Below are 121,896 nucleotides of genomic sequence, written 5' to 3' on the forward strand. Positions count from 1 at the left end.
AAGCATCACATTCTGCCATTTATGATTCATTAGAATAATTTTGTGTTTCTTTGGGGTCATCAAAATTTTTAAGCTTCACATTATGGCATTTTTTTGTAATTTTAAGTTTATTTGTGATTGTTTCGCTTTTTTTTGGTCAGTTAGTAACTTTGTGTCATTTTCTCCTTGTTTCAGTAAGTTTCTAAGCATCACTTTATGCCATTGTTTACATGTTTTTTTACTGTGTAGTTGTTTGGAGTTTATTTGTGGTCGTTCTGCAAGTTTTTATCTGTCATTTTTGTTTTCTTTGCAGTTAGTTTTTGTTACTTTTTGGTAGATTTTAATTAGATTTTAGCTACATTTGGTACTTGTTTTTTAATTTTTTTTAACAGTGACTTTTTCAATATTCGTCTTTTTATGAACTTCTGCTGCAGAAATGATGCTGCATAAACACATTTCTTTAATAGTAGTGTTTTATTTTGTATTTCTTTGCTGTTTCAATGTGCAACAAGTGTGGAAACCTGGTAAGAAGCAAAGAGAAGCACATGTGAAAGCTGGATCAAGTGAGAGTTGAAGCTGAGTCTAATCTGACGCTGTTGTGCTGACGGAGAAAAACCGGCTTCAATCCGCTCAGTCAGCCGCCTCACGTGAAGTCTGTCTGCCTGTCTGTCTGTCTGTCTGTCTGTCTGTCTGTCTGTCTGCCTGTCTGCCTGTCTGTCTGACTGTCTGCCTGTCTGTCTGACTGTCTGCCTGTCTGTCCGCCTGTTTGTCTGTCTGTCTGTCTGTCTGAATGAATGTCTGTTTGCCTGTCTGTCTGTCTGGATGCTGTGATGAGTGAGGAGGTGGGAGGGTCAGAGTTCACAGCGGAGTCGCCTGATTGGCCGATGCAGGGCTGTGACGGACAGCAGGTGCTCCCATATAGAGCCTCGGTGAGCGTGGACCGTCTCCTCCTGCGGTTCAGCATCACTCCATCTGCAGCTCAGGTGAGTCAGAAACACAGAAAAATCCACCTCAACCTGCAAAACACTGCACCACAATCAGGAAAATACATGCATTTATAAAAACTAGATGAAAGATGCTCAAAATGTTCACTTTGTTTGAGGAAAATGTGATTTTCAGGACTCAAAACAGAGAAACTGAATATCCAAACTGCTTTTTGCTGGTGATAGGTCATTCTGGAAAGCTTAAATCAAAGTGACTTAGCAATATTTATTGGTTTTTGGGCTTCAATAACAAACAAATACAATCAAAAACAAAGAAATGTGTCATTTAGGCTAAGAAAATAAGATTCAGTCATCATATTGTGAGTTAAACTGTCGTTCTGAGCTTTTTTCTTACCGCCACCAAGGAAAACTAAAGATAAATGTCACTGTTTGGCAGCTCTAAACACCACAGCGGTACAGAATCACTGTTTTATTCTCTTTCTTGATGGTAAATTCTTGCTTTTTAGTGCAGTCCTGCTCACTTTGTCCAGACGAGACGAGGCGAAGCAGCTTTTAACAGGATTAAGAAGCTCAGCAGAGTTAAATCTGTTCATCAGTTTACTCAGCAAGAAGAAACTGTTTATCTCAGACAGCAACAAATACAAAGTCCTCGGTCATTTATTATTAATTTAACCTTCATTTTACCAGCCAAGGCATTAAGAACAAACTTGTTTTATTATGTTGTCCTGATGAAAACCCTGATATTAGAAACTTGAGATGAACACAGCCTTCGTTAATGTTCAGTTTTTATGTTCTTCTGTGTCTCTTTTTGCTTTTGTTCAGTTTTGGGGGACTTTTTTTTAATCTGTTCATGTTTTTGTTTAATTTTTTAATTCTAATTTTGTATCATTTTGTGTTTACTTTAACTTTTTATGGTCATTTTGTGTCTGTCTTTGTGATGGTTTTGCGGATTTTTGTCTCTTTGTTGTCCGCTCCTCTTAATGGTCATTTAGAAGTTTTTAGACTGACTTTGTGTTCATTTTATTATTATTTTTTGCCTTTCTGAATCTCTTAGTAGTGGTCGTGAGTTTCTTTGTGGTCGTTTTGTGTCCATTCATGGTTGATTTGACTCATTTTCTGGTTATTTTACATTGATTTTTGGGATTCTTTTATTTCTTTGAGATTGTTTTCCATCTGTTTATGCTTCATTTGAACTTTTTTCGGTAATTTCACATCTTTTTGTGGTTACTTTGAGTTTTTAGAGTCATTCTGTGCCTCTTTTTGAGTATTTTGAGCTCCTTTAGTGGTCATTGTTTTTGTGGTTGTGTTTAGTTTTTTTAGTCTCTTTGTGTCTCTCTCTGACCATTCAGGATCCATTCATGGTTGCTTTAATTCATTTTGTGGACATTTTGTGTTGCTTTCTGTTTGTGTTTGTTGCACTTAGGTCATTTTGAGCTGTTGTTTCTTTTTGGAGACTTTGTCTCTTTGTAGTAGTTTTGCATTAAAAAATACTTATTTTTTGATCATTTGAGTTTCTTTGTTTTACATTTTTCTTTGCCATGTTTACATTTTCTGGGAGCCAGTTTGTGTAACTTTTCTGTCTCCTAGAGGTTATTGTGAGTGTTTCTTTGTGGTTATTTTGAGTTTGTGGTCCTTTAGCGCCCCTCTGTGGTCATGTTGCATCTATTTTTCACTATTTATTTCAGATCGTTCAGCATCATTGTGTTGCTTCACTTCTTTGTGGTAATATTGTTTCTTTGTCTGGTCATTTTTAGTTTTTTTGTGGTAGTTTCCATTTTATTTCTTCTTTACTATTATGTTTCTCTTTGTGGTAATTTTTCTATGCTTTATTTCGAGTCTACTATTTGGCGCCTCTCTGTGGTCATTTTGCATCATCATTTAAATTACTTTGAGTTTCTTGGGATCGTTTCGCTTTTGTTTGTGCTATTGTTACACCTGTTTGTTCTTTTGTTTCTCTGTTCGGTCATTTTGTGTTTTCATGGTCAAGTGAAGTTCTTTTTGGTTGTTTTTAGATCGAATCAAGTCCTGGACTGTTTTGTCTTTCTTAGACATATAGATAGTTTGGCTTTCACTCTGTACTTAAACTGGAATTTTAAAAAAATCCACATTTGTAATACAGAATTAAAAGTAAGAATTTTATTTATATTTAAATTTTTTTAATTTAACTTCTGTCAGTAGAGGGCGCCAAAGCACGACCAACGACCACTAATGAAAATTGGCGGTTTGAAACAAATCAGAAACAGGTAAAAATGCAAATTTAGATCATTTCTTTTGCTATTGGTTCACTTTCAGGTGTGTTTTAGTGATTTTAAAGGTGTGTATTCTCTGACTGAGGTGACTGAAAGCGTTTGCGGTCCAAAACGATCATTTAATTTCAAATTAATTAGATGCTAAACAGAGTTAGCCTACGTTTTCAACACAGCAGCGCTGTGCATGTGCAGCAGTGGAGCGTTTAGATGGAAATATCTGAAAAATATCAAATGTTCAAACTCACAGTTACAACTGAAGTTCTTCTGTTGGAGTTTTCATCACAGCTTTTGCATAATTTCTCATAAATCCACTGTAGGCAACAGATATCTACATATCAGAGCTGAAGTTTTTATTTCCTGTGTCCATTAGCGTGTTTTCAGTTAATCTAAATGAGAAAGTTTCCTCCAAAAGTCACAAATGACTCAACTGAAGTTCACTTAATTTCAATGAACAGTATGTCATCGTGTAAAAATGCAGCACACTATATAACATATGGGAAATGTAGGAAACTGTAGCGTCAAACTGGCAAACCCAACATATAACGAGATGATGGATCATATAGGTTGGTAGTGAAATTCCTAAAGGTCAAACTCCTGAACAAAAGAAAAAAAAGGATTTGTATATTAGGTAAAGTAAACATGAACACAGTGGATATTTTTTAGCTTAGAGAAGTCAAAGCAGCTTCTTTTCTCCTTTTATTATGCCCATTGTTGTCTCACTGTGGTTTTACCTTCTAATTGAATAAAACTGTAGCTGACTTCACTGCATGATGGTCGTCTGTTTCTTCTGTTTGTGGTGAGTTTTTCAGAAGGTGTCAGAGAATCTGGATTTTATTGATGCAGAGCAGCAGCTTTGTTAATATTTAGTTTGTTTCAGTCACTAGTTCTTGCTTGTTGCATTTTCTGAGTAGAAACAGAAAAATATGTGAATGGCAGCAGCTTTGTGGTGAAGTCAGCTGTAATAAAGTAAATGTGAGCACAGAGAGCAGGAGGGAAGCTAACGTGGATATAAAATACCTTCAGTGTGTTTTCTCTTCAGGTATTTGTGCTGCTGTGGTTTCTCACTTTACAAACCATGTTTTTGTTCTGTGATAATGTGTTTTACAGAAGGATTGTCAAGCTTTGGAGTTTCAGAAATGTTCAAATTTAACTAAGTTAGACTCTGCTGCTGTTATTTTGTTAAACCAAAAGTGGTGCAACATTTATGCTGTGATACTGAGGGAGAATCACCAAGAAATGTGGAGTAAAAATATTGATGTTGTTGCATTTTCAGTGATTTTCTGTCAGACTGTTCATCATTTCATCTTGTTTTAGTGTCTTTTGTGAGTGTTTCTCACAGGCTAAGCGCCTTTTTTATCCCAAAGATATTTAGTTTTACTGTCAAAAGGGAGGAAAGAAACCAGAAAATATTCACAATGTGAAGCCGCAGGCACAGAATTTAGATGCAATAATTGTTGCAGTTGTTATATGTACACAGACATGGGACTGTACACTTTAATGTGGTTTTGTTTGATAAAATAATAAAGTGCAAATGTATTTTTATGCTAATATAAAGTATCTGCATGTACAGGGGGTCCTCAGATTCATTCCTACGGATCGACATAAGTCGATTTTCAGTCAGACCTCCAACAAACATGTAAACAAAGCCGTTACGTGCATCACAATGTCGATTAGTTCTTTGAAAGATTCATGAATACCAACGACTTTCATACATGTATGAGTAATTTTTCAAGAAGATGTGTTTTCCTTGCTTTCCCACCCCTCCCTCTTCTCCCATCCCTCCCCGTTGCCCTCCTCTGTCCCTCTCAACCCCCCCGGCCAGCAGGCAGATGGGTCCCCCCTATATAGAGCCGGGTTCTGCTCGAGGTTTCTTCCCCGTTAAAAGGGTGTTTTTCCTTGCCACTGTCTCCTTTGGGCTTGCTCTGGGGGTCAGGCATATGGGTTCTGTAAAGCGTCTTGAGATGATTTGACTGTAATTGACGCTATATAAATAAAATTGAATTGAATTGAATAGAATAATATGTTGCGCTGTTATTACGACTTGATCTAACATTGTAATGTTCGTTGGTGTTTCTCCCTGTTCCGAGGGTTTTATTGTATCTGATTTCACTTCCATGGAGACAGCTTTCTTTTTCTTCCAACATCATAAGAGTCTGACTTGTGCTTGGGACCCATAACAAAGGGCAGAAAGTTAGTGAATGCAGCACAATCCAAGGTCGCGTACAACCAGAGAATGTAAACAAAGCTGTCTTCCTACAAAACGCTGTAGGTCGAGGACGTCGTAAACCGAGGATCTTCCGTACAGACTGTTGGCTGGTTGTGATCCAGGGAGCTTAGAGTCAGTTCATTAAGCTGGACTCTACTTTTATTATTTGCTGTTATAAAGGTGTGAATCTGATGTATTTAAGTGAAAATATGAAAAGGTTTTCATATTGCTGGTGATGAATGATCAATCACTGGTACATGTAATTCTATCATTCTGGCCCAAGTCTACACTCAGAAACACACTTTCTGGACTATATGCCACTACTTTATTCTCACGCTTTAAACCCTTAGGCTTATACAATGATGTGGCTAATAAACAGATTTTTACGGGCGAGTTTTATGCCCTCGGTCTTTTTAGCCTCGTCACATCAGAATGAAATCACCGAACAGGTCACAGTGGACCAATGAGACTGTTCGAATTAAATCAAACGCACTCACACTAAATTGTTCAGATCAGTCATTTTGCGCTTCATACACAAACCCTCATCATGGAAAACACACAAAGAAATGCATATGATGCAGCTTTTAAGTTAAAGACAGTCGATCTGCCTGTCAAAGAAGGAATTAGAGTCGCTGCACGTTAGCTTAGCATCAGTGAATCCATGGTGAGATGTTGGAGTCATCAGCATGAAGAACTGACTCACTGCGTGTTACTGCGTGTTACTGTTCGGAAAAAAAGGCACTTATGTAATTAGAAGTTTTAAAAAAATCTTTCTTTGTAAATATCTCATGTTACAACGTGGACACCTGCGGCTTATAGTGAGGTGCGGCTTATATGTGTACAAACTTTTTTCTTTTTAAATTCAGTGGGTGTGGCTTAAATTAGGGTGCGCTCAATAGTCCGGAAATTACAGTAATTAGAGTCAGATAACATTAGTTTTTCTCCCTGATAATCTGCTGTGTGTCTCTGAAAAGGCTCATTTCTGTCTTTTTCCTTTTTATTCTCCTCTCAGGGCCCTCAGTCTGCTTCAACATGAGTCCAAAAAATGTGATTTTCAAGAAGATCTGCAAGGACAAGTCGGTGAGTAAAGCACAAAACCAGAAACACCTTCTGACTGTACATTCAGATGTGACTCCTGTTTTTGTTATAAGTGTTTGTTTCCATCAATGCATTATGCTATTGTATAAATATGTAAATGTGTGGAATTTACTCTGTTTACTGTTTGCATGTTAGACTGTATGTGTACACTAATTACTAAGTTTTAAGTAAAATGTAATTTGAAAAAGGCTGCATATCCTCAACTTAAAAGAATTGTCCGATTGATAAATTCAGAGTTTGAATGCAGAGGCTGAACTTCAATTTAGGACTTTAAAGATCAGCAGTTAAAGCTAAAAGTTTGTCTGACACAAGATATTACAGAAGTTTATTCAACTTTACTGAGAAAGAAAATGAACATCAAGGAATCCTTTGGCTGCCTCAGAATAAACCTGATGATTTAACCAGTTATTTAAAAGCAGGTGCTATTTTTAAGGAGAAGGAGCAACTAACATGTTGTAAATGTGACCAGTAATCTGTCAACATTTGCACTGGAGCCTCCCAGGTAGATAAAATCACCCGTATTTAGCTAAATCTGACATTGGAACGCCTTATTTCACATTTTTCTTTGCCATGTTGGGTCTCACACCTGTCTGAACTGCTAGTGAGGCACGTGAGGCCTTCAGGGAACATTGGTAAATTCTAACTTCTACTGATAAATGGCATGTGAAGCGTTGTGCAGGCATAGTGTGTAAAGAAATGATGACTGCATGTGCAAACTGAGAGTAAAATGTATAATTTGTGTTCAAAGTGTGGTTAAATTATTTTCCGTCAGTTTAAAGAGTCCTGGTGACATCAGACAAAGTGATTAGTCTGTGTTTGAGTTCAGCTTTCAGTCTTGCTTCGTTCAATTCTATAAAGTAGTTTGTGTGACTGATCCTCAGAGGGTCGACACAAAGTCAGCATCAGCTGGTTTTATTTTCTTTTCAGGTCGGAGTCTACATGGGGAAGAGAGACTTCGTCGACCGCGGTGACTCTGTGGATCCAGTGGGTGAGTTTTGAAACCAGATGTGGAAGAAACGCTCTTTACTTTAGTAAAAGTACTGATACAGTAATGTAACTATACTCCATTACAGCATGAAAAAATCCTACCAGAGTAAAAGTACGCAGCGGAAAGATGTAGTAGAAGTCCTGGTTTGGCTCCTCTGAGAGATATTTAATGGTATAAGACATGATTAGATGAATACTAGTGAGGCATAAGTATGTCAGCTGCTGCAGTTTAAACTACTTTAAATCTGCTTTTATATACATTTAATCTGTATTTCTATGTGGGGAAAACACAACATTCAGGCACAACTCAAAATTTAAGAAATATATGTATCTAATATTGATGTAATTATGTTGTAGATTCACTGGTTGTTTGAGCTCATGATTTATATTTTGAGAGTAAAAAGAAATGATGCAATGCTTTGTGGTTTTGCAGAGGGAATAAAACACTTGAATTCCTAATATTCAGGCGGACATATCCCCTGAAGATGAACTAATGCTTCCCTGTTCCATTTGTCTTGCCTCTTTGCTGATCCCAGGTTCTAGTTCCTTATTTTCTTTTAAAATGTGCGATTTGCTGATTTTTTTCTGATGTCTGTGATCCAAAAATTGACTCTAATCTTTGTCTCAGTTTAGTTTTTCTTTGTAATTTCATGAAGTCAAAGTTAAAAATGGAAACGTGACTGTAGGATTCCTCCTGGAAAAATGTCTTTGGCACACACCAGTTAATCATAAATAGAAAGCATGAATTAAATCAATCCTCATTCATGGACTCGTAAATGTCTTTAATGTAGCCGCAAGGGGACACAAGCCAGTGCCTTATTGTGCCGGTCCCAAGCCCGGATAAATACAGAGGGTTGCGTCAGGAAGGGCATCCGATGTAAAACTTTGACCAAATCAAACATGCGAATCAAATGTATGACTTCCATACCGGATCGGTCGAGGCCCGGGTTAACAACGACCGCCATCGGTGCTGTCCACCTACAGGGTGCCGGTGGAAAATGGACTGTTGGTCGAAGAAGGAGGGGAGGAAGGTGTGTTTGTAGGAAGAGAGAGAAGAGGAACACCAAGAGTCTAGGACTGAGAGTAGGGACTTTGAATGTTGGAACTATGACAGGAACAGACTTCAATGGACATGTTGGTGCAGGAAACAGAGCGGACATGTCCAGAGGAGAGAGAGTGAATATATTGGTAGAAGGATGCTGAGTTTCCCACTGCCAGGCAGGAGGCCTAGAGGAAGACCAAAGAGGAGGTTTATGGATGTGGTTAAAGAGGACATGAAGGTAGTTGGTGTGAGAGAAGAGGATGCAACAGACAGGGTTAGATGGAGGCAATTGATTCGCTGTGGCGACCCCTGAAGGGAAAAGTTGAAAGGAAAAGAAGAGGACTCTGAAATGTATTTGTAATGTGAAGCTCCCTAAAAACAACTAATTGTCCTTCATAGGAGCTGTTTTGTGCCATAGAACATCTTTAAAGTATCCTGTTCAGTTAGAATGTAAACAGGCAGTGTTTAGTCATTTTTGTTTCTCCTCTAGATGGCGTTATCCTCGTTGATCCTGAAGCTCTGCAGGGCAGAAAAGGTCAGTCAATGATTCACTTCAGCTCATACATTAATTTTGTTTACCTGTTTCATTTGAAGCTGAATATTTTCATATTTTATACTAGAAAATCCAGCTTTACTTCCCTTTAAGGTTGGAGTTATTATTTTTCTTCTCACTTTGATATTTCATGGCTGCTCCAGCACCAAACTACACACTCCTCATGTTTGTTTTTTTATTTGACATGTGTTTAACCAAAACTCACCTTAAAATGAATCAGTGAGCCATTTAACAGAAAACTGCACAGTAGTAGTTTGCTGATCAAGTTGAGTCTTTTTTTTGAAGCTTCTCAGAACAGAAAACCTGTTTGGATTTGTGACTGTTGATTGACCAAGAGAAAGCATCGACTTTTGCTTTGTCAGTTTCTTTGGTTACACATTCTGTCATTTTATGCACAATTAATGACAGATTTATTAGTATGAAAGTAATTTTGGGCAGGAGTTTGGATCATAGTGTTTGTTGCCTACACTCATGTAAAATGCTAAACAATGGAGAGGTTTAAACTGAAAGCAAATATTCAGGAAATGACACCTGAAGCTGCATCGACCATGAACATCATTAAAAAGGCCTCTAAAACACAGACAGAGATGTTTAAACCTGGATTTATTTTCTGAACGGTCTGCTCTGCCCTCCAGTGTTCGTCACCTTGTCCTGCACCTTCCGCTACGGCAGAGACGACATGGATGTGATGGGAATCGCCTTCCGCAGAGAGCTCTACCTGTCCACCCGCCAGGTGTACCCGCCGCTGCAGGACCGCGAGAAAGGCATCCACACCAAGATCCAGGCCAGGCTGCTGCGAAAGCTGGGACACAACGCCTACCCGTTCTTCTTCGAGGTGAGGAGGAGTCAGAGAAGGACCGAAGGAGGCAGCTTTGAGAGCAGAATCCTTACACTGAGTAGGTCTGCTCACATTATTAGTTTAAAATAACTCTAAATGAACATTAACAGCACATTAAATCATTGTGACCTGGTTATATTAGAATAAAATGATCCTAACAGACTGGAAGCAGAACAGCTGCACATAAAGATATGATTCCTGAAAATATATTAGCTGATGATGCAGCACAAGAACAAGTTAGCCGCTGTTTCTAATGACCTGATGTGTTAGTTTAAACTCCAATTTTTGAACAAAATGCAGCCACACCGACGACTTCTTTGATATTAATGAGTTTGAAGTCGTCTCTGAGTAAATGTTAAAGCTGCTGTCCGGAGTTTGAATCGCAGCGTCTCCCAAAACACTGTTGGTCCCACCCTCCCTACCTCTGATTTCGCCCCTTTATTTGTGCACGCGCGCAGTACATGAGAGAAGTGCCCGGAGTGCTGCAGCATCTTGCCTGTTTTGCTGTTTTCCCCTCTTCTACATTTAGTACATTTAGTAAATAATAAAGGAATTATGTTAGAATGCTGTATTGAGTCTAACTTGTCCTAATACCAAAATAACATGAATCTGTTAGGACGAACGAGTAAAGTTTCAATATGTGATTACACTCGTGTATCCCTCTCGATGACGTTGTTTATCAAACTTAGTGCATTTACGCGTGTATATGTGTTACATTGTTTATTTATTTCTATCTAGAGTTCAGAATTGCATGACTCCTCTGACGAAGAGTATGTCCCAGACGCCCCAACATCTTCCTCCAGAGGTCGGGCATCTAAACGAAGCCGTCAGGCGGGCTATGGAGGCCGTGGTCGGGGAGCGACGCGAGCACCCCGAGCCAAAAAACGTCCTGCAGTCTCTTGGCCTGACAAGCCGTGGGATTGGTAACTTTTCTGGAAGTTGCTGATCCCTGATGCTCTCTCCTCCACAAGCAAAACAAATGTGCGCGCGGTTGCGTAGCGCGTAGCTCGCCCACCTCTGCATGGGCTTGCTTGCTGTGCGCGTAACCGTTGATTGACAGCATGACAAAGCTGAAGCTCGAACTTGATTGGTCGGCAGCGACCGGCGCTTTTTGGAATAACATGGGGGTCTATGAGAGGAAGGCGGAGCTCAGGAATAAATTTTCATATCGCGTTATACTAACTTTATATTATAGTATCGAACTAGACTAACACATTTAAGCTTTGTTAAAAAATGATACATAAATTGAAAACAAACGGAAACTCCGGACAGCAGCTTTAAATAAGGTTGGACCAATTCTTCTGTTCCTCCCGCTGTCAAAAATGATGGATTAATCCTGGAGGGCTGCAGATGTCCAGCTTTTCTCCTTATGGAAGTGTCACCAGAGACTGATGAGAGGTTGATCATTTCTTGGCACTAAAGAAAACACTGCTTATAAATAGTAGGATCAGGCACAGGAGCTAAACCTGTTTCAGTTCATTCCTGGGCAGATTTTTGTTATAATAAGCTTCTTTTGGAGCTCAGTTTTCTAGATTAAAATGACAGAATACATCAGAACAATCCAAACTGTGCTCTGAAAACCCTGCGGTGCTTTGCAGGTGTTTTATTCTGCTAAATTAGAGCTCTGAATGCTGCTGCTTTGCCTGAAATGATTGAAACATTTTTATCGTCTCAGTTTCCTGATAACCTGCCTTGCTCCGTGGCGCTCCAACCAGCACCCCGCGATGTCGGCAAGGTAAGATCCTGACAGACTAAAGGAACTGAAGCAAAACGTCACAGCGTGGTGACGCGTCTTCTCTGTTCTTGTGCAGCAATGTGCCGTGGAGTTTGAGATTAAGGCCTTCAGCGCCGAGAGCCAGGACGCTAAAGTACGCAAACGGTGAGTCTCAGCTGACCGGTCTGAAATACCACAGAACTACCTCCAGACTCTGTAAGTTTGGATTGTTTCTACGTCTGTTCTTGTGTCCAACAGGAGCTCTGTGACGCTGATGCTCAGGAAGGTCCAGTACGCTCCGGAGGGCGAAGGAACGGCGCCATCTGTTGAAACCACCAGGGAGTTTGTCATGTCGGACAAACCGCTGCATGTCAAGGCCAGTCTGGACAAAGAGGTGGGTCGCTTCATTTAACTCTTAGTTTGACAAAACACCACAGAGGAAATGTTCTTCTGCTTGTGTTTCTCATGCAGAAAGCATTCAGCAACCGTCAGTCAGGATAGAAGACTTTTAGAAGACAAACCACAGGATCTAAAATCTAAAATATCAGTGGATCAGATTCCTCACAGTTGGAGCAAGATGCTGTTACTGGTGCATTTAGACCTCCACCTCAAGTAAAAAAAAATAAAAATATATATATATATAAAAATAATAATAATAATAATCCAGAATGCTTCTGGTAAAGTTGTAATCTGCAGTTTTATCATGGTAGACTTTTTGTATCCTGTGATAAACATTGTTTAGTTCAAAGTTCAAACTTAGATTTGCCCTAGAGTTCAGAAGATTGAATTAAGATACTTTTTGACTACCTACCTTGCTTCCTGTTTTCAGATCTACTACCACGGTGAAACTATCAAAGTTCACGTCAACGTCACCAACAACTCCAGCAAAAACATCAAGAACATCGTCCTCTCTGGTAAACAGTCACTCGGCTGCTCAGACTGTTTATTGTAAGAACAGATGCTGTGCAGCATCCAACTGTCTGATCTCAGCTGCTTGTAAAGAAAGTAAATAATAGCTAGAACTGGTCTATGTTTGTTCTCACTGGGGTCTTTGTTCTTGTCTCTGGTCCCCTGCAGTCGACCAGGTCGCCACGGTGGTGTTGTATTCCAACGACAGCTACGTCAAATGTGTGGATATCGAGGATTCTGGGTAATAGTCAGCAGACACTACATCTGTCTTCCTGATTACAGTGACAAAAGTGGATTAGAGTTCCTTTAAAGCAAAAAAGAACAAATGTTCTGTCCTCAGAAACCAGGAAATATTCACGTTTAAGAAGCTGATATCAGATTAAATACTTGAGAAGATTATTGATGGATCCTTTTATCAGAACAGTTCACGGTTAATTTCATTGTTGATGACTGCTGACTGTTAATTGCTGCAGTTCTGCACCACATTTACAAAATAATGAAGTGATTATGACGTCTGGGGATCGTAGAAAACTGTTCAAAGTTTTTCTTTCAAAAACTCAACATTTTTTTAAGGTACGAAAGAAAATGTGAGCTGAAGCTGAACATAATAGATTAGAGAGTCGTTGCTAAAAGCATTGTGTGAATTAACAGTGAGAAAGAGGTCAGTTGTTCAGTGAAGCTTCAGCTCACCTGAGGTGCACCAGGAAACAGATATTAGATTTCATGTCACTGAGGCGAGACACACAATGAAAGACAAAAGATTCTCCAGCAAAAGAATGTCCTCCTGTCAAAGAACAGGACAGTCAGAGGAGGAACCGCTGGGAACACTGGTCCCTGTGGTCTCTGTGGTCCCTGTGGTCCCTGTGGTCCCTGTGGTCTCTGTGGTCTCTGTGGTCCCTGTGGTCCCTGTGGTCCCTGTGGTCTCTGTGGTCCCTGTGGTCCCTGTGGTCCCTGTGGTCTCTGTGGTCCCTGTGGTCCCTGTGGTCCCTGTGGTCCCTGTGGTCTCTGTGGTCCCTGTGGTCCCTGTGGTCCCTGTGGTCCCTGTGGTCCCTGTTGTTATGTTGCTCTCTTTAGTGTCCATATGCAACCCCGTTTTGCATTACACACAGAGCGACGGAGACACAAACTTGGCTGCTGACACTTACTCCTGAGTGCCATTCTTCTTTTATTTTAACAAAACGACCCAACTCAACAACTGTTGCCAACTAGAGGTATAAAGGGGTATGACACCTATTTATGTACATACATAACATCTCCTTCCCGCCAAGCTATGCGGTCAATACATTACCTGTTATTATTTTTTTTCATATAGTGAACCAACATCAATAGTGTTTTTCTTTAGAACTCAAAGATTACTCAGGAAAAATTCCTTTAAGCATTCTTACTGCTCTCTGTAACGTACTGGAGGTTTAGTAACTCTCACAGGATAGCGCCTTACAGTCTCTGTCACATAAGAATGTTCGTTGGGTGGTGTTTCAGCTGGTTGTTGTGTTTTAGGTGGAGCTGTTATCTCAGGAGCTTGATCAGTGTCCTCTTTGCTTTGCGATGCACTAATGTGAACATTGGTGAGACTTTCGCTTTGAGGAAACAACGCAGGGCTTACAGACATGTTCACTGCAGTCTGTTGTGACACTAACTCGGGGCGAGTTAGCATCTGATCGACATGACGTTTCCATACTCCTGGAGTTCCAACATTCACAGCGTACGACACTGGTCCAGTCCTCTCTATCACTACACCTTGTGTCCACTTATCCCCCCCCTTCCTATAATCACGGACCAGGACAGACTCTCCAACATCAAACTGTCTGTCCTCAGCGTGTTGTAGGCGGCGTCGCTGTTGAGCATCCTGTGACCGATGAACCGCCTCAACAACATTAGGCTTCAAAAAGTCCAATCGGGAACGCAGTTTGCGTCCGATAAACAACATCGCTGGCGTTTCCTTTGTTGTAGCGTGGGGGGTGTTGCGATATGTCAAAAGAAACTCGTCCAGCCGTTGTTGCACTGATGACGTCCCTCTGGAAGATTTTAATGCATGCTTGAACGTCTGCACAAAGCGTTCAGCTAATCCATTGGAGGCGGGATGATAGGGAGCTGAGCGAATGTGTTTGACTCCATTGGACTTCAGGAATGTGTCAAATTCTTCAGAACAGAACTGGGGTCCGTTGTCGCTGACAAGAACATGTGGAATACCATAGCGACTAAACAGACCTCTTAGCACTTGAATAGTCTTACTGGCTGTGGTACTGTCCATGATGTGTACCTCAGGCCATTTAGAATGTGCATCCACAGCAACCATATACATATGTCCTTCAAATGGACCAGCAAAGTCCACATGTATTCTCTCCCATGGGCTAGATGGCCACATCCATGGGTGTAATGGTGCTCGTCCAGGGTCTTTTTGCACACGCTGACATGTGTGGCAGGATTTTGCTTGAAGCTCGATTTCAGAGTCTATGCCAGGCCACCACACATAACTGCGAGCTAAACTCTTCATCCTTACTACACCTGGGTGGGCAGAGTGCAGTTCCTCCAGAACATGTGGGCGAAGCTTTGGTGGGACAATCACTCTGACACCCCACATGAGACATCCTTGTTGTATAGTGAGATCATTGCGGCGAAGGATGTAAGGTGACAGTTCTTCGCCTACATCTTTAGCTGCGAGGAAACGTCCAGTTGACACCATTTCCATGACTCGAGATAAAGTAGAGTCAGACTGGGTGCCACGCCTAATTTTAGTGTGACTGATGGGTACAGTATCCAACTGCGAAGTGTAGAACAGATCTACTGCCCCTGGTTTCTCAATAAGAACATGAGGGAGCGGCAGCCTGGACAAACCATCAGCATTGGCGTGTAACGTACCTTTCCTGTACTGAATGGTGTAGTTGTGCGCTGCCAGTAGAAGTGACCAACGCTGCATGCGAGCTGCAGCCATCGATGGTGTGCTTTTCACAGGACTCAAAATGGTTGTTAGCGGGCGATGGTCTGTGAGTAGAGTGAACTTATTACCATAAAGGTATTGATGAAACTTGCGTACTCCAAACACAATCGCTAACGCCTCTCTCTCAATCTGAGCGTAGTTTCTTTCTGCTTTACTGAGAGTTCGAGATGCATAAGCTATAGGCTTTTCTTCACCACCAGGCATGACATGTGACAGTACAGCACCGACTCCATAGGGTGAAGCATCACAAGCCAACCGTAGGGGGAGCTCTGGATTGTAATGTGTGAGTACCTCTTGAGATGTCAAGAGTGCCTTAGCTTTCTTGAACGATGACTCACGATCTGACGTCCACTGCCATTTCTTTGTCTTTATACCAGCAGTCATCATCAGTATGATTAGTTTTCCCGCACCTGCGACAACGTTCCCCTCTCTGGGCCAGCACGGCGTTTACTTTTAGGGAGTTGCTTAACTGCTGTACATCACGCGCTGCGATCTCTGCTGACACAGCAAACTCCATGGCTTTCTGAAACGTGAGGTCTCTCTCTGTTAAAAGACGCTTTTGAACCGTTTCACATTTTAATCCGCACACAAAACGGTCTCTGAGGGCGTCCTCCAAGTAAACCCCAAAGTCACAATGCTCCGAAAGTCTTTTAAGCACCGCGACATACTGCGCCACAGTTTCTCCTTCCACCTGATTACGTTTGTGGAACCGGAACCTTTCAGCTATAACCAGCGGCTTCGGGGCAAAATGGGCTTGAAGCGCTGCCACAATCTCCTCGTATCTCATATCACCCGGCTTCACAGGAGCTACCAAACTACGGAGTAGTCCATACGTCTTTGGCCCCATCACACTGAACAGCACGGACACCTTCTTAGCATCCCGGATGTCATTAGCCAACACGTAATGTTCAAAACGTTCGATGTACGTCGTCCACTGTTCACCGGACTCGTCAAAAACATCCATACGACCGATCACACCAGCCATTATGCGTCCGTCTTGGGTCACACTCACCGAAGATTCCGCTCCGTCTCCGGAAGGTGAGCTCATTCTCGCTAACACATTAGCTTAGGCGTAGCCACCATCACGTGGGTGTACGTCTCCGTCCAAACTTCACTAATGCCGGACTCTCTCTTGCACCGCCGAATGAGAAACAGGTTGAACTACACACCTCGTCGCCAATTTATGTTATGTTGCTCTCTTTAGTGTCCATATGCAACCCCGTTTTGCATTACACACAGAGCGACGGAGACACAAACTTGGCTGCTGACACTTACTCCTGAGTGCCATTCTTCTTTTATTTTAACAAAACGACCCAACTCAACAACTGTTGCCAACTAGAGGTATAAAGGGGTATGACACCTATTTATGTACATACATAACACCTGTGGTCTCTGTGGTCCCTGTGGTCCCTGTGGTCCCTGTGGTCTCTGTGGTCCCTGTGGTCCCTGTGGTCTCTGTGGTCCCTGTGGTCCCTGTGGTCCCTGTGGTCCCTGTGGTCCCTGTGGTCCCTGTAGTCCACTTCAGGCACTCGGTTTTAGAATCAACAAAATCTTAAAGGAACTCGGAGAAAATGTGCTTCTGGAGGAGAATCTCAAAGTATCTTCAGAGATCCTGTCGTCGTGTCAAAAATTCCTTCTCAAGTCATCAAATTTTGAGAACAGTTTCTGCACGACCTTCTCTGATTTCCCCTAATTTAGCACAGAATATGGATACTTATAACATGAAAAGTGACATTTTAGTGCGACCAAGATGAGAATAAAAACAGCCCTCATCCCACTTTCAGCAGGGTTTTTTGTTCATTAACATTTGAGGCTGTTTGAAGAAAAACATCTCAGGAACTAATGGAAATAATAACCTGAAATTCTCACTGTTATTTCCTATCATGTCATTAATTGTTTATTGTATGAAAAAATTAAGCTTTTCTATATTTTTGCGTTGCTCCTTAGGATGTGGAACTTAAAATATGCTAAACGGTAAATACAAGAGCTTAAAAATAGTTTTTTTTAATTTTTCACATCTTCATTGTTTTATAAAGGAACCAGTTTTCCTTTTTAGCTTAGTTTGTCTAAAATAAAGTTATTTCTGTTTCACAGAAAACACAGAATGTAATGTTTTGCTTTTAGTTTATGCACAGGGGCATAAAATCCATTTTCAGAGCTCAGTATTAATTTAATTTAAATTAAATTAGTTTTTGTGCTTTTCATTACGTGTTTTTATTCTCGTTTACCGATTATATGTTAAGCCTTACTTTCAGCTTGTGATTGGCTGTGAGGAAATGTGTAAAAATGTAGGGAACAGTCGTAGAAAATGAAAACAAACTAAAGCATATGTAAGTGCTGATTCTTCCATGTGTGGATGTTCAGATTTTTCACAGAAAAAACTCTGTGTGTGGACAACAACAACATTTTACATTTTAATGTGAGCACAGCTTCCTGTTTAAGTAGAAATAGTGACATAAGAAACACTGATATTGCACAGATTCTTTTTTCAGTTAATAAATTTATATTGCACTGAGTTTTAAATGTGCATAATATTCTTGCTGCACAGGCTGAATGTGCTGACATATCACCAGAGTTGAATCTGTCACTTTCTGGATGTTTCATTTATTGTGAACAGTGTTTTTTGTTAAGTCTGACAGCAGCAGGAAGGAAGCTACAGTCTTTAAAAAAAACCTCAAGTCTGCTGTAGCTCTTCATTTCTGCATTCTGTGTTGAATTTTCACTTAAACTCGTGTCTTCATGTCAGAGATTCGGTGTCTCCTGGAGCAACGCTGCAGAAAGTCTACAAGCTGCTGCCTGTGCTGGCCAACAACCGGGAGAGGAGGGGCATCGCTCTGGACGGCAAACTGAAGCACGAAGACACCAACCTGGCATCAACGAGCATGTGAGCTTCCACACGCAACCGACTGCAGCTACAGCGATCCAAACACCAGCTTTCCCACACCCTAAATCATCTGTTTCTTCTCTTTCAGTATCAGAGAAGGTGTGCTGAAGGAGGTGATGGGAATCATGGTTTCATACAGGGTCATGGTGAAGCTCATCGTTGGAGGGTCAGTCACTCCTCTGTTTTCAAACCAGCATAGTTTGTTCACATTTATCTGTAGCCCATGTCGTGTAAATCTGAGATACAGAAAACCATATGACTCAAATCACAACGTTCACACTGTAATCTGCATGTTTTCTGCATGGTGTGGTACTAATGGAATGTGGCTCTGAAAACGTTTTACCAAAACACCACCAGCACCAAAGGGCCTCAGACCTCAGGCTCCTTTGGGTGAAGGCAGTGAAAAGTTGACAGGCAGTGGAGGCTGTATAACTGCAGATTTTCCACTAGTTTGTGATTCTTCTTCTGCCTCACTTGGGCCACAGCGAGCAGGAATATCCTCAGATTAGTTTTGGTTTTGGCCGAACACCGAGCGATCGATTGGTTGGTCGATATGCTCTCATTGGATCAAACCCTCATTGGTCAGATGATTGCTGGTTTCACTTTCATGAGGAAGATACTGCTTCATCAGCAGACTGCCAGGATGAACAGAATACCTGTTTTCAAAACTTTGAACTGATCCGACCTAGCGGACACTCCCAGGTCTAACTGATTTAATGCCTAAACTTCACTTATTTTCCAAACAACCTGACCCTGTGTCTAAGTCTGTTTTTTGTATTTCGTTCAAATGTTTATGTTGCTGTTGCGTCTTGTTTGTGATCCGTGAAAAGTGCCAATGTGTGAGAATTTAGTTTATGTTCTGATTTTTGTGTTTGCTCCGCCATGCTAACAGGCTGATGGGATCCAGGTGGGTTCATGTCTTCTTTTTTCATTATTAGTAACTACTCTTCAGCTTAGAGTATGGATTTATTGTCTCATTACTTCTTAAAAATAATCGAAGGAACAAAACGACAGAATTTGATTTAACATTTTCTTAGAGGCAGAAAAATATGATGCTAAAAGGACAGTAGTACAAATTTGTCTGGATAGAAAACACACAAATATGTTTTAGTCTTTTAATTTATTGTTGATATTGGATGTATTTTATTCACTAACTTTATCTGTCTTCTATTGAATAATCTTGAGTTGTGTTGCAAGTTGTACTCATAAAACTTAAAGATATGTTGTAGTTTATGGATCTTCCTCCTCCACTCAGTGAATGAAAATCTGATCACAGTAAATCTCGTGTTGTTTGTCCAAAAAAGTTCATGGCATTAATTACAAAGGAAAGTTAAACTAAATACTCTTTAGTCTGCAGAAAGTATTAATCCTGAATTTGTGTTTTTTTTTCATATAGTATGCATGTAGTATTTCCTGTATATTCCAGTGTTTCCTGATAAAGACACAGAGAAATAAACATGCACGGTCGTTATAACTTTGCAAAAACATCAAAAGTAAAAGTAGCCCAAGACTCTTTGTACACGAGTTGTGTGTTAATTCATGAGACAGTGAGTGACACTGGATCTGGTTTGTGCTGCAGTGAGGTCGGCCTGGAAGTTCCCTTCAAACTGATGCATCCTAAACCTGATGCAGGTGAGAAAACGTACATTTCTGTGTTGTTTCTTTACGCAAAGCTGCTGCAGAAGGCTCTAAAGCATGTAAAATGACTGAACTGTACTTTGGTGTCTATAAATATGCTCTTACATCAATCTTCCTGCTTGTTTTCATCTTTCCCCCCCTTTATTGCTGCATTCAGTGAAGGAAAGGTAAATGTGCAAATCTTAGCATTTATTTAGACTTTTTAAACTGTCACAGAGGCATCGGTGTGTTGGAGTTGTGAATGAGCAAATTAGTGCATAAATGAATGAGAGTTTTCACTGAGGACAGGTAATAGACGGCAGATTTGTTGTGTTGATTGTGTGTAAATGTCCTCTAGTTGTTGCTGCTTTTGTTCAGTCCATGCAGTAATGGGATCGTGTTGCAGGATGCTTTATCGCTTTCATCAGCATTCATTCCTCTTCTGTTAGCTCCTGTTTTTATCCCCTGTGTCATCATCAGCGGTGTCAGCTTTCCTTTGTGTGGTTTTTGATATTCTGTCTCCTTGTCTTTTTCTGTTTAACACTTTGTAAGCTCTGCTGGGTAATTAGAGACAGCGCAAACAGGGAGATTTCAATGTTCGTGGCTCTCCTCTGCTCAGGTTTAAGGTCACATATGCAAAAAACAATGATTTTTATCGTGCGTTTTGGTTGTTATAAACGTGTAAAGTAGGAGCTATCAAAATATTAGAACATCCCCTAAGGTCCAACACAATGAGTTAGCCTCCCAGATTTACCAGCCAGTCAGAATTTGGCCCTGGTGCTACCTCACATGTAGCTATAAAATACTGCAATCTTGATGCTGATCTTGCTAGCCAACAGTGGTCCAGCTAACGCTCTGTATAGCTCCGCCCCCTCAGTGCTCCCAGGTGAACCAATCAGAATGAGCAGCTGCCTCACAGTCCACCAGGTTTATTTGCTTTCTACAACTAAACTGCTAAACTCTAAAATGTCTGAACTATGTATAAAACTCACCAAATGTTCTGCTGTTGGCTGTAGGAGTGAACACAAGAGTCTTTGTGCACGGATTCTAGACCAAAATGACTTGAAAATTGTTCAGAACAACTCAAAACTAGTCCAAGATTGATTGAAAATGTGTTCAAAATGCCTTGAAATTTTTCCATAATGACTCCAAACCTGTCCAAAAGAAAAAAAAACTACTCAAAATCAGTGTCAAATGACTAAACATTTGCCCAAAATGCAAGAGTCAACACAAAAGTCTTCATTCACTACATACCCACTGGATTGCTTTAACTACAATAGGAGAATCTTTAGCATGTTGTTGTGTGTTTATTGTGGCTAAAATTAGCTTTGTTGCCCACAGGTTAGAGTCCAGTGTTAGCTGTAACACTGAAGGACTTTCAGAGCTCTGTGGAAACTTAAATTTAAACCAATAAACAGGGCCTGGGTGGGTTACTGTGATTTCATGTTTGACCTAAACTCAGCTGCTGTTTCCATCTGTGAGCTTCTCTCCTGCTTTAATTCCCCATAAACCTGTTGTGTTTTCAGTCAGCAGAATGATGGTGACATAGTGACAGAAACGCATCCATTAAGACGACGTGTTAACCAGCAGTCACTTCTGAGTAATTTTCAAAAATACAGTTTACATAATGTTGTCTGACAAAGTCATCAAACACAGGAGGAGTTAAAAACAACAGCTGTGAGATATCTCCATGTTAAATGATCCTTAGAAAGAAAGATAAAATAAAGGAAGTCCTGCTCTGACCTGTCAATCACAGAAACAGAGAGCGTTTTCTTCCTGGAGGGGGCGGGGCCAGCAGAAACTCTTTGGTTTTTAGAGCGAATCAGCTCAGTTAGAACAGGACTGGAACTCAAAGAATTACCATTATGGTGAATAAAAAGCATCTTTGTGGTATTTTGAGCTGAAAAACTGAAACACTGTGGGGACCTGTGAAACTTTGATTAATTTGCTGAAACAATATGTGAGTTTCTACTTTGTGCAGAGATTTCCAGGGAAATACATGATGCTGTTTAATATACACTAAAATAATTCAGTGACGGTGCACAGTGGGACAAATATTAAATATAACATGGAAGTTAGCTAGGAAAACTAATGCTAAAATTCTTAAATATTTTGACAATTTGTAACTATTAAATAATCTTCTTGAAATGGTTTTAAAGTGGAAAGTCACTGCTCAGCTGAGGTTCACCTCAGTTTTCAGTGGCAGTACCTATGTTTGGTCTGTTTGGATGCTGTTAGTGTCAGGAAACTTTATGTTCACTTCCTCATAAAATTCCCTCTGCCTGCAGCTGAAGTTAAACACTAACAGTCCTCCTCTAATGCTGCTGTTTTAGTGAGGCGGAGGAGGAGATGGTGTTCCAGGAGTTCAAGCGCTCCTACCTGAAGGGGATGGTCGGCGATGATGAGGATGAGGAAGGCAACGTGTCGGGTGGAGACGACATGGCGCCCAAAGAGAAATAGAAGAGAGTCGGCCAGCGTGACGACAGCTGGAGCGGAGAATTCTGGGAGTTTGAGTCGCCTCAGAATGTGTTAGGAAAAGCTGAGAGTTCATCAAAGGACCATGCATGTCGTTAAGCATGTTTTAGAAACGTTCAGGTGTGTTTCTGCAGACTAGTTTTTAAACTCTTTTATAAGCTTCCGTTTGCCCTCAAGTCCTGAGAAGAAATGTCAGGCTGTTGAACGGCTTCCGTCACCAGCTAGTCTCTCCATAGTGGCACATTTTCACTTTAAACTTCTGCCGCTTTAGCGCCTTAAATGGAGAGTTTTGAAAATGTTGGCGTTCTGGTTTTAGTTTGAAGACTTCAGAGTTGGATTTCAATTTGGATTAACAGAAACAGTCAGTCACAACGTTTATTCCCTGATTCTGCTTTGATGTGACCATTTTCCAAACGAGAACAAAGACGTCAGTCCCGACTACCAGCAGTCAGTTCAACATGGAAAATGAATTACAGACGTTACTGACTTTGAAGTCTCTGCTTACAGATGAGAATATTTCTGACACGCTGCTAAAACCGGTCAACTCGACAGATTGTTTGACTTTAAATTAAAAACCTATTAGTGTGGATGGAGGCTCTTGGTTTACTGGTCTTCATACAGTCTTTTATTTAATTTTATGTAACCAGAAAAGAATGTGAGATTAAGAATCTCTTGTAGAACAGCCACAGGCAAACCGCTTACAAACAGAAAACAGCTTAAAAAAGATGAGCAGTATCATAAGATAACAGAAATCCCAGTGATGATGAACAACCAGGGCCAGTTTCAGTCGCTGATAAGTACGTCTGAATACGTCTAAAGATGCTTTGAGTTCATTCAGTGAGATGAGCTCTTTAAGATTCAGGCAGTTTTGCAGCAGTTTTCCTCGATTCAGTAAAGCTCTGAAATAGGATCAAACCCAACAGCTTCTTGTACTTTTTGGCTGAAACAGATCCGTAGATATGAAGGAAGCAGACTAAGGACAGCTGCACGGATAAGAACATGCCACTGACTGAGTTTGGAGATGGACAGGACACAATCTAACTCCAGCACATAGCACACAGAGGTAAGAGATGTAAGGTTTGCAATAAACCTCAGAGCTCCTGTACATGACTTGACCACCATCCAGCTGAGGCATTTTGGTTTCAAGATACGGTATAGACAAGACTTGATTCTTAAGCACAATTCTAATTTTGCAGCAGAAAGCTGCATAATCCTGCAGCCATAGTGGTGATTCTCACAATGAGATGCTTTCATTCTATTTCATTTGACTCTGAAAGTTCGTATAATCGTTTTAACGATGAAAATTTTATCATCGGCGCTTGTATGAAAATTTACATGCAAGTCAAAACGTATAACTGTAATTAATACACCGTTGACATGTAGACGTGCTGACATTACGGAAGAACAACAACTTGATTCTAGTAGTGTGCTGGGATCAGACCTGAGATTGAACCTAACATCCGTTTAAAGAAAACTTGTGGGAAGACATAAAATGATTTCCTTACAGGAGGAGAAATCTGAAACAGGAGTAAAAACAAAACAAATGTGACAATATGAGAACTTCTGACTCACATCTGTTTGACATGCAGAACCACAGACATGGTCCTTGAATTCAAAGTATCTGCTAGCATTACTTAAGGATAATCATTTAGTGCTTTTGTATTTTTAGTGACACAAGTAACGGCTGACTCTTGTATGTTCAGATCTAAAGTAACTTAAACAGCGTCCGACCATTTTCTGTAAACAGAGCATGAGTGGGTTCTGTTTTAGTGGTGTTTACATCAGTTTGGACCTGTGATTGTGAAAGGGCTTCTGAATTTAACCGCTGCTGCTGCTCTGATGACATCTATTGTAGATTCATTTTATGTGTATTTGGCATTTAAAGGAGTTGTGTTGCTCTGTGCGACTGTGCAGTTTGAACTCTGTGGCAATAAAAGCTGATTGATACGTTCTTGAAGTTGTTGCTTTTTCAATTCTAGTTGATGTGTCAGTTGTGTCAGTCTCCCCTTCCTTCTCCTGTAGCTGTCCAAAAAACCCATTTGTATTTCTCAGTGTTTCACCTAGTTTGATTATTTTGTCGTGCCAGCTTCTCACTTTACTGGTTTTCTTGGCTGTCATAAGCCATTTTGACCAGATAGAGATTCAAAAGAAGCAGATATTGTGGCCTGACTGAGATGTTGAACGTCTATTTTTGGGTTTTAGATTGATTGCCACATATGGTGAAGCTTGAACAAGGTTAATGCTATCTCTTACTTCACTTTTCTTTACTTACTCACATTTCACAGATACAGAGGGATGACGAATTGGAAAAGCCAACATTAACTGAGATGTTTACTACTGTGTACCGTTTGTGTTCCTTACCGTTGATTCTTTGAGAATCTGGAAAACGATGGAACACTGTTCTTACAAACATTGTTTCCTTATTTGGTATTTTGATGATGGTAGTGAAGAGTACCAACATCAATCCAAAATCTCTCACAGGTCTCCAACTGTGTTTAGATCTGTTGACTGTGAAGGCCAAATTGTATAAATCATCACATTTATAATCTGCAGTAGTAACAAAGGAACAGGTCACACTGTGTAATAGCTTGGGTGGTGTGGTTTTTGAAATGTCTGGGTTACAATGAGCTCTGTGGAGAAATGAAACGTCAAAGTCTGATTTGCAAACAGCCTTGACTGGGAGATACGGAGCAGAACATGCTGATGCGTTCAGATGTGGTGTTAAAAACTGCTGAAGAAGGAGCTGAGCACAAGCTTTCGGAGAACGTTTTTAATTTCAGACAAAACCACAAAGCAGAGATCACAGCAAAATGAAGCACAGACAACACAATCGCTAATAACACCTCAGCAAGAGTAGACCGCACATTATAAGCATTTTTTTAACACACTGTTTCCTCAGTTGGATCATCGTTCCATCACATGTCCACAATCACCTGCAGGTAGCTCATGATGTCATACAATACACAAAAAGTCACCTGAAACATCTCGACAAATCCTGTGATGCTGAATTCCTCCTTCAAGACCACGTTTTATTCAAATTTGAGAAAATACATGGCATGTTTACATGGCAGGGCCTTCGAGGAGCATTAGAGGTGTTACAGGAGCAATCGGGACAGTGCATCACTTATCAAAGCGACTACTATAAATGGATAGCATCCAAATTTCAATCAGGCACAGTTTTTGATTTGTTTAGGTTCAAACCATCGGAACTTGTTGATCACACCCTGTGTTTACCTGGTATGTATTTAAAACAGGTGTATTAATTTCGCCCCACTGGAAAAGTAGTTTTTTAAGCTGTCATGCAGTTTGTGACTCTCAAAACTCTGAGTACAGTGTTCTGATTTTACATCGGGGAGTACACCCGGGTGTGCGTAAATTTGATCATCTTCCCAGCTGCATGAGATCTCCTGCAGATTTCGGCATGCCGTCCAAAATTTGTGTTCACACAGCTGCTATGCTTCAAATACAGTGGTGCACATATGCAAAAGCATAGATGCTGATCTACTGCACATTTATGGAAGCATCCTTCAAGCAAACTACAAAGTAGTATAATATCAACAACTGTGCATCTCTGGTGTCCACAGCTATCCATGTGCACATCTGTAAAGGAGTATGATTTAGGTGGTGCTCATTAAATGTAGAATTTTGCAGTTATCTTTACCTATAACTCTCTGAACCAACCTGTTCATGTCTCCATGCTATCATCTGCCGTCTTCATTTCCCTACCTCTTATTTCCTTCACAGCATCTTTTCTTACCTGCTTCTTCTCCATTTGTACTTTTCAAACTAATCAAACCTCCATCTCAGCAGACGTGTCCTGATTTTTTTGAAGCGCACAGTACTGATTCACTTGTTTTGATACTTATCAAAAAATAAAGTTCCTATTACATTCTCTGCTGCTAAGCGAGTGTCCTGACGAAAGCTTTGACATCTGTCTTTCTGCATCACCAGCATTTTAAAAGGCAAAATGACAAACCTGGAAAAACTAAGTTGCAGCCAGAAATCTAAACTATTATGAACAAATTCAAGCGAAAAGTGCTTTAGTGCTAAAATATTTACGATTTCAACAGTACAGCTACTTGAAACGATCATTAACCAGAGATGAATTGTGTTCGATCATTAGAAAGAATTTATCTCCACCCTTAAAGGAGGGGTATTTTCCTGCTTACAAACCATTTAACGTTTTTCCTAATTTCTCCTTACTTCTTAAAATATCTTATCTCCATGTTGTTATTTGGTTTCAAGAAATCTAGTGCAATGATCATTGACTAAGACACTGCAGACATAAATTTTATCATGTCCATTCTGTTTTTAATCTACTACTATTTGTTGTTGTTTCGATGCACTCTGAGTTACCATAGATGTCGGATACAACACCACAAGGGAGATGGAAAAGCTAAAATGGTCAATCAAGGGGCAGTTCCTGTAAACGTTGGCGCCGCTTACTGCAATCACTAAGTTACTGCTGTGGAAAACCAAAAGAGACCACGAGCATGACTAAATAAAAAGGATTGGATAAGAAGAAAATTTTTTTCAGAGTATAGCAAAATATTTATAGAGTATTGCTGTTGCTGGCATTGCCTCCTCCTACCAAACTCTGTTGTTGGACACCATCTTTTGAACAAACAAGATGCAGTCCAAGGAAGGAAGAAATTAAATGTTGATTTCTTCCCTCTTCAGGGGCAGATGAAAGGTGCTTGACTATTTCATCACATAACAACAGTGAGAAGTATCAGCTACACAACATATGCACATCACCATACTAACAAAAGTGACCGCTGCATCTCTAGAATACCCCTCCTTTAAAGCTTGCAGTTATAAATACACAGAATTTGATCGGCCATTTGTTGTGGACACTTTGTCTATAACTGTGCGACAGAATACAACCTATTATGGCGAAGGGGTGGTTTCTTCATCATCCCCCCAGCTGTAGGTTCCAGGAGTTGGGGGTGGCATGAAGGGAGATCGATTCATGGGAAATTCACAGGAGTCAGGGTACAGCAGATACCCAGAGAACGTGCTGGTGCTGTCTGTGTCGGTGTACATGCCATTGTTAGCATTGTTCTTGACCTGCATCCATACCTCGTCTCCCATCGCAAGGTGGAGGACAACCTTGTGGCTAGTGGTGGTTGGGTAGGTTCCTTCTGTCATTTTGACTTTCGGGTAGAAGTCATGGAACAGGCCAACTTTAAGTGGCTTCTCGGCAACTGCGAGGTGGAAGCTGAAGACGTAGGTGCCGTTGACAGGGGCCGTGTAGATACCCATTAATGGGTTGAAGTGTCCCTGCTTGTTGGTGAGGACACGCGGGAAAGAAATGGGCCAGTTGGGACGAGGAAATGACTGGTTGATAGATGCTGAGAACACCGACTGGATGGCTGGAGAGCAGGGACCACGTGGCCCCATGATACCCATATCACCCTGGTTGCCTTTTGGTCCCATGATGCCCTGCTCGCCCTTTGCACCAGTGTCACCTTTGGCCCCATTGTTGCCCTTTTCTCCTGGCATTCCATCAACACCATCCGCCCCATCAGTGCACTCACACATTCCCTTCTCACCTTCTTCCCCCTTCTGGCCGTTCATACCAGGTTCCCCAGGTCTGCCTAAGTCCCCCTTATAACCCTTCATACCCTTGGGTCCCTCAGATCCCTTCACCCCAGGCAGGCCCCGGGCTCCAGCTGGACCAGGTCGACCTTTTTCACCTTTTTCACCTGGGACACTATGGCAGGCAGGGCATGTGCCGGTTTCTCCTTGGGGACCTGGTGCACCAGGGAACCCCATAGATCCTTGATCCCCTTTCTCACCTGAAAACACACAAAACATGCAATGACAATGTTTGCATCATTTTGACATGCAATGCTTTCCTTCACATTTGTCTTCTTCACTTTTCAGAATCATTGTGCTGGTAATTCAGGATGAATGCCCAGACCAGTCTATGCATATCTATTATATTTTGATAAGCCGACATATTTCACAAACCCTGATCACTTCTTTGAAACACCTGTGAGCATTTACTTTGAAATGGTGGCGTACTTCATAGAATCCTGTTGACTTCCTATAAATACCAGTGTTTTTCATGGGGTGTACTACAGATCGCTACCAAAAGACACAACACACAGTTTGTGATCAGGCTTCATGTTTTGGAATACAATTTGTCTTGGTTTTGTCAAAGCTGCAGGGTGAGATTTGTGGCGAAACCATGCCAGAAAAATCTATAATGGTAACTCAGAGGAATAATAATAAGCCTGCTTCAATGCAAATCATAAAATAACCATAAACACTTGATAAATATCTGTTGTAACACAGAAATTATTTAGGAGTAATTTTGCTACAAGAAAACAGGCAACATCTGTAAATTAGCAGTACATTGTTAAAATACATTACAATTAAATATGTCAAATAATAATTTAAGGTTTTTTTCAGTGCAGTGAACACAATTTTTCCCTAACCTTAATCAGGTAGTTATTTTTGCCAATGGCACAATCTTTTTCTTACTCTAATGAAGCAATTTCTGTGAACGAACCCAATAAAACCTTCACTATAGAGTTCTCAAGACATAAAACTGTTGTACTTTTTCAATATTGGTACAGTTCTGGGACATGATTTAATCAATACGAAAGTGTTACTTATTTAAACCGACAATTCAGTAAATAAGTAGCACTTTCGTATAGTATATAATGACAAAAATGAACCTAATCCAACTATGATTAAATCAACATAGTACTTGGACATTGGACTTTCCAATTTATTTTTAATCATAACCAAGAGCATACCCTTAGTTTATTCAATTATTATTGTACACATGACATATCTGAAAGTAGTTATGTTATCTCAAACCCCATGATATTTTCTCTAAGTTGGTTCCGTGTTGCACTAATGACCTTTCCAACAGAGAGACCATCTATAATAGAATGATATTAGCAGACCTTTGAATCCACGCTGGCCCTTTGTCCCGGTGAAACCGGTGTTGCCATACCTTCCTTTCTCCCCCATTTCTCCCTTCTTTCCTGTAAAAAAAAAAAAAAACGAAGACAGAAATAATGAAAAATTAATGACATGAGGATGTGACATGCATGAAGACAAACTAAATTATGGTCTGTTGAGTGAATAGACATCAACCAACAATTCCATTGCATAACATAACATATATGTGTATATATGTAACATAACATATATTTAAAGATGGTAGCAGAATGCATCTTGGTTGCTTAAGTCCCAGGACAGATTTATGCTAAAAGAAAAAAAAGTAAGAACGTTGTTTGTTACATTAGAATTTGTATTTATCCTTGAGGGGGTGCTATCACAACTATGGGGTTGGCCATAAATCTGAACCCAAATAGTGTGACTCACCTGATCTGATGCACATACAAGCCATTGCCCATTCTTTCATTCTGCTATCTGCATATCACCTTTCTCTTTGCTAAGGCAAACAAAAGCAGCAACCACAACTACCTATCTAACGGAAAATTTCAAGTTTTGGGATTTGGAGTGTGAAAAAACTGCAACAACATAACTGAGGTTTTGTCATATTTGTTGAGTGTCTTGAATGTGTAACTCACCCTTCATCCCTTCAGGACCTGTGAATCCTTGTCGACCTTTGAAACCCATCACTCCAGGTCTCCCAGGACCCCCAGGTTCACCTGATCAAACGTTACAGTCAGGTCAGGTTGTACACAAATTTCTGCAAACATTCAGATTTTGTTTTGCAAGTTAAGGATTCAGTCTGAAAGGGGAGTCAAACTACTAACCCTGCTAGTGCACTTTAATTCTCTGACGCTTTGTTGTATGATGTGGTTTTCAAGCTTTTTTCTGTCATGACCTCCTTTGGATTTCAGAAACCCTTGTTCCTCACATGTCACCTGATTTACACTGGCTGACACTACTGAGAAATATGGCAGGGACTTTCCCACACAGGTTTTTTGTTTGTTTGCTTTTGCCCCAATGTGCTCCGAGTCATTTAATCTTTAGGATTTGCCCATACCAACTCCCCATCCAAAACAATTTTCCTAGATAATGCAGCATTGTGGGGTTTAGGCTTGTACAGAAGCACCACGACCAAGTCTCCTATGTGGTTTAATGACTTCTAGCCAGTGTGTACATATTTAATCATGTCAGGATCAATTAAGATATTGTTCTTACACTTCAGTGACAAATGTGACAGCTGCTTCTGGTGAATTTAAATAATTAATTAACTAAGCATTGTTGCTGCACATGTTAAGTAGATTATTCAAGATTATAACATGTCAACACAGTGGACATAAACAAAGGATCAAGCTTGGATTCTTGTCTACACAGACCAGTTAAAAAAGGACTTGATCGGCCCTGATCTTTATCCAAAGATCGGACTCGAGACGTCATTAGAGACTAGTAATAAACAGTAAAAACGCTGTTGAAATATCAGTTTCTAATTTATGAACTAAGTTTCTTTGATCATGCACATTTTTCAGTAGTAATGTTTTTTTCTTCTCTGTGGCATGTCTTGAAACTTTCACTAAATTCTTTTGGCTTCAATACCCTGCCTACTTTTTAGAGTCATTAAGTGGTCAGAATGACACTGCAGATATCTCAAGCTGGAATTATACCCTGTCAAATTGTAATTACATGTATCGTGTACTGATTAAATGCTTTGCGGGACCAATATCCAGTGGGAAGCCTTGCATGAGAAGCATCACTCCGAGCGATTCAGACTAGTTATAATAGTGCTTGAGATATCTGCAGCTGTTATTTAGACCAATCACAGCCTTATTACAGATGTCTTTATTGTTTCTGATTAGAACAACATTATAGATATCTGAAATGAAGCTAGTTTCCTTGTAACATTTCAGCTAGTCAAATGTTGTCTCTAATTTTAGTTCTGCATTGTCGGACTCTGCTATTCAATGTTAAAATGACTTGACATAGTTTTCAGACACAGACGGTTGGTTATACACCAAGACACAAGTGGGTTATGTGAGCTGATCTACAGACCTGGGAGGCCCCGGTCTCCACGGTCTCCTTTGGGCCCCACTTTGTTTTTACAGTATGAACAGATGCAGGAAGATGGAATTTGCGCTGCTGTTACTGGTGAGTTCCAAAGTTTTTCACAATCGATGATGGGCAGAGGGAATATCTGGCCAGCTGAGTTGCCAGTAATGTTGATGCTGCGATGCCAAGGGTTCCTTCCGGGAAACTGCATGACAGTGGGCATTTCCTTCATCATCTGGGTAGTGCTGACAGTGGTGGGGGACTCAGTGGACATTTCCTTCATCATCTGGGCGGTGCTGACGGTGGTGGGGGACTCTGTGGACATTTCCTTCATCATCTTTGTGGTGCTGATGGTTGTGGGGGAGTCATTGGACATTTCCATCATCATTTTTGTGGTGCTGATGGGCATTTCCTTCATCATCTGGGTAGTGCTGATGGTTGTGGGGGACTCAGTGGACATTTCCTTCATCATCTGGGTAGTGCTGATGGTTGTGGGGGACTCAGTGGACATTCCCTTCATCATCTTTGTGGTGCTGATTGTGGCGGGGGAGTCATTGGACATTTCCTTCATCATCTTCATGGTGCTGATGGGCATTTCCTTCATCATTTTTGCGGTGGTGATGGGCATTTCCTTCATCATCTTTGTAGTGCTGATGGGCATTTCCTTCATCATTTTTGTGGTGCTGATGGCGGCAGGGGACCCAGTGGACATTTCCTTCATCATCTTTGTAGTGCTGATGGGCATTTCCTTCATCATCTTTGTGGTACTGATGGGCATTTCCTTCATCATCTCTGTGGTAGTGATGGGCATTTCCTTCATCATCTCTGTGGTACTGATGGGCATTTCCTTCATCATCTCTGTGGTACTGATGGGCATTTCCTTCATCATCTCTGTGGTGCTGATGGACATTTCCTTCATCATTTTTGCGGTGGTGATGGGCATTTCCTTCATCATTTTTGTGGTGCTGATGGCGGCAGGGGACCCAGTGGACATTTCCTTCATCATCTTTGTGGTACTGATGGGCATTTCCTTCATCATCTTTGTGGTACTGATGGGCATTTCCTTCATCATCTTTGTAGTGCTGATGGGCATTTCCTTCATCATCTCTGTGGTACTGATGGGCATTTCCTTCATCATCTCTGTGGTGCTGATGGGCATTTTCTTCATCATTTTTGCGGTGGTGATGGGCATTTCCTTCATCATCTTTGTAGTGCTGATGGGCATTTCCTTCATCATTTTTGTGGTGCTGATGGCGGCAGGGGACTCAGTGGACATTTCCTTCATCATCTTTGTGGTACTGATGGGCATTTCCTTCATCATCTTTGTGGTACTGATGGGCATTTCCTTCATCATCTTTGTAGTGCTGATGGGCATTTCCTTCATCATTTTTGTGGTGCTGATGGCAGCAGGGGAGTCAGTGGACATTTCCTTCATCATCTTGGTAGTGTCGATTGGCATTTCCTTCATCATCTTTGTGCTGCTGATGGCGGCGGGAGAGTCAGTGGACATTTCCTTCATCATCTTCATGGTGCTGATGGGCATTTCCTTCATCATTTTTGCGGTGGTGATGGGCATTTCCTTCATCATCTTTGTAGTGCTGATGGGCATTTCCTTCGTCATCTTTGTGGTGCTGATGGCGGCGGGAGAGTCAGTGGACATTTCCTTCATCATCTTTTCATTGCTGATGGGCATTTCCTTCATCATCTTTGCGGTACTGATGGCGGCAGGGGACTCAGTGAACATTTCCTTCATCATCTTTGTGGTGCTGATGGGCATTTCCTTCATCATCTTTGTGGTGCTGATGACGGCGGGAGAGTCAGTGGACATTTCCTTCATCATCTTTGTGGTACTGATGGCGGCAGGGGACTCAGTGGACGTTTCCTTCATCATCTTTGTGGTGCCGATGGGCATTTCCTTCATCATCTTTCCAGTGCTGATGGCGGCAGGAGAGTCAGTGGACATTTCCTTCATCATCTTTGCGGTGCTGTTGACGGTGGGGTTCTCGGTGGGCATTTCCTTCATCTCTGTGGTGCTGTTGATGTCATGATTGGTGGGTGTTGGTTGCAAACTGGCTGAGCAGAGGGAGGCCAGGATGAGGAGTCCCAGCAGCCTCAACAGCATCTGCACAAAGAGGAGAATGATGAGGCTCTGGCACTCTGCTGTGTTATTTAAATCCCAATGTAGTGAAATTACTCCAACCTTGTTCTGGTAAAAATAAGTTTATTAAAGGAGTTCTCCAGAATCAATTATATTTTTTGTCATTTTTTGCAGCATACTGACACTCATCTCTAGATATGATTTTGAATCAAATTAGTTTTTGCTTTCACTACAAATTCTGTATATTTTACCAGAAACACAGTGGCCTTTTATATATATATATATATAACAATACTATTCCTGTGCAAATCACCATTCTTTATAATTTTGTATTTTTTTTGCTTTCACCTGACCTTTCGCAAAAATTGTGGATTTCTGGAAAGATTGGAGTATTTTGTGTGAAAATTCAGGAAGTTCAGATTTTTTCACACAAAGTGCAAATAGATCAGAAGAGCGATATCTCATGGATGAGATGAATTTCATGCTTGCCAACACGTGATTAAAACAATATTTTTCTGTCTTTCAGCATGCTCAACAGTTAGTTAATGGCAGCATATTAATGTCATATCCATGGATAACGTCAGTAAGTCTGAGTGAAGCACAGGCTTTGCTTAACCTGTGTGAATGCTCCGCAAGAAATACAGACATGTGATGGGTCATTTTTAAATCAGTCGTCTCAAATGAATAGAACTTTAGCGTGAATGAAAATATATTAAAGCTTGTCTTGATTAAAAGACACACGAAGTGAAACTGTGGTCTGACTTCAGTTGTGACATTGTGATATTCAAGCAGACGAGCTTAAATCTGTATCAGTGAGCTTCAGTTAACTCAGCAGTGAAAAGCACTGATAAAACCACATCTGTGTTGGTTTACAGCGTCCTCCTGCTGCCACGACTGCCACTAAATGCTCTAAATCACTCTAAATCATGAAAGAATGAATCAGTCTGAAGAAAATTCCTGCTCTCTTTAGGTTTACTTTATAACTGCTGCGTAAAAGAGAAGCATTTTCTTTTGAACACAGGTTAAAACTCTTTTTTCATTCAGAAAACATGAAACACGACTGTAGCAATAACTGTAGTGTGAAGGGCTTAAGGAACAGTCAACAAATTGTAAATTTTTCCAAAATGTATCTTTTATATTCATTGATCAGTTCTACATAAAAATAACTAACTTGTGACAAACAAAACCTTATTAATATGCAGTAACATTGTGTTGATTTTTTCGAAGCCCTTTTACTAATATTACTTCTAACATTCAGTGAAATATTCTCTTAGATTTAAAAATACAATCCACTTAGCTGCTTTAGAAAAAACTCACCTCTCTGTTGTGCACCATCGTCTGGAGAATATTTTTTGGGAAGATGAACTGGATCAAAGAATTTATAAGTCTCGCCCAAAACAAAATTTCTTTCAGGTTCCATCTCACCCATCAGACTCGCAGACAAAGGCTGAAGATGGGAGGAGAATGGCGAGAATGGGGACACTGGAGAGAATGGGGAGAATGGGAAGGCGCATCTCCATTGTCCCACTAAAGAACTGGGCCTTCTCTTGACCATGAAACAGCAAAAATATATTCAGAGCCGAAAGGAGAAACGCTTTGTCTGTTTATCGTGCCATCATTCTCCACCCTCCTTTTTCTCTCATCCTTGAAAACAGTCATTGGCTTTAACCTTTTCCTGTCTGCTCTCTGTTCACAGTCACTTACAGTCTCTGGAATATTCTTCCTTGTTGGTCTCAATCAGTTTGGAATCCAATATTTTGCACCAACACAATAGATTCATTTTCCCCAGGGACTTCCAGTAGTTTCCCCTCAGAGGAAAAACTTCTGAAACAGCCATGAAACCATCAGAGATGATAAATTCTAAACTTCGTTCCACTTGGAGGATGAATCTGGAAATATTCCAGAGTCATTTGACAGAACAAAAGCAACCACATCTAAAAAAGTTTCCACTTGACCTCCTTTAGAATCCATCCTTTTCTGTGTACTCTAACTTAAGTACATCTAATGAAGCTGTGCAAAGATTTACCTTCATAATATTAATATTCTCAGAATTGCAGGCCATTAAAGTACATAGAGGTGGGGGAAATTTTGCATTTTATGATTTGCATTATTTTTCCAGTATTTCTAAGCTACAAAACTTCAGAAGGACTGGAGACAGACAGAGTTTTTCAACTTTGACCGTCAATAGTATGGGATGCAGTGTTTCCTCTAGGATTTTTTTCAGCAGCGGCGGCAGACTCTCCGGGGAGCTGTGACGCGTAAACAAATGACACATGACTGCAGATTTTACTTGTACAACCAATTTATTGAATGGCCAGTTGAAAATGAATTTTTAAAGACTGAATAAAAAATAAATAAATCAGTCAATAAATAAATGTTTGAATAAGTTCATCTGAAAATGCAGTCAGCAGTTACATTATGGAGTGTAGAAATTAGGTTAATGCTATCAATTAACTTACTCACGTGAGAGACATTGAGTTGGCACCGGGCAAAATAGACTGAAGCTCCTGATATGTTACATAATGTTAGCTGGCCATTATGATTTTGTGAATGTCTGTTTAACTTGTAAAATCTATTATGAGTTATCTTAAGCTAATAACTTTTCTTCGGTAAGTCGTTGCCCTATTTTCCAAGACGACCCCCTCTGACTCTGACCTGGTGCCTGGGTGCTGGACATGACGTCACTCAAGGCCCCGCTCTGATGACATCAACGTCGTATTAACCCGTGTCGTGGTTTCTCTTACATGTGCCAAGGTTGAATAACATGTCCGGTGACACTGTTGCTTTAATATGATTTTATTATAAAAAAGAGACAGCATCTGAACAGGCCCCATGGTTTGCCTGTGGAGGTTCACAGCCAATACAAACATCTCCCAGAATGATGGGCGAGTGGTCATTTTATACCCTTCTGGTGAAGGATATGATCTCAACATCTGATGACTCTGGTAAAAACAGGATGCACCCCTAAATCAACATAGTATAGGGTTTCTCTTCTAGGACAACAGAAGGCACTCACTGATATCGGTCCATGCATGGAAACCTAACATAACATATGGCTTCCCTTCAATGACAGGCCCCACTTCACTTTACGATCTCCCAGGCACAGAAGCCACTTTAACATAAACATTCCCAAACCAAAAACACACATCTCAGGTCAGAGACCACCTGCTTACATAGGCAAAAAGGAAATGTACGTTTTCCCACAAGTTACTGGTCAGATACTACAATAGACAAAACAGATTCCATTCTACTAACTTATTAAGTAATACATGTCAGATCAGAGACTACAAGAGTAGAGTAGATACTGAGCAAGATAACTATCTGTAATTTACCTTAGTACTCGCGAGTACCTGACACAGTGCAACACTCTGCTGTGAAGGTGTAGACATGCAGCAGTGGTGTATTTGTGACAATAACAAAAAACAAAATAAAAAGAAAGAAATTTGAAGGAGAGGCAACTAGGACCTAGGAATGGTGGCCCGCCGCTGCTGAATGAATATAGAGGAAACACTGGGATGTATAATAGTTTGAACAGTAGAACTGCAGCAGTTTGTCTGTGATATAGAATCATAGAAACAATCATTGATATCCTGGATTTATTTCTGTTTTCTGATAGTTCAACAGAGAAATTTTTAAAAAATGCATTTTGAGTAAACTTTCAGGGTTCATAACGAGATGTGTGGTAGGTGGTTGGTCAGAACAAGTTAAAGCAAATGAAATGTCTCATTTTGATACCAGACTCATTTTCTAGACTTTATGTGTCAGAATCACTATCTTTGGTTTAATATATGTTTAATATATTGGTTTTTTTTGTATGTCAGTAATCCTACAACACCCACAGCTGCATCCTTTACAGTAAGGTTGGATGGTCGTCGCTTTCAGAGCGGCGTGACCTCCACACATATATACTGACAGTCAATAGAAACTTTGAGGTAGAAATGTACGCAGAATTCTACTTGTAGGGGGGTTGTAATGATTCATGGTGGATTTACTGATGATCTAGTGCCCTGGTAGTTGAGATAATGATGAGTTGTCATTTTGTCATGATTCACTGCACATGGGTTGGTCACTTTGCAAAAGTGAACCAAATACACACCAAGCAATACTCAGTGAGTATCTGCACAATGTGAGAATGGGTTTTGAAGGCTTATATAAAGGCCCAAAAAAGGCCACCATTGATAGTCCAGTGAACAGCATCATGCCGCGTCTATCACATGAACAACGTCTCTGGGCACTGGGTATGGTGGAGGCCGCTTTGAGCTACAGTGATGTAGCCAGGCGTATGGGCTGTTCCCAACCCACAATCAGAAGCCTGGTCCAAAGCATGCGCCGACGGATTGCTGCCTGCATCCAAGCAAATGGAGGCCATACTCGGTATTGACTGTTGTGACTTTGTGTTTGGCAGGTGCCGTTTTCTTTTGTGAAATTCTTTATTTTGAAATCATTCTTGAAACTTTAGATTTTTGTTTCTGTCTGCCAATATGCTAAACAAATGATTCATATGAAGAAAATCCAGTTTCGGGCTTCAAAATAAAAATTATGTTGAAAAATATGGTCTCAAAGTTTTTAATGACTGTCAGTGTATGTTTATTTACAAAGCTCTTCTTGGGATACTTCCTCCTTACATCTCCTCAATGTTAGTCTGGTCCTTTGGAGCTCATAACACCCGTTCCAGTGACTGGCTCACTCTCCAAGCTCCAAAAGTCCATTCTGAACTCGGCAGATCTGCCTTCAATGTCTTTGCTCCATCTGCTTGGAATAAACTGCAAAACACCTTAAAAATCAAAGATCTGCTTACCATCAGACTTTTTAAACAACTGTTGCTGGATTTTTTGTGTTCTGAATGCATTTGCTTTTCTTGAATTCGATGTACATTTGTAATTTATGTATTTTGATCTTCCTGATGTACTTATCTTTTGAATTGTTCGACATCATTGCAAATGAGGGTTCACCCTCAATGATTCTCGAGTCTAAATAAAAGGGGAAAAAAAGGTGTGTTTTTCTTTTATGTGTGGGACAACGGATGGAAATTAGCACTTGTGCTAATTCCAGCTACTTTTACCGCAACCTTGTGTAAACTATAATGAGATCGTATGTTCATTAATATGCACTGTCCTGTCCAAATAAATAAATAAAAATTAAAAAATACAGTGTGTTATCATGATGATGAAAGAAAACAGGGGTCTAATAGTGTGACTGACTGATGTGAGTCTTTGGACACCAATGAGGCCCTAGAATGCAGGGTAATATGTCAGATACACAAATGATAATATTGTAAAAAAAAAAAAAAAAAATCCAGCAGCTGCTACTATGCAGTTGATCCTCCAGTATCGGAACATCGTACACTTCAGTTCTAGTTACAGACATCTCCTATAATTATATTCTAACTTTCATTAATTTGCCAAGAAAGTTAATCAAAAGAATTGCATTAACAAAGTTAAAGATGAATTTGACTGATGAGCAGGTAATTCCACACATCCCTCCACTATATAACGTTTTCCAGCTGATCTTAGGGGATCCTGAGGCATTCCTAGGCCAGATGAAATATGTAACACCTCCAGCAGGTTCTTCTTTGTCTTCTCTTCGTGTTTGCACCAAGGAGAACCCACTGGAGGTGTTAGATATCTCATCTGGCCTAGGAACCATTTGGGATCCTCCAGGAGGATCCCAGAGGAATCCCAGGTCAGATGAGATATGTAACACCTCCAGCAGGTTCTTCTGTGTCTCCTCCTGGTTGTTTGTGCTCCAGAGGCATCCTAATCAGATGCCTGAACCACCTCAGTGGACTCCTTTCAACATGAAGGAATCAACTCTAAACTCAATTCACCCATCCTGTGTCCTGCCGCCATATCAAGGAAATTCTTCTCAGACACCTGAATCCTCTCATTCTTTCAGCAAATCCCTTTCTTCCAAAAATTCCGTTCCTTTACGACCTAAGTCCATATTTTTTTCTCACCTGTGACGTTGTCAGAACGGCCTCCAGTTTGAAAGAACAACAAAGTCTGCATAGGGACGGAAGGATAGATGCGAAAGTCTGGTTTGCGTCTCATGTTGGACCATCATTTTTAGACTTAGGTTTCACTGTTACTCATTGTTTACTCCTAGTTTTCACTCAGTGTTTCATCAGGTTTGTGGAGTCAAAACTGCTTATTTGGTTTAGTTTGGTTTAGGGAAAATGTCCTGCTTTACTTTCACAGTGTTACCTACTTGTTAGAAGCCTGAGAATGGTTTGGTGCTTATTGCAGACTGTGCTATCTAATAGATGATTAGCTGGGTGAAAATACCAGTAAAGCAATGACATAACTACCATTTTTAAGCCATTCTGCATTTATTGATCCAATGTGTTTTATTTTCCTCTCTGCTCTGTGGAAACACTGCTGTTGAGCTGAAAACTCTGAATCACGACTGAGTCAGTCGTGGAGAATCATTTCAGATAAAGTGCTCAGACTGAGTATTGAGTTTTTGCACGAACAGCTCCAAGCAGTACATTATAAATCTTCGGAATAAAGGGGTTTTAATAAAACATCATTATTTTTGGGTAATTTTTCCGATGGCAACCGTAAAATTTTTTGGTTTTTACAGTTTCTGACTGATAAATGGTGTAATTTGGTAGCCTAGCCGCGCTAGACCCATGTTCTGAAGGCACAAGGGTCTAGGGCCGCTCGACAGGGAGGGAGCCGGGCTAAAAGGTTGTCTATCAAATCACTCTGCAGCAATTGGGTAGGTATACAACCAATCAGCGCAATGAATAGGCTGACGTAGTTCCCAGAGCGCTGGTGGATTGTGGCTAAGTCCTATTAGCTTCCCAACCAGCGGAGCCAACTGGTATATTAAGGATTTGCCATATCCCGTCGGCGTAAGTCCAAATACGTCTTTCTTCTCAATGAAACACTTCAGTGCTGTCCTTTGTTTATCTTTCAAGTTGAATTTTAGCTTCAAATCTTTAAGGGCTGTGGCCAAAGCCGAGTCGAAAGATAACTGTTTATTGTGCGCCGGTTGTTTCTGTCAGAATCGTCGCGCCTCTGTCGTCACTTCGTTACGCCCGCCTTCTGACTCTACACTTCATGGTGATTGGTCCGGCCAGTTTTAGGAGAATCCAGCCTTGAGCCTTATGGAGGGTAACTAGACCCACCCTGGCAGAGAATTAACTTCGTTGCCGTGGGTTGTCTTGCGCGGCTAGGCTAGTAATTTGGGGGAATTTTTAAAAAGGATAACATGACTTTGAAACCCAGTCACGGGTTTTGGGTTTCAGAGGGTTTATACCGTATTTCTTAATTCAAACTCAGACTGACAGTGTGACGCATCTGTTTAGTTTTACTTTTGCTCACAGTCAAACTAGATAATTATTGTAAATTAAGTTGGCAATGACGTATTACTTAACAGTTTGATGAAAACTTATATTTTAAGTCATATTTATTTAACAGATTCAGTCTACAAAGCAAATTTATGATCGTTTGTGTGTGTTAATACATTAACTAGATTGTACAGGTAAGCTAAGCCTCAGTCATCTGAATTATTTTTATAATAAAAACTTCAAGCTCACTGCTGTAACACGCAGTTAGCTTGCTTCATGCTAATTAATACTGTAATTACTGCTGTAGGTTATATTGCTCTAAACATCAATGTGGTTCTGTCAGTTAATAAAGCTTCAGCATAAAAGTGCACTTACGTTACTAGCTTTAGGAAATTGCTGCACAAGCTGTGTAATGTGGACAGAACTGAGAGTTTTGACAACACAACACAACACAACACAACACAACCTCAAGTTGAAAGAAAAACAGCGTCTGAAAGACACAAAAAAAATGTGAGCCACATCAGTTCAGACATGCTCAAGCATCACAGCTTTCTTAGTTTTATTTTTATTTTTTTGTGGGGAAGTGATTTTATTTATATAAAGGAAACACATTTTATTCATTATTGTGTGGTAAAGTCAAGCACTGTTACTTCAGTTTCTCTGGTTGGGAAAAATTCAGCCATTTTTATTGATGTCATATGATGCAAAAACCCACTTTAGAATTTTTAACAGGTCACATATAAGCTTGCATTGTGCTTTCAAGACTTCGTTTCATTAAATATAAATGGAAAAACTTCAAATTGTTTGTGAAATGAGGTAATATTTATCCAAAACACAATGAACTCTCAGTCTGATCCTGCATTTAAAAAAAAAAAAAAAAAAAAGCCTTGCAGTTTGTGACTCGAGAGATTTTTTTTACGGAGGATTTTAAAATCAGCTAAGTCTTGTTAATAAGAAGTCACCACTTTACCTATGATTCTCTCAGTGCTGTGTCTTCAGCCTTCTTCAGTTGTTCACATCTTATTTTCTTCCTTACCTGTTCAGAAAACCCTTTCACCTAATCACACCTTTGTATCAACAGACTTTTGGTGATTTCATTTTCTGTCAAAAAAGTTGATTCCTCTCCAAGTTTCTGTGGATAAATCAATCCACTGACTAAAAGCAGTTACAAGAGCAGGAACCTTTATTTTTAGTTATTAATACAAATAACTAAACCTTCAGAGTATTTGGTTGGCTTGTATTTGAAAATACCATTGTCATATCACAACTGAAATAAGGGAGCAAAACTGCAAAACTTTCAGGGTCATGTTTTGCACTGGTACTCTCAAACTTAGGTTTGCAAAACATTGGAGGTAAATGAGCTGCTGAAAACAGCCTTCAGTACTGTAATGATGCTGAACACATACAGTTTGCATGAACTGACCTGCAGAATGAACGAAAGAAACCGCAGTAAAAATACTTTAAAGCAACACATTCCCATTTTGAGCTAGAAAAACCCTGTAAAGAAGCTAGCAGGACATAAAATTAATCAGTGTACAAATGAGATCAGAGAGTAGGCTGTAGATGTTTTAATCTATTTGTCAATTTTCAGACAACATTGCTTTTAATGGAAATTAAATGTAGAAGCTCTTGCCATCGAAGCATTTGCTGAGGTTGATATTTTAACAGATTTTTTTTCTTTATGCACCATCAGCATATGAAAAGATGAAATGATAAAGGTCCTAAAGCAAAAAAATACATCTCATTTTAAAAATATTTAACATTAGAGCAGCTTTGAATTTCTGCAAATGCCTGAAAAAGTCTTTGGCCAGTTTAGCAATCTAGCAGTTTATGAAAGTGAACACATTATCAAACGTAGTCTGGTCAAACTTTCCATCCTGGAAAGTATAGATGCAATCACAAGTGAATTTATCTCCACATTTAAAGAGGGGGTATTTTCAGGGTCAATATCTATGTCACTTTTTTCTTCATTTCTTCACATTTCTGCAAGCAGTTGTTTAGGTTCAAGTATTCTAACAGCAGGTTGTTTATTAACACACACAATGCAAAAATACAGCATCAAGTTTTGTCTAAAATTTAGTCTGAAAACATATTGTTTTCTTAGAAGATTTGGATAAAATGGCAATGCAGAAATAATATTTTTTCCATTTTTCAAATATACGTTACATTTTTCAATTTAAACTGACAAAAAAAATGAATTTCCTGCAAAGAAGAAAAGTTCATTCATATTTTTGCGTTATGTTCTCATTTTCAAAGCTCTACCACTGTGTGTATAGACTCTATCCATTCTATCATTTTGACTCTTTTCTGTTTTGCAATAAGTTTGGTAAAAGCAACAGTTTCGGTTTCAACTCCTACACAATCCGCTTCTTGCAGTTCCCACTGTTAGAACTACATGAAGAAACCAAGCGGTAACTTCCATGTCTGAAAAATACAGCCAATGTGCAATGTGCCAAAAACTGCAGTTCCTCGAATGTCCACTTGAGACAGGCTCTAAAAGCAAGTCCGTTCCCTTATAACTCCTTGTTGCAATGTCCAAACAAACATGTTTACAACCTGGAACTTAAAGCAATTTTGGTTTTCAGAGCTAATTTCCACAATCATGACAACTGTGCCGAGAATAATTTTTAGTATATTTCCTCTGTTTAAATTTTCTGAAGGCTTAAGGTCACGTATAACTAGGGCATGATCACTTAGAGTGACATGCGGGCACTGTCATACAATAGTCCATGGTCCACCTCAGCTCCAATCATGCTTCACCCGTTTGTTCATTGTTGAGAAAGCTTGGGGGTTGAGGGGCATCAGGTTCTGCCAAGATATCACTGGGTGAAACCATCACACTGAGCTTCAAAACTACTCTAAGGAAAACCTGTGGGTGGCATCGCTGAGAGTTTGTCCATCTTTAAATAGAGTCTGTATATGAAATTCAACTCAGCAGCACAGAAATGACAGTGAAGATTATCAGCCACACAACGTGCACATCACCACAGTGACTTCTCTGACAGAAAACTCAATTTCAAAAGTGGACAATGCTGCATGTCTAGAATACCCCTCCTTTAAATCTTGCAGTTATAAATACACAGAGTTTGATCGGGCGTTTGTTATGGATGCTTTGTCTATAACTGTGCGACAGACTACAGCCTAATTTTGCGAAGGAGTGGTTTCTTCATCATCCCCCCAGCTGTAGGTTCTACGAGTTGGGGGTGGCATGAAGGGAGATCGATTCATGGGAAATTCACAGGAGTCAGGGTGCAACAGAAACCCAGAGAATGTGCTGGTGCTGTCTGTGTCGGTGTACATGCCGTTGGTAGCATTGTTCTTGACCTGCATCCATACCTCGTCTCCCATCGCAAGGTGGAGGACAACCTTGTGGCTAGTGGTGGTTGGGTAGGTTCCTTCTGTCACTTTGACTTTCGGGTAGAAGTCATGGAACAGGCCAACTTTAAGTGGCTTCTCGGCAACTGCGAGGTGGAAGCAGAAGACGTAGGTGCCGTTGACAGGGGCCGTGTAGATACCCATTAATGGGTTGAAGTGTCCCTGCTTGTTGATGTGGACACGTGGGAAAGAAATGGGCCAGTTGGGACGAGGAAATGACTGATTGGTAGATGCTGAGAATGCCGACTGGATGGCTGGAGAGCAGGGACCACGCGGCCCCATGATACCCATATCACCCTGGTTGCCTTTTGGCCCCATGATGCCCTGCTCGCCCTTTGCACCAGTGTCACCTTTGGCCCCATTGTCGCCCTTTTCTCCTGGCATTCCATGAACACCGTCCGCCCCATCAGTGCACTCACACATCCCCTGTTCACCTTCTTCCCCCTTCTGGCCGTTCATACCAGGTTCCCCAGGTCTGCCTAAGTCCCCCTTATCACCCTTCATACCCTTGGGCCCTTGAAATCCCTTCATCCCAGGCAGGCCCCGGGCTCCAGCTGGTCCAGTCATGCCTTGTTCACCCGGTTCACCTGGCACACTGTCGCAAGTGGCTGGGCATGTGCCGGTTTCTCCCTGGGGGCCCTCTGCACCAGGGGCCCCCATAGTTCCTTGGTCACCTTTTTCTCCTGCAAGCACACATAATACACATCATTGCACTATTTTAATACTTTGATTTTGTGGTGATAATTTAAGATAAATCTATCCAGTCTGCATCTGGTTATCTTTCCAGGATTTCCTTTGGGAATGCTGTCTCTCACATAGATTCACAACAACGACAAGCGTATCGAATAAACACAAACCACAATCTTTCCGCAACCAAATAATTTTTATGCCTAAACCCAACCAAACCATAGTAATTTTGGATCATAAAAACTGGTATTTTGGAGATTGTGGTTTGTAACATTCTGGGTTGGTGTCCATGTAGCACTAATAACCCTTTAAACAGAGCGCTGATCCACATAGCATGATTTCCACAGACCTTTGAATCCTCGGTCTCCCTTCATCCCGGTGAAACCAGTTGTGCCAAGATGTCCTTTCTCCCCGATGTCTCCTTTTTGACCTGTAACAGAAAACGAAAATGAAATATGATGTGATCTACATTGAGATATGCTATTAATGTTCTCGATAACTAGTCAACAACAAAAATTCGAAGGTCAAGTCAGCAAACTGATTTTGAAGATACATTCAAAAGGAAAAAATCCCAACTTGATTGGCTGTAGTTGTAAGGTAGCTCACAGCGAGGCTAATGAAGTCCTAAACCTACAATTGTTTTAGAAAGTACGACCCTCGGAAAGTAGACCCTCATCTTTTTCCTCATCAGACTCCACTAAAAAAAGACTCATAGTAACAAAGTGAGTACAGTATTTAGACTCTTCGTTGGGGCTCTATACTGTGGTTGATTTATCTTGTTTGTTTTAATTATTCCTTAGATGTTTAGAATATGAATGGAGCCCATGACAGGACAGAAACCAAAACAATGAACTCGCAGGATTCGGTCTAGAATCAAACCCTACAGATCATCTGTTGAGGGACCCGAAGTTCACAGAAGTTTACATCTACAAGTTGAATTGGTTTTATTCATTTAAATTTTAATCTATCTCTTGTTGTTACATATTAAACATATGTTATTCATGATATTGTACCAACATAATTGGACATTAGGTGATGTGTTTGTCAAGCTTCTTCTATTTAATGAACACCCTACAGTGACAACGTCCAGTTTTAAACTGACCTGTGGGCCAACAGGCCAAAACTGCCATACAGCACTGAGGTTTTGTCATGTTTATTGTCATCATCAGTGCAGTGATGGTGAGTCCTGAATGTCTAACTTACCCTTTATCCCTTGACGGCCTGTGAATCCTCGATAACCTTTGAAGCCCGTCATTCCACTTCTCCCAGGACTCCCAGGGTCACCTGATCAAACATCACAGTCAGGTCAGTTTGTACACAACCTTCTGGAGACATGATTTTGTTTTGTACATTTAGCATTGAAGTCAAAGACTGGCATGAAGCTACCAACCCTGTCATTGTTGCTGTTTTGCCTTCATGACTCTGATTGATCATGCTAAAATCATCAACATTTCTGCAAAGACTAGGGTTTTCAAACGGTTTTGTAATGTCCTTTGAAATTAATTGGAATTGCATCAGACAGCACAAAAAAACAAACTGGAGAAGGTTGAATTTACGAACTCCTTGAACATAATATCTATTTCTGAATCATTTGTAAGGCTGTTTCAAAGAACATTGTAGGAACATTAAAGCTTCGGTGAGAATTATGAGTAGGTTTGCACTACAAGTACCATGAAGCCATGATTGTTAGCTTAATGTTGCACTTCATCATGAAGGCTGTAGCTGCAAGACGGAAAAGCTGTTACTTACAGATTCTAGATTTGTGATCTTGACAGTTGACATTTTTTGGGGAGTTTTGTAGATTTTGATGTTGTTCTAGATTAGAGATATGTCTGTGTAGATTCTTAGTCATCCAGGTCATGATTGCCCTCGCAGCTTCAGCAAAAAGCAACTCGACTTGCCTTTTAGACTGATTTCTTCAATTCAGAACTAAAGATGCCTTCTGGATGAGAAACAAAACTTTCTCAGGAGTCTGCTTTTTACTGAAGCTTCCAGGAGTCCAGACCAGAGACTGCATGTAGGAGCTTAACTTTTTGACATTTTGCTCCCATATCTACAGGTCCGTCACATGGTTACTTGTCACTTTCCCACCCCCTATGCTGGTAATGTTAGATCAGACCTGTGACGCACCAAGATTAATAATCAATGTCTGGTTAACACTAATAATAATTAATGATGATGCATGAAGCCTGAAAGGACTCGTTTCCTTAAGGAACTGCAGAGTTGACAGGTTTCGAGTCTGATTCTTACAACAATGAAAGTCCTTGACTGTTTTCTTAAACAATGTTAGAGGTAAGAGTTGTGACAGTGTCATCCACTTTTTAAATGTGTTGGTTGTTATTGAAAAAAACAACAACTCAAAGTTACGAAAAATTACCTCAAAAGTATTTTGATAATGTGTGGCAAACTGCACTGAAGGGTAACATTTTTAACTAGTAAGTGTAAAATTACCCAGTTGATTACTAATGATAAGATTCTTCTTTTAATTGCACTGCAAGTTTACGGAAACTGTTTATTTAATTATGCAGATAAGACATTATTGGTATGTGAAAATGCCCTAATTGTCATTAATTTGAAGAACCAGACTCTATAAACATCAAGTTCTACAGTTTTTTCGTTTCGTCGATGTATTTTAGAGGATATTCTGGATACCATCCTTCATCACTCCATCAATCAGAAAATGCTGTCAGCAACCAGAACAAAATATCAAATTTCACTAAGTTTTTAAGAATAAAATGTTGTATAAATCAGGCTGTGACAGATGTATGTACAAACTTCTTGTATTAAAACTTTTGAATATAGACTCGAATGAATCTGGGAAGTTTATAAGAGGTGCTGAAGGGCAGATTTCTAGATCAGACTAGGAGGAAAATCTCAATTTAAGACAATGTCCCATAAATATATGTGTTATAATTAAAATTTACAGACAAAGACAGAAAAAAATACCATTAAAAAAAACATCTCACTACTCTTAAAAAAGGTATTTTACGCAAGTAAAACACCTAAAACATGACTGGTGCATGAAAAAAGTGGATGTTTTTGCCTACAGCTTCTTGCCTTACTCCAACAATTTAATCTTTTTAAGTGTTTGCTGTGAATTTGAGAGCTAAATTCTAGATGTTTGTGATTCACTTCACTGCAGTCATGACAAAATGACCACAACAAAAAGCTTGATATCTGGATGTAACAAAAACAAAAGTCTGCCGCTGCTGTCAGATGGTTTTGAACTAAAACTTATTGTAGGTGTTTAAGGTGGTCTACGTGCCTGGAGGGCCTTGGTCTCCTCGCTCTCCTTTGGGCCCCACAATTCCTTTACAGTGTGAACAGATGCAGAAAGGCGGGATCTGGTCGGCAGGCGGCGGTTCCGGTAAGCTGAACAGGTAGTCGCAGATTGGTGGATTGGACATCGGGGGCATCGGGGGCATCGGAGGCATGGAGGAGCCGCCGGGCACAAACATCCGAAGCCTTTCAGTCATGTTGCCGTCAGATGGCCACGGTGGACCTGTTGGCAGGGGGCCACTGCGAGGGTTGGGTGGCCAGGGGGGGTTGTTTTCTGATCCAGGCCAGTAAATGGTGTTGTTGTCGGAGCTCGAGCTTCTTTCCATGTTGGGCTGGGTGGTGTCTGGTTGCAGCATGCCCGAGCACAGGGAGCTCAGGACGAGGAGTCCCAGCAGCCCCGACAACATCTGCAGGGACACAGGAGGAGTAAAACCACTTCAGCCTGGTTTACAGGAAAGAGCTGCTCAGCTAACGCTATTCGCTCAGCGACAGATTGACAGATTGACAGATTGACAGATTGACAAACAGAACGACACTGAAGTGAACTTGAGATGTCAAAAATTCAAACAGAGAAAATATGAATTAAGCTATTTTCCATTAATTCTTCCCACTCAAAACCCCATCAGACAAAACAGCATTGCCTAAACTGCTCCATTTACCAGATTATCAAATGTTCAGCTTTCCAACTAACCATCTGTGATATGTAATTCATTTGGGGAAAAAAATGACCAAATCTAACCTTGAAATTGTGATATTTCACCAACATCATTTTTCTTTCACATGCCAAAAAATACAACCTTCCTTCTAACCTGATTCTGTATAAAACATAAAATTCTGTGCTTATCAGTGCTGCAACTTAGTCACCTTTGGTCCTACGCTAAATAAATCAGCAACTTTCAGCTGAACTGCAGGCAGTGTCACAGCAACCCGAGAGCAAACTAGGTCCTGAAACAAATGAAAATATCTTCATATTTTATCTATGTGGAGCCACAATTTGTTTTTTGCTGCACAGAAGACCTTGTGAGTTCTCTGTCCTTCTTCATAGTTGTTTTGTTTCCATACAGATGCACGACTTTATATTGAAGTAAAAAATCCCCTCACAGAATTAAGAACATGCATAAAAATAGGTTATGGAAACTTGAAATGATGAGGGGTTGGAAAAACGCTACAGCGCAGTGATTCTGCCCTGGAGACTGTCTTTATGTTTGTTTTTATCTTTTGTCTTTATGTAGATGGTGTTTCATCTGTTAAAGTGAACCAAACAAATATCTCAAATACCAACTAATCCCAGTGCATTCAAACAATCATTTAGTCATTCATAAGTAAAGACTGTGACAAAAAAGATTTGTCAGAATCGAGAAGCTAAGTTTTTTTGGAAATTTTAAAACTCGTTTACAGTTTTTTCTTTTGCGAAAAGCGGCTCAAACAGCCAGTGAAACACAACTTGCCCTCCGACTTGAACTTAAAATCCTCTGAGGAGCTTCAGGAGAAACTCACCGCTCCGTCCGAGCTGCACAGCATCGTCTGCAGAAGCACGTCTGGGAGGAACAGCTGGATCGAAGAGGTTTCCATGCATTTATAAGCTTCGCCCCGAAGCAGCAGCTTCTCCCAGGTTGGGCCTCACCTGTTGGACAAAGGTTGAGGACGGGAGGAGGGTGAGGAGGAGGGGAGGCGTGTCGTCATTGTCCTGCTGAAGGAGATCTGACCTCCTTCACCGTTAAAGTGCACTAACACCTCCAGAGCAGAAAGCGGAGACGCTTCTCTGTTTATCGCTCCATCATTCTGCTCTCTCATTTTTCTGTCCTCCTTTGAATAATAATAAAAAAAAAAATCTGCAGCCTCATGTCCCCACATCTCTGTTTACACCTCAGTGCTTCATCTGATCACTTTGAATTTGTCCCACATTTTAAACCAGTTCTTTGGATTCATTCCCATACCAGCCACATATTTTGAATATTATTTCCCTGCAGATAAAAAAACCTTCTGAAACAGCAGCCAAACCCTCAGAGACACGAAACTCCACATTACCTTTCATATATGTTGATTTACTGTAACAATCCTAATGAAATGTCTTTTTGCATTTGCTGATGAAATTAATGAAAATTAAATAAGTCACTGAATAACTCAGAATTAAGGAGATAAAATCATGACCAAAAGTTTCCGTACATTTTTAAAGATCATTTACTGTTTATCGGGCAGTCTTGAGTTTCCAGTGACTCCTGTCATTTTTACTCCTCCAGGGAATGCCCCGAAGTTATGAGACGATCCACGTACGTTTGTCCGTCTGTTAGTCTGTGAACAGAGGAGATACATTCAGCTTGGTGAAACATCTTTCTACAGCTGATGAGCAGACTAGAGAGGACAAGTCTGGAGTGGCTGGAATAAAAATTCTACAAAATTGTCTTTTTAAACAAGATTTCAAGTTATTTTTGGACTATTCTTAAATAGGTTTGGGCAGGTTTTGAGTCATTTTGGACATTTTTATAGGACTTTGGACAAATTTAAAGTTATTTTAAGTTATTCTACACAAGTTTAGTGTTGTTTTGGACAGACTGAGAATAAAGTAGAGCGTGCCTCAAAAACAGAGGAGTAAGTTGTTGTAGATCCATTCATCATGGTGAAACATCTTTCTACAGCTGATGAGCAGTAGTAATAGTTGTAGTAGAGAAAAATTCTGGAGAGGCTAGAAACATAGAAATAGTTAATTATCTGTAGTATATGGAGCCTCCATTTTTTCCCTGTATTACCTGTGCTGCCTGGAAAGAGTGTTGGACATGTTGATTTTCCTTTTTTTGTGAAACAAATAATTATAGAGGACAATCTTGTAAATATAAATCCCATCCTGTGCTAGAAGGAGAAATGTCTTCTGTGCACAGTGACACAATTAGAATGACAGAAATCATAAAACAGTACAATAACAGAAGTTGCATTTCTTTGATTATTTGACTAATGGCCCTGAGAAAGGTTCTATGGGGGGGTTCTTGCAGTCAGAACACGGAAGTTTCTGCAGTAAACATGAAACATAAAGTTCAGCACAAAACATGACATACTTCCTTCCAGTTATTATTTTTATTGTTGTTTCGTTCAGCTGTTGGATTCGGCACCAGAATGGAAACAGAAAGTGTGAAAGAGCTGAGAAAGGTTCTGCTTCTATGAAAAACTCTTCACCGCAGGTTCCTGCACTGGAAAACCGTCTAATGCTTTTAAATGTACACAGCGCTGAGCAAAACTAGAAAATGACTTCAACCTCCATGTAATATATGCCATTTTTATTTTGAAGCAAAACCTTTAGCCTGACAGGAATTATCCACGTAGTCTCCATAACAATGAGAAGAATTACATCTTCTCTCAGATACGACCTTAAAGCATCTTTGTAATAAATTGTATGTAAAAAAAAAGATAAGGTAAGTATTATTTATTTAAAACATAAACGCCTTCATCAGTATTAGCAGGTCATTCCAGCAGCGTCCATCTCTAATCAGTTCCAGTATAAATAAGTGTATTTTTTGTAATTTTTGTGACAGTCACCACCAGAACAAAAACTGAATATTTATGCCCATAATGGACATGAATGGCTTTGTGAAGGAGCAAAGAGGGTTTTTAATCCCGTGAACAAACAGCTCTGTTGACTCAACAATACAGTAACGTAACACTGTGAAAGCAGCCGGCCTTTACAATGAGCAGCCTACTTTTATTTTTTGACACATTTTACCACAGAGGACAATGTCTTCATTCTGGAGGAATATCTCATGGGATCATCTGGATACGTGATGCTGACAAAACTAACTGCTCACATGAGAGAAATAATAAGAAAAGAAAACACTTGCAAGATGACATTTTAAACTGGGTTCTTTCCTGTGTTAAATGATGCGCAGCGCTTTGGACATGAAGTTTGCAGCTTTGGCACGTGGTCATTTAAATATCATCCTGAAAGTTCTGTCTTACTGCAGAACATGAGGTCTTTATTCACCTCCATTTACCCTGTTCCTCTCACTCCTTTCTTCTCTACTTCTGTCTTTCCATTGTTCTTTTTGGTGCCGATGTGCGATAAGAAGTTCAGACCGTAAACAGATCTCCTGTAAACTATTCAGTTCTGCTGCAGTGAATGATGGCGTTCCTGAAAATGCCAAAAAAAATGTAGGTTCTTGCCCACGTCTGACTATTGTTTGCCTAAAAAATAGTGCCCGTATGTGACAAATTGTACTGTTGCCTTTAGGGACTTCAGTTGGCCTTTTGTTTGTGACTCTTACTGAATCATTCCCCATTTTTGAATGAAGCTAAACACTGCAGTTCCTCAAATGTCCACATGAGGCTTCAAAAATTAATCGATCCCTGTAAACGTCCATCTTAAAAAGTCTAACTTTACGGCAGAAATAAACGCGTTTATAGCCTGATACACAAACGGTTTTAGTTCTTATAGCTAATTCTCCCATTTACAGGAATTGTAGTGGAGATGAAACTTTCTATTACTCACTCCTTTAGTACGTGTTAAGGTTTAAAGTTATGCATAATTTAAGGTGCCATATGGTGAAGATGGATATTTATTGTTTTATTTATTTTGTGATGATCGACGTATGTTTGTCTGTCTGTCTCTCTGCCTGTTAGCAACATTACTCAAAAACGGACTAATTGATTTGGATAAAACTTTCAGGGAAGGTTAGAAATGACGCAATGACCAAGTGATTAGATTTTGGTAGTGATGTGGCTTATAGTCTGGATGCATGCATTTGTTTAAGATTTCTGTATCATTGTGACATAGCAGCATGGCGTCACTGTAGCCATGACAACAAGTGAACACTACATCAGCTGCCTGCTGATGATCACATGATTGTGATCCTACTGCAAATCAACCGCTACGGACTTATCAGGACTTATTCATCAGAAATGATGCAACGACTGAGCAGCCTTAGCAGACTACTGCACTCTCAGTGCTTTTCTTGTTGTGCTTTGTGGTTGTTATAAATTTAAAGATGAAAACAAAACTTTAAGGTGTCTACTTCTGACATTGTTCAAGGCCGCCACAACTAGCTAGCATCCCAACTTCAGGCCAGTTCAGCCATATACCTAACCAACAGTTGTCAAACTCAAACTTTGTATAATCCTTATAAGCCCCCTCAGTGCTCTGAGAGGTGAGATTAATGGGTAAGGGACGTATGTTGATCAATTTTCAAGCTGTTGCTAAAATACTGACTTTATAACATCATCTTACAAAGTCACCAAACACAGGAGTTAAAAACATCTGAGCTATGAGTTCAGAGATGTTTTCATGTCAAAAGATCGCTCGGAGAAAAAGTCAGAAGACATAAAGTCCTGGTCTTACAAACTTATTTACGTCTATGTCGGTTGAATATACAGGGAGAGTCTTCTTCCTGAAACTTGGCTGCATTTAAAGCTACCAACACTGAAACAGTCTGCTCAGACCAGACTACCATCTTTGCGCTGCTTTGTGCTGAAAAATTGAAAAAGACATTGTGGGGGCATTTGAAACTTTCTTCAGTTTGCTGAAAAGGTGCACATTAAAAATAATAAAACTCAACCAATGTGATTTTCAAGCAGAGATTTCAAGGAATTTCCTAAATGCAACTTCTCTCCTGTTGTGATTTGCTGTTTTTCTCTGTTCAATATCAGATAAAAAGGTACTCTTCTGGTAAAAACATTTCAAAGCCTTTGTACAGACGGCTATTTCATGATGAAATTCTAACAACACAGTCAATGCCAGTGCATGTTGAGTTACAGCTCTGTTTCAACACGTACAAATATTGTCTGTTTTACCTTTTGTTGTTAGAAGAGTGCCTTGCATATTTAGTCTTTTTTGAACTTTTCTATCCTCTACTAAACAGAATCTGCACGTTTGACCTTTGAAGCCCTCTGGATGTTTTCTTAATATCTTTGGGTTTTGGACCATTTGTTAGATAATCTAGATTTAACTTGTTCTCTGGCTGACGTTTTATAAACCGAATGCTCTCAGTCGAAGTCCGATTTGATAAATATTGATTCAAGTAAAATAATTTCATGTTCTTGAAAATAAAACACTAACAAAAATGATTTTTAATTCCAGTGTGACCCAGTTTCTTCAGGTTTTGTAGCATTGAGTCATATTGTTTAAACCTTCATTCAGATTGCTTTGATTGCTAAAAATGAATTACATGCATCAGAATATTTTGCTTGTTTTTTGCAATTCAGGATGTGAAGGGGAACTGAAATTTTTTGTCTTTACATCAGAGCTCTTTTGTTTGTTGTTGAGGGACAAAAACACAGATCCTGTTTTTGAAACACCTTGCAGAAAGTGGACAGAACAAAGCGGAAGCTGGACCGAACACAAAGCAGCAGGCGGCGAGCCAGTTCTCTGAGGCCGCTCTCTCCATCGGCACTGTCCCGACCGGCGTTAGTCACCTCCTCACAGAGCCGCCAGTGGAACCAGAGATGGCTCCTTTATGTCCTCAGGCCAGCTTTTATCCTGCGAAGTCAAAACAGCGGAGAATGCCGACGTAAACCGAGTTGAGAGAACGAGGCTGAGACACAAAAGAATGCACGGAGATGAATAGTTAACCTTAATAAGTGTCCTGGTTTCCACAGCCAGCAGCGCTCAGTGACACCCTGGAGGCTGATAGTTCCACACCTGTGCCTGTGGGAGAACAAGACCTGCATTCCTGTTTGAAGAGGTTTATTGAGCAATCCGAGGTCTGTTACACAAGTCAGAAAGGTCATGTGTTTAGAGGGTCATGTGACACACATGATGCATAAACAAACTGTACGTCTGAGGCTGGAAGTTTGTTCTTCAACTGTTCTGAAGCTTTAAACAAAACACTGGGCTTTCCCCAGCAGACAGCACTGCCACAGTATTCAGATTTACTGTTTTTAAGCATTCAGGGAGTAGATCATCACCTCACATGGAGATGAAATGGAGACTGTGGTGCACCAACATGTTATAACATAAAACACAGATTTAGTGAGAAGAAAACTAAAGCAGAAACTAGGGATATCCTGATCATATTTGTACATTTTTTTTGCTCCCAATCTGATCTGAGTCAATTAATTAATAGTATCTGTCAATCTGATGCTATTTCTTTTACATAAAATACATTTAAAGTATTGTAGATTAGCTGTAGTACCGGGCTGTGCCACCAAAGGTGCTGTTAAATAATGTAGTGACCTGAGGAGGCTCGCAGTTCAAACAGAGAGCATCACAGGAGTTTAGCTAGTAAAGGGGCACCATGACAAAGTGTGTGACGCTTAATTACACCCAGCCAGTGCACATGTGTAGTATAAAGTATATCTGAGTGGTGTATGTAACAGCTACTATCATGTCCTGAATCAAGTGTCTGTGGCTAAAACCATGCAAAAAATGAAACATTACTCAATGATAATGTGTCATATATTAAGAAAAGTACTAACATTTTGGACAGATGTGTGACAACGGGCCTAAACAAAAGATCAGACCTGGATTCATTCCAAAACTGATCAGTTTAAAGTTACCTTGATGAGCCCTGATCCAAACCTCTGTAGCAGAAACACACCTGGATGAGGAAAAGGTTGGTAACATGCACTCAACACAGGTTGTATTGTCTTAGGATGAGTAATAATGGAAACCATCCCATCTCACAAATATCAAACATTATTGATATTTAAGACTCCTGTGTTTGAGTCAGGCTTAAGATGATAATCTCTCCATCGTGTTTTCAGTCCACCTTGAGTTCTTTAACGAGCCCCGAGAACCCTTGTTTGGATGAAACTCATATTGAAGACTTTTATTCACAAAAAATGCTCTTTCCAGGTGTTGAAATGCTGGTAGGTGGAATTTGTTTTCCTTTAGATCAGACGGTAAAGGAGAGTTTATGTTTTTCTTTAGATTATTCTGTTTCTTTAACTACATGAGGTCTGATAAGAGAGTTCAGTCTGCAGTTAAACAGGATCTACAGGGAATAATCAAAAGTGAAGTCGGTGCTGTGTTCTAATAAGGGACAATAACTTGGTTTTTTGTACTTGCAGGGAAGTGTTCCTGTGTCTTGATATCTTCTGATCTGATATGGTGAGTTATTTGATGCCTCTGTCTTTGTACTTTGTGTGTTATGTAATTCCAATAGAAAAACAAGACAAATGAAAGTCCCAAAAGTCTCTTGTTGCCTTCTCACTGTGTCAGCTTTTTCTGAATTTTGTGCCAGGGTTTGTTCACACGTCTGATGGTATCTACAGTCAGTCATCATCTGCAGCTCACACACCAGAAACAGGCATCTCCTCTGTTCCTCTTGCTCTGGTTATTGTATATTTTAAATCAACACATCAGCTTTACAATATCTATCTTACATATTTCTAGTAATGTCATCACAGTCTCCCTGATTCAGCTTCAGCACCCAAAGATCACCCAGCTTTATTGCTCGTTGTTGATATTTTAAAGTTTGGCATCGTTCACAGTGGGATAAAGAAAACCAAAAATGCAAAATGAATGAAGATTTGTGCAAGAATGCAGTAAATAAATCTGTTTAATTAAGGTTATCATTTTGATATTGCACCATGATGGTAGTGTTGAGATATTCTAAATATCTTCATGGCCTCGGTCTTCATCTGAGTCCTTCAGTTTTGGGTATCTAAATATAATATATATATAATATGACCTAAATGGTCATTAAATGCATCAAACACATTGGAGTAAAAGCTGTAACCTACTAAATCTGATGCAGAGATCCAAGAGAGAAGCAACTACAGGAGGTAAAGGTGAATACATTCTAGGTTTATGAGCATCAAGTTGGAGGCACTGCCCTCGCAAAAGAAATCATATGACACCTGAGAAGTTTTGTTTTTTCATCTGGTCACTGTGGAATTAATGGTTTTTGCAGGAGCATTCACACAGAGCTTTACTTACAGATACTCACATATACACTGTTTTGCCACAACATTAAAACACTGACAGGTAAAATGAATAGCCCACATTATCTAGTTTAAGTGGCTCCTGTAAGAGGGTGGAATGCATTTGGCAATAAGTGATCAGTTAGAACTTGAAGCTGATGTTGGAAGCAGGTCAAATGTGCAGCCTGTGAGGATCCATGAGTCTTTGACACTTTGGGTTAAAGCATCTTAAAACAGCAGCTGTTGTTGGGGATGTACAGTAAACTGTGGTTCCCCAAAATGAGGAAGGACAACTGATGAACCAGTGACATGCACACCCATGGCTTGAATCAAAATATTAACTAAGTCAGATCAGATCAGCAGCCAAACATCCCAACCGATAATTGATATTTGGGTTGATATACATAAAATTAAAACTCTTGATTCCAAAATTTGTTGAAAAGCATTTTTTTTTACATATTTAATTAAATCGTGAACATCTTTCCTTCATTGTCGATTGACTTTCACTTGGCGACAAAGACAGGCAGCTGTAATAGAGCCAAAGTGTTTTTAGATATTTAGTTAAATTGGGAATTGGTTTGGAAAAAGTTAACAAGATCAATGAAAGCTACAAGCAGTGCTGCTCAGGTCCTCGCATCCTTGTGGCTCAGCTATCCCAACCATGTCCACCAGGTGGCACTGCGACTGAGAGTGTATTTTGGCTGGTAGATATGGTGAGAGCCAGACACTGACTGCACATGTAAAGTTTGAGCCAGCACTTCCTGTATCATGGCGAAAAGTTGCATTTTGATAATGTTTGATCAGTCATGCCTGGTGTACATTCAGGGCTAATTTGGGGTGTCTTGGTTTACCCCCTTTGAGTTTTCAACTTTTGAAAATGTGCAAAAACTGAGCCAAATTAAAATGGCTGACTTCCTGTTGGGTTTTGGGCATGAGCACCAAGGCTTTTTTTGTGCTTCTTGATGTCTTACATGTTTACATAGCTGTAGATAACACATTGAGGTCTGCAGTAAATGTTTGAGGTTTTTTTTTTTTTGGCACGTGTGCATTTCACAAAAATATCGCAATTTTACCCTGTCCTGACGTGTGTGCAAATTTTCACAGGTTTTCATATATTTTTAGGCCTTATGCCAAAAAATAACAATCATAATAATAGTGATAGATAGATAGATAGATAGATAGATAGATAGATAGATAGATAGATAGATAGATAGATAGATAGATAGATAGATAGATAGATATTAGTTTCTGAGAAAAATGGGCTCCAAATTTTGTGCTGTCAAGAATGGTCTAACATTGGAAGCGCCACTGTAACGCTATATTTGGGTTGGGGGTTAGATGACTTTGCCACTAAAATCTAGACCATAAAATATTACAGAAATGATATAAAACTGAGTTAGGGTTTTTTTGTGGGTTTGGCCACTCTGCTTTTAACCCCCTGATTTGGTCATCCTCCTCTCTTTCGCTTTGTCCCATTCAAATCCTGGAAGTTCACGATGGTTAAACATCGTCCAGAACAGTGACTTTATTTACAGAGAAGCACAGTGATGATTTAATCCACACACCTGGATGAAACCTGCTTCTTCTTTCTGCACTCTGAGAAAACTCAAACTATTTAGGCCCCATTAGGTTCAGATATCGGACTATAAAAAGGTCACTGTGGAGTTAATCTGCCTCTTTGACCGAGGTCTTGTGTAAAAATGTTTTATTAGACTACTAATAAAACCATTTTGGACTGGAGTGCAGCAGTGAGTGTGAAGTGCAGGAGAGGTGAGTGGGTGGAGGTTAAACCGCTGGAGGTTTGTGTGTTGACAGTGTTGTCTGGCAGCGTCCAGCGGCAGACTGTGGACTCTCAGTAAACACTAGTAGTTAGTCATTAACACACCAGAAACAGAGCGAAGCATCGTCTTCGTCCTCGGCGTCCGTTCTTCATACGTAAGTACATCGTTCCTCAGATCGACTCCCCTCCCTGGTTTCATGACACTTAACAGGTTTAGGATGTCGACTTGACTTCGCTCTGCTGTTGCTGTTGTTCAGCTAGCAGGGTTAAAGGTCGCAGCGTTTCAAACAAGGATCGTGTCCTCCTGTGTTTCTGTTCAGAGGCCTAAAGGATCAATACTGCAGAAGTGTTTCACCGGATCTATCGATTGATTTTAGTCATTTGTCTTTCTGTCTCCCAGTTCCTCCAGAGCTGAGTTTTTATCCTGCTTGATCAGTAAGTCACAATATCATTATAAATATTGATGTTTGGAGACGGTGGGTGAATATAAACACTGAGGAGGTGATTGCTTCGTCTGATTGGCTGCAGGGTTGACTGAGGTCATGTCCCGTCTCGTTCTGTGTGGCTGTGTCGTCGTCGCTCTGTGGTCGGCGTCAGTCATCAGTATGTCAGGTGAGTATGTTTGGCTGATTACTACAGAGAACAACAACCACTATTAATTATTAGATCTTGTTCTTGAACTTTTTTTTTTTTATTCCAAGCAACTCCAGTTTTCTTTTGTTGGATTTACATATTTTTCCAAGCAAAACTGTGCAAAAGCATCACACAGATGCCAAACATGTATATGTGGTGTAAAATGATCAAAGTAAAGAGGAATAGGAAAAGTAAATGGGTAACACTACAGGTGATATACCACATTGGAGCAAAAGTTCATTTCAATTTCCAGTTCACTTTTGTTCAAATAGCACAGACTGACATGTGTCATCTCAAAGCACTGAACATAGTAAGGTACAAACTTGACGAATTACAAAGAGAAAGCAGAGAACCCAACAATCGTTTCCCTGTGAGCAACAGTGGGAAGGAAGGAAAACAAACCCTGGGATAGGAAGAGAAAATAAAAAACCTCAGACAGAACCAGGCTCAGGGAAGGCGGCCATCTGCCTCGACCTGTTGGGTCTGGATGACAAAAAGGCTTGGAAACTGCAGCTTTTTTATTACATTAGTACCAGACTTTTCTAGCCTAGCCGCGCTAGACAACCCACGGCAATGAATTTAATTCTCTGCCAGGGTGGGTCTAGTTACCCTCGGTAAGCCTCGAGGTTGGATGCTCCTAAAACTGGCCGGACCAATCACCATGAAGTGTAGAGTCAGAAGACGGGCGTAACTAAGTGACGACAGAGGCGCGACGATTCTGACAGAAACAACCAGAAACAACTAGCCTAGCCGCGCTAGACAACCCACGGCAACGAATTTAATTCTCTGCCAGGGTCGACAACAAAAACGACAACAGTCGTTGAGCTCCATTATCACCGACTCTGAATAATCTTTCTGTTAACATGTCTGTAATATACTTGAGCTTCACCCATTGACTGTATAAATAAGGCTTCACCGAACTACCGCATCCTCTGATTTCCGGCGCTCAAGGAACTCCGTCAGCCTATTCGTTGCGCTGATTGGTTGTATACCTACCCAGTTGCTGCAGAGTGATTTGAAAGACAACCTTTTAGCCCGCCTCCCTCCCTGTCGAGAGTCCCTAGACCCTTGTGTCTTCAGACCTGGGTCTAGCACGGCTAGGCTAAGACTTTTCCAGATTTTCACTGGAAACAGTATGTTAGCTTCTCCTGTTGAGATTAGCTTCCTGCACATTTTGACAAATTTTCTGAGCAGGCGACGAGATGCAAGATGTGATCAAAAAGTTTGTGTCACCATCTCTATCTGCTTGTGCAGTGATACTCTGCTCCCAGTGCTCCTGCAACGCTGATAACACTTCCTGGAAGTCCAGTCATGTAAACATGTCAACCAAAATCTGCAGTTGGTGCTGAATCTCCTAAACGGTGTCAAAACTGAAATCCTTTAACTTGAACTTCATTTTGGGGAAGAGTCAGCGAACACAAGGAGGCAAAAGTGGCGAGATGGGCTGCTGGAGAGTGACGATTTAGTTTTTGGGCCAAAAAGAAAATCTAATCTCTGCACTCCAGTTCAATTCAATTCAAAAAATTAAATTCTGATTGGGTGCACAGTGCAGTTGGAGCACCTACATGCCATCCTCTCAGTTCAGGTAATTTGCGCTGATTGTTCTCCTTCAGGATTTTACAACAGATTGATTCACCACCACATGAATGTTGAGGAAAACAACGAGCTCCTGGACTGATGCTCCTTATTCAGTCTTTGTAATTGCTGTTTCTTCTCCTGATGGTAGCCACAGACCCTCCTCCCATCACCAGCAATGGTCCTCTGCATGAAGTTTGGACCAGCCATCTGCTGACTGACTCAGAATGTGATGTTTGAGCTCCATGAAGAGATGTGCACCAAACGGGAGTCACAAAAACATGTCATGCTGTCGATAGCATGCTATTACATGGTCTGCTGACTCATGATAGTTACTGCTTACAGTTCATGCACAGATGTGACATTGCCGTGACTCGTCCATGTACAACTGTTTGATTGCTCCACATAAAAATGCATTTCTTTACCACATAAAGAAGTTCTGTGAGCATTCAGGTTCAGGGTTCCCAGCTTTTACAGTTTATGGACGTATAAAGGCTTACTTTCTAAACTGTTTCATGTCCGTCAGACCAGTGAGCTCCAGTTTTCTGACAGTCACTGAATAAGTCCAGCAGTATCTGGGTTTCTGTTTAGTACTTCGGGGAAAACTGGCTGGACTTAATGATGGTAAGCTGGAAAAAAGTGTCGTGATCTTGTTATGAAAGGCTCACAGGCATTAAAATAACTCGCTGTAGCTGCTGTAGTGTAACGTTTTCTCTGTGTTCAGTGTTCTCGGACCCTCCGAGGGCTCACATGCTGCTGCGATCCCGCCGGGCCAACTCCTTCCTGGAGGAGCTGAAACCCGCCTCCATGGAGCGCGAGTGTGTCGAGGAAAAGTGCGACTTCGAAGAGGCCAGAGAGATTTTCCAAACCAGAGAAGCTACAGTAAGAAGTTTGTTAGAGCGAATGTTTTATACGCACTGTGGTGAAATGAAAAACTAAGAATAGAAACTTAGTGAATCCACAAGAATACACAGTAGAAACTTCATACTTTCACCACAGGTACCACAGATCTGGATGTTTACAACTAAAGCATATTTCTCTGTTTATTTACCCTGATGGGGTAAAACAGATTTCCTGGAAACTGCTGCAACTCTTTCAATAACAACCTTAAAGTCAGGTCAATTCACTGTTTTCCAGGAAAACAAGCTATGATTGGTGTTACAGGTTAACGCTACAAGATGCTTGCTTTTCTACAAATGTTTGAAATTATCACCCTGAAAAAAATTTCTGGTTACTGTTGACACATGCAGGATGAAACCACATTATTCAGCTGCAACGAGTTTAAAAACTGTTGAGAAAAGAACCAGCAGCTGCATGGAAGAAATTCATCTAAACAGAGATGAATGATTGAAGAAATGATTAGCAGTAATGGGAAGAATTTACGCTTTCTATTTAAAAAACAAACCATCAGCTCACACTCCAGTCTTGAGGAACATGAGGAAAGTTTCTGCTCTTCCTGTTGCAGTTGTTTGATTTCTGACTCTGACTCCAGAATGTGTTTTTCTTGTCAGTGTTGAGTTAAAGTCTGCACTGTTCAGATGCTCCATCGCTGATTTTTCATGTTTTGTGCTTACAGTTGGAGTTCTGGACCGTTTACACAGGTGAGACCAGTCTGCTCAACATCAAACCTGCTGGATGATTAATAATCTGCTGAAGGTTTTCACAGTAAAAATGAGGATGTTTTCAAAAACTTGTCCATCAATGTCCAGGAAAGTGCAGGAAAGAGAAAAACCCTTCATCAATATTCACCTTTTAAAATGCTGCAGTTGCACAGTCTGTCAGGGACATTTGCAAGTCGTTTGTTCGGCATGTTAAGTTGTGTAATTGTGCAAACAACTTCAGAAGTGTTGCCAAAAAAGAAAATGTGAATCGGTCTTTCCTTCATCAACTATTCAAATCCAGATGCTCCGTCCATTTTTTTTTTTTACAAGTATGATCACATACAACACCCCTGACTTCCCCGCTTATTGTTAATGTCTCAACAACCTAAGATTTTGGTGAAAAAGCAGCTGCTAGCAATAACTCTGACTACAGTGTTGGTGGATAAATACTGGAGGATCATTGATGGTATCTCTATCTCTGACTTACAAGTTGATACGCTTTTTCTAAACTCTGCTGCTGCTCATAATTATTGGCTAAAACGCTGTCGGAACAAGTCAAAAGACAAACAAGCATCTCAGTGAAGTGGACATCTTCCTCTACAGAGAACTGTGGGAAATGTGCTGTTGTTTTTAATGTTTCAGATGGGAACCAGTGTCAGTCCAACATGTGTGAACATGGATCCTGCGTGGATTTGTACCAAGCCTACGCCTGCCGCTGTAACCAAGGTTACGAGGGCAAATACTGCAACCAGCGTGAGTCCATGAGCCCAAATCTGAGTTTAAGACGAAGAAGTGACAACATTTTAGCTGTTTTGAGGGTTCGGAGTTGGTTTAAGGGTTCAAGGTTCTAGTAAAGGGATCTGAGAAAATGCTCCATCTCCCTGAGGGTCCTCACAAAGCCTCAGTGATACTGAAGAGGCAGACCTGGTCCCAGAACAAAAGTGATAATCCAGTTTATATATGTAATACAAGTGTTGGATCAAACCTTTGTAAGAGCAAATGGTTTGTTTTTCTGAAACTTCAATGGTTATTGTAACACACAGGCAACACTATAGTGGTGTTTCTGATGTTTAAGTCTTTGGAATGTCTAGTAAGCAGCCGATATTTAGAAATGAGACATTAATTAGCATGATTTACACATTAGATATTTATAAAATGACAGTGGTGCAGTAAATGTGTACTCTTTCTTGTGTTATGTGAGAATCAGGTTCAAACCAACAGTCATTTTTCCTGATAACTCAGAGGCCTCTCACAGTCAGCTTTGTGGTAATATCTAATACGTTTAGAAAAGAAGTACACATACTTTAGGAGGTATTTTCGTGTCCTAGGATCTTTGAACCACAGCAGCTTTGGCACTAAGTCAATAATTTGTCATCCAGTGGCAGATGAAAATCTCCTGATGTTCTCAGAATCTGACTAAATACAATCTTTCACATGAACACTGTTGCTGAAATGATCTTCGAGTTTATTGTTGCTTGTGCTTGATTTCTACTAAAGCTTCATGTCAATTCAGTTCAGTTCAATAGCTTTTTTGTCATTGCAACCTGTGCAGTGAATTTAAATACAATCTTAAGAGAAACGGTGCACGTTTAAAAGTCGTCCATCACTGCTGTCGCCACGCAGTTCAAACAGCCACTAACTGCTCGGTGGACAACGGCGGCTGTGACCACGACTGTTTGGAGAACGACGACAGCCAGACGAGGAGCTGCGGGTGTCTGACTGGATACAAGCTGGACAACGACCACAAGCAATGTGTCAAGAAAGGTGAGAACAGCTTCAGTCTGACTGCTGGATCTTCGGGTGAGCTGCAAAAGCAAAACCTCAGCAGCTCCACATTAAACTCCCAGCAGATCACTTTGTAGAGATCAGTATTAGAAGTGTGATGGTGCACAGAGTTCACAGTTTGAGAAAAAAAACACTCAACACTGACTACAATTCCTACTGTACAGTTAACACACTGAAATGCTGCCTTTTATTAATAAGGAAAAATAACACAAATGTGAGTAATGCTTCACTGCCACACTCTGAAACGTTTACTCTCCAGAAGAGCTGCAAAATCAATCAATTAATTAATCAATAAAACAATTATTCAAAAAATGTTCAAATACTTTGACTACTTTCTAAACAAAAATGTTAAATATTTGCCTCTTTTAGCTTCTCAAATAGTTCATGAAATGTTTGATTCAGAGTTAGATGGGTGTTGTTTTTTTATGCTTTTTTATTATAAAACTCATGGACTAAAGGAGTAACTGATAAAGCTAATAATCAATCAGTATGGAAATAAACATTAGCTACAACTGTACTTTCAAGTTGATTATAAGTAAACAGATATTCATAGATAATCAATGAAGAATAGAACAGTAAAAAATAATGATGGTAACTATACTGAGCTAATAAGTAACATCACACATGATAGAGAAATAACGAGGTGAAAATTAAACATTGCTCATTACATTGACTCTATTGCACATAAAAGAGAAATATCACACCAGAGAAATGAAAATCTGAAATCAGATGCGACACGTGAAACGAAGACTGTTATTGGACAAAACATTGAGAAGCAGTATTAGAAATCATGTTGACAATATTCTTCAGATCTTGTTTATCTGTCTAATGGCACATCTGTATGGTTTCCCTGCAGGTCAGTCGTCCTGTGGTCAGCTGGGGGTCAGGACTACCTACAGCCCGCCGATGGAGGGTCCACAGCCCTGGATGGTTGGAGGGGAGGTGGGCAAGAAGGGGGAAAGTCCCTGGCAGGTAACCGACTTTACTGCCAACACAAAGAAAAACTCACCTGCAATACAAACCAGCTGCTTCAGTCACTGTGCTGACAGATCCACTGCTTTTGTTAATGTCCATCCACTCTAAGTAAAGAGGAAATAAATGCTGCAGCAGTAGTTTCTTGTAAGAATCAGATTTTCATCCAAATCAGATTTTATCAAAGTGCTTCAGAGAGCAAACAATCCTCCATACAAATCCTCAAAAAAAAAGCAGTTGTAAATGAAGGACTCAATTAAAACACGGAGGAAACTCAACTAAAAATGTAATGACAAAACATTCATTATCTACACACCGATTACTCCTTACAAGGGAGGGGCTGCAGTGTATCCCAGCTGACTCAGGGCAAAGGCAGGGTCTGTCACAGGGTTTCATGACAAAACACCAGAGGCACAATAAGTCAACAATTCAAAACAAAAAATTAAGATGCAACAAAAAAGTGAACCAACAGACAGAGACAGATAATAGAGCCTAAATCATAAATAGAAAATAGCTAGTGAAATAAATAAACTAGAAAATCACTCAGAGAGTGCAGCCAAGGTTGCTCTGTCATTGTGTCATTTCTGACAGCTGAAATCTTTAAAAAATTTGTGGATCCAGACTATAAGCTGCATCACTGCCAAAATCTAGTCACTTGGTCCTTGTGTCATTTCTGACCTTCCCTGAAAATTTCATCCAAATCCGTTAATCTGTTTGTGAGTAATGTTGCAAACAGACAGACAAACAGACGCTGATCGTCACATAACTCTGCCAAGGCTCCGCCTCTTTGGCAGAATAATATCATCAATTAAAAGTCTTAAAAAGTCTTAAAAATCAAAAAGTAGTTCTGAGTTTGCTTTTAAAAACAGCAACAATAGACAACTGTTTGTGTTTCCTCATGAAAGAAGCAAAAAGTTGTCAAATCACACGATGCATTTTGGTATTGAACATCTCCCAGAAGGTGAACATAAATCAGAAAACTCCACATCTATAGTGGCCTGCCGCTGTTCAGTACTTCTGAAAAATGAAACTTTTCAATGTGTTTTGGCCATTTCATCCACACAAACACAGATTTAGGTGACTAAAATTAGACATTTGAGAACTTTATTCAGATCCTTTATTCAGATCCCCTATCACGTGTGGACTTACTATGTTCTCAGCTCCCGGGTGTCCTCAAACTATTTGTCTTAAACAGCGTTCTGTTTTTTAAATAAATGATAAAAACGTGTATACACACTCTTAAAAATGCTTTCCTAAAAAGTCATTGGCTACCCAGCTTTTACCAACAGCCTGCTGAATTAAAACCGTCGAGGGCAATGCTGTAATATACCTGATGGTGGCGTCGTCTCACTGCTGTGATTCTTAAACCAAAACACGGGGATGAAGTGACTTGTCTTTTTGGTTCACTGGCTGGTTACAGCTTCGGTTCAGATCAGCATATGTTGCATAGTGTGATCTCTGCAGCAGAACCTTCGTCTGCTGCTGTCAAGGAGTTAGCGTTGTTCTGTACTGTACCATCAGTCCGATCATTTAAAGGCAGAACAAGACAAACATTTGGTCTGTGTGTTTGTGTGCAGGTGTTGCTGCTGAACGCTAGAGGGCGTTTTCACTGCGGAGGCGTCCTCATCGACGAGAGCTGGGTCCTGACGGCTGCCCACTGCCTCGAAAACAACCTGAGGTTCAGAGTGCGACTGGGTGAGTTTTTACTGGTCAGACACCGAAAAACTGAGCCCTCAAACACATTAAATTACATTTAGAAACTTTATTACAGTTATTTACTGTACAGCAACAGATACTGAAAGAGACACAAGTGATGATAGAGAATTTTAGATTTCTGCCAAGTTTAGTGCGACTCATTCCGGAACTGACGAATGAGACACTGATTCTATCCACTGGAGGAAAATCCTTGAATTTAGAGATTAAATCTGATACAAAACTGAGCTAAAAGATAAATTTAATATAAGTATTTCAGTTAAAAAAAGACTTAGATTTCTTACTTAAGGTTTTATTTTCAAATGAAGATATCTGTTAATCTAAGGTAGCTGGACTTGCTTGAGGTTCTTAAAGACTTTTCATTCAAAAGGCTTCTGAAGTTGTAAGTGGTGGGGAATCTCAGCCATTTAAGCTCCAGTGTGGTTTGTGGTGACCTACTGTACCTGGCCAGCATGCTAGTTATCACAGTTGGCTGAGTCGAGCTGTGTTAATCTGTCTGGAGAGTGATCTCAGGACTGCATTGTAAGTATGTGGTAAATGGAGTCACATAAGTTGTTTTAGTGATGGTCGTTCCAGTTTGATGAAGAATGCTTCTTTCACTCCTCTTTCCAACAGTTGTTTTTCTCAGGTCAAAATGTGTCCATTATTGTCTTCCAGTGAGTGTTCTTTTTCCTTCAGATGTAGGTGGATTGCTAAGATTGTGCTTATATCTGGGTCTTTTATCCTCAAACTTCTACCTCAGTGTGTTTTTGGAGCACAAACGTGTGGTATTTGTCAAAGATCTTCTGCAGTTTGCCAGAAAGTGCTTCAAAACAAGGAATGTTGCTCTGTTCATGGTTCTTCTCCTTCTAAAGGTGTGTGTCCACTAAATACGATTTTCCCACACGGAAACCCACCGCATCTGAAAATCGCATGGCCGGCGGGCGGTCACTGGCGGACCACAACATTGTCACATGAAAGCGGTCGAGCAACAGCGAGCCGCTGTGTGGTGACGTGACCGAGCTTTCAGTTTGAGGGTCTGGCAGGCATGTTGGATAAGCACAGCGGCTCGGCCACAAACTTTCCCTTTTATTTCAAAAACAGTTCAGTGAAAAATAGCTCGGTCACATCACCACGTAGCGGCCCGCTGTTGCTCGACCGCTGTCATGTGACAATGTTGTGATCCGCTAGTGACCGCCCGCCAGCCGTGTGATTTTCAGATGTGATGGGTTGCCGTGTGGGAAATTCGCATATAGTGGACACGCACCTTAAGAATTTGGCACATACAAAGTAAAACATTCAGGTTGAAGGTATCAATTCAAAAGAGCCACTTTCCATTCTCATCTCACCAGCTACAACAGGAAGGAATTAATATTGCTGAAAAGAGAGACATAAATGAAAAGAACCATAAACAGAACAGCATTGTTAACTCTTGTGTTGGAGGAGTATCTGAAAAGCTTTTCAACAAGCACTGCATCCCTGTTCCTTTAACCCCAGCACCACACAGAGGCAGAAGCTAGTCGACCCTGAGGACATAACACCCAGACATAAGCAGAGCAGTGTGGTCTATTCAACGAGTAATCTCAGGGTGAAAAGACACAGCAGCAAACAGTAGAGACTGAACACCTCGCTAAACAACAAACCCTAATCTGTGTCTTCAGGTGACTATGAACGTCTCAGAGACGAAGGTACCGAGGTGACACTGAGGGTCGCCAAGACCTTCAAACATCCGAACTACAACAGTCGGACTGTGGACAACGACATCGCCCTGCTGCGTCTGGAAACCCCCGCCCCCTTCTCAGAATACATCATCCCTGTTTGTCTGCCAAGTCGTGAGATGGCTGAACGGGTGCTTCACCTCAATGGCACCATCACTGTGGTGAGCGGCTGGGGCAAAGAAGACCTGGACAGCAATCGCTACAGCTCAGCGCTTAATGTCATCAAAATACCACTAGTCAGCCACAGCATCTGCGCCCGCCAGATGTTTCCCCACAACATCTCAGAAAACGTCCTCTGCGCCGGGATCCTCGGGCAGAGGAAGGATGCCTGCGAGGGGGACAGCGGCGGGCCGATGGTCACTCTGTACCGGAACACCTGGTTCCTAGTTGGACTGGTTTCCTGGGGGGATGGCTGTGGGAAGGAGGACAAACTGGGCATCTACACTAAGGTGTCCAACTACAACCACTGGATCAGCAAAGTGCGTGAAGAGTGGGACAAAGCCCATCACCCACAACAGCCCCCAAGTGTCTGAACCTGCTCCAAGCCCCATTTACTGACCAAGTCTGGCCTGGTAAACCCTCAGAGAGGCCTGAGTACATTAGAGATGTAACACACTTTGGTAAATAAACTGGTTAACTGTGAAGAGATTTCTGTTTGCTTTTTCACCACAACTGATCTCCACATCTGGCAGCAAAGTTAAGTCGTGGTTCCCAGAGGATGAAGTCTAACTCATTCATCCATTTTAGCTCATAGTCACTGATTTCACAACAAAGATTTTGCATCTGGTTTTAGCAGTCTTTACTGGTCCATTCAGTTCTGGGAAACTGACACCCAACTCAGACTAGGTCCAAATAATGCTTGGTCTAACTGAGTCATTAAGGGTCTTTATAGTGTCACACACCAAACACACACTCTAACAGCAGCACTGACACATATTCTAAGTAGGGGTGGGAGTTCTGACCCAAACAATCCATGGTGATCTCTGGGTCAAAGGTCAAAGGTTCTTTATTGTCATATCATTCCACATTTGCACATGAAACAATACGAAATTAGACCCTGGTGCCGGTTTCAGCCATAAGACAATATATAAAAAAAACTTTTCATAAAAGACAATATAAGTATAAAGAGACACACTAATATATACAAATCTACAACATAAATATATGTGCAGTGAACCATCAGTTAGTGCAATATTTAGTAGATAAATAAATAAAGAGCCTAGTGCAGTAGTGCAGTGTGTGTATGAATGTGTGTGCCTGTTTGCGTGTGTGCATGTGTGTGTGCGTGTGTATGCATGTTTGTATGCCTGTGTGTGTATGTGGGGATGTGTGCATGCACATGTATTTGCGGGGAGAGGTGGTGATGACATGAAAACAGAGTCTACAGAGACCTGTTCTGCTGGGGCAGAATGACGATCTGAATCACAGTTCTATCCGCAGAAGTGTGTCATTTCAACTCAAGGATATTCATTATTTACTGTCAAGGTTCTGACTGGAAGCAGTGATTTGGATTTACGCCACTCTGATGTTTCTTTTTAAAAAATGATAGCATCTCCCCGTCTCATGTTTCACCTGCTGACGGGTCCGGTTGCCTTTCTCCTCCATGTCGTTCAGCTGCCTCTGCAGTGGACTTCTGGCCGACAGCTGCAGTCCTCAGACTCACTGGAAAATAAGGCTGAACAATGAATTGATTTCAAATGGAAATTACAATTTGAAACAATCCAGCTAGGTTTAACTGTTGTGTCAATGATTTTACAATCCACATCATTTTGTGTGGCAGTCAGGCTTTTGATGAACATGTGGCTAATGCTCCTTCAGTGTTATATCTGCTACACAGTCAGTATTGAACCGAGGCCGGACTTTAGAAATTAGGTCCAAATCAAATTGTAATGTCTAACAGAAAAACATTTACATTTTCCCTAAATCGTTCAGTCCTACTGGAAAGGCAGTTGAATGACATCAACTAAAATTTCTCAATTAAATACTTACATATGGCACCTTTAATGACGCCATCTGTATGATTCCCTTTAAAGCAGATCATGCTGGGAAATAAGGCCATCAGATTAAGGAGTCCTAATTTCAAGAGCACAAATTAGTGAAGAATCTGAGCTGACCATCTACAAAAGAAGAACTAGTGTACTAATGCAATCAGGCAATTAACCCTCTAATGCCAAAACGCACAGAAACAGAAAGAATAAAGAGAGTTTCAACTTTCTGACGGCCCCTGAACTACTCTTCGGAGACTCAGTCAGGAAACACAACCAAGTCTAAGCTTGAAATTGTGACATTTGGTCAAAATCACTTGATTCTACATGTTTCAATTAACAATTAGCGAATGAATGACAAATTAGCTTCAACTAGATGCTGTAAAAGAACAAAAATAAATCTACAATGCACGGTCACATAAAAAAATCTAGGGATATTTAGATTGAACTGCAGGCAGTGTTTACGCAGAACTAAGAGGAGAAAACATTTTTTCAAAATGAACGTAGAAGAATATTATATAATAGTATGTTATGGAACATTTTTTCAGTATTGGTAACACCTGCAGGTTGACAGTTTTTAAAATTTTGGACAAGCTGATTGCAGTTTTTTTTAAAACATTCTTGTAAAATAAATAATCAAAGAAATTTAACTTCTCCTTCCATAGAGGTGCGGAACTTTAGGCTGAAGTGAAAAATGAGCAAACAGTGAAGAAAAAAATGAGACAGGAGCAAAAAAAACCCACACAGAAACTGGTTGCAGTTCAAATGGTAAAATAAACAGGAAAAAATGAATTAACACTGACAAATAAACTGCTTTTTAAAGTATTAAAGGAAGTTAAGTACTAAAATGCCTCCTGAGGAAGCCAATCATAGACAGAAGACAGACAGCAGATCGATCAATACACGGCTTTATTTCACCAACAGATTTGTACAGTAGTTCAGTCTTAAAGGCTTAAAATGTGCTAAAGGCTTTATTTGAGTACTCGCTAGATTCAAAAACGTACAGATCTATTTTTTTACAATCATCACAGACTCATTAAAACACAATCTGAGGTCTGATGTGGTTTCAACAACATCACAAAGTATTGCTCTTGTATGGCAGCACCACAAAGCGAGGACTACACACCTGAGATTAAACACACACTCTGAAAACGCTGCATTAACGTCCTTTAGTAGATGTTGAATAATTAAGCAGCAGCAGCAGCTTTAAACCTCACAGCTCACTTTGTATACTGTGTTCCTCTAACATTTAAATCTACTGAAACATCTCCAAAGCTGTTTAAATACACTGATACAGACACATTTACATTAAAGTGTTTCCTACTCGCTCTATTCTTTAACCTGAGTATTTAAGTTAAGCACAGTTTAAGACATTTCATGAGGTACATTTAATTCAAAACTATAAAAAAAAAATAACACCAAATATCTAGATGTTAAACCCTGATGAATTCTGGCCTTTCAAAGAAAATTTAAGAATCCAAAGTGCTGCAGGTGACAAAGTGAAACAGTTTTTATTGTCTTTTAACCCCACAGGTGGTTTCAGTTGTTTTTTATTTTTTTTGGCTGATTCAATCTGCTCGGTTAGAGTTTGTTTTGTAGCAGTGAGAATACATTCATGCATTTTATTGCATTTATATTAATCTAGCTAGTAACTGATGAAGTTGTGCTTCCCATTAAAAAAGTAACAACGCAGTAAATCACTTCATGATCAGTGCATGAAGCCTGTCTTCATGTTGTTCTGATGATAAAAGTGATGAAAAAATTCACAGTACTATTTCAAAGATTGACAATTTTACTTCCCAGTGAGGCTGCAAATCCACGGACGGCCGCATTATAGATCAGTAATCATTTATTCATTAAAGCAAATAAATGACATTTGTTCATGTGCGGTTGAGGGCATTTTAGCCACTGATATTTGATGTCCAGTTTGAGGTCCAAAAATTGAACAATTTTTGGTGTGACTTTGGACAACTTTGACGTCATTGGGAACACGTTTTTATGTCATTTTCAGAAATTTTAGATTAGTCATTAGTCATTGTGGGTAAACTTTAAGGCTCATATCAGCATGTTGGTAGGTGGTTGGTCAGAACTATTAGAGACAAGGGAAGGAGCATTTTTACACATTTTCATTTTTCAGTTTAACAGAAAGAGATTGAAAAGTCATCCTGAGTGACTGAAAATGTGTCTAATGTGATAAAAACTTGTCCAAAAGGAACCAACATTTGTCCAGAATGACACAGAAACAGTCTAGAATTACTCAACAACTTGAAAAATGTCCCTAATTATTTTAAATTCTGTCAAAATTTGTTCAAAAAATAATGATGCCGCGATTTGAGGACCAAAGTTGTAGAAGTCCAAAGACAAAGCAGCTTTTCCAGTCCTTAGACAAGTAAAGGACATTTTTAACTTTTGAACCTGTATTTTCCAAGTTTGAATGGACCATTTGGGTGGAACAAAAACCTTTAACACTGTAAATACTGGAGAAAACATAGTATTTAGGGTGAAAGAAAGCTTTACAACCACCATCGTATTCAGCAGGTGGCACTGCTGTAACAAACAAGAGTCCTACAAAGAAGGTTCCGTAACTGCAGCCTCCTTTGCTGCAGACAATAAAATGTTGAAACCACCTCACAAAAAATGTGTTTGAAAACCGCTACAGAAGTCTCTGTCATGGTGCTCGTTGCTAGCTAAACTCCTACAATGCTCTTGGCTGCACAAGCACTAAAAACCACCTCACCATGAACAACAATTCAGATTCAAACAAATGAAATAATAATCACAAAATTAGGATGTGAGCATGAATATTCCCATGATTCTTTGTTTTGGTTACAGCATTAAACAGAGCAAACAAACTCCCGGTTTCCATCTCATTAAACAGTAAAAAGCTCCATCTGGTGGAACACCCAGGTACTACAGCTGATCTACAGTATATTTTCTGACATGGATGCTCTACATCTTATTGGTTGATGTACTTTTACTTAGTAAAATTATCAATTGACTATTAATTAATCACAATCATTCCTTCTTCTTAAATATTTTTTTTCCTGAAAATCTCAAAAATAATGAGCGGATAGTTAATTAATAACGATGGCTAACACTTTCTTTTGCTCAACATCAAATTGTACAGAACTATCTCAAAAACATCTTGTTCTTTGCAGACGAATAGCAGCAACATTTTAAGGAAATGACGAGAAAATTGAGAGGATACTATCTGAAAAATACAGGATAAGTTTTGCCTTTACTCAGGTTAAGTTGAATGGAGCTCTGTTGGATATAATGCAGGTGATTTGGTGAATAAAAATGAGAAAGATTTACTGTAAATCACTTCAACAGCTTCAACTCTAAGCACCTGTGTGGGTGATCAGAGTCTCTACGTGTTTCTGGAGTTAGAAGAAGAAATATGCACTGATGCAAAGCTGGGAATTAAAACCTTCAGTGACACATCATCCTCGTCTGATTTCTATTTGACATCGGTGGTGAAACTGACCAGGAATCAGACAGACAGATTGCTCAGGTTGCCTCCAGTCTGAGTACAGATAAGTACACACCGATGATCAAATTCTATTTATGTGCTTCACTATTTCAGAATTAAATCTTACTGAGAGGAATTACTCAAAAGATTTGATTTTACTGCTGGTTTCTTTCAGAAGATTGGAAATTTTCGTCACATTTTAAAATCACTCTGAGTCTTCATGTGTCTCATCAAAATAAACTGACATCAGATTATATGGAAATGCTGCCACCACAAGGTTTAAACTGGAACTGCAGTCACTGAGCCCAAATAATAAACTGATACAGAAACATGGAGAAGGTTTACAGTCTGAAGAAACACATGAATTAAACATTCAAAAATAAAAGTTTATGAGTTGTTTTAAGAACTATTTATCAATATGGAGTCTTTAGTCAGTTAATTAAAGGATAAACAGTTAATTCAAATCATTTAAAGTCAGTTAGGACTCTTTTTTGTGCCACATTTGATTCTAAACAGAGGATTCTAGGTTTTGATTTGTTGGTCGAATAAAACCTGTTTTCTGAAAACAGCTGGAGGTTCAAGCTTTAAGGATGAACTACATTTTATATTTTTAAAGTGAGGAGAAGGTAAATGCAAGTCCTGCAGCAAACACACAGAGTGAAACTTTTTTCTTCAGATGTAACTTTACTGTCACTTCGTGAAATAATTTAAAGAAAAATCAAACAGTAATTGTGGCTAAAACTTTGAGAATCTTTATATGAAACCTAAATCAATCAACTGAGGATCATCCACAGCCACAGGTGTCCCGGTACCGCCAATGTTCACACTGAGCAGAGCAAGGATGAATGAAAGCTAAAACAGGAGCTTCATTACAACATCTGTCGAGCCAGATGACAAAAAGTGAAGAAGCTCCTCTAAAAGTCACATTGTTTCCATGGAAGAGGCACCAGAAGATTCTAGAGCTTCTTGTCATTAATATTATCACATTTTTTTCATCACATTTAAATAAACTGAGCTGTACTTTTGCTTTCATGTTGTACTAAATTCCTGCTAATGCACAAATCTTTGCATTAAAATAAAACTTAAATAATCTCCACCTGAGTTCAGAGAAAGTACGAATAAAGCTGAACCCAAAATGCCTCACATGGACGCTTTGGACGGAGAAGCTTCTAGTCTGCAGTCAGTTGTGAGACCCAACAAGTACTTTGAAAACGGTGAAATGAGGCGTTCTAATGTCAGATTTACATCGACTGAAGTGGGTTTTATGGGCTGTATTTTAAATATCCACATCACAGTGAACCATGTCCAGTTAATCGTACGAAGCCAATATCCTGATATTTGATTCAATTTCGTGAACTTTCTTGATCCCAGGAAGAGCAATTGAAATGCAGCCGACCAAGTTCAGCTGTTTGGAAATCATCATTGCAAAGGTGCAACGTTGAAAGAAAACAACTGCCGGCTCAAATATTCTGCTGTGGGGTTGTGTAGAAGGAAACATGGCTGGGGTCAGTATATAAAGTTTAAGTATCTATGTAATTACAATTCTTCTTCTGGCTCTGCAGTATAATTTTAGAACTCAAGCTTCAGTTCAATATTTGTTGTGTATTAGATTGAAAATGTGATGAAACATTAACACATGAAACCATTTAACACAAGAAGGATGACATGAGTTTGTATAATCATCAGCACAACAGTATAACCTCTGGACCAGATGTGCTGCAAAGTGAACAAAATGTGTTAATGAAATAATCAGACTGGATTTCTATCAGTCTAAACACAGCGTGCAGGCAGAGATGCGAAATTTTTAATCTGTTGCACTTGAATAAAATGGATTTACAGCATAAGACTCATTATTTATTAGCAATAACTCGTCTGTAACCTTTATGTTTTGTCCTTAAACCGTTGTCGTGTAAATGGGGCCTCGGTTCAACAATGGCTACTTTAGACATTTTACGAAAGTTTCAAACCTCCGCTCCCCGCACCAAATTTGCACAAAGTAGAAGTGAATGGGATGCGAGAAATTTACGAATCCTGTGGACATGTACCAAGAATGCTGCTGCTGATCTGAACACGGTCTTATTGGACAAACCTCAGTTACTTTCTGTAGAAGAGAATGAGCCTCACTGCTTCAGTTCATCAGACGTTAGCTGACATGGACCTGAATGAGCTAAACGTGTCTACAAGGTTATGCAGTTGTGCTCTCCATGAAAGAAAAAAATAGGACATCCAGTCGCTAATCACTTCCTCTTTGAGGGTCATTTGACATGAAAATGTCTCTGAATTCACATCACAGTTGTCGTTCATAACTCCTATGAGTATTTGAGTGGGTTAGAAGGAGAGTGGTCTACCTCACAAATAATCCAAACTGAGTTTCATATCATTTCTGTAATATTTATGGTCTGGATTTTAATGTCAGAGTGATCTAACCCACAACCCAAATACAGCGTTACAGTGGCGCTTCCAATGTTAGACCATTCTTGAAAACACAAAACTTTAAACCCATTTTTCTCAAAAGCCACACAAAGTGGGTCAGACCACTTTCATTTAATCAGAACAGCAGCTTGGAAATGTCTCTGAATGACTTTTACTTTCTATTTCATCCTCGTTCTGAAACAGAATCATCTGTAAATGACAGCAGCTTCACTGTGAGTTCAGCTGTATTAAAACTCAGTTTATGTGAGCACAGAGAGCAGGAGAGAAGCTAACAGATGAAGAAAACGGAATGCAAATACCACAAGATGATGTCATAAATATGCTAATTAGCACCTGATGTCGTATCATCAAGCAAAAACAGAAAGACTCTCAGCTGCCTCACGCTGCAATCACAGTTTAAATTTTCACTAATTTAAGTTCATCAAGCAAAAACAAAACATGATTTTACGTGTGTGTTTGCTGCAGGAGGAACATTTACTAACAGCCACATTGTACTGTTTCACAATCAAAGTGATTCAACTGGAAAATAACCTGCACAACAGACAGAATAATATGAATAATATCAATAATATGAACCATTTAAATTCTCAACTGCTTCTCTTCTGATGGATGAAATGCAGTGATTTACAATAACTGAGCATTTCTAACTGTAGATGTTTTACTAACTTGTCTTCAAATAAACTATTGTTCACAACCTGCTACACTAATCTTGAATTGTCAACTAAAATCACATGTTTTTAAAATGTCAGTTCATTTTACCTGATTTTTTTGACTGTATAAATGCTCTACTGTCCTGTGCTTTAAAGCTCTTCACAGCTATATTAGTGCAGCGTTTCTGTTCATACTGGTGCTAGTGTTACACTTTTGTCTTCTCTATTCTCCATTTTTTATTAAAAAAAGAACATTTATACTTAAAATTTGATCTACTTTATAGTATGTAGTTTTTCTTGATTTTTTATCCACTTCATTTGTTTGTTTTTGTGATTTACGTGAAGTTCTGCTGTAAAACTGCGTTTTCCCTTCTGGATTTTTTCTATCATGTTTCATTTTAGATTCAAATATTCAGATATTTTTGCTGTCTGTTCGACAAACGAGCCAGACTCTTGACATTCAATCAGACATTTGAGCCTGGACTTGAGGAGATGACCAGATGTTAAACAGATGTGGAGACGAACGATGACTGATTGACGCAGACATGAAGCGCTTCACCTGTTGGATCTTTCTCGTCTCCTCTTCAGCTCCTCTTCGTATCTCTGCAGCTGAGACATGAAGCCGGGGTTGGGATCGATCACATGGCGAGCCGTCCTCACTTTCTGGGAACACAATCGGCAGGTTTCATGTTATTATTTTCTGGAAGAAGCTGCAGTTTTTGTCTATAAACCTGCTAAAACATACATCACATATAAATCTAGCATCATTATGTAACCTTATTGCTTAAAGCCCATTCTGCTGCCGTTTATACTTTATTTACATGTGAAACAAGTTGTTGCAGATTATTAGCAACATATAAGTTACCAATATATTAAATCAGAAGTTTCTGAGTGCTTCTGCTGTTTGTAATTGATAAGTGTGATGCACAACCATTAGAACTGAGAGGCATTTAAATCGCCTTATTTTTTTCCTTTTTACAATTTTTACTCTGGATATAAAGTTCTCGAGAAAGATGTTTCACCATGCAGGATGTTTCTCCAACAACTTGCTCCTCTGCTTATTGCTTCTGAGCCATGCTGCACTTTATTCTCAGTCCAAGTGTCCAAAATGACTCGAAATTTGTCTAAAATAACCTTTTACAACTTTAAACTTGTTCTACCCTACTTGAGAATTGTCCAAAATAACTTGAAATCTCTCTAAACTTACTTAAAACTGGCTAAAAATGAATGGAATTTGGTTTAGAATTACCATTTTGACTCACTATGGACAGTTTAGGTTATTTTGAAGAATTTTTAGTCCAGCCTCTTCAGACATTTCCCCTCTACTCTGCTCATCTTCTGTAGAAAGATGCTGAGTGGGTCTCCAACAACCTGCTCCTCTGTTCACTGTTTCTGAACCATGCTGCATTTAGTTTATTCATCCACTAGCTTTGATTTTCCTCTCTGCTCACCAGAAAACTCTTTTGTCTTTTGACTCTTGGTCAATGCTGAGTCCCTCATTGCTGCTCAGTTGCATCTATTCTAAGCAAATGCTTTTTTTTTGTAAAAATGTAAGAGAGGTAAAATAAACCGATTTTGATGGAATGACGACGTTGATTTTTGTGACAAAACCAGACATCACACACGATGAGTTCAAGGACTGTCGGAAAGTTGAACATCTGCTGGATCTTTCTGTTTTTACAGTTTCTGGATGATAAATGCTGTCTTTCAGACACGATAGCGAGTAAACTGAACATGAAACCATTCGAGCAGAGATGAGAAAAAAAGTCCTTGGTGTCCGAACAGTATCCGAGGCATTCTGACTTTAACAGAGGTTAGTTAAATCAGCTGCTTTAGTTTAACATCAAGTCGAAACTGATTCAGAAGAGTCAAGCTGTTCCGTTCGGTGAGAATCGGCTGTTTTGTTGTGTTGAGTGCAGCTCGTCTGTCGGCTCGAGGGCACCTTGGAAAATAAAAGCTGTAGTTTCAGAAAACGAGCCCGTGTGCTGCAGCCTGAACACAACGTGACACGTTTGTGACCTTCAAGCAGCAGGACAGTCTGTTCGGCTAACAGCAGCATCTGCACTCATTCTGAGTCCGTGTTGTTGCTAAAGGTTTAAATGACAACACAAACAGAAGTGGAAACGTTTTTATGTTTTACACGTTTAAAAGTGAATGTTTGTCCTGCAGGGCTGATTTGCCATTAGCCGTGATGTGCAACCAATCAGAGAGAGCTGACATTATCTAAGGCCACAGATTGGCTGCATGAGAGCCAAAAGAGCACGTTATGAAAGTCATTTTTCTGGAATATGTTGAAACAATACAGAGATAATTGGAGAAGCTGATCAGTCGACCCCTAATATATAAATGAGAATCTGAGTCTGCATCTTCTGCATCACCTCCAGATTAATGAGCTGAATCCAACACAGAATTCTGAATCAAAGTTTGGATGAAATGGGGTCGATGGTGGGCGTGCAAAGAGCTGGATTCTCAGTTACTGGTTCAAATCAAAGACTGCACGTACAGGCAGGACGGGTCACTTCCTCTTTCCTATTTTGGTGTCATGTCTAAGCCCAAAATCAAGAGCAGCTTATACTAAAGCATGCAGAATGATCAGGCAGCTTCATCAGTTAGATTTAACAGACACTGAAACATCAGAAATGATAGAAGGTCAACTATTTAGTCAGTGTCACAAAAAACACAAAGTCAGTTGTGACGCTACCAGGAAGCCGTTATCCTCCACTGTCACCGCATTCAAGCACCACGCTGGTGAAATACGACCAACACCGAATAACCAAATGGTGCTTAATGTAAGGCCAAAAAGGTCCTTTGATCGTCCTTTTGTTTTATTTTGTATACTTTCTCTTAAACTTGACAATGAACAAGAGAGTTGTGAAGATTGTTTTGTAATTTAGCGGCCTGGTATTTGTGCAAACTTCTACTTTTACCCTAAGAAAGACATTTTCTGCTAAACATTCAGGTTTGATGTTTGAGCATTTTTGTTCGTTAATAACAACAATCCTGTGCAATGTGATTCAGGGTTTTAATCTGTTCTAATTAGACTGACAATGTCTGTAAATTAAAAAGACTATTTGTTTACTAAACTGCTTGTAAATAGTGGAGAATTTAGATACTGATACACATTTTTTAATCTTAATATTTTCGTTGTAATATATTGGACCACCAGTGGATGGCGCTCAAGTCACATCAAATACATGAAGTTGTGTATTTTTTATCAACTATGGATGCTGTATCTTGTAAATCTCAGAACACAAACATGTTTTCAGAAAAGCTTGCTTTTCTGTGAAATATACCGCTGACAGCTAGTCTTTACATCTTTTTCTGAAATTGGTTTGTATAATTTTAATGTGCTTTTTACAGTGCTGCTTTTTATGTTTTTTTTCTTATTTGAGATTCTTTTTTTACTCCGCCAAGGAATGTAGTAGAGTTATGTGACGATTGTCTGTCTCTCCGTGGCCAACATTACTCAAAAACAGACTAACGGATTTGAATAAAATTTTCAGGGAAAGTCAGAAATGACACAAGGACTGATTAGATTTTTGCAGTGATGCAGTGTACAGTCTGGATCCACAGATTTCTTAAAGGTTTATGTATCATTGCCAGATAGTGGTATGGCATCACTGTAACCATGACAACAAGTGAACATTACGTCAGCTGCCTGCTGACGATCACGATTGTGATCCTGCTAGAAATCCACCGCTAAGAACTTATTGGGACTTAAATCATACAAGGAACTAGCCTAGCCACGCCAGACAACCCACGGCAACGAATTTAATTCTCTGCCAGGGTCGACAACAAAAATGACAACAGTCGTTGAGCTCCATTAGCACCGACTCTGAATAATCTTTCTGTTAACATGTCTGTAATATACTTGAGCTTCACCCATTGACTGTATAAATAAGGCTTCACCGAACTACCGCATCCTCTGATTTCCGGCGCTCTAGGAGCCTATTCGTTGCGCTGATTGGTTGTATACCTACCCAATTGGTGCAGAGTGATTTGATAGACAACCTTTTAGCCCGCCTCCCTCCCTATCGAGCGTGCCTAGACCCTTGCGTCTTCAGAGCATGGGTCTAGCGCGGCTAGGCTAACAAGGAACAGTTGATTAAATTGTGGGGGTGTTTCTGAGCCTCATCAACTTCCGCCATATTTAGGTCACGTGATTCAGTATCACTACAAAACGTACACATGTAAAATACATGCCAGTGCTCAGCACAAGGTAATTTTTTATTAAAGATTTCATCCATCAGAAATGATACAATGACCGAGCAGCCTTGGCAGAGTACTGCGCTCTCTGAGTGGTTTTCTTGTTTTTTAGTGTTTTAAAATATTGTCCCTCACTGTCCATCTTTTACAATCTGATGTGGTCTGTTCTTACACTAGCAAGATTACTTCTATAGATAGTAAATGGTTAAATGTCGTCACCTGTAAGGCCTCCGTCAGCGTCAGTCTGCGGTGCTTCATCAAGTAGGCGATGCAAATGGTGGCCGAGCGGCTGCGTCCATTCTTGCAGTAGACGACGCTGCGTCCTCCACGATTCGCCTCCTTCTGGATGGCATCAGCGCAGCGGTCGAAGTGTCTGTAGAGGTCCTCGTTGGGGTCGTCGTAGACCGGGATCTGCAGCTTGGTGACACCAGCGGAGGGAAACGGTTGCTGCTTGGACACGTTGATGCAGAGCGTCACCGCCTCCTGCTGGATGAGCTCGTCGCTGCAGGCCGAGCGGGCGTTACTGATGAACAGGGCGCTGGTGACCTTACACAGCTGCAGCATCCCGGTTGGTTTGACGCTCACAGGCTTCCTTACTTATTCAGAAACTGCTTCCTGGTCAGAAAAAGAAGCATTTCAAGATGACTGTTGCAAAAATGTTTGGTATTTATATAACGCACCAGTGGGTTCAAAAGGCTATGTTGTCTTTTTTAAAAAAACAAAAGCTAGACAATTTATCAGCCAAAAACTGTATAAAAAAAAAAAAAAAAAAAGGTCTTTAAACTTATGTGTAACTTTCGGTTTTGTTGAACAAAATGACCAAATCTGTGCCTAAAATGACAACATTTCCTCAAAAATCACTTTATTCTACATGTCTCATTTTAAAAAATTCTGCAGAAATAAAGTATTTGTTTTAACCGTTAACTTTTTTTGTTAAGCCCAAACTATATTTATCTGTTAGGCTTTATTTAAGTCAATGTAGGATTTTGCTGTTAGTTGGAGCACTTAGTTTCTTGGAAAACTTTTTTCTTGCTGCTTTAATTTATGGTTGTGAGGACTAATTCAAATCTCTAGTTGACTAGTTTTTGACTAGTAAATCAGTAAATTACAATCAAAGCAACAAACCTTCAGACTGACTTCATTTAAGAAATAAAACAGCTGAACTACAAGTTGAAAATATGGCATTAAAAAAGTGAACTAAACAGAAACACTGTCTGTGTGCTCCCAGATGTCTTGCAGGACATTTATTCAGACCCTTCAGTGAAGAAAGTCCAGCTGCTGCTGCTGAGTGTTTCTAGAAATTGAAGGTAAAAAAATCTTGCATTTAATGTTCAATCAGGAGGCATTGAAAATCAGCAACAGTAGAAACACAAACATCAAAGTATCTCTGTAAAATAAACACTCATATATAAAGATACACAGATAATTTTTTAACGATTTGCTCTTGAATTGTAAAATAAAAATAAAAATAAAAATCATACTATCTGAATAAGAAGAAAGAAAACAGTTGACCATTACAACTAGCTATCCCAAATCCACAGTAATTTAACTCATGTAACAACAACAACATAAATGACATTCGAAAATGAATACATCATTTTATTTTTTGTTTATCTTATTTCACTCATTTCGAAGTCTGCTCTTGTTGGATATCAGATGAAAGATTAGAATAGATTTTGTTCAAAGAAGAGGACATAATGAACAACAGAGTAAAGGTGACGGATGATAAATGCTCTCTGTGGAACACTGAATCAGACCTGCACCCTCTGACAGAACAGATCTCCAGTGTGGTCTTTGAATGCCTCACACAGTCTGAGCATGAAGGACACTTAGACTCACGTTCAGCTGATCTTCAGGCTCCTGCAGATTCAGTCCGTCGCTGCTTTTTCACAGGAAAACATTCGGACGGACAGACGGACGGATCCCACTGATCTGGTTTGTTCAGGCCTCCTGGTGACCCCCAACTGCTCCGATCAACACACACGCACACACACACACACACACACACACAGCTGCTATATTTACTGCTGCTGACAGCTGCTCTGGGTCCTAATGCTGCTCAGATTCCACCCTGACAGCTGAAAGAAGTGGAAAAGTGTTGAGAGAAACCAGTGAAGTAGAAAAAAGTATATATATATATATATATATATATATATATATATACTTTTTTCTACTTCACTGGTTTCAGTTCAGTTTAGTTTATTGTCATATACATTAGGGTACAAGGTACCACAAGCAATGAAAAATAGTTTGCCCCCGGCACACTCTCTGCAAGCCAATACAATAAAAACAATAAATACAATTTAAAAACGGTATGCGCTCTCCGAGTGCTTTTCTAGTTATCTTTAGTATTGTGGCGAAGAAGAGGGAGACACAAGCTAGTTGCTAGTGAGTCAACTTTATTCACTCGAGCCACACTCAGAATGAAGGGAAAACAATGTCAGCATAAACTATGAGGTCTCAGGCACGGGAGGTGCCAATGGGTGAGAGAACCTCTATAACCTGTACAATACACAGCCCCTCTCCCCAAACACCCAGAAGGGAACATGGCATGCAAATCAACGTCTCAACGGGGGCCTAATAGGCCTCCCATAGCGGCTGTGCCGGACCACCGTCGAGTCAGTAGGAGGAACCTGCAAAACAAGGCGCTCGTCAGAACAGTGGACAGGAACAACATTGTCCATTGCAGGATGAGGAACACAATCAGTACGATCAGGCCGGGAAGGAGGACGGCCGCGATGAAGAACCTGGCCCAGCAACACAGCTTCGCCCGCCACAACAAAAGCTGGCTTAAGGTGATCCACAGACACCAGCTCTCTGCGCCCGCCCACATCCATAACAAAACCCTTGCCACTGTGCTCAAGCACACGGAACGGGCCATCGTAAGGAGGCTGGAGGGGCGAGCGGTGGCATCGCGACGTACAAAAACAAAACGGGCAGACATGAGTGCTGTAGGCACAAAGACCCGTGGGAAACAGTGGTGCATAGGGCCTGGGGCTAAAGAGCCGCCGGACGAAAAGGGGTCCACTGCAGAACGGAGACACGGTGCGGCCGACTCAAACAAAAACTCACCCGGGACACAGACCGGCTGGCCAAACACCAACTCCGCAGGGGACGCATCAAGATCCTCTTTGGGAACTGTGCGCAACCCGAGCAGGACCCATGGTAAGCGATCCACCCAACTGTCACCCACGAGCGTAGAGCGCAGAGCTGCCTTGAGCGAACGATGGAAACGTTCACACAACCTGTGAACGGCTTACTGCCTAAGGGTGGTAAGCCGTAGTACGGTGTATCTGCACCCCCAAGGAATGTGCCATCCCTGACCAGAGCTCTGAAATAAACTGAGGGCCCCTGTCAGAGGTAACATCTGACGGTACACCAAAACGGGCCACCCAAGCAGAGAGGAAGGCACCAACCACATCAGTGGATGCAGTGGAGGACAGGGGAACCACCTCGGGCCACCTGGTGGTCCGATCCACCATAGTGAGCCGATGAGTGAAACCCTTGGAAGGCGGCAGGGGCCCAACTAGATCCACGTGCACATGGTGAAAACGCCTGGCAGGATTTCGGAAAAGGTTCAAGAGGGGCTTTGGTATGCCAGTGCACCTTGGCACGCTGGCACGCAGCACAAGATGCCACCCACCCCTTAATGTCTTTACGAAACCCGGTCTGCCGAAATGAGAACCGAGCAGCTTAACCGATGCGCGCACACCTGGATGCGAAAGTGAATGAACAGAGTCAAAAACACATTGCCGCCAACCTGCCGTGACCACAGGTCGAGGCCGCCCTGTGGAAACATCACACAGGAGTGTAGGAGCCCCCTCCTGCATTACAACCTCCTCAAGCTTAAGGCCTGAACCGACGGAGCGAAGAGCAAGGATATCCCGATCTCCGGGCTGCTCGGCGGCCATAGCCGAAAAATCCGTCCCGAGGAGCACGGGGCAAACGAGCATGCGTGAAAGACAGTCTGCAACCGAATTGGACTTCCCCGCGACATGACGTATGTCAGTAGTGAACTCGGAAATGGCCGCTAGGTGACGCTGCTGACGTGCCGACCAGGGTTCCGTTACTTTAGCCATGGCAAACGTCAGCGGCTTATGGTCCACATAAGCCGTAAAAGAGCGACCCTCCAGCAGAAAGTGAAAATGCTGAGTAGCCAAAAACAGGGCCAACAACTCACGGTCAAAAACGCTGTATTTACATTCGCAGTCCCGTAACTTGCGGCTAAAAAATGCGAGAGGCCGCCACGCGTCTGCCACCCGCTGCTCCACAACAGCCCCCACCGCTAAATCAGAAGCATCAGTCGTGAAGGTGATTGGAGCATCAGGGTCAGGATGGGCTAGGAGAGCTGCATTAGCTAAAGCAGACTTAGTCCCATCAAAAGCAACAATCCGGTCCGGAGTCCAGACAACAGCATCGGCAGCCTTTCTGGAATGCAAGCCATCATAAAGCAGATGCAGGAGATGGGCGGCACGGGGAATGAACCTATTGTAGAAGGTCACCATGCCCAAAAACTCCTGTAGGGACTTGACCACCACCGGGCAGGAGAAATCCGCCACAGCCTGAACCTTAGCCGGCAACAGAACAGCACCACATGCCGAAATGCGATGACCCAAAAAAATCGATCACCAGTAACCCAAACTGGCATTTGGTTGGGTTAACAATCAGGCCATGGGCATCCAAGCGTTGGAAAACCTCCCTGAGGTGCGCGTGGTGCTCTTCCAGGGATGAACTGGCCACAAAATGTCGTCAAGATAGACGAACACAAACTCTAGGCCACGCAACACCGAGTCCATTAACCTCTGAAAAGTCTGCGCTGCATCCTTGAGGCCAAAAGGCATACGGAGGAACTCAAAAAACGGTGTGATCACCACAGTCTTTGGCAGATCCTCCGCGCGTACTGGGACCTAATGATACCCGCACACCAGGTCCACCTTAGAGAAAACAGAGGCACCAGACAACCAAACAGAGAAATCCTGTACGTGAGGAATAGGGTAACGGTCTGGTGTTGTCACATTGTTTAGACAGCAGAAGTTGCCGCATGGGCGCCAAGAGCCGTCTGCTTTAGGCACCATGTGGAGGGGCGATACCCAGGGTCTGTTAGAGCATCTCACAATCCCCAGCCTCTTCGTGGTAGCAAACTCCTCCTCAGCGCAAGCTAGTTTTCCTGCGTCAAGACGCCGTGCGTGCACAAAAAACGGCGGACCACTGGTAGGGATAAAAATGTTCCACACCATGTTTAGCAACTGTGGAGGAAAAAGCAGGAGTGGTCAAAGACGGAAATTCAGCTAGGAGACACTGAAAAATATCTCCAGACGCCGAAAAACTCGCTTGTGTCACCGGCCCCACTTCCCCAGCCTCACATGGAACAGTGGCAAAAGTTACAGCATCAATAAGCCTGCGGTTAGCAACATCAATTAACAAACCATGAGCACACAAAAAATCAGCACCGATGATTGGAACAGTCGCAGAGGCAACTACAAAGTCCCACTCGAACTCATGTCCGTGGAAACAAACAGTTGTCCGTTTCGTGCCAAAAGTCTCAATCGGTGAGCCGTTAGATGCGCTTAGCAATGGTCCACCACCACGGTCCGACCTCCCTGGACCAGTGGAGTGCACCAAACTCTTCTGAGAGCCTGAGTCAACCAGAAAACGCTGTCCTGACAGGGAGTCTTTAAAAAATAGCAGCTCATCTCGTTCATCTGCGCTCACAGTAGCCACTGCGTTTCCCGACACCTCAAACGCACATGGGGGTACACAGCACTTTGCTTTGTTGCCAAACCTCCGGTGGTAGAAACACAGGGGGCTCTCACAGCGACGAGTCCCCGTGCCGACTGCAGACACCACCGCCGGGTCCTCCACCGTCCTCTGCTGGGGCTCCACTGCCATACTCTGCACCACAAAACGTCTGGTAGCCAACAAGATGCGGTCAGCTTCTTCCGCCAGACCACGGTAATCGCCGGCGGCCAGACGAAGAGAGTTAACCAAAGCCGCCCCAACTTGTGGCGGGAGCTGTCGCAGGAAAATGTGCGGGAAAAGGAAACCGCCGTCATCTGAACCAAGGAGAGACAGCATATCATCCATAAGGTCCACGGCTGTACCGTCTCCCAAACCAGGCAGGCTGAGGATTTTATCTGCTCTCTCAGCAGAGGAGAGACAGTATCTCCATAGCAGAAGCTGCTTCAGAGCCGCGTACATCCCGCTCTGAGGGGGGTTACGGAGCAGTGACATAACCCTGCGAGTGGACTGCTGGTCCAGGGCCACGACCACCAGATAGTCCCTGGAGACATCTGTGTTCACACTCCGCAGATGGAAGAGAGCTTCGATGTGTTGGAACCACAAGACCGGGTCGCTGTGCCAGAATTCTGGAAGCTTAATGGCGGCCGGGGCAGCGGTGAACGAAGCCGGCTGTGGGAGCTGGAAAGACAAGGAGGCCGAATCCGTGGCCGCAGTTGAAGAGGAAACACTCTCTTCTGCCGGTTCTGTCATGCTCAAATCGGGGTCACCAATGTGGCGAAGAAGAAGGAGACACAAGCTAGTTGCTAGTGAGTCAACTTTATTTACTCCAGCCACACTCAGAATGAAAGGAAAACAATGTCAGCATAAACTATGGGGTCTCAGGCACGCCCCCAAACCGCCATGTCCAATGGGTGAGAGAACCTCTATAACCTGTACAGTACAGTATAATTGTTTACCTAAATATACTGCTTCAAATAAAATTATGTATCTATTTTGTATTGTCACTGTAGTGTTTTAATTATATCTATGCACACATGAATAAACACATGAAGCAGGAAAAAAGTTACCTGTCCTCCCCCTCCCCCTCCACTTTCGCCGGAACTTCATAGTGTGACACCAGGCGGAAGGAAACAAAGCCGCCAGCAGCTTTGGTTTTTCTGGCGTATGTAGGGTGACCATATTCTGTTTCTCTGAAAAGAGGACACACTTCCAGCTCGCGTGCGAAAAATTTTCAGTCCCCCCCCCCACCCCCACCACCAATTTTTAGGGGTTTTCCGTGGGTCAGGGGGTTTTCTGTGCTTCAAACTCAGTTAAACAGATATTCTGAATTCCCCAGAAAAGAACACTTTACCTGGATATACAGAAAAATAGCCCAAAACACTCACAAACAGTTGCTTTATAAATACTATATTTATTAATTTAAAGCAATTCTCCTAAACAATATAATCAGTCACATACAAATATGGCATGCTCTAGTCTTTAATAGTTATTGACTCAAGTTGTGTAGGAACACATGTATTCAGATGTTTAACAAAATAAGAAATAATCATCTCTCTTAAATCTGACACTTACACCTTAGTTAGGAAAAGTGAGGTAGAGTACCATTCTTCAAAATAACCTCCCAATTATCAATTATGTATAAACAGAAATAATGCCTCAAAAAATTAAACAAAAAGAAAAAAGAGAGGTAGCCTATTCTTCAATGTTCAGTTAGCCCATTCTTCAAAATAATGTGTCTAATGGCAAATGAAAAAAATATAGAAATAATGCCTCAAGTCAACAGTCCTTTTTTCCCTTCTTTTTCCCTTTCTTATTAGCTACAGAGACATAAGTCCCAGCTTTGCAGACTGTACATTCTGCCTCCCATTTGACACGACCCGGACGAAAACAGGGGTACTTTTTTCGCATTTCATCAGTGAAATGACATTTGCGTTTCGGCATTTTCTTTCGGTTCGAGTGTTCTCTCGCAGTGTGCCTACCTGCCTGTCAGCCTGCGAGGAGTGAGTGAGTGTGGAGCGTTTCGGGGTTCGGCTCAAACTCCACCTCTCAGAGCGTGTTTCCAAAGGAACCATTCAACGTGAAAGATAAATACACTGGTCTGTGACGCGCTCAAGCTAGGCAAGATCAAAAACCCGGACATTTGAAGGACTTTATAAATGCCGGCCGGACAGGCGGGACAGCCTCTCAAAAGAGGACATGTCCGGGCAAAAGAGGACGTATGGTCACCCTAGGCGTATGGACTGAGCCGGAGAACGGTGGTTATGTCGATTCTAAAAATGGACATTTCAGCAGATGAAGGAACGATGAGCATAGTTCATAATCTGAGAGAGTTGATCAACGAGCGACTAACTGCTGCTGCTGAAGAAATATTCACAGAGTTTGAGAAAACCATTGTCCCGTACGAGGAGGAGATCAACCGTCAGCGCAGACTGCTGGATAACATCTGGAAACCCGAAATAACGCTACACACTATAGGTGTAGGAGCCTAAATGCAGTTTATTTTATGTTGGACATCGACATTCAGTGATTTAGAAGTTAAGAAATACACAACTCATAATTTCAGTAAGATAATAAGTTAATGGTTAAAATGTCTTATAATGACAGAATGACTGATAATTGAGTTCAGCTAAAAATGTTTAAAAATCTCATTTATATTACATTTGTGGCTTTTTGGAGCAAGTTGTTGTCAATCAAGTTGTCGATAATCTTATCTGTTTGTGGCTGCACTACTTTATTTTGGTAGATTCGTAACGTGAGATGAGAGTTTTGGGCCATGTGGCCACGCCCACAGCAGTTCAGTCAGGCTAAAGGAGAGTGGAGCCACACAGTTTTTTGACCTCTCTTTTGTGGATTGATTCCTGCTTCTATTAACTGTGGAAATAATTTTGTAGTACATTTTTGTTTTAAGTAAACCTTTAAATGATTCAAGTCGTTCTGTGGATTTCTTCGTTGTGGATTCGTAGGAGTGGAATCGTTGAGCGTCAAGCTAACGGCTACATTCATTAGGAACATCAATAGGTATGTAGAACTGTGTATAAAAATACTGATGTATAAAACTGAAGGGAAACTGAGTGAAACTAGAAGATTAATGCAGTTTAGAAACTTGGAGCTAACAGACTGTTTAACTAGAAAAACACGACAAGTAAAGCTAACAGGACAGCAGAACGTGTGTTTGTTGGATTTGTATTACATTCAGCCCTGCTAACATTAGCCTAGAAACCGTAGCCAACCTGGCAGAAAAAAACAAAAACAAAGAGAGAACCATCTAAGCAAAGAGTTGCTATGGGTGCTCTTTGAATTGAATTTTCTGTCAGGATTTTGTGCATTTAAAATCCACCCAGTCTCCTCTTGTCTCCTTTTAAAAGTGTAAACTTTAAGGCAATGCACCTCCCCCTGAAGAAATGCCGTTGTTCTTCTTCCACTGCAGCCCTGATCAGTGGTACTAGATTCCTCCTGCACCTCCTGATTGAGGCTACTGTGTTCCTCTGTTTTTTTTTGTTGGCCACTAATCCTCCTGTTCCATTGTTGTGAAGTCTCACGATCAGATTTTTCAGTTCCTCTGACAATTTCTTTCCTCCGTATGGAGCCATGATGCAGACATGCAGACGGTTGCGGTCCACTGGTCCAAAACTGAGACGGTTCCACCTTTTACAGCTCATGTAATGATTTTTATCTTTAATTTTTTAACCATGTTCAGGTAGTGAGGCTGATTGAAAATCACAGGTGAGCTCCATTTAGTTTTAGAGATCACAGGTTTTATAAAGTTTGTGTTTGTGATCAAAGGTGTGCACACTTTGTGATTTTTCCCTTTTGGCCAGTGTTTCAATGTCTGTTTTTAAGCTGTTGTTTTTATTGTTCATAAGAGGAAATACTCAAATTGTCAACTTAGAACTAAAGCAGTTATTGACAGGTTAAGCAAATTTGAATCATTTGACATTTAACTGATATTACACAGGGCTGTTCTCATGTCTTTTGTAAGCTGCACATGAGCTGCGTTTAGTGAATTTAATTATGGTTACTGGCATTATTATTGACAAAATCATCCTTGTTATGGTATCTGTGGTTTCTGTGTCAGGTTTTCTTTTTAATAGTCTCTAGTGACTAAAGTTTGTTACTGCTCAGAACATATAATGTCAGTATGAAGTGTCTTTGACAGAATCTGTTTCAGGTGTGTAATTAAACAACTATCCTCAAGTGCAGCCAAGGTAATATTTAGTGTAACAACTGCTTGTGAGATGTTCCAATCTTCTGTTCCTTCTGTTCAGAACTCCCACAGAATGTCTTCAAGGAGTCTTAAGGTTTCACTGACCAGCAGCTCTGTAACCAGGAGAGGAACACCAGCCTGGAACAGGAGAACCTAGAGCCTCCACAGATTAAAGAGGAACAGGAGGAACTCTGCACAAGTCAGGGGGGAGAGCAGCTTGTACTGAAGCTGGAGACTGATGGCTTTATGGTGATCCCTACTAATGTGAAAAGTGACCACAGGGAACCACAATCAACAGGTTCACTCCTCTTTCACAGCTCTCCTGCAGCTGAGAGCCAAGATAAGGATGGAGGCAAGGATGTAGGCTCACGATCAAACAAGAGACCTCGCAGAAACCGAAGTCATACTAGCAACGTAGACCACACCACCACATCAGAGAGTCGCTGTAGTACTGACTCATGGAAAAAGCCGGTAACAGACGATGTTTGTGGAAACACCTTCAAGGAAGATAACCAAATGCAGAAACCTCTCAGGACTCAGACTGGTGAAAGGTCATTTATCTGTCAAATATGTGGGAGATGTTTTGAACAAACTTGTAATTTGATTGCTCACATGAGAATCCACACAGGTGAGAAACCTTATTCTCGCAAAATCTGTACAAAAAGTTTTAAATATATTAAATCTTTGGTAATTCACATGAAAACTCACAAAGGTAAGAAGCCATAATCCTGAAACAGCAGTGGGAACCAAGCTTTAAAAACAAAGAATTCATTCAGGTTAAAAGCAGATCTTTCAGATTTAAAGGGCTCTTAGTCTGAGCTCCACCAGTGATCCTGTGAGTTTAATGCATTACATAATTCGAGAGATGTGAAGTTTTATGTTGGTTATCAGTGTCCGCTTCACATGCGCTAACAGGATCACTGGTGCTACCTGATTTAAGAGATGAACCTCCAGCACCAATGTCATTTCATTTTTGGTGAAAATGTCATACGTTTGTAAATCAGTTGTGCTCCTGCGCATTTTGTTGAAACTAGATTTACCTCTCTGGTGATTCTGTGTCAGTTTTGTAAATGAAACAAGAATCTAACTGCTGGTTTAAAGCCTGACCTCGCCTGGACATCATTTGAAACGTCCAGCTTAGATCGCAGCTCGTCTGTTTGTCTTCTGGGTAACGCAGCAAAGCCGAGCAGTGATATCTGCTGCTGTTCCATCAATACAAAACCACTTTCCACCAGCAGGAGCAGCTTTGATACGGGCAATTAAACCACCACATTAACATGCACATTTATCAGAGCTGCAGTGTTGGACTAAACCGACACTGCGATGCTGACAGAACCTGTAGATGGTCCTCGTTTCTGCAGCAGACATGTTTCTGTATTACTGATGCTGCCTTTCTCTTTGGAAGCAGATCTTCCTTGTCAGTGTTTGTTTTGTTCCACTGAGTTGTGGAGCCTGCATGTGTCAAACTGCTTTGTGAATATTTTTTTTAAACTTAGAGTAAATGGTGTTCTTTCACACTTCTCTTACAGATCAGTTAAGGAAAATGAGAATTTTTTGGTATAAAGCAGAAAAAAAAAGTTGCAACACGTTTAATTTAAAATGCTTCATGTTGGGCCGAATGTGACGCCATTACTGCACATGCAAACGTTGCTATCCCAGTGCTGAAATGATATATCTTCAATTAAATGCCAGTGGCATGACGGGAACATAGGTAATGTAGTAGATTAACGTGCATTCAATTTCGATCTTTGACAACTCAAGAAAATACATTTAAATAGAAGCACCCGCTGCATCGACAAGCATCAAACTATGAAAAAGTGTCAGATTTCATTCTTTCAGCAACATTCTTTTTCTGCACAATTTTTAAGATGCATAGAAATGAAAACCTGCATGTGTACATTTACAAAAGGATTTGATGTAAAATTAAAGCAGATTGTAAAATACAAAAAAAGTGTAATGAATAAGTGCTTTGATGAGGAATACTCACACGAACCTTTTTCATGATACTGGCTTTTTAATGGTGCCGTAACTCAGTTTTGTGTTTTAATGATGATACATAGATAACTGTTTTGTGCCTAATTCTTTACTTTCCCAATCCAAGAGTCAGAATGTAAAGCTAAAATCTTCTTTGTGTTCAGCACAATTTCTTCTATAACCAACTTTGAGCATCAATATTATGGGGACAGTGCTCTCTCCCTTTCTCTTCATCCTGTACACATCGGACTTCCAATACAACTCTGGGAGCTGCCACCTCCAGAAATTCTCAGATGACACAGCCATTGTAGGGTGTGTGTCTGATGGGGACGAGCTGGAGTACAGGACGGTCATCTCTGACTTTGTTGACTGGTGTGAGTGAAACCATCTGCAGCTCAGCGCCAGTAAGACGAAGGAGATGACCATCGACTTCAGCAGGAGGACACCTGAGACTGCACCGGTGAACATCCAGGGTTTGGACACTGAGATAGTGGACTCATGCAAATACCTGGGTGTTCACCTCAACAACAAACTTGACTGGTCACACAACACAGAGATCCTGTACAAGAAGGGCCAAAGTCATCTCTACCTGCTGAGGAGACTGAGGTCCTTTGGAGTGTGCAGGACTCTACTCCGGACATTTTTTGACTCTATGCTAGCGTCTGCTGTTTTCTATGCAGTGGTCTGCTGGGGAGCAGGGAGCACTGGGAGGGACAGAAAGAGACTGAACAGACTGGTGAGGAGGGCCGGTTCTGTGCTGGACTGTTCCCTGGACTCCATAGAGGAGGTGGGTGAGAGGAGGATGTTGGCAAAGCTCACATCCATCATGGACAACCCCTCCCACCCACTGCATGACACTGTGGCGTCTCAAAGTAGCTTTTTCAGCAGTAGACTGAGACACCTAACCTACAAGACGGAACACTATCGCAAGTCATTCATTCCATCTGCCATAAGACTTTATAACACCAGCATCACTGGCTGATGTTTACACAAAAATGGACTGTTTCACACAATCCCTTACCACATAATACGCACAGTTCTCTCGTACTTCACATCATTCCATAAGCCACCTTTCCCATCCTACACTCCTGGACATATTGTGGTTGCTATTATGATTAACATTATGTTGTTGTTTATTGTTCCTATTGTTGTAGGATGTATGCCGCTGTAATATGGGAAATTTCCCTGGAAACGGGGAGTAATAAAGGATTATCTTATCATAGTTTCAGCTGCAGACCTGTACCAGTTTAACGTCTATGACAGAAACAATCATTACCCTGGATGTGTTTCTGTGTTCTCATAATTCACCAGTGAAAGTTTTGCATTTTGAGTAAACTTCCAACAGTCAAATCATCTGGTTATCTTTGGAAGAGTACGACTGATAAGAATATTTCTCACTCGCTCTGGTACAGAAAAAAACAATTGCTGATGCAAAACACACTTTAAACTGCCTTTTATTAACTAGAAGACCTAATTCAACCACCTAAAAAGAGCAACAGCATTACACTTCATTCTCTGTAAAACTAGTTTCACCAACAAATGTAATTTTACTGAAAACACAGAACCTCTTTGAAAAAGTACCTCAGTTTTACTCAGTATTGTTCAGAACAAGAAACAATAACCAACAAATAAACTGAAACTATCACATGGTTCTTGGTTCAGCAGACATTTTTATGTGTCATTTTCAGTCAGTTTACAGAATATGAGGAGAGGGGGAAATTGCTGTGAGACAGTTTTGGTTGGAACGATTCAGAACTTGCTTGAGAATCTTTAAGTTTTTAATATTTCTTCAGGATCGCAGTAATTCAGTGACAGTTGGTGAAAGACAAGAACAAACTTAAGAACAAATTTGTTGCACTACGCCCCCTACAGTGTAACTCACCACTGGACAGTCTGACAGCCTGACACTGATTCTGGAGGCTGCCACAGATAGAAACCTGATTTCCTTCTCAGGATCATTCTAAGAATGACTTAACTCTGAAAGATCTACTTTTATCCTACAGCTATTCGTACAAGCATTTTCAAGAGGTTTCAAGACCATGACCTCTCACCTGTGTGAGTTCTCATGTGCTTATTTAAATTACAACTTTTGGTAAAACTTTTCCCACATATCTTACAAGAATACTTCTCACCTGTGTGAATACTCGTGTGAGCAGACAGACTACCACTATGAGCGAAACGTTTTCCACGTTTTACAAGAATACTTCTTCTCACCTGTGTGAATACTCATGTGAGCAGACAAACTACCGTTCTGAGTGAAACGTTTACCACATGTTTTGCAAGAATACGGCTTCTCACCTGTGTGAGTCCTCTTGTGGACCGTCAAAGCATCACCCCTTCTGAAACTTTTTCCACATGTGTCGCAAGAATGTGGCTTCTCACCCGTGTGAATTCTTATGTGATATTTAAGTGACGATATCTGACAGAATCTTTTCCCACAAAAGTTGCAAGCATATGGTTTCACACCTGTGTGAGTTTTCTGATGCCTCTTCATTTGGTACTTGTCTTTGAATTTTTTTCCACAGAAGTCACATTCTGTATCAGTTTTACACTGACTCTCAGATACAGGAGAGTCGTCTACCGTGTTGCCGTGACTGTTGTTGCTGTGAGGTCTCTTATCTGGGTTTGGCTCAGCATTTCCGCTTGATCCTGAGTCTACCAGCTTGCTTGCATCCAGACCTAGAGTTTCATCTACAGGAGAGTAATGAGAGGAGGGCAGGTCACTGTGTTGACTACTATCATCAATCTCTCGTTTCAGTACGAGCTGCTCTCCCTCCTGACTGGTACAGAGTTCCTCCTGATCCTCCTTCATCTGCAGATGCTCTTGGTCCAGACTTGTGTCCGTCTCCTGATTACAGAGCTGCTGGGTAGTAAGAACTTCTTCCTCCTTAAACACATGTTGCCGTGGGAGATCTGGAAGGACAACAGCACACAAGAAAAAACATGATTATTAAGATAGTAGGAAAACACACCTCTGAACAGATACTTTCAAGTTTGAACCATTAGCAGGGCCCCACTGTGCAAACATGTTGCTCACTAATGCAAGTAAAATTTTAACTGTGAAACTCGATAAATTATTTGAGTGCACCAGTGTGTGTCGCTCTTGGGTTCCGACATTAGTTAGTAAAGCTCAGTGTACAGAGCATTAAGGCAGCAGCGTGACACTTAAAAGACAGCACTAATAGTTTCATGATTTAACCTGATGACAGAACAGTAAGAGGCTGGAAAACTGACAAATACAGTTTTTAACCTAAAAATAAACTTACAGAGTAAAAAGTGGGTATAACACAGGACACCAACAATCCAATCCAACTTTATTTCTAAAGCACTTTAAAAACAACACTGTCGACCAAAGTGCTAACCATATGAAAACAAAATAAAATAAAAAATAAATAATATAGTGCGAGAATAAAAATAAGCCATAAGACACAGGTTGTACAATAAAAGTCAGCCATACACCAAGTTAAAAAAATGTGTTTTAAAAGAGATTTAAAAGCAGAGAATCAGCCAGTCTGATATTTGGTGGAAGCTCGTTCCACAGTGTAGGAGCAGCCACAGGAAAAGCACGATCTCTTCTCAGTTTCGTTTTGGTCTTTGGCACCACCAGTAAAGCCTGATCTGCCGACCTCAGTGAGTGAGATGGGATGTGGGGAACCAGCAGATCACACAAGTACAGGGGTGCCAAACCACGACGGTATTTAAAAATAAAAGAAGTTTAAAATCAATACGGAGGTGCACGGGGGGCCAGTGAAGGGATTGGAGGATGGGAGTTATGCGATTAAATTTTCGTAATCCTGTTAAAAGGCGAACGGCAGCGTTCTGAACCAGCTGTAGTCTCGACAGTGAGGTTTTGCTGAATCCCGAGTAAAGCGCGTTGCAATAATCTAAATGAGTGGTAATAAAAGCTTGGATCAAACTGATAAATGTTCAACACCAGCAAGCAGGCAAAAGCCCAAAAACTAGCAAGAAGCCAAGACAAAAACAGAATTCTTACATTCAAATAATCCTACAAATCTATGTAATAACCCATTAGCAAACCAAAATACTTCTGCTACACGAGACTAACTGAGTGAAGTAATCTTTGGCTTTGTCTTGTTACTAAATAACTGGGACCAAAGACATTTTTCCAGTTTATAGAGCATGACATTTAAAATCATAACAACACTGTATGTATGTGTTTGCTACATCTAACATTTTTGTTTAGATATCGAACTTTGACTGTATGTGTATGATAATACGATTTATGAATGTTTTAATGTGTTAAATAAAGAGAGTCTCTTTTCCAATCATCCTATAATCTTTGAAATATATTATTATTTTGACGCAATAACAACAATTCATTTAATTAACAATTGTTTTGGTCCTTGCAGATATGTCAGCAGCTAAACTGCGGATGTTTTGGGTACAGAACAGTAGAAATAATGCAGAGACGTGAGAGCAGCTGCAAAAGAGGGTTTTTTTAATTTAATGACCCATATTAACAACAGCGCCAAGATCCGTGACTTTACTGTACTCATCAGCGGCCATAGGTGTACAGACGTCAGTGTCAGAAACCTAAAAAATACAATAAACCTAAATCGCACTGCACGTGAATCAAAAGCACGTTGCATGACAGCATTTTGTGAGTAGCCTCAACAATGATTCAGCCGTGTTGTCAACAAAAAAAAAAAAGCACATCGGGAATGAAAACTTGCGTTAAAGTGAATTGGCTGGTAGGCAAAACAACTGGCATTGCCGCGCTGCTCCCTCTGGTAGTAAACCACCAGTCACATAATTTTGCCATATACCAAACCCGAGTCTGCCATAAGCCACTGCTGAATGACATATGGAAGAACCGCTCTGCCATATGTCATTGCCACCTTGTGGCCGGTGTTCAAGATTAACTGGTGATCCGATCAACTGGTGATATTCAGTGAGGAAGACAGCTGTTACAACGGCAATACATAGCATAGGTGACTGTGTTGATGCCTGTTCAAAACACACAAATGTCAATAAACTGTTCCAAAATGTTCTTGTTGCAGCTTTAACATTGTTGTTATTGCTCTGTTTGGACTCACGGGTGTTCAGTCTACCAGTAAAATACTCGGTTTAATGAGGACTTCCGCCTAACGGAGAGGAAATATCGCTTCGCTGCGGTAGAGCGTGACAATCTCCACCAGATTAACTGGTGACAGTCTGTGGCCTCAGTCCGACGGTCAGACAGAAACAGCAAGAGAAGTTCTAATACCGTTTCCAAAGCTTACTACGATAAACCAGTCGGACCTGAGTTGTTCTACTTTTAAACAGATTTTAAGTAAAACAATGACATCATATAAACCATCTGACCGCATTCTAACCAGAGGTTTCACATTCCAGCCTTCAGAACGTCGATATCCTTCATCTATTTTCCCCCGTTATTCAGGATTTATTTATTTTACTGGGGCATTGCAAGTTATAATCAACATTGTATTCTATAGAATCAATGCATTGTGACTTTATGGAACACAAAATTAAAGGTATTTTTACTTCTAAAGACCTAGAACAATAATATAGACGAGGATGTTTATTCTACAAAACCTTAACGAGCCCATCCTTGAACTATATAGCTAGCTGCTGTTTCAAACAAGATCTCACAACTCAAGACGTGAAACAATAAAATAAGAATGAATAAAAACAGACCAAATAAGATCATCTTGCGGAATTGTTCTACCATAAGTTCCATCTGCAGATTCCCTCTCAGACTAAAAACTGCCTCTTCACTGAACACCTTTACTCTTATATATACTTATGACTACCAATAGCTGTGAATACCCCCATTTTATTAGCTTTATTTGACAGGTAAATAGAGAGACGGACGGAAAAGTAGGGAAAAAACCTACAGCAGGAAGCCGTGAGCTGGAGTTGAACCCGATCCACTGCATCGGGTTTATAGATCTCCTGTTGAGTCAGCTGAGCTAACGTCCCAGTGTATGTGATATACTGAAAGGAATCGGTGTCTTTTCTCAATGACATGTCAGTTTAGAGTAGTATGACACAACAAAGTTCTGCTGCTGGTTTGAACATGAATGTCCTGTGAATTTTGCTAAACTGCTGCATTTCAAATCCAATACGTTAAAATACTGCTGGGCTGTTAAAGTAAAATTTTGACGTTTGTGTTATTTAAATAAGACAGTGTAGCTACAATGTAATCTAAACCTGCCAATACTGTATCAATATATTGATGTTATACTGCAACACTTCGGCATTCTGTTATCACACAGCTTGGTGAACTTCTTGTTAAATAACGTGTACATCGTGTCTTGGTCTCCTGTCTGCTGCTTTAACAGGTTTTGACAGTGATCACAGGTCCACTAGTTCCAACCGCGGTTACGTAGTTTTCTTTCTTGTTGCCTGACAGCGCATGACTCTTACGATGAGAATGCGACTTATTTCCAGATATTTTTGTCAGGACCAAAATGAATAAAACAGCAGAAATCTCATTTTTAGGAGCGAAGTTGTTCCATTGTTTATTTCCTGGTTAGTCGGTAAGGGGTCCTGAAAAGCCACGCCTACGAAACATCTGTCTCAGAAACGCTGAAATCACCAGTTGATCGGATCACCAGTTAATCTAGAACACCGGCCAAAAGCCTTTTTGGGATCTCGGCGTCTCTCCATATTAAACCAGCTCTATTTGATCCTCAATGTTTCAGTGCAACTCAGAGCTCTGGTTAGGATCCTACATGAGTCTTATTCATTATTTAGTTCATTCAGACCATCACAGTTGTACATACCTGCTGTGTGTTGTGGTATCTGTGGTTTCCAGATGTTATCCAGCAGTCTGCGCTGACGGTCGATCTCCTCCTCGTACCAGACGATAGTTTTTTCAAACTCTGAGAATATTTCTTCTGCAGCAGCAGTTAGTCGCTCGTTTATAAAAAGTCTCAATGTTGAAGACATTTTTAGTTTCACTACTGAAGTGTTCACCTGCGACACCAACCACAAAACCGTCCTGAAGAAGGTCCCCACACCGGCTAAGCTAACGCTGCTGGGATCAATGGGATCTTTTCAGGGTTTACTTCCGCCTGGTGTCACACTGTGAAGGTCCGGCAGAGCACAATGGTAAGCCCATTTTTCTGGCATCAGATCAGCTTTAGTAGCTCCAGGTAAAACTGATCTCAATCGCGCGACATGAAGGGGAGAGTTTTGGAGGATTTGACACTGATTTTTATGTTTCTCTTTCTGTTTATGAGAAAAGAGAAGAGCATTTTTTTCCTTATTTATCCCTTGTGATCCTCCTTTAATACTGCCAGGACTCTAATATGCCCAGCTCCAGGTTGCTAGGTTTTTCTTCTGTCCGCTGCATCTTTATACATTTTCTCTCTTAAAAAACGTATTTTGTACCTTATTAGAAAATTGCTATTATTTCTGCATAAAGTAAGAACACATAACTACATGAACAAAGAATAAATATGACTCCATCAATATGACTCCTCAATATATGACTCCACTCCATTGTTTGTATCTTCAAGGTATCTGAGGTTCAAACCTTCATGCTGCTTCCTCCCATTATTATTATTTTTTCCCCCTTTATTGATAAATTGTTTAACATAACTTTGTGGAACACAATCTCAATGGCATTTGGTAAGAAACAGAATTAAAGTAAAGTAAAAAAAAGAATAAAAAAACATAAAGGAAATGAATACATCAGGATAAAACAGAGCTCTAGCTTATTTTGCAGATTGTAATTTTCAATCAAGTTGAACAGTTTCATTGCGTGCTCAGTTTTCATTTTTTTAAGGGCTTTGTTGAAAGATAGAAATTCCTCATGAAACACATAAAACCTAGGATTTACCATCGTGTATTTGCGTTTATGTATATTAAATTTCCCGGGAATGAGAATATTGTTAATCAGGAAGTCATAGTCCTTGTTTTCTGATACAAAACCATAAACAACATCTTTCTGAAGAAAGGGTTCAAGTAGAATATTGGTGTGAAGCCAGTCATGTATATCAGTCCAAAGTGCTTCTGTGAACATACACAGAAAGAACAGATGATCTGTAGTTTCTATTCCCCCACAAAATACACAGTTCTTTGTGTCAAATCCAAATCGTTGATGTAAAAAGTCATTCGAGGGATACACACCATTCAAAATTTTAAAATGCAATTCTTTAGCTTTCGGAGTGATAGGATATTTTAGATACTTAGAACGCAAAGAGTGTATGATGTCCCAGGAAAATACATGAGCAATAGTGTTTTGGAATGATAGCATTGGATATGAGATTTTATCATACATTTTCCTAATTGTTTTGTTAGGGGTTTTGGTGCAGATGAAATCACACTCACCCACAAAAAGACGAGGAAGACAGGGAGTGACATCCGTGGAATTTGAAAGGATGCCTCTAATTAGACCTAAAAAGGAGGCAGGAATTGCTTTGGTAATAGAAGTGAAGGATTTATGATTGATATTTAGGTTATATTTCAAACAAAAGTTTTCGTGAGACTTCTTACATCCTTCTCCACCAACAAAATGAATTACGGACCAGGGGCCTCATTTATAAAGCTTGCGTACGCACAAAACAGGGCTAGAAAGTGGTGTAAATCACAACCTTTGCGTAGAAAGTGGTGTACACTGTGTACGTTGTGATTTCCAAAAACAAACTTGGCGTGAGAATGTGCGCACCGGTGCGCCAACTTTGATGCTTGCTTACGCACATTTTGGAGACAGAGGGAACGGCAGTGCCGGAGGGTGAAGTGGTGAATTGAAACCAGACTGATCTCAAACCTTTATTGTCATTTCATATTAGACTTGTAGAGCCGGATAATCATAAACCCTCATTGTTGTAGATGTTCGTATAGTGCGCCATTCGGCCTACGACTGTATTTGCAGAACTATGTTCATATATCAAACTTCCATCTTCAAATGATATAATAGAGCGGTGAGTGGCACTGATTGATTGCTAATTTGGAAAAGGCCTGTGACAATCAGTCCAATCGCTGATCGAGCGGATAAATAGCGGGTGACAGCCGTGTGCAATGTGGCACAATGGATGTGCTGGCATTGCTGGAAGATCATGTTAAGAATGGAGAGAGTTTTTAGGGATCACAGGGATTTCCTGGTCCATGATGATGACTGGCTAATAAGCTGATTCAGATTCCCCAGAGCAGTGCTCTTGGATCTATGTGCTGAACTGGGCCGTCTTAGACAGACCCACCCACCGAAACCACGCCATCCAGGTACAGACACAGGAGCTGATGACTCGGGGGTTTCTGGCGACACCGGCTCCTTCCAGCGGGAACTGGCCGACAGGTATGTGTTTTATATGAAGAATATATGAGGTTACATTTGCTGTCTACATCCTATCTGGGTCTGATATACAGTTACATGATGTCCTTTAGGTCTGGGATATCACAACCAGCGCAATAATACCAGCTGTTTTGGATGACAATATAAACATGACCAGTCAGTACATCAGGTTTCCTTACACTGTGGGTGAACAGGCCGACATTAAACGGCAATTTGCAGCAATGTCCGGTTTCCCAAATGTAATCGGCGTAACTGACTGCACTCATGTTGCTGTAAGGGCTCCGAGTGAAAATGAATTTGTCTACGTGAACCAAAAAAATGTACATTCAATCAATGTACAAATTATTTGTACATCGGACATCCATCCATCCTCTCTACACCGCTTTATCCTCACTAGGGTCGCGGGGGGTGCTGGAGCCTATCCCAGCTGACTCGGGCGAAGGCAGGGGACACCCTGGACAGGTCGCCAGTCTGTCACATCGGACATGATCATAACAAATTTAGTGGCAGGGTAGCCTGAGTCAACACATGATTCATTCATCCTGACACACAGCAGTGAAAAGACTGCAGGGGGCGCTGTGTAAAATGCCGTGGATCAGCAGCTTAATTATATGCAGATACATTCATAAGTTACTTTGCATTGACCATTCATGGTAAAATGTGGGTGTGTTGTGGGCGGAATGTGAGGTGGATCCACCTGTGCAATCTTCCAGCTGGTGTGTGATTTATCAAGAAATTGCGTGCAGCTGTGCTTACACACAGTTTTAGAAATCAGGGGCGAAGGGTGTACGCGCATTTCAGATTTTCGGCATACGCAAACTTTTAGTATGGATCCTACGCAATGTTTTATAAATGAGGCCCCAGATGTTTTTATCCATCAAATTCTTATTGCACAATGACTTGTTTTTGATCACAATATATCTATTGTTCCATATCGGTGTGTTGTGTGGAGTGAAATTATGATTGTACAATATCTTCCAATAAAAGAGAACTTGTTGGTGAAGGAGGGATAGATTAACAGGTAAACTTTGAATGGTGAAGTCACATCTTAATAAAAAATTGATACCTCCTAACTTCTAGAAAACTTCTCTGGGAATATGAAACCAAAAACTGTTGTTGCTTAAAAGGGATTTTAACCAATTCATTTTCAGGGTTCCATTCATGAAATCAAAGTCTATGGCTTGCAAACCTCCATTTTCATTTTCTTTGGTCATATCTGCTTTTTTTAAAAAAAATATATAGTTTTATTCAATTTTTCACATTTAAAATTCCAAACATGAACACAAACACTGCCAGTGGAAAAGTATCTTCACATAGAATTTTAAAAAATGAATGCATACAATCCACATAGTACAAATACAAGAGTTCCAGCAGTCCAAAGTGAGCAGACTAGACAGTTCAGTCCCCTTCGGCTTGATATGATCAACAAAGGGACCCCAGATTGTTTTAAATTTATCTTGAGTATCAGACAGACCATACCGGATCTCTTCAAGATATAAACAAGACATCATATCGTTCAGCCATTTATAATAACTAGGAGGCGTAGTGGACTTCCATCCATTCTCTATACACCGCTTTATCCTCACTAGGGTCATGGGGGGTGCTGGAGTCTATCCCAGCTGACTCCGGCGAAGCCAGGGGACACCCTGGACAGGTCACCAGTCTGTCACAGGGCTAGTAGTGGACTTCCATTCTCTCAAAATGACCCTCTTTGCAATAGTCATGCCAAACATGATGGCTTGCTGAGCTGACTGGGAGCATGACACAGTTTGATCTGAACAGCCAAGTATCACCGTTAAAACATCTGGTGTTATGGTCTTCTTATATACCGTACTGTACAATTGAAAAATTTCAGACCAGATGTTTTTAAGCAAGGGACAGAAAAAGAATAAATGCCCTAATGTACCATTACTCACTTTGCATTTGAAATGGAAGGAAAAAGTCTATTAAGCCTAGTCTTAGAATAATGTAAGCGATGTACAACTTTAAACTGTATAAGCTGAAGTCTGGCATTTATTGAACATGAATTTATACCTCTTAAGGCTCTGTCCCATAGATCAACTGAGATCTCTACCCCCACATCTCTTGTCCAAGCCTCATTAACATGATTTGATGAAGTTGGTTTTGAAAAAAGACTGACGAATTGTGAAACCAAATGCTTGGAGGTTTCCTCAAAAACTCGTAAAAATTATGTTGTATTGATAATTTGTCAAAATGAGTAAGGGAGTGTCTCACAAAATGTCTAATCTGCAAATACCTAAAGAAATGACCATGTGGGAGACTAAACTTTGTCTGCAATTGCCTAAATGATGCAAATTCATTACCTCCGCCAGGAGGTTATGTAATCACCGGAGTTTGTTTGTCTGTTTGTCCTTTAACAGCATAACTCAAAAAGTTACGGACGGATTTTCACCAAATTTTTCAAAGAGCAAAAGTAACAATCGATTAGATTTTGGAGGTGATCCGGATCACCGTCTGGATCCAGGATTTTTTTTGAAGGACTCTGTACAATTGAGAGATGCCAAAACCGGTGTTTTGGCGCGATTTCGGAACAAGATTTGCTTCCTAGCGTCCTGAGATTTGGATACAGACCACAACAAAGAGCGATCGCCAGGTAATGTGGAGGTTTGCATTCACTTCTCATCTCTAGTATGTTGTGGGACACTCATTGAGACTATCTGAGCCGGTCAGTGTGGAGCAAAAGCACGTTAGGGCGGACTTTGACGCGGGGGGGCCAGCTGCCCCATACTTTTCGCTAGCCGAGCTGCTAGCCGAGCTGCTAGCTGAGCTGCTAGCTGAGCTGCTAAGCTGCCTGCCTGGCTAAATACTGGAGCTATGTCGAAAATTCATTTCTCCATCACTCACATGTATGAAATTACATATGGAAGCAGACCCCAGGTTGAAAAAAAAACGAAGTTCCCCTTTAAATAGAAGCACCCGCTGCATCGACCAGCATGTATGGAAAATCCTTCATCATCCGGTGTTCTACAAACATCAAACTAACAAAAAGAAAGTTTCAGATTTCATTCTTTCAACATTTTTTCTGCACAAATTTTTAAGATGCATAGAAATGAAAACCTGCATGTGTACATTCACAAAAGGACTTGATTTAAAGTTAAAACAGATTGTAATTTTTTTTTAAAGTGTAATAAGTGCTTTGAGGAGGAATACTCATATGAACCTTTTTCATGATACTGGCTTTTTAATGGTGCCTTAACTCGGTTTTGTTTTTTAATGATGATACATAGTGCCCAATTCTTTACTTTGAAAATAGAAGATGAATGTGTTGAGTCTCTAGCAGATTTTACGTCTATGTAGAGTATCTGGTCTAATGAGATTTACATACAAAAATAAGCAGTGAGATCTTCATTTTTTGTGTCTTTACAAAGAAAATAAAAGCCTCCCCAATTTGAAAAACGGTTTACCTGGTAAGTCTGACTCAGTTTTATATAATAAAAATGTGATAAATAGAAAAACAGTCCCTCAGCACTGTTTGTCCACTTCCCCTTAACTTTTTCCTTCAGTCAGAAGCTAACTTTAGCATTGTCTAGTAATACAGATCTTGTATCGGAAACCTCTGCAAATGAATTACTGGTAATATTACAATTCTAATTCCTAACACTGTTAACTTATCAATGGGTCATTCCACCCAACCCCCTCAGCTGATTGTTACTGTACACTAACTTTAGTATATTTAATAAGCCATGCTAATTTCTACCTTCACATGATGAATATTTACAGAGCTACGTGAATTATTCCAGCATTACTGAGCCTCTGAACTTCATCAGTACAGCAGATGGACACATGAAGTTCTCAGGGCTCAAAAACACATCAGAGTTCCCTTAAAAACTGCAACCAGATCAATTTTACATCCAATCCAAGAGTCAGAATATAAAGCTAAAATCTGCTTTGTGTCCAGCACAATTTCTTCTATAACCAACTTTGAGCATCAATATTATGAAAATATCATAGTTTCAACTGCAGACCTGTACCAGTTTAACATCTCTTACATAGAAACAACCATTATTACCCTGGATGCGTTTCTGTGTTCTGGTAATTCACCAGTGAAACTTTTGCATTTTGAGTAAACTATCAACAGTCGTATCATCCGGTTATCTTTGGAAGAGTTCGACTGATAAGAATATTTCTCACTAGCTCTGGTACAGAAAAAACAACAGTTTCTGCAAAGTTTTTGATGCAAAACACACTTTAAACTGCCTTTTATTAACTAGAAGACCTAATTCAACCACTTAGAGAGAGCAACAGTTCATTCTCTGTAAAACTACTTTCACCTACAAATGTCATTTCACTGAAAACACAGAACCTCTTTGAAAAAGCACCTGACTCAGTATTGTTCAGGACAAGAACCAATAATCAACAAATAAACTGAAACTATCACATGGTTCTTGGTTCAGCAGACATTTTTATGTGTCATTTTCAGTCAGTTTACAGAATATGAGGAGAGGGGGAAATTGCTGTGAGACAGTTTTGGTTGGAACGATTCAGAACTTGCTGGAGAATCTTTAAGTTTTTAATATTTCTTCAGGATCACAGTAATTCAGTGACAGGTGGTGAAAGACAAGAACAAACTTAAGAACAAATTTGTTGCACTACGCCCCCTACAGTGTAACTCACCACTGGACAGTCTGACAGCCTGACACTGATTCTGGAGGCTGCCACAGATAGAAACCTGATTTCCTTCTCAGGATCATTCTAAGAATGACTTAACTCTGAAAGATCTACTTTTATCCTACAGCTACTCTAGTATTTTCAAGAGGTTTCAAGACCATGACCTCTCACCTGTGTGAGTTCTCATGTGCGTATTTAAATTACCACTTTTAGTAAAACTTTTCCCACATATCCTACAAGAATACTTCTTCTCACCTGTGTGAATACTCATGTGAGCAGACAAACTACCATTCTGAGTGAAACGTTTACCACATGTTTTGCAAGAATACGGCTTCTCACCTGTGTGAGTCCTCTTGTGGACCGTCAAACCATCACTAGTTCTGAAACTTTTTCCACATGTGTCACAAGAATGTGGCTTCTCACCCGTGTGAATTCTTATGTGATATTTAAGTGACGATATCTGACAGAATCTTTTCCCACAAAAGTTGCAAGCATATGGTTTCACACCTGTGTGAGTTCTCTGATGCCTCTTCATTTGGTACTTGTCTTTGAAATTTTTTCCACAGAAGTCACATTCTGTATCAGTTTTACACTGACTCTTGGATACAGGAGAGTCGTCTACCATGTTGCTGTGACTGTTGTTGCTGTGAGGTCTCTTATCCGAGTTTGGCTCAGCATTTCCGCTTGATCCTGAGTCTATCAGCTTGCTTGCATCCAGACCTAGAGTTTCATCTACAGGAGAGTAATGAGAGGAGGGCAGGTCACTGTGTTGACTACTATCATCAATCTCTCGTTTCAGTACGAGCTGCTCTCCCTCCTGACTGGTACAGAGTTCCTCCTGCTCATCTTTAATTTGTGAAGGCTGTGGGTCCTTTTGGTTCAGACCAGTGCAGAGTTCCTCCTGTTCCTCTTTCATCTGCAGATGCTCTTGGTCGTCCACGTCCAGACTTGAGTTCTTCTCCTGATTACAGAGCTGCTGGGTAGTGAGAACTTCCTCCTTAAACACATGCTGCCGTGGGAGATCTGGAAGGACGACGGTGCACAAGACAAACATAATAAGGTAGAATGAATACACACCTCTGAACAGATGCTTTCTGGTTTGAACCATTAGAAGGGCCTTACTGTGCAAACGTGTCGCTCACTAATGCAAATAAAATTTCAATTGTGAAATTCGATCAATTATTTCAGTGCACCAGTGTGTGTCGCTCCTGTTAGCAAAGCTCAGTGTACAGAGCATTAAGGCAGCAGCGTCACACTTAAAGACAGTGCTAATAGTTTCATGATTTAACCTGATGACAGAACAGTAAGAAGCTGGAAAACTGAGAAATACAACCAATCAGATCAATCAAAATCCAGCAAATTTCACTGGATTTTGGTTGATTTTTATGTGAATGTCCTTAAAGAAAATATTAGAAGTTTTACTGACATACATGTAATCATTTTAGATATATTTAGGATTTTTTGCGAAGATTTTTACTCATTTCTTTGATAATACAGCGCCCTCTCTAATTATTGGCACCCCTGGTTAAGATGTGTTCTTTAGCTTCTAATAAATTCTGTTTTATGATTTATGATTTTATTGGAAAATCCAACCTTTAATTCAAATGCATTTATTCAGTGGGGGGAGGGAAATCACACATTAAGAAATATGAGAGCAGTGTAGGATCTCCCCTGATGCCATTTAGACACCGGTGGGGTGGACGTGCAGATGAGAAGAGGAGAGACCTGTCACCTAATCATATTTAACACGAAAACATGTCCACAGTTCGCTACTTAATCACATTAAACCCGAAAAACAGTAGAAAACAACAAAAAAACAGTAAACGTACAACAGAAAAGCCGTCAAGCGGCCACAGAGTGAAACGTACGGCGCACGCGTTCACGTGAAAATACTACAACAATCCACATTTTCCACCACACAAGGTGGTTGGTCATCCAGCAACATGAACTCGACAATTTTCTCTGTTACATTTTGGCGTTGGAGCGAGTTTTGTACTCTTCTGTAGTGCTTCCTGCAACGATGGCTGCCGCAGTTCACTTTTTTTTTTGCACTCGCCTGTAAAAAGTCTCCGTACTGCTTCCATGATGCTTCTGCAAATGCTTTATTAAGTTCGTTGTGTTAAAATGTCCGGTTTTGCTGCCACCCCTTGAGACACTCATTTTGCAAACGTTGCACTCAGCTATTTTACTTTTCTCCTCCGTTCGCATATACGGCAGACATGACCAGCTGTGCAGCCGGCTTCTGTTCACTCTATGCTCACGTGACGAAAACACGGGCACATGGCAACCATGGCAACAGCTCGTCTGTGTCAGTTGTTAGGAAATAACTATCTGCCCCTGACAGCGACGTCTGAACCTCATCTCTAACTTTTATATACAAACTTGGCATCGCCGTTTGTATGTGAAATGTTTCCGTCCAGGCAGCTTGTACTGCGCATCTGGGACCTTTACCATGTACTTAAAGGACTTTTTTTCCACCGTGTGGAAAGAGACCATTTCCTTCACCAGGTATTTTGTCACAGCATCAGTGCAGATTTTCTGACGGACACTGTCCCTCTTGTACTTTGTGCCTTGGCGAAGGCCCCCATTATTGTCGGCTGCGTGTAACTGGCGGTTGACTTTGTTGTTGTTGGTCCTGCATCGGTGTCAGTGGGAGGCTTTGAAACTGTTGCACTGAGTGAACTCGGAGCCAAATTCATCCTCGCAGCAGTGAGTGGGTGGTTGATTCGGAGATGCGTCCTTAGGTTAGAGGTGTTTCCATCTCTTGCGATCACCTTTTGATTGCATAATTTACAAATTGCTTCATCAGTATTTACCGGCTCTCCTTTCTCGTTTGCCTGGAACCCGAAATACTCCCAAACTGCAGAAGTTGTGTTCTTTTTTGACACCAAGTCACTCCGTGCGGGATCTGCCATCTTCCCCCTCCTCAACCACAACCACACATAAGTGCTACTGGACATAGAATCAATTTTAGGCATTAAATGACATATTTAATCCTTATCTCCTGTATAAGAGCATTGCATTTTTTTCATGACGGTATTGGAACTGATACCGCTGCTATTTTTAAACACCGGCAGTATACGGTATTACCGTAATCCCACCCAAGCCTAATGGATGAATGGATGGATTATGTTATTAGTAATACAAAAATACCCCTTGGTACTGTGTGTTGTGCAACAACCACAGTTGAAGAGGCTGTACACAAGTTAGGCTCTTATCAGATATAAGACGGGTTTGGTATGGGGTAAGGATCCAATACTGTTTCAAAACTAATTCCAGAAAAACTGTCTATTGTTTTGAATTTGTTTTGTTGTGACATTTTTTTTTTAAAACAGATAAAATGATCACCCACTGTTTTTAGGGACTCAGTTTTATTACATTTGGGTTGTTTATTGCCATATGATGTTGTGTACAATATTTAGTGTGTGCTTGTATGTGAAGTTTATGGATTGCGTAAACTAGCTTTGATGGCACTTTTCTTGATGTATGTGGTATATTTTATATAACACACAGGAAAAATGGCATAGGGGCATAGTGCACTTGTTTGTCCAAACACATAGTTCTGTATAGTAATGGAATTTACAATCAGCAGGACCCATGCTGGTCAGACCGTCAGGTTTTTTTACCTCCAAGTATTGTCTGTACAGTCCGTAACTAAAAAAAATATTACTCTCAGTTTAACATCATGGTATAAATGAATCAATTACCACTGAAACTTTGCAAGAAGGTGTCTTATCATCTTTCTTCTCAATCATCATTACTTGAGGGGACAGTCTAAACAGTTTGTTTGGTACATTGGTGTTATCTGATACTCTTTGGTAAGGATTATAAATTCCATTACTATACTGAATTATGTGTTTGGACAAACATGTTATTGAATTCTATTACTAATAAAATAATTATAAAAACATAAAAATCCTTAAAATTCTTATTTTCAATTTAGCAACAAACAAAGAGTTGTAGTATGACCAGCAGGAGACAATGGAAGGCTCCAGTGACTTTGGTGACTCTACAGTGTGTAAGAGCGATGCCGGAAGTCCGAATCTGTGAATATCTTTCCAACTTTACCTAACTGCAGCTCTGTTTGATGCTAAATGTTCCAGTGCAACTCAGAGCTCAGGTTATTGTCCTACATGTGTCACATTCATTATTTAGTTCATTCAGACCATCACAGTTGTACATACCTGCTGTGTGTTGTGTTATCTGTGGTTTCCAGATAACATCCAGCAGTCTGCGCTGACGGTCGATCTCCTCCTCGTACCGGACGATGGCTTTTTCAAACTCTAAGAATATTTCTTCTGCAGCAGCAGTTAGTCGCTCGTTTATAAAATGTCTCAATGTTGAAGACATTTTTAGTTTAACTACTGAAATATTCACCTGCGACACCAACAACAAAACCGTCCTGAAGAACGTCCCCACACATCTAACGCTGCCGGTATCTTTTAATTGTGTACTTCCGCCTGGTGTCACACTGTGAAGGTCCGGCAGAAAACTATAGTGACTTTACCTCAGTCCCGTGCGTCTTTTTTTTCTCTCTCTCTTAAAAAACATAAATTGTAACTTATTAGAAAATTGTTATTATTGATGCTTAAATCAAGAATACACAAATAAATAAACAAATGATAAATATATTTATGATAAAAGTGAAAGAAAGTTAATAATGTTTTGTTTACATGTTTCAGTCTGATAGTGATTAGCGCTAAAATACTGGACATTTACATCTAAACAATACTATCTATAACATTTGTAAAATTACCGTCATTAGTTTGTGCAATTTTAATTTCCAGAGCATGTGTTGCATTTCATTTTATGTGCAATATCTCAAATTTTTCTTTCTCAGAGGTAACATTTCAGTGTAATGTGTAATATTTCCCTTTAGTACATTCTTAAGTCCTTGGGGCATTCAGATTCATTCTTCATATTTCTGTAATTGGTCTGTTTTTGCTCATATAGAGAGTTATATTTTCATGTGTGATATTACCTGAATATCGTTACCAGTGTGTACTTTATAGCCTACTCTTCTATTCTGACCTTATTTTATCCAGTGATTTTACTTCACTAATGTATTGAATTTTATTGCTTTCCTATTTTTCATTAACCCCTTTTGTTATGTTATTTGTTTTTTTCTGAACAATTTCTGCCACAAGAAATTTCCTTCAGGATTAATAAACATTGTCGCTTATTTGTCTTAACAACAAGAAGAACTTCTTCAGAACACTGTTAATATTTTATCTCACTAACCTGCTCTCTTTGTGCCTATCTCATGTATGTAAGTGTCAATAAATCTGTATTTATTTTGCACCACATTTTGGTTCAAATTATTGAAATCTCCTCCAGTAACTCGTGCTTTATTAAATGCACGTCTCTTTTATTTAGTGTAAATAATTTGAGAAGAGACAACGGTCCGTGTTAAATTGTGCTCATACTTGGATAATGAAGCTGATTCTGAAAACTATTAATTAATGATTAAGCGTGCAGTTGCAACTAATAAGTTAATCTAGTAAAAATACTTAAATCGAAGAGGCAGAGGCTGTGAAGGGTAAATTTGCTGCAGTTCCGGTTTTTGTCCACCAGGAGGCGCGTCGAAGTAAACAGACGGCAACGTCACGGCTTTACTTCCGGGTGGATGCAGCTGGAAGACAGTTGTGTTGTTGGTGTCACAGGTGGATATGTCAGTAGTTGAAGTAAAAATGTGTTCAGCTTTGAGACATTTTATAAACGTGAGATTAACTGCTGCTGCTGAAGAAATATTCTCAGAGTTTGAGAAAACCATCGTCCGGTACGAGGAGGAGATCGACCGTCAGCGCAGACTGCTGGATAACATCTGGAAACCACAGATAACACAACACACAGCAGGTATGTAGAGCTGAGATGGTCTGAATGAAGTAAATAATGAATGCGACTCATGTAAAGCAATGACCAGAGCTCATGGTGCCTCAGACAGAAATGAAAGTCAGTTCTCAGATAATTCTGCAGTACAGAACAGCACCTCATTATCAGTTTATTAGACCTCACAACCAGCTGTTTTTTTATGTACGATAACTCTAGTATATTTAATACGGCCATGCAAAGTTTTACCCTCATACTATGAACGTTTTCAGAGTTACAGACCCTTGAACTATGTAAAAGTTTATGGACTTTTTCCAGCATTTCTGAGCCTCAGAGCTTCATCAGCAGATAGACGAGTGAAGTTTTCAGGGCTGAACAACACATCTGAGTTCTGCGAAAAACTGTGACCAAATCATTTTACATCCACTCCAGGTGTCACAGTCTAAACACACAATCAGTTTTTTGTTCAGCACCATTTTTTTCTAGAACCAAATCTGAGCTTTAATATCTATAAATATGGGATATATCATAGAAACACATTCACGGCCTGGATGTGTTTTCTGATCAATTATGGAGTCATCTTCAGTAGTGCATTTTTGGTTAACTTTCACAGGTATATCCCATGTGTACAAACTGACAACACAACAGCCGACGCCATCAGTGTACAATTTGAAAAACTCTTAAACAAGCACTGAATGCTTCAGATTAGTGTAATCAACATGATTTGTCCAAACTATGGTATAAAACGTGAATGCTGATGTTGTTTCTCTATTTCACAGACAAAAGCTATGTTTATGACTATATTAAAGGAAGAAATCGTGACAATAAGCTGATCATGGTATCAAATGTAGATAGAAATGTTCCTTTCATTGTCTATAATTGTTCTGACTAACTACCTGTCACACATGCTGATATTTACTTTGAAATTTACTTGAAATGCACTTTGTAAAGTTTACTCTTGTGGATTATCGACAAAACAGAAACACATCCAGGGATTGTTTGTTTCTCTGACTTTATGTCATAGATGTTAAACTCAACAGTATATATGCCTGAAACTATGACACTGATGCTCAAAGTTGGTTAGAGCAAAAATGCTTGCCAGGTGGTTTAATTAAACCTGCTAGTTTTAAAAAATGTGTTTTGAAGTGTATTATACAGTAAATAAATAAATTTTGCCAATTAAAGCTTCATTTATCTGGTGATTTTCCTCTAATTATTTTTCTGTATCAAGGCAAATGTGGAATAGATTTATCTATAGTACTCTCCAGAAATGATCCTTTGGGTTGTCTCAACCAAAAGACATGACCGACCGACTTTTTAGTTTTCTCCATGAATCATCACAAAACAGGTAACGCAGTCAGGGTACTAATTGTTTCTGCGACTCTATGTCATAGACATTCAATTATTTTTTTCTGCTGCTGTGTGTTGCTGCAGGTATTATTGTAGTGAAAGGAAATAATCTCATGCATAGTCAGATATTAGTGGGTGGATTCAAGGTTACATATGATGAAAATTAATTTTTATTGTGTTTTTCTTTTTTGATGTAAACTAAAATCTGGTTTAATGGTTTAAACAGGAACATATTTCTCAGACCAAAATGTGTTTTTCTATTGTCACATTAGTAATGTTTTTCTTGTGTCTCACTGTCCATCCAGACGTCCCACGGCAGCATGTCTGTAAGGAGGAGGAGGTTCTCGCTGAACAGCATCACTGTAACCAAAATAGGAACTTCAGTTGGGACCAGGAGGACTCAGAGTCTCCACTATTTAAAGAAGAACAGACAGAACTCTGCACCAGTCTTGACCAGGTGGAACCAGAACCTTTACAAATTGAAGAGGAACATGAGGAACTCTGCAGCAGTCACAAAGTAGAGCAGCTTGTAGTGAAGCTGGAGACTGATGTCTGTATGGTGATTCCTACTTGCGAGGAAAGTAACGACAGTGAACCAGAACCAAGCAGTTACCAGGTTCTCCCCCACACCTCCTCTGTAGGTGAGGGCACAGATCAGACAGGAAGCAAATGTGTAAAATCAGCATCAGTTAGAACTGTAGAGCTGAAGCCAAAGAATGGACATGACAGCAACAGCAGTCACAGTAACAGTGTGGACAACTCCCCCATATCAGAAAGTCACTGTGATACTGACAAAGAGAAAAAGTCTGTAAAATGTGAAGTTTGTGGAAAAGGCTTTAAGTACAGGTCAGAAATGAAGAAACACCACAGAACCCACACAGGTGAGAAACCGTACCTTTGTAACACTTGTGGAAAAAGATTTTCTGCATCATCTGCATTTAAAAAGCATAAACTGATACACACGGCTGAAAAACCGTATGCGTGTAACTATTGTGGAAAAGGTTTTACTGACTCGACAGCATTTAAAAAACATACAGCAATCCACACAGGTGAGACACCGTATTCTTGCAAAATATGTGGTAAATTCGTCTCAAGTAATGCGATTTTGCTGGCCCACATAAGAACCCACACAGGGGAGAAGCCTTATGTTTGCAAAGCCTGCAGAAAAAGGTTCAATTCCATGTCAGCACTTAAAACACACATGAGAATCCACACAGGTGAGAAGCCGTACCTTTGTAACATGTGTGGGAAAAGATTTTCTGACTCATCAGCATTTAAAAGGCATACCTTAATCCACACAGGTGAGAAGCCTTATTCTTGTAAAACATGTGAGAAAACCTTTAGACACAAATGCCATTTAACAGCTCACATGAGAACGCACACAGGTGAAAAGCCTTTCCCCTGTGAGACCTGTGGGGAAAGATTTCAGTATGCAACAACACTAAAAAATCACATAAGAACTCACACAGATGAGAAGTCACAATGCTGAGATATGAGCTTGATAAAAGGTTAAAAAAAAGGTAGGTCTTTTAGATTTAAAGCCCCTTAAGACTGGGCTTGAACAACGACCCTTAGAGTTTGTCGCATGTGACACAGAGATGAGTCTGATAAATTCTGGTTTCTGTCTGTGTGAAACTAAACAATTTGAACTGTCCAGTGGGTATGTGGTGACTTTTACAGAAACACGTTGCATTTTCACTTTAACTCTCCTTTGTCATTTTGGTTTGTGTTTGCATCTCAACTTTGTTTAAAAGAACACACATCAACTCTGTGTTGAAGCTGAGAAACCTTCTAGTGCTTTCTGTCAACTGAGGTCTGTAGTAGGGAGGTTAAGCAACTTTTGACTTCGAATGATGATGCAAAGGTCCCCTTTGGTATGGAAGTACCTTAGGATCATACAAGTAAATTTATCCTAAGACACAAGTGAGATTATGCTTTGGCGGCCATTTTAAAAATGGTCAAAAGTCTATTTTTTGGGCTTAACCTCCCTACTATAAACTCTGGATTTGCAACACAGTGGGTATGGGTACGTCACTATGGTAACTTATGCTGAACACCTAAGAGGATTTAGAGTAGCAATTTTAAAGCCATATTACTGTTGTGTGTTCCACTGTAGGACAACATAATCCTAAAGCAGAAACTGAACAGAACAGTAACGCTTTAAAGTGTGCCTGCTGACCTTTTATGACTTGCAGTAAGTTTACTTATCGGTTTCAGTGATGTTTTAATATTTGTTGTTTACCTGCACCAAAACTGCATAACGTCAGCAGCTAAAAGAATAAAACTAAAACTGTTTTTACACACCATATGAGTGAGATTGAATGAAGATTGACAGTCAGATTACTGATTTTATCTTCCACATCCTCATGAGTAGCATGAAGGGACTACAACTGTATTTTCATTTTACAATATTTTGAATCAGAAACCTACTTTCAGCAACTTCTACACAACATGGGGACAGTGCTATTTATAAGCATACTGATTCTGCATTCGGTCTGCAGGGTTTTTTATATGTTGTATGGCTTTTACTGTGTATTATATTTCTGAAGTCCTCACATTGTATATATAGGTTTGTTCTTGTGAGAACGAAACATCTCTTGGCCTGTCTGCGTTTGAAATGTTTTGTTTTTTTTTGCCAAAAATGTAACGTTTCTTACACCAATCAGGCATGATATTATGACCACCTGCCTAATATTGTGTTGGTCTCCTTTGTGCTGCTTAAACTCCTCTGACCCAGCGGCCATGGAACCAGGACCTCTGGGGATGTTCTGTGGCACTGGAATGGTAGCAGTGAATTCTGTGGGTTGCAGGGTGGGTTCTACTTAGATCAGGCTTACTCTGGCAGATCCCATCGATGCTCAATAAGATTTAAATCTGGGGAGTGTTGAACCCAGCGGAAAAGTTCCCCGGGCCACTCCTGAGCAGTTTTTACAGTATGTCTGGGTGCTTTGTCCTGCTGAGAGTGGAAACTGGCATCAAGGACCCACAGGGGTTAAGGCTTTGAGGGGGTTGCTTGACCTGCAATGCTTAGGTGGGTGGTACATGTCAAACGTCCACATGATTGTCAGGACTCAAGGTTTCCCAGCAGAATGTTGCATTAGAAAAGATGATCAGTGTCATTCACATCACCTGTCAGTGGTCAGAATCTTGTGGCTAATCGATGTTTGAACACACTCTAAGCTAAGTTCAGAAACCCCAGGTTGACTTACCGAGTCGATAACCAGCTTTACCTTGCTGTAGTAATTAGGTTTAGTAAATCCAGTTAACGCCAAGATATCCTGGCTTTGTTATGCTTGCTTCATAGTGCAACCTTCTGGAGTCTTTTCTCTTTTGTGTGGAACACGATGTCATGTTTGTATGGATTTAGTGATTTGCATCAACCTCCGATTGTTTCAGATTTAGAAATGGCACTAACTAATTGTAACAGATGAAAATTGTGGTGTTTTATAAGGTGCTTTAGAAATAAACTTTCTGGTATTGGAAAGAAAAAAAAAGCTTGACACCAAGAACATTTTTTCACTTCTGCTTATTCAAACTGATTAAAGGATTCGTGAAACTGCAAGTACCTTCAACTTCAGTGGTGTAGTAGTAGTGTTTATTATTACTATCGAGTCACAAAAATCAAAGATTCTTAGCAATCTGAGACTCACATGACTCAGTGTGTGAACAGTTGTCAAACTACCTGGGGAACAATGTCAGGACTTCATTTTATGTGGCTGATAGGTGGTTGTAGAGCCCCTCCCTGAGCCATGTGAGCAGAGGGTGAGGATAAATACCTAGAACACCCCACAAGTCAATTAAAACTGAGAAAGCTTCAATGTGATATGAAATGTCTTCAAGAACTGAAAAGAAATTCAGTTTCCTTCAACTGGGAAAGGATTACCATGACTACAGAGAATCCACACAGACATAAAGGAGTTAATCTTTTGGAAAAATCTAATATTTTGATTATTCAGTCACATTTATATGAAAAAAGCCACATTTCCCCTGAAACCACATCATCAGTAATTAATTTCTGGTCCACAGTCTGGTCTACAACCACCAGTTTATCAGCAAGTTTAGTGTAACATCAGCAGAGAATAAAAGGCACATTTCAAATTCCCTCTACTGGTGGGTTAAAGTGAATTTATTTTATTTTTAACTTTGCATACTTACAGTCTAACTAGACATCAAATTTTGTATGAACATTATAAATTAAAGCCATAAACTAAATGTGGTTCAACTACAGAGTCCAGTGTTTGCCTGTATAATACGATAAAGTAGAAATATGTTTAACATAAAATAGTTTTCAAATATGTTTCCATTACATGGAATATTTCTGAGGACAGTCATGTCGTGCTAAGATTACTTGAGTAAATGTACTCAGTTACTTTCCAAATTCCTCTAATTCTAGTTGTTCAATATGGAAGTGAGCCATTCTGACATTTGATTTTTAAGAAAAACTCTTGTCATGTTGATATATATCGCTTATTCACAAAAAAGGAGAGAAAGTTGTTGCACTTCTGCCCACAGATGTGTCAGGACTTGATTTTCCATTCATGTGAGTTCTCATGTAGACAGCGGAAGTATCATTTCAACTGAAATCTTTTCCAGACATTCACATGGTTGCGGTTTCTCACCAGTACGGACTGCTGTGTGCTTTAAAGGGATGACGATGCAGCAAATCTTTTACCGCTCATGTTATAGTGGTGAGGTCTCTCACCTGTGTGCTTTGTCATGTGACTTCTAGCACTGCCTTGAGACTAAATCCTCCTTCAGAAGTGTTACAGGAGTAAAGCTTCTCATGTAGACAGCTAAATTATTCTTTAAAGTGAATTTCTTGCCACATATTTTGCAAGAACACAGCTTCTCACTTGTGTGGACTGCCACATGCTTTATAAATGCTGACAAGTCAGTAAATGTTTTCCCACAGGTGTTATAAAGGTAAGGTTTCTCACCTGTGTGGGTTCTTATGAGATGTTTCAGCTGAGAGCTGAAAACTTTTCCCACATTTCACATGAATATAGCTTTTCATTTATGTTAGTTCTTATGTGACTATTCACTGCTGATACGTCTGTAAATTTTTTGCCACAGGTGCTGCACAGGAAAGGCTTCTCACCTGTGTGGATTCTGATGTTTTTTCATTTGCGAGTCTTCCTTAAAGGCTTTTCTACAGACATCACATTTTACAGATTTTTTCCCTGTTGTTAGCGTCACAATGACTCTCAGACAAGAAACTGTTTTCTATCAGTTCTATATACACTGTACGTTGTCTGCAACGTTATTGGTGGTTTCCAGATGTTATCCAGCAGTTTGTGCTGACGATCGATCTCGTCCTCATACTGGACATTTTTTTCAAACTCTGAACATTTCTTCAGCAGCAACAGTTAGTTGCTCATTGATCAACTTTCTCAGATTCTGAACTGAGCACAACTACTGAAACACTGATCTGATACGACAAAACAACCGTCCTTCAGCTCAGTGCACACATCAGTAAGGCTCACACTGTGAGGTTCCGACAGATTAGGACAGTTAGCTCCATCATGTACATCTTTCTGTTTTTTTTCTGTTAGAAAACACTTTGTTTAGATCCTCAGATACAGTTTATAGTGGGGATAATAATTCTGCATTCCTTATTGAGGCAAATTTTCTGTAAGTGTTGGATTATGGTGTTATTTTATACATATATTCTAAACAGTAGCCGGACTCATCAACAGGACCGCTGAAGCTGCCTCTCTCCTCCCACAATAAACTCGATGCATTACATTAATGCTTTTAATAGAGACTATTATTATTATGATACGTTACCATTCAAAAGTTTGGGGTCACTTAGAAATGTTCTTATTTTTAAAGAAAAAATTGTTTTGTTCCCAATGAAGATAACATTAAATAAATGATAAATCCAGTGTAGACATTGTTAATGTAGTAAATGACTGTTCTATCTGGAAATGGATGATTTTTAATGGAATATCTCCATAGGGGTACAGAGGAACATTTCCAGCACCCATCACTCCTGTGTTCTAATGCTACATTGTGTTAATTAATGGTGTTGAAAGGCTGATTGATGATTAGAAAACATTTGCGCAGTTATGTTAGCACATGAATAAAAGTGGGAGTTTTCAAAAAAAAAAACTTCTGAATGGTAGTGCGTGTCAGTTTTTTTTACACAATACACTCTGTACAAATTCTCAATTGAATTATTTGCACATTTGTGTACACTGTATATATTTCTAATCATTTCTGTTATCTGAACCTCCTTGGATTTGCTATATTTGCTTTGTATTTGTCTAATGACATTCACTGACTATTAACTCTGCTGTCTTTTTATAGATTCTGACACCTTAGCTACCACCTTTTAGCCTTGGACTATCATTTTGCAGAGATTTAGCACAGATATCTAATTTAAAAATGTCCTTAGCTAGCCTTTGTTTGTCAGCTTCTTACATTTTATTGAAACATTAATAGACACATTCTTGCTGGCAAATTTCTTTGAGTAAAGAAACTTTATTTATATAGCACCTTTAACATAAGATAAAAATTATTTGAGCTACTAAAATGGGTGACTACAGAAGTAATTGACTATTGATATATAGTAAATATGTGAATAAATGACACCCCTTAAGTTTTCAAATTAAGTTTACATTCACAAGATACATTGCATTCACAGAAGAAAAACAAAGTTTGGAGACTTTACCTTGTAAATATGAGTCTTCTTCATAATTACAGTAAAGACCTCTTAAGTACGAGATACACTGCTCATCCAAAAAAAAGTCGCACACTCTAATATTTCATTGGACTGCCTTTAGCTCTGAGAACGACACACATTCACTGTGGCATTGTTTAGATAAGCTTCTGCAATGTCACAACATTTATTTCTGTTGCATTAACTTTCTGCCAAGATCTTGTATTAATGATGGGAGAGTCGGACCACTGTGCAAAGTCTTCTCCAGCACATCCCAAAGATTCCTAATGGGGCTGAGGTCTGGACTCTGTGGAGGACAATCCATCTCATGCTCCCTGATCCACTCCTTCTCAATGTTAGCATCATCATCTTGGAACATGTTCGTGCCATCAGGGAAGAAACACTCCATTGATGGAAAGACCTGTTCATTCAGTATATTCAGGTAGTCAGCTGACCTCATTCTTTGGGAACATAACATTGCTGAACCTTACCAACCCAAGATCATAACCCTAACCCCAACCCCCACAGGCTGGTAGGCACTAGCCATGATCACTTTATCCGCCTTTATTTACCCTGATGCCCCATCACTTTGGAACAGGGTAAATCCGGACTCATCAGACCCCGTGACCTTCTTCCATTGCTCCAAAGTCCAATCTTGAGGCCTTTTTTTCATGATTAACCTCACTGATTGTGGTTTTCTTAGAGCTTACAGCTGTTTAGTCCCAATCTCTTGTGTGTGGAAATGCTCTTACGTTCTTTCTCTTACGTATTAAAC

General features: G+C 40.3%; 8 protein-coding genes across 13 annotated transcripts; 3 read left to right on the forward strand and 5 right to left on the reverse strand.

Annotated features, from left to right (window-relative positions):
- The first annotated feature begins 936 nt into the window (after positions 1-936).
- On the forward strand, positions 937-24,390 carry saga (S-antigen; retina and pineal gland (arrestin) a). 2 transcript variants are annotated; one of them, XM_051953184.1, is made up of 15 exons: positions 937-962; positions 6,391-6,458; positions 7,404-7,464; positions 8,996-9,040; positions 9,694-9,893; positions 11,572-11,631; positions 11,708-11,775; positions 11,869-12,004; positions 12,440-12,524; positions 12,688-12,760; positions 18,204-18,341; positions 18,430-18,507; positions 19,921-19,973; positions 21,715-21,725; positions 22,296-24,390. In XM_051953184.1, exons 2-15 carry the CDS (start codon positions 6,411-6,413, stop codon positions 22,416-22,418), a joined length of 1,179 nt encoding a protein of 392 aa, XP_051809144.1. In that variant the 5' UTR covers positions 937-962; positions 6,391-6,410; the 3' UTR covers positions 22,419-24,390. The 2 variants fall into 2 exon arrangements, 1 of the variants encoding a protein (XP_051809144.1); XR_007944191.1 differs by lacking the exon at positions 21,715-21,725 and having other exon boundaries at positions 18,430-19,973; positions 22,292-24,390.
- Positions 24,391-25,188: 798 nt separating this feature from the next.
- On the reverse strand, positions 25,189-29,432 carry LOC127535353 (otolin-1-like). Its single transcript, XM_051953188.1, has 2 exons — positions 29,357-29,432; positions 25,189-28,234 (listed from the first exon to the last, which is right to left on the reverse strand). Exons 1-2 carry the CDS (start codon positions 29,421-29,423, stop codon positions 27,324-27,326), a joined length of 978 nt encoding a protein of 325 aa, XP_051809148.1. The 5' UTR covers positions 29,424-29,432; the 3' UTR covers positions 25,189-27,323.
- Positions 29,433-31,389: 1,957 nt separating this feature from the next.
- LOC127535493 (uncharacterized) lies at positions 31,390-35,040 on the reverse strand. The gene is made up of 2 exons (XM_051953654.1): positions 34,810-35,040; positions 31,390-33,516 (listed from the first exon to the last, which is right to left on the reverse strand). Exons 1-2 carry the CDS (start codon positions 34,825-34,827, stop codon positions 31,390-31,392), a joined length of 2,145 nt encoding a protein of 714 aa, XP_051809614.1. The 5' UTR covers positions 34,828-35,040.
- Positions 35,041-41,951: 6,911 nt separating this feature from the next.
- LOC110965065 (collagen alpha-1(X) chain-like) lies at positions 41,952-49,805 on the reverse strand. Its single transcript, XM_051953172.1, has 5 exons — positions 49,625-49,805; positions 48,114-48,534; positions 46,052-46,132; positions 45,198-45,278; positions 41,952-44,844 (listed from the first exon to the last, which is right to left on the reverse strand). The coding sequence occupies exons 1-5, from the start codon at positions 49,697-49,699 to the stop codon at positions 43,928-43,930; spliced, it is 1,575 nt and encodes a 524-aa protein (XP_051809132.1). The 5' UTR covers positions 49,700-49,805; the 3' UTR covers positions 41,952-43,927.
- An 8,971-nt stretch (positions 49,806-58,776) lies between these two features.
- On the forward strand, positions 58,777-69,371 carry proca (protein C (inactivator of coagulation factors Va and VIIIa), a). 2 transcript variants are annotated; one of them, XM_022213978.2, is made up of 10 exons: positions 58,777-58,906; positions 59,152-59,186; positions 59,280-59,363; positions 61,684-61,841; positions 62,536-62,560; positions 63,203-63,313; positions 64,184-64,324; positions 65,202-65,317; positions 66,895-67,012; positions 68,671-69,371. In XM_022213978.2, exons 3-10 carry the CDS (start codon positions 59,294-59,296, stop codon positions 69,258-69,260), a joined length of 1,329 nt encoding a protein of 442 aa, XP_022069670.1. In that variant the 5' UTR covers positions 58,777-58,906; positions 59,152-59,186; positions 59,280-59,293; the 3' UTR covers positions 69,261-69,371. The 2 variants fall into 2 exon arrangements, with proteins under 2 accessions (XP_022069670.1, XP_051809140.1); XM_051953180.1 differs by having other exon boundaries at positions 58,863-58,906; positions 59,072-59,186.
- Positions 69,372-69,715: 344 nt separating this feature from the next.
- dusp28 (dual specificity phosphatase 28) lies at positions 69,716-111,595 on the reverse strand. Of its 4 annotated transcripts, none has more exons than XM_051953197.1 (6): positions 111,466-111,595; positions 107,621-108,304; positions 83,313-83,437; positions 81,693-82,088; positions 77,827-77,930; positions 69,716-70,389 (listed from the first exon to the last, which is right to left on the reverse strand). In XM_051953197.1, the coding sequence occupies exons 4-6, from the start codon at positions 82,035-82,037 to the stop codon at positions 70,338-70,340; spliced, it is 501 nt and encodes a 166-aa protein (XP_051809157.1). In that variant the 5' UTR covers positions 82,038-82,088; positions 83,313-83,437; positions 107,621-108,304; positions 111,466-111,595; the 3' UTR covers positions 69,716-70,337. The 4 variants fall into 4 exon arrangements, with proteins under 4 accessions (XP_051809157.1, XP_051809159.1, XP_051809158.1 ...); XM_051953199.1 differs by lacking the exons at positions 107,621-108,304; positions 111,466-111,595 and adding exons at positions 88,280-88,402; positions 100,333-100,537; XM_051953200.1 differs by having other exon boundaries at positions 70,282-70,402.
- Positions 95,448-100,333, reverse strand: LOC110965064 (zinc finger protein 599-like). The gene is made up of 2 exons (XM_051953190.1): positions 100,140-100,333; positions 95,448-96,303 (listed from the first exon to the last, which is right to left on the reverse strand). Exons 1-2 carry the CDS (start codon positions 100,303-100,305, stop codon positions 95,558-95,560), a joined length of 912 nt encoding a protein of 303 aa, XP_051809150.1. The 5' UTR covers positions 100,306-100,333; the 3' UTR covers positions 95,448-95,557.
- Positions 111,596-112,884: 1,289 nt separating the features above from the next.
- On the forward strand, positions 112,885-121,070 carry LOC110947364 (zinc finger protein 184-like). Its single transcript, XM_051953179.1, has 2 exons — positions 112,885-113,137; positions 114,766-121,070. Exons 1-2 carry the CDS (start codon positions 112,951-112,953, stop codon positions 115,947-115,949), a joined length of 1,371 nt encoding a protein of 456 aa, XP_051809139.1. The 5' UTR covers positions 112,885-112,950; the 3' UTR covers positions 115,950-121,070.
- The last annotated feature ends 826 nt before the right edge of the window (positions 121,071-121,896 follow it).

The sequence above is a fragment of the Acanthochromis polyacanthus genome, chromosome 9, assembly GCF_021347895.1.
Source record: "Acanthochromis polyacanthus isolate Apoly-LR-REF ecotype Palm Island chromosome 9, KAUST_Apoly_ChrSc, whole genome shotgun sequence".
Classification (NCBI taxonomy): domain Eukaryota; kingdom Metazoa; phylum Chordata; class Actinopteri; family Pomacentridae; genus Acanthochromis; species Acanthochromis polyacanthus.

What these genes read in the sequence shown, in the direction of transcription:
- saga (XM_051953184.1), top strand. Translation starts at nt 6,411, where the DNA reads ATGAGTCCAAAAAATGTGATTTTCAAGAAGATCTGCAAGGACAAGTCG. An exon ending in TGACTCTGTGGATCCAGTGG is followed by an intron (nt 7,465 to 8,995) that starts GTGAGTTTTGAA and finishes TTTCTCCTCTAG; the next exon opens with ATGGCGTTATCCTCGTTGAT. An exon ending in AGCTCTGCAGGGCAGAAAAG is followed by an intron (nt 9,041 to 9,693) that starts GTCAGTCAATGA and finishes TCTGCCCTCCAG; the next exon opens with TGTTCGTCACCTTGTCCTGC.
- LOC127535353 (XM_051953188.1), bottom strand. Translation starts at nt 29,423, where the DNA reads ATGGGGGAGAAAGGAAGGTATGGCAACACCGGTTTCACCGGGACAAAG. An exon ending in GGGCCAGCGTGGATTCAAAG is followed by an intron (nt 28,235 to 29,356) that starts GTCTGCTAATAT and finishes GTGTGTTTTCAG; the next exon opens with GTGAGAAAGGGGATCAAGGA.
- LOC110965065 (XM_051953172.1), bottom strand. Translation starts at nt 49,699, where the DNA reads ATGGAAACCTCTTCGATCCAGCTGTTCCTCCCAGACGTGCTTCTGCAG. An exon ending in AGGCCGTCAAGGGATAAAGG is followed by an intron (nt 45,279 to 46,051) that starts GTAAGTTAGACA and finishes TTTCTGTTACAG; the next exon opens with GTCAAAAAGGAGACATCGGG. An exon ending in GGGAGACCGAGGATTCAAAG is followed by an intron (nt 44,845 to 45,197) that starts GTCTGTGGAAAT and finishes GTGTGCTTGCAG; the next exon opens with GAGAAAAAGGTGACCAAGGA.
- proca (XM_022213978.2), top strand. Translation starts at nt 59,294, where the DNA reads ATGTCCCGTCTCGTTCTGTGTGGCTGTGTCGTCGTCGCTCTGTGGTCG. An exon ending in TCCAAACCAGAGAAGCTACA is followed by an intron (nt 61,842 to 62,535) that starts GTAAGAAGTTTG and finishes TTGTGCTTACAG; the next exon opens with TTGGAGTTCTGGACCGTTTA. An exon ending in AGGGGGAAAGTCCCTGGCAG is followed by an intron (nt 65,318 to 66,894) that starts GTAACCGACTTT and finishes GTTTGTGTGCAG; the next exon opens with GTGTTGCTGCTGAACGCTAG.
- dusp28 (XM_051953197.1), bottom strand. Translation starts at nt 82,037, where the DNA reads ATGCTGCAGCTGTGTAAGGTCACCAGCGCCCTGTTCATCAGTAACGCC. An exon ending in CGCTGACGGAGGCCTTACAG is followed by an intron (nt 77,931 to 81,692) that starts GTGACGACATTT and finishes TTGTGTTCCCAG; the next exon opens with AAAGTGAGGACGGCTCGCCA. An exon ending in AGACGAGAAAGATCCAACAG is followed by an intron (nt 70,390 to 77,826) that starts GTGAAGCGCTTC and finishes CTTATTTTCCAG; the next exon opens with TGAGTCTGAGGACTGCAGCT.
- LOC110965064 (XM_051953190.1), bottom strand. Translation starts at nt 100,305, where the DNA reads ATGTCTTCAACATTGAGACTTTTTATAAACGAGCGACTAACTGCTGCT. An exon ending in GATACCACAACACACAGCAG is followed by an intron (nt 96,304 to 100,139) that starts GTATGTACAACT and finishes TTGTCCTTCCAG; the next exon opens with ATCTCCCACGGCAACATGTG.
- LOC110947364 (XM_051953179.1), top strand. Translation starts at nt 112,951, where the DNA reads ATGTCAGTAGTTGAAGTAAAAATGTGTTCAGCTTTGAGACATTTTATA. An exon ending in GATAACACAACACACAGCAG is followed by an intron (nt 113,138 to 114,765) that starts GTATGTAGAGCT and finishes CTGTCCATCCAG; the next exon opens with ACGTCCCACGGCAGCATGTC.